The sequence below is a fragment of the Prionailurus viverrinus genome, chromosome B2 (genome assembly GCF_022837055.1).
Source record: "Prionailurus viverrinus isolate Anna chromosome B2, UM_Priviv_1.0, whole genome shotgun sequence".
Classification (NCBI taxonomy): domain Eukaryota; kingdom Metazoa; phylum Chordata; class Mammalia; order Carnivora; family Felidae; genus Prionailurus; species Prionailurus viverrinus.
In genome coordinates this window covers 11,895,240-12,039,418 of record NC_062565.1, presented here as the reverse complement: position 1 = coordinate 12,039,418, position 144,179 = coordinate 11,895,240, and the positions used below count along the sequence as shown (strand labels likewise).

The 144,179-nt window shown below is 42.7% G+C and overlaps 1 long non-coding RNA gene across 2 annotated transcripts; it reads left to right on the top strand.

Annotated features, from left to right (window-relative positions):
- The first annotated feature begins 43,829 nt into the window (after positions 1 to 43,829).
- LOC125166022 (uncharacterized) lies at positions 43,830 to 86,672 on the top strand. Of its 2 annotated transcripts, none has more exons than XR_007152316.1 (5): positions 43,830 to 43,958; positions 45,169 to 45,325; positions 68,183 to 68,334; positions 70,039 to 70,161; positions 86,371 to 86,672. It is a non-coding gene; the product is annotated as an uncharacterized LOC125166022 (long non-coding RNA). The 2 variants fall into 2 exon arrangements; XR_007152315.1 differs by lacking the exons at positions 68,183 to 68,334; positions 70,039 to 70,161; positions 86,371 to 86,672 and adding exons at positions 46,906 to 47,108; positions 47,303 to 47,393; positions 50,013 to 50,219.
- The last annotated feature ends 57,507 nt before the right edge of the window (positions 86,673 to 144,179 follow it).

Below are 144,179 nucleotides of genomic sequence, written 5' to 3'. Positions count from 1 at the left end.
CATAGGTAAATGTTACAACCCCCAAAATACATTATTATAATGATTACTTTAAAAAATTTTATATCTTTTTAAAAGGAAAATAAAGGAGAGAAAATTACATAGTTATAGCTTTTAAAAATATTAGCATTCTTATTTATTACTTCTGATTCTTTTCATTTGTTCTTATGAATTCAAATTACCATCTGGACTCACTTCCTTTAGTTCAACACAGCTTTGTTTCCACCCACTTCCTTTGTGCTTTTATTGGCAAAGATGTTACATTTCTATGTGTTATAGGGCCAACAATACATCATATACATATTATGTGTAAACCAAAAAAATTGCTTTTAAAATCAGTACAGAGAGGAAAGGAGAAGACATTTGCAGACATTGGAAGGAGGAGATGGTCTTTTATAATTACACAATGATATTTATTGGTGCTCTTTATTTGTGTGGTTTCAAATTACCATCTGGGTACTTGCTTTCAGCCTGAAGTTACTTGGGTTTTTTTGTTTGTTTTTTTAGTATTAACAAAATACTAAATTCCCCTTAGTATTCTGTCTTCTAGCTAAACTTTTTTGATTTTGTTTATCTGGGAATTTCTTTATTTCACATTCATTTTTGAAAGATAGCTTGGCTAGATATTGGATTCTTGATTGACAGTTTTTTTCTTTGAGCACTTTGCATATATTACTTCATTACCTTTTAACCTTTGCTGTTTCTGATGAGAAGTTAACTATAAATCTTGTTGAGGTTCCCTTGAAAGTGACAAGACAATTTTTCTCTTGCTGCTTTCAAGATTTGTGTCTTTGGTCTTTGGTCTTCAGCATTTTTACTATAATGTGTCTGTGAATTTTTTTTTTTTCGTTTTAACTACTTAGCCTTCACTGAACTTTCTGGATGTATTGATTAATGTTTTTCAATAAATTTGGGGAGTTGGGGGGACATTATTTGTCCAGATATTTTTTCTTCTCCTTTCTTTTCTCTTTCTCTAGTACTCCCATTGCACATATGTTGGTGCACTTAGTAGTGTTCCCTATTTCTCAGAGGCTCTGTTCACTTTTCTTCATTTTTCCCCCTTTCTGTTCTTTGAATTACATACTCTCTATTGCTCTTTCTTCAAGTTAGGTAATTCTTTCTTCTGTCAGTTCAAATCTACTCTTGAGTCCCTCTAGTGAAATTTCACGTTGGTCCATTGTACTTTTCAACTTCCATCATTTGTGCTTGGTTCCTTTTTTGTCATTTCTATCTCTTTACTAATATTTGATGTGACATTATCATCATACCTTCCTTTACTTCTTTAACTATGGTTTCCTTTAGTTTTCTGAACACATTTGTAATGGCTACTTTGAGGCCTTTGTGAAATCCAACATCGTGTTGCTCTCATAGGCAGTTTCTGTTGCCTCATTGTTTTTCCAATGCATGGTTTACACTTTCCTGTTTCTCTTAAGGCCTCATAATCTTTTGTTTGAAACTGGACATTTTAGGCAATATGTTGTGGCAATTCTGCATATTGTATTTCTCATCCTCCCAGGCTGGCTAATTCTTATTTATTTGTTTAGCAACGGCTTGATTCTTTCAGTAAAGTCTATTCTCCTCTCTGTCCCCAATGTTAAGACTCTGGTGTTCTTCACAGGATGTAGCTTTGGGTAAGCCTACAGTTACTTTGAAATGAAAGTGGTTTTGGCAAAGTGGCAGGGTTTTCTTTAGCTATCTCTTTCACTAGACACACCCAGCTTTTAAACCCCACCAACTTCCAGGATTCTCTCCCTAGTTCTCTTCAGCAAACTAACAGGTCTGTAGTTAACTCTCTATCTTCAGAGAAACTACCAATGTTCTCTCAACTGCCTTTCACCAAAAATCCATTGTTTTTGAGAATGTTCTTAGGCTTAAACTTCTCCACACTCTGTTGCAAAAGAAATCCGCTCCTTTAGGAAGAGATTGGAGCTTTTTGCTTTGTGGTCTGCTTCTCTATCTGGTTAAAATCTCTGGGGATAGAAACGGGAAGAATGGCGTGCTTCTTTTTGAGTGACACCTCACCCATTTTGGGGGTTGAGTGATTGGTGAAGGATGATGGGGCCAGTAGCCTTAGACCTTATGAATTGTTAAAAGGGTAATCAGGGATGTAGTCCACTCAGTAGCACTGTATACCCAAGGTGGAGACTCCATCCCCAAAGTGCAGGCTGGCTGGAAGAAAGGACTTCTCCCACCTCTTGTCTACCCTCACCTCTTAACCTCAGCAATAGGTAGGTGGGGACAGGATGAGAGATGTTGGCATCCCCCTCTGACTAGGAACTGGGGAGAGAGGGATCCTTGTGTTCTTGGCTGCACCTGTCTACACACAGTTTTCATCTCACTAAGCTTGGGAAGATGGGAGGAGGAAGTGATGTTGGTCCACAGATCAGACTGTCACTGTTTTCACTGAGTTTATTAGATTTTCTGCATTAATGTTTCTTGGTTTGCTGTATACCCTTACAACGCTTTCCAGAGACTTTCAGTGATTCTTTTGTTGTTTTTATTTTATTGTTTAAAATAACTTTGACGGGGCGCCTGGGTGGCTCAGTCGGTTAAGCGTCCGACTTCAGCCAGGTCACGATCTCGCGGTCCGTGAGTTCGAGCCCCGCGTCAGGCTCTGGGCTGATGGCTCGGAGCCTGGAGCCTATTTCCGATTCTGTGTCTCCCTCTCTCTCTGCCCCTCCCCCGTTCATGCTCTGTCTCTCTCTGTCCCAAAAATAAATAAACGTTGAAAAAAAAAATTTAAAATAAAATAAAATAAAATAACTTTGACCAGTTTCATTGGAGAGCAGGTTCATAGAGCTCTTTGTGTTCTCATGCCAAAAACAGATCCCTAGTCCCTACCCCTGAATTTGGCATATAGTATGTGCTTACACTGTATATTGAACAAATGGATGGATGGATAGATGGATAGGTGGATGAGTGATAATCAGGAAGTGGGATTGTTAATTGTATGTGTATCTTTATGTATCTGTAAATGTGTTTCTGGATGAGATTAACATTTGAGTCAGTCAACAGATGCCTAACGTGGCGGGCCTCATACAAATCAGTTGGAGTCCTGAGTAGAACACAAAAGTTGACCCTTTGTCAACTAAGAGGGAATTCTCCCTGTCTATCTGTCTTTGAACTGGGATGTTGCTTTTTTTCTGCCTTCTAATTGAAACTGAAACATGGGCTCTTCCTGGGTCTTGAGCCTACCCATCTTCAGACTGGAACTCCATTATCTATCCTTGTTCTTAGGCTTTCCAACTCAAGCTGTTGATGGCAGCTGGCTTTCCTGGACTTCTAGCTTGCTGATTTCAGATCTTAGGACTAGTCTGCCTCCATAACTGCATGAGCCAATTCTTTATAATAAACTTTATCTATCCATCCATCCATCCTTTATCTATGTATCTCTCTGTCTATCCATCTCCCATTAGTCTGTATCTCTGGAGAACCCTGACTAATTCAGGAAGGAATATGCCAAGAACTAACATTTTTTGACATATTTAGATATGCCAAGATTAACATTCTTGGCACTTAGGGAATTTCATGACACAGTCTCTTTGGTTATCATAGTACTAAAAGTAGCATCTTCACTATATGCATTATTTCCTTTGGATCATTAAGTTAGGATATCTAATTATATTTCTCTTTAAAAAAAAAAAAGACCCCTTTCCAAATCAATTACTCCTCGATTACCCAAAAGAAATCAGTGATAATCATATCCATTATTGGTGTTTATTTCAAGTGTTACTTTCAAAGCATGTGTAATTTATATTAAAATATAAATAGTGTAGACAAGTGGGCAACACATACTAAGTTCTGTTTTTCAACCTGACTTCTTGAGAGTTAAGTTGGTTTTGTTTAAAAAATAATCTTCCCCAAAGCTTTTGAGAAATCACAATAAAATCGCAGTTGAGAGAGTGGCATTTTTATATTATGTGCCTCAGTAAATGAAAGTCTCAGCTGAATAATTTCTAATCTGCATTAGCATGCACCTCCCTCTCTCTTTTGTATTACATTCACACAGATCCTATTATCTGATCCTACAGAGACCTTGTTTAGAGTATACAAAACTTCCCTGGAGGGTTTTCCATTTAAAGCAAAAGAACCAGATCGACAGTGCTGTAGTGCAAATGCCCCAGAACGATGCAAAGCCTAGGATTGATTTCCATTGTGGGAGATTGTATGGCAGTTTTCTGCTCACCAGCCTCAGTTCAAACTCGGCACTGAGGCTAAGCCAAGAACTGAGAACTGGCTTCTGAGAACATCAGGGAAACAACAGCCTTTGCTCAACCATCTATTTTTTGCCCAGTTTTAACACTGAGGGGCTTAGGAAGGGAACCGACAACACTTTCAATGTGAGGCTTATTCAATGTTTCTGTGTTGCTACAATTAAGCGTTTCAGAAGCGTACGTGCTGCCTTTCAGTTCAAACCCAATCGTCCATTCTGACAGGTCACAGACAAAACCCAGGATAAGGAAAATCTATCTTGATCACAGGATCCAGACACACCAGTCTGGTGTAGATCAGAACAGAAAACAACCACCCAAATGCTGCTTTAAATTTCATTTTCCTCAAATATTGAGTTCATATTGAAACTGAGCGTACCAAGTGTGAATTTTGCTAAGAATAGCACTCTCAGTGCTACGTGATATCTGCACAAGTTTCTCCAGGTAATTGTGAAGTCCTAACACATTATGGCCCGTGTTCACTTCTTTTCCTATACATTCAGACACTAGCTTATGCATTATCCTATCTACCTTAACAAAATGAAGGGGATAGTTGTGGAGATTATCTAGTGAGATAGAAATTTAAGGAAAAATGACTTTCAAAGATCTGGACAATTAAGGGGAGAGTGATGTAAATTATTTTAAGTACCCAATCTCAGTTTACCTTGAATACCTTCTCATTCTGTTTTCTTTTTGTGCCATTACCATTAAAATGATCAGAGATCTAGTCTTCATAGATTTCACTCAAGGTACAGCGAGCCCAAGCGATTTTCTCTGAAGCTATGGTTTGAAAGAGAATCTTTGCTTTCTCAAGCATCGTGGTAGAATAATTTCCTCCCATTGCCCAGATTTGGCCCCCATTCAGTAACTTTCCTGAGGATAAAACATTAGAGAAAACGTAATAATTACATGCCCATTTTCAATTTCTGTCTAGTTTTTCTGCCCTGAAGCCCAAACATCAAATGGTCGTGTGTGAAGTAAAACATTCAAAGCACCCTGTGGTGGGCTAACAGTCCCCAGAAATGTCCATTCTTTCAACCTGGGAACAGGTGAATAAGTAACCTTCCATGGAGACAGGAACTTTGCAGATGTGACTCAGGTAAAGATTTTGAGATGAGATTATCTTGGATTATCCGGCTGGGTCCACCATCACCCCAGGGTCTTTGTAAGAGGTGGTATGGGGACAGGGTGCGGTAGAGTCAGAGAAGGAGATACAATGATGAAAAGTGAGGTAGGAGTGCAGTGGGACTGTGAATCAAGGAATTGTAGCACTCTCTAAAAGCTGGAATAGTCAAGGAAATAGATCCTCCCCTAGAACCTCTAGAAGGAACAGAGCCCTGTGACACCATTTTAGGCTTCTGATCTCCAGATAATTAAATTGTGTTGTGCTGAGGCACCACGTTTATGATGATTTGTTACAGCAGCAATAAGAAAGGAACATTACACTCCTCCCCCATTTTGGCCCTACAGAAAGAATCAGCCTAATGAGCCATCACTCCTTGCCATCTTCCCCTTGGTGTTTCAGAGCAGAGCTCTGCAACTGGGCTAGAAGTGGCAGCCAGCCTTCCAAAACTGTACTCACAATTTGGTGTCACATGCATTTCTCTGGGAAAGGAATCCATAGATGTCCTCAGATTAGCAAAGCGATCTGCGAGCTCAAAATTTTAAATGTTGCCCTTGATTGGGCAGTTCCGACTTCACATCTAAACCCCCGGCAGGCTGTGGCTGGAGTAAAAGAAAAATGTGAGGAAGAGAACTTTTAACATATCTTTGCTCCTTCGTAAGTGGTCCTTCCTCCACTCCTGGGGATGAGGCTTGGTGGGGTTTTTCTCTGGGCTGGCGCTCTCACGTGTCCTGGAGGGGACCCTCTTGTTTCTTACGCGAGCCAAAGTCTACCCCTCAGAAGGAAACCCTAGCTATCAATGATGTCACTGAGCACGGGGCTGGGTGATTCTGCAGTGCCCCTCACCGCTCTGCCAGGCACGGTGGCAATGGTGGCGATGGTGGTGTGGACAGAAGTGTCCGTGGGAGCAGAGCATCACTCAGTGACTCTGTGTGCCCTTCGGATGACGTCTTGGCTGTTACATAGAGTATGTGACGTGTAGCCCTTTCCCGTGCCTGTAAGGCTGTGGGCAGGGAGCAGCAGAGAAGGTTTCTCCTCTCTAGTCTTCAAGTGATGTATTACTAATACAGTCTCAGACGCAAAATGGGAGAAACAAACCATACTGAAATAGAAACACGGTGCGCTCTGAAAAGGCTTCTATTTACCGTCAGTGCTAAGCAAAGCAGAGATGAAGTTTCTACCCTCCATTGTGTAGCAGTTGTGACTCTGGCTATAATGAGCGCAATTCTATTCCATTGTTATTCGACGGTGCCCGCCAGCCAGGACATCCGCTTTGCATCTGCTGCACCTTTAAGTAGTGACATGTGGGGAAATTGCTGTCTTGTTTGTGTCAGACAGCCATTTACCCCTAAAATACTCACTGTTATTCCAAATTTAATAAATGCCCACTGGGTATTGGGCGGTGTCCAAACACATGGACAGTCCCTGCCCACACACGTGCGTGTGCCAAAGAAAGTTGGCAATCGGTGCCGCGATATGCTTCTCTGACCATTGCGGATGGCATTCTTCTGAAACAAAGGGTGTCAACAACAACTCAGCTGTAGATTTCTTCCAAGAAAGCTGTAAAAGAAACTGAATGCATTTTGTTTGCTTAGCAGCAAAGTATGAAAGAACCCATAACAATGACTTGACGTGCACGCAAAACCGTCGCGGTTGCCAAGAACTTTCACACTGACTCTTGTGTCTTGACTTTTGCCTTTTTTTGAGTACTCAGGGCGGATGTTACTATCGTCCCAAGGATATGGGTCTCCAAGAGGTTGAGGGACTTGTCCAAGGAGAATATGCCGGCAAATGGCAGAGCCAGGACCAAAATTCACCGGGCTCTTCTGATTCCGATTTCAGCAGCTTCCCACCCCTACTCCAGACATCATAATGTCTCCCACCCGGCGAGGAGCTTGTGACTAGAAATGATGAGATCTTGTGTTTTGATCCTGCTTCCTTTCATGCCACAGGAGAGCCCAGGGAAAATCACTTATATTGTCTTTTTCATTAGTGAAAAGTTTACTTCACACCGTCTTTGTGTGTACATCGGTAACTACTGAAGTTTTGGGACACATAAGGCAACCAGATAAATAGTTAAATAGAATTAAAATTCTCTTTGGCTGTGCATATCTTTGAAAATGGCAGCATTTTTAAAAAATAGAGTTTTGCTGTTAGGCACTAAGTTGATTTAAACATTTAGAATCACCTTTAGTCATATAGTCTGTGTGTGTGTGTGTGCGCATGTGTGTGTAACATTACTGAGTTCCCTAGAGCTCCACAGAACATGAATAAACATATGGACTGTTCTCTTACACCTACCCCACAAGTCTGAGTATTGAGGATTTATATAGTTAGAGACTATGTGGTGTAAATATGTATAAATTTATATTGTGTTAATTTATGGCATGCAGTACAGAAGGCTGTTTGCAAGTTGCAATGTACTTCTTCCCACGTTTCTGCTGAAATATTCATCTCTGGGTTCCTTCCCCACGTTTTCCTTTGTCTCCCCACAGATGTTCAGGCAGCTTGTTTTCAGGGGAGCGAATATGTCTTGGAAATGTGCTTACTGAATGCAGTTCAGGTGAGGAATACACTCTCTCTATCAGCATTTGGCCGAAGGAGGCTCACACGTTCCCTTCAGTCCTGCTCACTCCTATTATGAAGGCAATTGCTCTGAGCAGCCACACTCTGGATGAATCTTGCGCCCTGGCCTGATGACCTTAAATGTCCAAGGAGCTCTAAGTAGGCGAGGAGCATTTCATTATATGTAAAAGGAAAAAAGAAAACCCCAAACCACACAAACACCCTAAATCACCCCTACAAGCTGAATTTTTATCACAGGAGCTCCAGGATAGCCTGTCCCTAGTTATTTGTGGTTATATTAAGAGGAAAGAATAGTCATAGATGAATGAAGTTCACAGAGTACTCACAAACCACATCTTATCTGACCTGCTTTTTCACCAGCTCAACCTGCTAAAAAGTATGCATATTGACTTATTTGAGTTAATCAATAGTTTCTTTCCTGGTCCTCCAATGGGGAGGTGTGCTAATGGGTAGGGGATGATTGAGAAGGAGGCAGTGGGCGGGAAGAGGAAGAAAAACAAAGCCCCAAGTGTCAACAGTCCCTGAATGATCAAAAACTGGCTGTAAATGGAAAGAGGTTTGAATCACCCATGAGTGCTTTGAGGCAAGGTGACTGCCTGTGCAGATAACATCTGTTTTTCTAAATTTAGGAAAAATTAGTACTTTTAGATTGTTCAACTGCTCTTCCTCTGCCCTTAGAGTGGCACTGCTTATAAATTTGAGGGTAGACCTCTTGAGGGAATAATGGAATTACGTACCATAGGGATTATACAAGGATTTGTTGATCGATAGAATTGCTCTGCAGAAATGTGTCAAGCACTAAGAATTCACTACTCCTCAAAATGACCCCTTAATGGCAAACCAACATTTGCATAATCCCTTAACATTCTGAAACTTTCTCTCCTCTTTCTTTCTTCCTTCCTTCCTTCTTTCTTCTTCCTTTCCTTCTTTCTTCTTCTTTCTTTCATGAATTGTCTCTCCACTCCTCCTGACAATCTGGTAAGGTTCAAACTTTTTAACAGGGAAGAAAAGGAAACCTGAAGAAGCTAAAGCAAACATCCTAAGGCCACACACTTGGAAAAGAGCACAGCCAGAAATCAAACCCTGGTCATTTTTGCCAAGTTAAGGACACTGATTGGTGCACTCTCCCATTCTGATATGGGTGGGGGAAAAAAACCACCTATGTCTAAATGTTTATTTAAATCTAAGTTTTGCCAGCTCATCTGGTGTTTCTGTCACATTTCCTCAATGTTCTGAATTTCTCCAGACTTTATTATTCCACATCAGGCACAGCCAGTGAGAACTTGGGTATACACGTCTAGCTTGGAAAGGAGGTTCATATCTGAGAGTAATAGAAAGTAAAAGCAATAAAAAGGTGTTTGGGTGGATTTGGTTTTAGAGTTGTTTAAATGCCAGGGTAGTGTTTGAACTTTAAGTAATGAGAAGCCATAGGAAGATTTTGAAAAATAATGAACACCTGCTAAGACAAATACACAAATTCACAAAGCTCTTCAAGTACAGTCTCTCAGGGAATGCTCCCAACAATCCTTCAAGGAAGGTACAACATTATTATCACACTGTTACATTTCGGAAAGATGAGGCTTAGAGAAGAGGTGATGTGACTAGATTAGGTATCCAGTCAATGATGAAATGGGGTCTCCAGGCTAAATAGTAAATGGTACTTTTACTAAATGGTACGTTTGATCAAAGAGTGGCTTGTAGAATGTAAAATATATGAAAAGGAGGGAAATATTTAGAAACTATTGCGGAGACTCATGCAGTAGCCATGTAGGCAAAGGGGGTGGTCTCTAGATCTAAAAGTAGGTTCTACTCATCCATGTGTCTTTCTTTTCATCTGACAGATAGATGAGTAATTGACTTCATTTACCAAACAGTCTGAGCAACGTAAAATCATGCTACTCATCTGAGCTGAAAAATATTCTCTATTTTCCAGAAAGTCTCTGAACACCATGTGTGAGGGAACACGACAGAATAGAAACTGATTATGCAAAATGTGTGAGAGAGAACTGCAGTGCTTGGTGACATGTGGCAGCTTTGCTGGGAAGAGAGAGCCGTGGAACTCAGTGCTGTCTCAAGCTGAATGCTGTGTGTCATAAGCTGAATGGCAGGAAAGGGTTAAAGGATGAGTTTGTGGGCTCTTGGCTCATGGCCTCTGAGGCATTCACATGCTGCACATACATGCAAGAATAGGTCTCAAGAGACTACACTCAGTCGACACACTCACATAGAGGTAAAGGGGGAAACGCCATTCCTTTGTTTGTTTGTTTAACGCTATGTTCCAAGGTCTTTATTTTGGGTTTCTGGGTTTTGTAGACCTAAAGGTATGAATATTCCATTAAAGCCTCTACACTCCATGTAAAAATTGCAAAAACTCTTAGGAAGATTGTATTAGCTATCTATCTATCTATCTATCTATCATCTATTTCTATCTCGTTATTTATCTACCTATTATAAGGTAGATAAATAAGGTAGATCTTCCTATTATAAGGAATTGCCTCCTGCAATCATAGAAGCAAAGAAGCCCCAAGATCTACCGTCAGCAAGCTGGAGACCCAGGAGAGCCAATGGTGTAAGTTCTAGTCCAAAAGCTGGTAGGCTCAAGACCCAAGAAGAGCCAATGTTTCAGTTTGAGTCTGAAGGCAGGGAAAAAATTGATGTCCAGCTGAAGGCAGTTAGTTTGTCCCTCTTAGTCATTTTGTTCTATTCAGGTCCCCAGCTGACTGAATGACTCTCATCCACATTGGAGATGGCAATCTGCTTTACTCAGTCTACAGATTTAGGTGTTAATTTCATCCAGGAACATCCTCACAGAAACACTTGGACTAATGCTTGACTAAGTAGCCACTCCGTGGCCCAGTCAAGTTGACACAAAAACCAAGCATCACAAGAATGAAAACCAGTAAAATTTTGGACATATGAGGAGTGGGAACATGCAGGGATAAAAGTTTTCACAAACTTGAGAATTTCAGACAGAGCAAAGAATCAAAATGGCGTTCTAAAGATAAGCCTCAGTTTGCCTAGTGAAATTGTCCTGCTCAGGGAGCTATCCAGGGTACTAGGCTGCTTCCACCTCTGGTTCTTCCTGACCTGGACACCAGAGCCTTCTGTTTTGTGACTCACAACAAGCCTGTACTTTGGACTTGGCTGGAGTGCTAATTCCAGCGTCCACCCTCATCTGCATTTTGCTGGATGTCATCGATCTCAGTAACAACTGCTTGCAAGCATCAAAGTTAGTCTGGTTTTGATAACCAACTGTACCCAATACTGCCTTCACAGTGGTTTTAATAAGTGACAGCCTGTTCCTAAGATAGTTTTTAACAACATTGGACACACAGGGACACCACCACCATCATTATCAGACTATGCAGGCATGAGGTTCATACTTTTAGACGGATACTTGCATAAGCACATCGGAACGTATGTACAATACATCAGATCTTGCTTTATTGTGATCTAACAAACAAATATGAGTTGTATCCACAGATTACTTTAATTCAGACATGGGCACATATATATAGAATCTTGTAGCAATCAGTATAGAAAAGCATATGTCATCAGGAAGATTTGAAAAAAATATAGAATGAACTCAGTAGATTGATGTCTAATGTCTATCCTGGCTATGGGGAAAAGTACAATGAGAAAATGATGGTAGCTTCTAGGACAGGCTGGTGAGTTGAGCTTAGGAATCTTAGTCCCTGCATCTTAATCTTGTTGAATATAAACAGTTGAATGTCAAGAGATACGTCTCAAATTGAAGGGGCTCTCAATAGTCTGGTCTTGGAAAAGTTAAACAAAAAATAATTAAGTATAGTAATGAAATGTAAACCATTGAAAAAATAAGAAATCATGCATCCATGCTGGTAATAAATAGATAAATAAATAATTCAGAAAGAAGAGAGGACTCTTGCTTACAGATGAATGCCAGAGACCAACTAGTAAAAGTTCAAAAGCCATTTTGCAAGCATCATGGTAAAAATTGAATCAGGCAAGAAGCATTACTGAATGATACATTTCATAGGAAAATGTGAGAAGCAGGATATTTCCATGGTCTTAAAGTGATGTGTGCACATGTGTGTATGTTTGTGTGTATGTGGAAAAGGGAGAGAGAGAAAGTAAAAGAGCAAGAGAGATCCAGATATGTACATAGAGATCCCTTCAACTTTTTGGCAGAAAAATGTTGGGAAAGAGCCATCAGAGAGAATGCTGAACAACTCCCAAGATCACATAGGACTGAGAATAGACCACATTCACACCAATCAGAAGGGAGAAACTTGATAATAAGTGGGCATTGGGTACAGAGCTCAGAGGTTGCTGTACCTAGAAGTGGAGCTAAATTAGCCCTAGACTAACAGTCTCTGTGCCTTTGCCCTAGCAAAGGTTAAAAAAAAGCCTTAAAAGGAATGAACTGGTCTGAAGCTACTTACCTACATGTCAGTGTCAGAACAAAGTCCCACACTAAGTGAACACAACACAATGCAGCACCCAATAATGTTTACAATGTCCAGTATCTAACAAAAATATTAAGACGCATTCCAAGTAGCAGGGGAATATGACTCAAGAAAAAATAATAATCAATAGAACCAACCTAGAAATAATAGAGATGATGGGATCAGCAGACAAGGACATCAAGGCAGCTATTATAAATCTTATAAATATGGTCAAGGATATTAAGGAAAACATGCACATGATGAGGTGAGAAAGGAAAGATTAAAAAAAGAACAAAATGGAAATTTTAGAAATGAAAAACACTGTACTTGAAATGAAAATTATAGTGAATAGGATTAACAGCAGATTGGATATTGCAGTGAACTTGGAAACACAGCAATAGAAACTCCTAAAATAAAACAGAATTTTTTTAAAGCCTAGAAAAAGTGAAAAGAGAATCAGTGCCCTGTGAGAAATATCAAGACGTTTGACAAACATAATTGGAATCCCAAAACAGAGGAAAGAAAGAAGGAATAAGAAAATATTTGAAGAAACCTTGCCTAAATATTTTTTAAACTTGATGAAAAGTACAAACGTACAGCTCCAAGAAGCCTACTGAACCCAAGCATGGAGAAAACTATATGAGAGCACATTATAAACAAATTGTTTAAAACCGGGAACAAAGGGATGCCTGGGTGGCTCAGTTGGTTAAGCATCTGACTCTTGATCTCAGCTCAGGTCATGATCTCCCAGTTTGTGAGTTCAAGCCCCACATCCAGCTCTGTGCTGATGGTGCAAAACCTTCTTGGGATTCTATCCCTCCTTCTCTCTACCTCTCCCCCACTTGTGCTCACTCTCTTTCTCAAATAAAAAAAACAAACATAAAATTTTTAAAAAATAAAAAATAAAACCAGTAATAAAAAGGAAACCCTGAAGGGGCGCCTGGGTGGCGCAGTCGGTTAAGCGTCCGACTTCAGCCAGGTCACGATCTCGCGGTCCGGGAGTTCGAGCCCCGCGTCGGGCTCTGGGCTGATGGCTCGGAGCCTGGAGCCTGTTTCCGATTCTGTGTCTCCCTCTCTCTCTGCCCCTCCCCCGTTCATGCTCTGTCTCTCTCTGTCCCAAAAATAAATAAACGTTGAAAAAAAAATTAAAAAAAAAAAAAAGGAAACCCTGAAAGCAGTGGGCGGGGGTGCGGGGATGGGTGGGGGAGAAACATTATGTGCAGAAGAACAAAATAAAGATGATAACAGACTTCCTGTCAGAAACAATTCAAGCTAGACAACAGTGGGGCAACATCTTTAAAGTTGACAGGGAGGAAACCTGTCAACCTAGAATTCTATACTCAGAAAAATATCCTTCAAAAATAAAGGCAAAATAAAGACTTTTCAGACAAATAAAAGCTGAGGGACTTTTTTGCCAACAGAACTGCACCACAAGAATTTTAAATAACATTCTTTAGGTAGAGGACATTACTTAGATGGAAATTTGGATGTATATTCAAAAATGAAGAAACAAACAGGACAAGAAAAATATGTGGGTAAAAGACAATGTCTCATTATTTTAAAGTGTCTTTAAGAGATGACCAATTTTTAAAGCAAAATTAATAGAAATCTATTTTTGGGTTGATAACATATATCAAAGTCAAATATTTGACAACAGTATGCTAAAAGACAGGAGAGTGGAAATAAAATTTGAAACTCTTACATTATACATGAAGTGATATAATTCTACTTGAAGATAGACTATGGTGAATGAAAGATGTATATTATAAACCTTGGGGGAAAGCACTGAAAATAAAACAAGAGAAGCTGGCAATAGTGGAGATGAAATGGAATCCTGAAAAATAGTTAATCCAAAAGAAGGCAGGAAAGGGGAAAGGTTACCAAGAATGTATGGAATAGAAAATAACTAGCAAGGCGATAGATTTAATCCCAATAAAATAAGAAATTATATCAAATTCAAATGGTCTACACATTCCAATTAACAGGCAGAGATTGTCAGACTAGATCACAAAGGAAGACCTGACTGTACACTATGTATGAAAAACTCATTTTGAATTTAAAAATGCATATAGGTTAAAAGTGAAAGCATGGGACAGATCATGAAAATACCAACTAAGAAAGCTATACTGATGAGGTATATTAATGTCCAAACAGTAGACTTCGGAACAAGAAATATTATGAAGGGTAAAGAGAAATATTTCATAATGGCGAATGGATCATTTCATGGAGGAAGACATAAGAATCCTAAATATATATGCACTTCACAACACAGCAAAACACACAAAGTTAAGATTGATAGAGCTGAAAGAGGAAATAGGCAAATCCACAATTATAGTCAGAGTTTCCAACACCTGTCTCTCAATGACTGATAGACCCACTAAGCAGAAAATCTGTAAGAGTTTAGAAAACTTGAACAACACTATTAACCAGATTGACCTAACTGACATTTATGGAATATGTGATTCTACATGAGCAGAATCAACATTCCTAGAGACGGCATAGGGAACATTCATCAAGATATACCATAGCCTGGGCTATCACACAACTCTTATTAAATCTTAAAAAGATTGGAATCATACAAAATATGTCCTCTGACTACAAAATAGATTTTTGGAATTCACTGAAATAAAATTTAACCTTTATATACTGACATATTTTCTAATATAACCCGAACTACTCATTTAGTTGTCAAAAAAATCAGAAACACAATTCAAACTAACTGAAGCAAAAAGGGAATGAATTGGCTTATGCGGCTGAAAAGAAGTTTGGGGTAGCTCACAAAGCTGAAGAGAAATCTATAGGACAGGAACATAGGGACTAACATTTAGGCCTTGATGTCATAGATCTTTGCCCCATTCTTTCTCTCATATACACTGCACTCTGCTTAGAATCATTCTAAAGACAGTCCCACCATTGTGATGGGAAAATAGCCCCACATTGGTGTTGTCTCGTTCAGCAATTCCAATGTCTGTGTATCGGGCCCAGCAAGGGACTCCGATTTGCCAAGCTTTGTTCACATGGCTACCCCTGTAGTGGGTAGGCAGGCTCTGAGAGGAAGAGAATGAGGGGGGATATCTTGTTGGGAGGTTAGAAACCAAAAATTACCAGTGTCTACCGCAAGAGAATTGTCTGAAAAAGAAGCTATGGTTGATCTGAATATTTTTCTCCTTCCCTTCCTCCTTCCCTCCTTCCTTCCTTCCTTCCTTCCTCCTTCCTTCCTTCTTCCTTCCTTCCTTCTTCCTTCCTTCCTTCCTCCTTCCTTCCTTCTTCCTTCCTTCCTTCCTTACTTCCTTCCCTCCTCCCTCCCTCCCTCCTTCCTTCCTTCCCTCCTTCCTTCCTTCCTTCCTTCCTTCCTTCTTTCCCTCCCTCCCTCCTTCCTTCCTTCCTTTTCTTTCTTTCATCTCAATTTTCAAAGCTTAGATGCTCAGAAACTAAAAAAGTTCTAATAGGTCAACCAAAAAGTTATGAAAGATAGTAATCACGTCTTCTCCAAGCATGGGCCCCTACCAACAACTGGGTGTCGAGAAGTGGATTTTGTCATCAAAGAGAAGGAGATAAAGACCGGAATAGTAACCCATATATGTGCTCTACAAAGGTGGTTAAAGAGCTCAAGGGGAGAGCTTTGTTTATTCTAGATGGTTGATACACCCGATTAAGAGGTCATGCCTGCCTCTAAACCCACTTGTCTGTAAAAAATGAACGATCTCTGTGAGACCTACTTCTCTTCCTGACTCCGTGTTTTTGGATTTGCAGATAGAGACCTCCTCTCTATCTTCCTGCTTAAACCACCCCTCCAACCTGTTTCTGAAAGAACCATTTGGTAAGGGAGCTTTCTCTCCTTCCTCTATAAAATGCCAGCAAAAGTAGGGTCCATTCTTTCATACCTTTGCTGAGCTCATTCTAAAACGGTATTCAAGGAGCTACTGACTAGATGTATTAGTTTCCTATTGGTGCTACAAAAACTACAGTTACCACGGTTTTAGTTGCTTAAAACAACACAAATTTAATCTCTTACATTTCTCAAGGTCAGACGTTTGAAATTGGCCTTTAAATTTTGTTTTTAAATTTCTATTTATTTGTTTTGAGAGAGAGAGAGAGAGAGAGAGCCAGAGAGGGGCAGAGAGAGAGGGAGAGAGAATCCTAAGCAGCCTCCACTCAGTCAGTGCAGAGCCTGATGTGGGCCTTGATCCCACAAACCATGAGATCATGACCTGAGCCAAAATCAAGAGTTGGCTGCTTAACCAACAGAGCCCCTCAGGTGCCCCTGAAATGGGTCTTAAGTCCTATCTCTTTCTTATTCTTTGCCTCCTGCCTCCCTCTTATAAAGACTTTTGTAATTATATCAGGACCACTCAGATAATCCAGAATAACCTGACAGTATCACAATACTTAACTCAATCACATCTTTAAAATGCCTTTTGCTACATAAAGTAGCATTCACAGGTGTGAGGATTAAGATGCATACATCTTTGGGGGCCATTTTCTGTCTAAACACACTAGCATGAAGAGCATTCTAGGCTTTTCAGTCTTTTCTGGGAATCCGTAATTTCACTTTATCTGGTTTTCCACATCATCCAGAGAAAGCTCACAGGACTTGGTATTTGGCTTGCAACTGACACTGTGCTTGTCTTTGCCTCTATCTTTCTATGCCTTCCCTGAAATGTTCTGAAGGTTTGGGCATAGAATGGGTCCTATTTCTGTGGTGTAGTGGTAAGTTCCACGGATGGGCTTTACCTTATGGTTATAGTCCATTCTTGTCACCAAGGAGGTAAAGTTCTGCAACCAAGTAGGAAAGAATATTAGGGACTAATTGACTACAAGGAGTTAGGCTCATCCAAGCTAGCTCGAACTCAGGATATCTTTTGGAAAGACACTTTTGGAAACTGCTAACCTGACAGAACCAGGGACTATGTTCGGGTTCAATGTTACTGTCTCTCTGTCTCTCAGTTTCTCTGTGCCCTGACCCCAGATTGACTTTCTGAGCAGCTGTAACACAGGCTGAGACACAAATGGCTAATACCAGCTTTTTCTCACCTGGGAGTTCAACACAGACCAACTGAGTATCTTTGAATCCCAACTCTTGGTTTCTGGGAGACAGTACCTGACTGCCTCAGCCTGGGTTGGTGTCTAACTCTGTTCTACTCAACTGTGACCAAGAGTGAAAGGAATAAGGCTTGGGGATCCATTGCACTCAGCTAGGTCTATATGGTGAGACCGTTAGAAGGAAGGGGTGGATAGTTCCCTAAGAAGGAAGTGTGGGCGCAGGGAGGAAAGGGCTGGTATTCCCCAGTAGATGTCTTCCATATCTTGGGAGGAGGACATCTGGACTTCCCACTCAAATGAGAGAGAACAACACCAACACCAGGTCTTGTGGCGTAGAATAAAAGGACAAGGTGCTGAAGATATATCTCCACATTCCTCGTTTCAGATTCAACTCCTGCCTCTTCTGATGCTAATTCTACTGGGGATTATACCCCTTGTGCCCATGCTTCCTGTGGTAGAGTCACCTTGCTGCTCACAGAGAAATCTGTGGTTTTTTTCCAGGCTACATCATGACTGGGAAGTAGCTGCTCACCTGGTAACTGCCCAAGTTTTCCAGCTTCTTTGGATTTAGGTGCGGCCACATGGCCGGGCTCTCCATAATGAAACGTGAATGGATGAGGTCAATTAGAACTTCTCATGGGACACCCAGGCTCTTCTCCAGTTGGCTGTTGGTTTCCAAGGATTCAAGCCCTACTTTACGGAAGGACTATGATGTGGAAGGAGCCTGGGACCCTTCATCACCACTGGAGGAAATCTGCCCACCCACCGGGAAACCTTCACTGGATTGTTAAATGACTATAAATTAACTCCTGTTGTGCTAAGCCACTGATGTTTTATAATTCACTTATGACTACTAATACTTCAAAATTCTTCTAATTCAACAAGGAACAGCTTCAGAGAATTGTTAGAATTCCCTGTGTCTCCACCTAAGAAGGAACATCCATTTCTGCTGAACTCTATAAGCCAATGGAGTGGCAAATGATTGCGTATACTTTGTTCAGCAGGGTTAATTACTGTGATCCTTGTTCCTAGGGAAACACACAAAAATCAGGAAAGAAGTTGCCTCCATGCTTCCCTCCAAAACAAAGGAATAAATTATATATATACTATACTATATAACATATATATTATATATATAATATATATAATAATTACATACTATATATATTATATACAATATATGTTATATACTATATATATATTATATACAATATATGTTCTTTTTTGCAGGAGTAGCACTGCATTGCAAAGAGCAATGAAGACCATTTTGAAAATTTGCTTGTGAGTTTAAAATTCTTAGGTTTACCACTGAGTCACCCATTTGCTAAATAATAAATCATCAGAGTGAGAAAAAAACCCCTCTGATTTCTCTGTGGTTACAGAAACTGTTAATTATTCTGTGTAGACAAGCCAGTTTGAAGAATTGAGGGGATGTATTGTGATTCATGTGTTTGTAAGTAAGGGTTGGAAAACTGCCAACTTTGGGGCGCCTGGGTGGCTCATTTAAGTGTCCAACTCTGGATTTCAGCTCAGATGAAGCCTGCTTGGGATTCTCTCTTCCTCTCTCTCTGCCCCTACTCTGCTCTCTCTCTCTCTCTCAAAATAAATAAACTTAAAAAAAGAAAGAAAGCTGCCGACTTTTATTTACTTTTATTTATGTTGGTAAAAGGCAGTCTGCAGGCCATAGGAAGGGAAGGAACAGCTTACTAGGGAATTGGGGGGCAATTTCACAGGCTGGTAACCAATTTCAAAGGACTGCAACATACAATGGATAAGAGGAAGACTGGAAAGAGGTGAGGGGCAGGAGTCTTTACAGAAGGAGAGAGGACTCCTCTGTGCCACGGGAGAAACATTGATTCGTTTCAGTGATTCTCAATTTATAAATGAGTCACACTTCAAGTTCATTGCCATTTATTCCTCTAATAAATGCTTATATTGCCTCATATACTAGCATGGTTACAGCTTTGGAGGTAAAATGATAAATAAGATAAAGGTCTTGCCGTGAGAACAGGTATACTACTCCTGATATATAAACAAATAATTGCGATACAAGAGAGATCTCATAACAAAAGTATGAAAGTCAGTTGTTTGGAACAAAGAACATGCGTTCCTTAATAAATAAAGTTATTAAAAATGGCTGGAATATAAAACCGATGGGCCAAAGCCTGTCTGATCCATAATGTATCTAAAACACGGTGAAAAGGGATTATTTCAGCTACATCTTACTTTTATCTTACTCTCTCGTCTTCACAAAAGATTAAGGCAAAGTAGGCAGTCCTAAGCATGAGTAATCTGTTATCATTCTATATTTAAATAAAATAAAATCTGTACCTATCACTTGCTTCTCCAGCGCTTCCGTATTGGAGGACTCCATTGTAATAAATGAGCTGTACAAATTATTTTCCAGGTGGCGCCCAGCCTTCGCTTGAGTGAGGGAAATTGGCCTTTGTTGAGCAAACCTAGATCCTCGAGTGGGAGTGTCTGGAGGCTGGCAGTTTTGGAAGTGGGTGTCAGGGTACCTCTGAGCTCAGAGTATGTGAACTCCAGCGTCATCCCAGCTGGTATAGTAAACAAGAAGATGGTTATGGGAAGCTGCTTCAGTCAGCCTTCTGGCGGGAGACAGATGGCACGGTCCACTGGGATTTTGAGAAACGTTATAGAAGAAACTATTTACAGAGGTGTGAGCAGGGCTACAGGAACCAACAAGCAATGTTGAGGCACTCAGAGGCTGACAGTACTGGGAAGCTATTACATATCGGGGTCTGCAAGGGAGTATTAGTCAGGGTTCTCCAGAGGAAAAGGACCAGTAAGATATGTATGTACATGTGGATGGATGGACGGATGGATGGATGCACTTATACATGTACTATAAGGAATATTGGTTCATGCAGTTTTGGAGGCCAAGAAGTCCTAAGATCTGCAGTGGGCGACCTGGATACCCAGAAGAACCAATGGGTCTTCATCTGAGTCAGTCTGAGACTGAAGGCCTGAGAAGCCAGAGAGCTGATGGTGTCGTTCCAGTCCTAGTCTGTGTCCAAAAGTAGGAGAAGACTGAAGTCTCGGCTCGAAGGCAGTCAGGTAGAGAGAAAGAATTCTTTTTTATTCATTCTTTTAGTTTACTCAGGCCCTTCAAGTGATTGGATGAGACCCACCCACAGTGAGGTGAACAATCTCCTTTACACAGTCTACTGTGTCAAATGTCTATCTCATCTATAAACATCCTCATGGACGAGAGAGATATCCAGCTTCTATCAGAACAACTCCCAGGCAGGGAAGAAGAGAGGTGAATGAACACCCTGATCTTTCTCTCTGTACCCCTCATCCCCTGCCAGTGCCTCCCAATGGCCCAACCCAACCAAAAGCCCATGGACCATGGAATCTGAGTCAGTGCTCTGGAGAGAGGTCAGCCTCCTGGGGCTCAGAGCAGGCAGACAAAAGAGAATAGTTTGGGGGGAGGGGCAAATGGAGACTGCCGGACTCAGCAATGTCACAGATTTTTTTTTTTTTGGAAGTACAGGTTTCCCCTGCTGTCTGAAAGTAGAGTTTCCATGAAAACTTTCGAAAGCTAAAATGGCATAAAATGAAGACGCAATTGCCATTAATTTATATGTAAAAAATTTCAAGCATTTCCAGGCCCCCCAAATAATATCTCTTATCCTTTCCTGATATCTTAGGACGCATCTTGCTAATAGATGTGCAGAATAGATGGAGATAAAGGCAGATGTTCACAGACACAGTTGAAAGCTACGGAGGTTTGATGCTGAGGGTAGGAGGAGAAGTTGCTTGGTGGGCCCATTCTTGTTGCTCCCAGGGCACACTGCGTCCATAATGGCTCCCTGCAAAAGATGCCAAATGCTATTTTCACTTTTTGCCTTTTTTCATATAAGCGAGACATTCTTCAGATTTCTTTTGGTTAGTGGAAGCAGATACCAGCGTAGGTCTGTTGTAAGAGCAAAGTGGTGGAACGCAAACTTTCGAAGAGTGGGGGATACCTGTGTCTAGCAAGGAAAATTCTGGAAAAAAAAAAAAAGACTGTTGCTCACGGCCGGGGATGGCTCAGTGTTAGTCTCAAATGTTCAACAATGTTAAGTATTTAACACAAGGGGGACTTATTTTGTACCCCATATATAATATTTGGGGCATACCAATTGCATACAGATGCATTTATTAGTTATAAATATGTAATTCTGAGAATATTTGTGTATACCTATCTCCTTTCTTCTTTGAGGCTTTAAGCTATTGCAGGGAAAACATTGCCTTAGAATTTTGTTTCCCCAACGGTGCCTTGAACATGGTAGGTGTTCCATCAATATTTGCTCAAGTACTGTTCAACTTTTTTTCTTTGAATCAAATAGAAACTATTGAAATGAAATATAAAAAAAAACAAAACAAAACAAGAAAGGTCTGCTAAGTGTCATATAGAATCAGCCAAGGAGATTTTTGGCACAGCAGGTAGTGAGGAGAGAACTAAATCGCTTAGTCTAAGACTTCTTAGAGCGCATTCATTCAACAAATATTTACGGAGCACCCATGCTGTGCCAAACACTGTGTCAGGCTCTTGAGATGCAAAGATAACATTTTCAAAGAAGAGACCTATTAAGCACATGAACCACTTGGCTTTTTATGGCATGCGACCAGCCAATTGACACTATTAAAAAGAATGCCACGGGCCCAAAATGGTATAGGCCGAGTCACCAAACCAAGGCTTAATGCAGAAAACTGATGGCACTTTCAACCTCGCCAAGAACTGTATAGCCTTTACTGATCAGTCAGGAATTTACTGGTCAATGCCAATAATGTAACCGGCCACCTGGGCCTTCTCCATCCCCCAAAGGACGATGAGGTAATCCACCTACTAAGACCCTTCTGTCCCCAAATGAAGGCAGCCTCACCTGAAATAATCCCTTTTTCTGTTTATGACTTCCTTGACCTGCCTTTAAAATTTTTTTTTTCAACGTTTATTTATTTTTGGGACAGAGAGAGACAGAGCATGAACGGGGGAGGGCTAAAGAGAGAGGGAGACACAGAATCGGAAACAGGCTCCAGGCTCTGAGCCATCAGCCCAGAGCCTGACGCGGGGCTCGAACTCCCGGACCGCGAGATCGTGACCTGGCTGAAGTCGGACGCTTAACCTACTGCGCCACCCAGGCACCCCTTGACCTGCCTTTAAAAAACCTTTCCCTTTCTATAGCCCTTTGGAGCTCACCCCTACTCACTAGATGTGATACTTCCTGATTCATGAATCGTTTAATAAAGCCAATTAGATCCTCAAATGGAATTTTTTTTTTTTACACCACACAGCAGATTGGATCAGCCTTATAGATGTCTGAATCTGTTATACCAATGAAATGGGTTGTTATGATCTGTTTATTTCAGGCATGCAGGAACACCCTTCCTTTTGCTGTCTACAGCCCTATTGCAGGTTTATTCCTGGACAGAACTTGGGTTTGTTGTAATACAGACGCAGTGCTATGGGTCATGGCCACACGAGTTGTATAAAGTTACGTTGGATGCTGAATCACTTACTCACAGCTAGTCCTAAGACCTGGGCCCAGTAATGAAGGGTCCTTGCACATGAAGAGTCCAAGTAAAAATCACAGTACACAGAACAGTTAAGCTTTCTGTAGCAATGTCAAATGCCGGCACATCCCTTGGGGAAGCATCTTTTATATTTGCAGACGAAACAATGTCCCCATCCACCAACTTCAGTTGGCTTTCCCTTCTGGGCCTCATGGCCTGAAAAACTGTTATTTAGGAGCCAAGAATATTCAATGGGGAAAGGATAGTCTCTTCAATAAATGGTGTTGGGAAAACAGGACAACCACAGGCAAAAGAATGAAATTAGACCCTTATCTTACACCATCCGTGAAAATTAACTTGAAATGGATTAAAAGCTCTGATATTGTGACTTATAATAAGAAATACGTATTTGACCTTTGTCCTGTCTCTAGCCTACAGCTCCAAAAACCCTTGAAATTTCCTTAGGAGAGACATACAGGTGTCCACTGTGATGTAAATGCTGGCCTTTGGAAAGCCCCTTAGCTAGCCTAAAAATGAAGGCTGGTTGTCAAGGGGCCCAACCACGTGGTTAGAGAGCTGGAATTTTCAGTCCCACCCCTAGATCTGGGGAGGGGAGACAGGCTATAGATTGAGTTGTCTTGAATAGTCAATTTAATCAATTCTATGTGACAGATCCTCCACGAAAACCTAAAGAGAGAGGGTTCAGAGAGCTTCCAGGTTGGTGGACAGGTGGAGGAGCTCAGAGAACGGCACGCCTGGAGAGGGTATGGAGCTGTGAGCCATACCTTGCCCTGAGCATCTCTTCCCGGGCTGTTCCTGAGTTATGTATTTTTAGAATAAACCAGTAAGCTAGTCAGTAAAATATTTCTCCAAGTTTTGGGAGCTACTCTAGCAAATTACTTTAACCCAAGGAAGGGGTTGCTGGAATCTTTGATCTACAGACGGTTGGCCAGAAGCTGAGGGGACAACCTGGATCTGGGGTTGGTCCCTGAAGGCTGTAGTAGGAGAGGGACCATGTTAGAGGGCTGACCTCTCAACCTGTGAGTTACCTCCAAGTAGACAGTGTCAGAATTAAATTGAGTTGAACTGTAGGATACCCAGCTGGTGTCAGAAAATTGCTTGGTGGTGTGGAACACACACACACACACACACACACACACCTGGAAAGACTTAAATATAAGATATAGATATATATATATATATATATTCATATACATATACATATATATACATATACATAGAACTTCTAGAAGAAAACAGGGACAAAGCTCCCTGACCTTGGTCATGGCAATGATTTTTTGGATATGACAGCAAAGGCACACACACGCACACACACACACACACACACACAGGAAAAATTACGTCAAAACTACATCTTTTGCTTGTGTACAGCAAAAGACAGAATCAATAAAATGAAAAGGCAATCTATGGAAAGGGAGAAAATGGCTGCAGATCATATCTTTGATAAAGGGTTAATATCTAAAATATAACAAGAACTTGTACGACTTAATAACAAAAAAAATCCAAATAATCCAATTTAGAAGTGGGCAAACGTCCTGAAGAGACATTTTTCCAAAGAGGGGTGCCTGGGTGCTCAATTGGTTAAGTGTCTGACTTCTGCTCAGGTCATGATCTTGTGGTCTGTGCGCTCGAGCCCCGTGTTGGGCTCTGTGCCGACAGCTCAGAGCCTGGAGCCTGTTTTGGATTCTGTGTCTCCTTCTCTCTCTCTCTCTCTGCTTCTCCCCACCCCCCTCAAAAATAAATAAACATTAAAAAAATTTTTTAAAAGACGTTTTTCCAAAGAAAACATACAAATGTTCCACATGTATATGAAAAGGTGCCCAACATTACTACTTACCAGGGAAATGCAAATCAAAACCACAGTGAAATATCACCTCACACTTGTTAGAATAGCTATTACCCAGAAGACAAGAGAAGAAAGTGTTAGCAAGGATGTGGAGCAAAGGGAACCTTTCTGCACTGTTGATAGGAATGTAAACTGGTGCAGTCACAGTCAAAAACATTATGGAGGTTCTTTAGAAAGTTAAAAATAGAACTACCATATGATCCAGCAATCCTACTTCTGGGTATCTATCCAAAGGAAATGAAAACAGGATACTGAAGAGATATCCACATTCCCATGTTCATTGCAGCATTATTCGCAATAACCAAATATGGAAACAACCTAAGTATCCATCAGCGGATGATTGGATAAAGAAGATTATATATATATATATATATATATATATATATAGGCACTATGTTAAGTGAAGTAAGTCAGAGAAAGACAAATACTGTATAACTTATACATGAATTAAACAGCTCAACTCATAGAACCAGAGAGTAAAATGGAGCCGTGGAGGGTGGGAGGGAATAGGGAGATGTTGGCCAATGGGTACAAACTTCCAGTTATAAGATGAATAAGTTCTGGGGATCTAATGTACAGCATGGTGATTATAGTTAATAATACTGCATTATAGGCAGTATTGATAGTTGTTTAGAGGATAGATCTTAAATGCGCTCAACACAAAAAAGGAATGGCAATTATGTGACAGGATGGGGGTGTTAGCTACTTTACGCTGGTAATCCTGTTGCAATATGTAAGTGTATTAAATCAACACACCATACACCTTAAACCTACACAATGTTATATGTCAAGTATGTGTTAATAAGGCTGGGAATACGGTGAAGAAAAGCTACTGTTTATCTGAGTGGGTTCTCTCAGAGCAATACAGCACTGTCTTCCAACTTCCTTTTCTAGAACCCTGTCTTGCTCCCATAGTGCTTGGAAAGTGGATTGGAGTCCCCTGCTGTTGGTGTCAAACAGCAATTCTTTTAAGTTGCTCTATTATAAATGCTGCTCAGACATTTTGAGTCAAAACTGTGAAGTATCCCTTCTTGCCTTCCCATTATCCATTCTATTACTAGATTTAAGACTTGTGAATAATCCCATATGTGACCTTGGTTAGAGGATTCTTTTTTTAACCAGGACAAAAACCAATTGAGTGATCTCTTCATGTAGGGTGTGCAAGTAGTTGAATATCCTACATACTTTTAAAGAGCTTTACTATTTGATCTTAAAATATTCTGTAACAGGATGGAATATATTTTCTTCAGAATTTAACTTTATGTTCATTATATCTATTACGGGCTACGAGACATATTATTGAACTAATGACGAATTACTGAACTAATGTCAAAGTTTTATGTTGAGTAGCGTCTATCTGAATGGAAAGTTTGTCCACTTCCTTCATGTGATTACTAGTAACATATTTTAATTAACTTGCTGGTATGCTCATTAGTTGCACTTCTGGTTTAAAAATGAGAACACCGATGACATTTCTTCCTTCTCTACTTCAGATTTGTTGAATCCAATCAATGTAGCTTTTATTATATATTATATATATTTATATATATATATTATATATATATATCTAGTAATATATATAATATATAGTAATATATATTATATTAATTATATATTATATATATAATATATATAATATATTAATTAATATATAGTAATACTATATATATATATCTAGTAATATATATAATATATAGTAATATATAAAACCATATATATATTATATATATAATAAAACCATTATATATATATAATATATATAATATCTAGTAATATATATAATATATATATAATAGATATATAATATCTAGTAATATATATAATATATATATTATATAATATATATAATATATATCATAAGATTTTTGAGATATTTTTATTCTTATTTTTCCCCACAACCAGCCCCCAATACAGTAACTTACATATAAGAAACACTCCCACAAATGTTAGCGGAACTGATTTCTTTGAAAGTGTAGCGTTCAGTAGCAGAAGTTAAATATTCAATATAAGGCTTGAAAGGTAAATTTGAGGAAATTTCTCAGGAAGTATAATAAGGAGACATTGATACGGAAAATAGAAAAGTAAATTAGCGGATCTAAATAGATTCATAAAAGTTCTAGTAATCAAGAAAAATAAATGAAAGGGGGATATTATGAACCAAATTATTCAAGGGCATTTTCAAGACCTGAAAAACATGTGTTTATAGCTTTAAAGGGCCCAATTGACAGCTAAAACAAGTGAAGAAAAAGTTCACATCGACTCATGTAATAGTGAAATTTTAGAACCTGGAATTGGAGGTAAGCATAAAGACTGCTATGGGAAAGAGAGGGAAAGACCAAGGATTAGTAATCATACGGAGCGGGGCTTTTGAACAGCAAAATCAGCAGCTATAACAACAAAATGGTGCTTTGAAAATTCTGAGGAAAAATTGGTCCAACCTAGAATTCCACACAACAAAGCTATTATTAATCAAGTATCAGAAGAAAAAAAAAATGCTTTCTGACCACAAGATCTCAAAAGTCTACTTTCCACATATCCTTTCTCATGAAGCGACGGAAGGATATGCTCCACCCAAGCAAGAGAGTAAACCAATAAAGAGGAAGGCACTAGTAGATGTAGGCAACAGGAGATGAAAACAGGATCAAAGGGACTTCCTAGTGTGGTGATGAAAAGAAGATCCAGGATGAAAGCTACATTTGAGGCCTAGGGGCCCAGACTTCACATTGATATCAGGAAGTTAGAAAGTTCCAGGAGAGATACTGATGAGGAAAAAATAAAACCATTACGATTCCTTATGTTTTGCTCATGCTAAGATCACTTATTTAACATCTATAGAGGAACACTAAGGGCGAAAAAGTCATGGTATATAGAAAAGTACAGGAAAATACTAAGACAATGATAAATTTTAGAAAACTAAAGCTTGGTGTAAGAAAGTAAATAAATCACATTTTGAATCTCAATTTGAATAATTTAAATATTAACATAATCGTGATTACTGGGAACATGAAGAAAAGGAAAGTATGTATGTGTACGTGTATAAGAGAGAAAGTGTGAGAGAGCTACATTTCCATCTCCATAAAAGAAAGACAACAATTAGTAGTTAAGTGTAAAAAACATAAAATAATAGTATACACCTATTGTTTAAAAATATTTTGGGGCTGCCTGGGTGGCTCAGTCAGATGAGCATCCGACTCTTGATTTCTACTCACTCATGATCTCATAGCCCCATGTTGGGCTCCAGGCTGAGCATGGAACCTGCTTGGGATTCTTTCTTTCCCTCTCTTTCTGCCCCTTCCTGGTTCATGTGTGCATGCTATCTCTTTTTCTGTCTCTTTCTCTCTCTCTCTCTCTCTTAAAAAAAAATACATAATAAAAATATTGTGGTAAATATAAAAAGAAACAGAAGAGTTGAAAGTAGTTATCTCCACAAGACAGTAGAACTCACAAGTGGGGGTTAGTGGAGCTGAGTAGAAAATAAAAATGAAATTAAAAGTTATGTCATGGTTTCCTCCAAATTCATGAAACTATATTCATATTATATATGTACATATATAACTGTATAGTTACAACTATAAACTCTATATAATATGCATAACTATATAACTATATAGTTTGAAAGAACTGCTAAATTACCCTTAATAACAGAAATATTTGAAACTAATATCCAAACATAGGATTGCACGCACACACACGTATATACTCACCTAGGTATGTACTGTTTAATATTAGAGACACTAGTCACATGTGCTCTCGAGCACTGGAAATGTACTAGTCCAAACTGAGATGTGCTATACCCTGGATTTTGAAGACCTTGTAGAAAAAAACAAAACAAAACAAAACAAAAGAACAACAAAACGGTGTAAAGTATCTCAATACTATTTTTTCATTGAAAAAATTTGGATAAGAAATTTATCATTGATCTATGCTCTAACAAATTCTTAAGTGTACAATACCATTTTGTTCCCTACAGGCACCACGTTGTGCAGCAGATCTCCAGAAATCATTCATGTTGCACAATTGAAACTTTATGCCTGTTGAACAAAATCCCAGCTCCTCTCCACCCAACTGCTGACAAACAACATTGTCCTCTCTGCTTCTGTCAGTCTTGAGGATCTTAGATGCCTCGTATGAATGGAATCGTGCAGTATGTGTCTTATCACGGGCCTATTTCATTTAGTGTAATGTCTTTTAGTTTTATTCATTTTGTCACGTATGGCAGGGTTTCCTTCTTTTTAAAGGCTAAATAATATTCCATTGTATATATATGCACCACATTTTCTTTTTCCATTTCTCTATCGATGTACATTTGGGTTGTTTCCCTATCCTGGCTATTGTGAATAATGTCGCAATGAACATCAGAGTACAGGTAGTTCTGATTTCAAGGCTTTTGGTAAAAATCCAGAAGTGAGATTTTTGTTCTATTTTTTATTTTTTGAAAAAAACCTTTATACTAGTTTCTATAGTGACTGCACCATTTTACGTTTCCACTAGCAATGTACAAGGGTGAAAGAATTTTTTTTAAAGTACAAATAAGTGGAAAGAAATTCTATGTTCATTCCAAGTGCCCCAGAAGACTTAATATCTTTAAAATATCCATACTACCCAAAGCAATCTACAGATTCAGTGCCATCCCTATCAGAATCCCTAGGGCAGGGGCACCTGAGTGGTTAAGTGTCAGACTTCGGCTCAGGTCATGATCTCATAGTTCGTGAGTTTGAGCCCTGCATCAGGCTCTGTGCTGACAGCTCTGAGCCTGGAGCCTGCTTCAGATTCTGTGTCTCCTTCTCTGTCTCTTCCCCTTCCAGGCTCATGCACGTGCTCTCCGCCCCACCCCCCGTCAAAAATAAAAACATTAAAAAAATCTCTATGCCATTTTTTACAGAAATAGAAAGAATAGTCCTGAAATTCATATGGAACCACCAAAGACCTCAAATAGTCAGGGAAATCCTAAGAAAGAAGAACAAAGCTGGAGACATCACACTCCTTTATTTCAAAATATATTACAAAGCGACAGTAATTAAACCAACATGGTACTGGCATTAAGACAGACATATAGACCAATGGAAGAGAATGGGGAGTCTAGAAGTAAATTCATGCACAACAAGGGTGCCAAGAACACACAAGGGGGAAAGGATAATCTCTAACAAATGGTGTTGGGAAAACTGGATGTCCACATGCAAAAGAATGAAATTGGACCCTTACCTTATGCTACACACAAAAAGTAATTCAAAATGGATTAAAGACTTAAACATAAGACTGGAAACTGTAAAATTCTTAGAAGAAAACATAGAGGGAAATCTTTGACATGAGTCTTAGCAATGATTTTTTAGATAGGACACCAAAACCACAGGCAACACAAGCAAAAAATGGACAAGTGGGACCACAGCAGACTAAAAAGTGTCTGCATAACAAAGCAAAGTTCATCAACAAAAGGAAAAGACAACCTTTGGAATGGTTCTCCCATGTCACAAACCCTATATCTGATAAGGGGCTAATATCACTACTGTACTTTTATATTGATTTGATGGTAATATTTGCGGTATATTGGGTTTAGTAAAATAAATAATTACATCTGTTTTACCTGCTACTTTTTCTTTTTGTTAAATGTGGCTACTAGAAAATTTAAAATCACACACGTGGTGCTCTTCCCGCCATCTTGGAGGCTGTGGAGGCCTAGAAACAAGACTCCTAAAACCACAAATATGGGTGGAAGGCTGTGGTCCAACGCCATTTTTGCTGGCTATGAGCAACGGTCTCCAGAACCAGAAGGAGCACCCAGCTCTTGTTAAAATTAAAGGTGTTTATGCTCCAGATGCAACTCAATTCCAGTAGGCAAGCGATGTGCTCATGTGTACAAAGAACAACGCAGTGGCTCCTAGTGGCAAACTGAACAAAACCAGAGTAACCTGGGGAGAGTATCTTGTGCACATGGAAAACAGTGACCTGGATCCTGTCAAATTCCAAAGCCATCTTCCTGCTAAAGCCACTGGCCACAGGGACGCCTGGGTGGCTCAGTCGGTTAAGCGTTCGACCTCGGCTCAGGTCATGATCTTGCAGTCTATGGGTTCGAGCCCCACGTCGGGCTCTGTGCTGACAGCTCGGACCCTGGAGCCTGCTTCAGATTCTGTGTCTCCCTCTCTCTCTGCCCCTCCCCCGGTCATGCTCTCTCTCTGTCTCAAAAATAAATAAACATGAAAAAAAATTTTTTTAAGAAATAAAGCCATTGGCCACAGAATCCGTGTGATGTTGTATCCCTCAAAGACTTAACCTTACTAAAAAATAAATAGCGGTGTAGATTTTAAACAGATTAATTAATTAATTAACAAACATAAACTACATATGTGGCTTGCTTTATATATTTTTTGATTCCTTATGCCTTCAGTGTAGCAACCATATTTTATCCATTTATTTACATTTAGAATGATGCCTGGCCTATTTGGGGTGATTAAAAAAATGTTTGTTTAAGGAAGTAATGAACACCACAAGGATCTTTAGGATTGTGATCGGTCCGGACGCTCACTGCACATAACAGAAAAATCTCTAAATACCAGTGGTTCGAATAATTTGGATGTTTAGTTTTCACAGAGGAGAAGTTCAGAGCCAGGCCATCGAGAATGATACCATGACTCCACAAACCCACAAGGGACAGAGGCTCGTCCAGCTTTCTGCAACTTGTTTTCAAATATGCTCATCAGATGTAGAATTGCAAATGATGCTGACATAAACTACAAGTAAATCTGTGTTTACCTCCATTATAATCCATTTTAGTGCAAGAGCTTCTATGGGGCGTAGATCTCGGAGAGCATCCAGATCCATTGTTTCTGAAATATTTGCACTTAAAAGGGAAGCGTTTTAACTTAGGTACCTAGAGGGATGTGCAGTTAGCATGTCTTAAAGCCTCTCCTTCAAATATCAGATGTTCCAAGCAAGCTATTGCCAAGGGCTGGATCAGAGGCGGGACTGAATCTCCCAGGAGTGCCTGTAGAGCTATGTTTTGTGCTGTTGATTAAAGAGAGAGCCAGATGCTTTAGGTAACAGGTGTGCAGGTGGAAAAGCCGACGTTCTGTTGTGCAAATTTAGTATCCTGACTGGTATGCTAGCCCAGATGGGGGGGGGGGGGCTACCATATTTGTGTTCAGTTGATAACAGGGTGTCTGTACAAAGCCAGTTTTTACTCAGAAAAAAGAGGCTTGAGTCGAGTCAAGCAGTTGAACAAGAATTTGGTTATGGATCTAAGAGTGGATGAGTGTTTTAGACTGATAAAAAGCAGGCGGAACAATCTAGCAGTTTCAACCATCAAATAACCTAACTGGGTAGAAAAATGGTAGACCCTGAAGAGTTAGCCATGAAACATATTCCAATATATGTTCTGAATAAGTCAACTTGAGGGTAAGAGTTTTGTCTACTTGAACTCTGGAGACAGTGTAGTATCTTCTGTGATTACGGTTTTTGTTTATTTAATGTTCAGGTAGCCTGGTAGCAAATTTCACTCATACTATAACTTGGGTGTATGGTGTAAATTCAACTCTTTCTGCTTTTTCCCCCCAAGACTTCACCTGTGCTGTTACTCTACCATAGAGCTTTTGCCCTGGCCAGAAAGGATGGAAATGGTATCCTCTCTCCACTTAGAAGAACTGTATGAAATAGGTTCTTCAAACTTGGCTAGTGCCACACTAAAGGACAACATAAAGAATTTGAAGCATCTCCTGTCAAGAAAATTGCTTGGATGGGGTGCCGGGGTGGCTCCGTTAGTTAAGCGTCCGACTTCGTCTCAGGTCATGATCTCATGGTTCGTGAGTTCGAGTCCCGTGTTGAGCTCTGTGCTGACAGCTCAGAAACCGGAACCTGCTTCCGATTCCGTGTCTCCCTTCCTCTGTTCCTGCCCTGCTCATGCTCTCTCTCTCTCTCTCTCTCTCTCTCTCAAAAATAAAGATAAGAAACTGCTTTTAAGTAAAAAAGATACGAGCTTGGATTGCTTGGCTAATGCTGCATAATCCTTTGGATGTCAGAAACTAAACGTTACTGCAGTATTTCTCTTTGAATCCTATTTGTGATATATTCTCTTATTTCTTTAGGTAGATGGATTTCCAGGGAAGTCAGATGAAGGTCGTTTATTTATTAAGGCAAATGAGGAAATTGCACTGAACTTTTAAAAAACATGACCACCCTTTCAGCTAATCCCTACCTACTTGGTTGTAGCAGCTCGTTGTTGGCATCATCTGGGATACCTAGATTGTAAGTCTTCTGAGAGCAAAGATCCTGATTATTGTTTCCCACTGTACCCCAAGCTTCTAGGATACTACTTTAGGGACTCAGTAATCAAGCAGTAAACATTTTTTGAATGAATGGATAAACCATGAAGAATTTGGAATCTATATCCAGATGGAACAGATTAACCCAAAGATGACTCATATTCATCTAAGTCCAAGAAAATTCATTTCCTGTAATGTTGAGAAGAAAGTGGATGTAGACCATTGAAGAGATGAATTGTAAACCAATGAGTCTCTAATTTGGGGCAGATGCAGAACACTTCAAATTAAATGCTATGTGGATAGCACTTTGAAAATATCCTGAATGAACTATGTCTGACGAGAACATTAGGGGAAACAATTTGGCAAAACTCGGGGGCCGTGCATAAAATGGTATAGAACTTAATACACACACGCGCGTGCGTGCTCTCGCATACACAATCTCTGAATTACATCAGTAGATCATATCAAAGTCAATATCCTTCTTGTGCTGTATACTATAGTTTGACAAAATGTTACTATTGGGGGAAACTGGGCAAAGTGTGCAAGGAATCTCTCTGGATCATTTTTTACAGCTTAAAACTGCATGTAAACCTACAATTATTTCAATAAAATTCCAATAAAAGCAAAACATAATAATAATAATTACTATAATTATAATAACAGTAAAGGTGTGACAGTTGGGTGGCTCAGTCAGTTAAGCGTCTGACTTTAGCTCATGATCTTTAGGTCATGATCTCAAGGTTCGTGGGTTCAAGTCCCTCATGGGGCTCTCTGCTGCCAGCACAGAGGCCTCTTTGGATCCTCTGTCCCCCTCTCTCTCTGACCCTTCCCCACTGGTTCTCGTCTCAATCTCAAAATAGGTAGATAAACTTTAAATAATAATAATAATTAAGAAGAAGAAGGGAGAAGAGACCATGGTGAGAGTACTCATCAAAACTGCCAAGAACATCAAAAATTGGGAACCACCAAATCAAGATGGGAACAAAGCAAGTTCAACCACACTTTTGGGAGCTTTCTCAGCTTTAGATGATGGAGCAGATGCCAAAAATGAATATTCTTTCCAGAGTCAAAACTAAGACCCACAAAATATTAAGAGATTACAGAGGATTTAAAGTCAAGAGAAAGAATTCCTGAAGTCAAGGAAGTCTGATGTTGTAGGGGGCACGTCAGAGGGGGGCTAATCTTCATATCTACATTTATTATTGGCCCTGACACTTAAACTGAATTGTCACTGCCGAGGTCTATGTAATCCAGTTTTGTAAAAGGATGTTTTCCCTTTTAACCTTGCCAGTTTTTTCCTTTTCCTTGTTAAAAGTATTTATTAAACTAGAATATAGGATTATCTAAACAGGGCAGTCAAGATAGCTTTTCTACAGTTTATCTGTAATTCTTGGTTAGGTCAATTGAGGTAGGTTTAAAGACCATGCTTTAAATCTTTTTTTTTTTTAATGTTTATTTTTGAGAAAGAGGGAGAGACAGAGCACAAACAGGGGAGGGACAGAGAAAGGGGGGAACACAGAATACAAAGCAGGCTCCAGGCTCTGAGCTGCCAGCCCAGAGCCCAATGTGGGGCTCGAACTCATGGCCATGAGATCATGACCTGAGCTGAAGTTGGACGTTTAACCAACTGAGCCACCCAGGCACCCCCATGTTTTAAATCTTTTGTTCATCTCCTGTTAGCTTTCTATTTATTTACTTATTTACTTATTCATTCATTTATATTTAACTTCAAGTTAGTTAACATACAGTGTGGTCTTAGCTTCAGGAGTACAGCCCAGTGATTCATCTCTTACATATGACATGCAGTGATCACCCTCCCCCGCTTAATGTCCATCACCCATTTAACCCATCCCCCCACTCAACTCCCCTCCAACCTTCATTTTGTTCTCTGTATTTAGGAGTCTCTTGTGGTTTGCCTCCCTCTCTGTTTTTATCTTATTTTGTCTTACCTCCCCTATGTTTATTTGTTGAGTTTCTCAAATTCCACATATGAGTGAAATCATATGATATCTATCTTTCTCTGACTGACTTATTTCACTTATGATAACACCATCTAGATCCATCCATGTTGTTGCAAATGGCAAGATTTCACTCTTTTTCATCTCCGAGTAGTATTCCATTGTGTGTATTATATATATATATATATATATATATATATATATATATCTCCTGTCTTCCTTATCCATTCATCAGTTGATGGACATTTGGGCTCTTTCCATAATTTGGCTATTGTTGAAAGTGCTGCTATAAATATTGGGGTGCATGTGCCCCTTTGGATCAGCATTTTTGTAACATTTGGATAAATTCCTAGTAGTGCAATTGCTGAGTCATAGGGTAGTTCTATTTTTAAGTTTCTGAGGAAACTCCATACTGTTTTCCAGAGTGGCTGCACCAGTTTGCATTCCCACCAACAGTGCAAAAGGGTCCTATTAACTTTCTTATTCCATAGTCCTACATGTTTAGTTTTATGTATAACTAAATTCACTCATTTTTAGTGTTGTCTTGTTGCAATAAGTGTTAGATATAACAAGATGGAAAATTCCTTCAATTTGATGGCATAACAAAATCAAAGTTTTCATTTGTCTGTTATCCTTTAAAGCTGTCCATGCACGCATTCCGATTTTATATACATGCAGCAGTACTATAACTCTAACTGTAAATTGTTCATTTTTACCTAGCATCATACCACACGGATTTTCCATTTTTGTTCCAAGGATTCATTCATTCATCTTCTATTCATTTAATTAACATTTCTAATTATTAACAGGCACCTGCCACTGTGGTTAGGGTAAGTTTGAGGGGGAATCTAATGTCTTTTAACCCAGTTTAAAATATCCATTTTGAAATAAGAGAGAAAGAAAAGAAAACAGAGAAAAGCCAAGAAGTAAAGATTACTTAATAGTCAGTGATATTCAGTCTTGATTAGAGACATAAGCAAATTTTATACCACATTCACCCAATATGCCATCCGTGAGTCACCATGGTATCTCTTTAATCCTTGTTGATTCATGCAGACATGTCTGGTGAAATGACCAATAGGGACGAATCTTCACTCTTCTTGTTTTCTGTAGATGAAATTTTAAAGGACCGTTGCCAGACCTGTCATTTAGTTTCCCAACAAGTGTTCAGTAAGCTAATGTAGGCTGAAAACTGTCAAAGCGATTCCACACATTAAAGCAATCTGTGTGCCCATTAGTAGGTAGGATTGATATATAATGATAGACCAGGCTGATCCCATCAGGAAGCTGGGCCAGAATTAGGAGTACATTCTTGCTATCTGAATAAAATGAGTTATGGTCACCTGATATTCTGCAACTGACCTTCTGATGACAGTAAAAATCAATGTAGCCAGAGGTTTTGCTTCCACTAGAATCCCTCTGCCTTGAAGCTTGAGAAGAATACGAGGAGGAGGTGGAGATTCAGATAAGGAAGAATATATTCTGAAACATGAGGCATTCTGTAAGTGGGTGACATTAAAGTCTAAAAGAAACATTATAAAGTCAGAATGTTTGCTTTTCCATGTTGCCCCATGTAAGACAAAGATGAATTGTCACCCAAGGACTCTCTTCAACGCTATCAGTGTCAAAAGAAAAGCAATACTTCTCTTTGAGGACTTGACCTTAAATAGCTCTGGGGTTGGGTAGGCCTAACTTATCACGGCCAAGCAAAGCAGTAGAGGGCCTACCAGTCCATCTGCAGAGGGAAGGTCTTGCAAAGGAGTAATGCAGACGCAGGCCAGGAAAGTGTTTTGTGACTGCTGAGAAAAAGATTGGCTGAGGGTTAGGGTTAAGCTTCCCAGGGAGAGATGAACAGAACAATTTGCTTGCGAGTTTCTACTGCTGAGAATGCTATCACACAAGATTCTACCTCATGAGGAGAATCTTGGTTAAAACCTTGACCCTTTCATTCGGTTTACTTTCAGTGTGACAGCCTCTCGCTCATCCTCAGGAAGGCGTATAGAAGACCTTGACCTTTCTTACCTGGACTCCTTGGCTCAATTTCTTCTCTTGGGAGGTGAGTTTAGCATTATTGGATGTGTGCAGCATCTCAGTCCTGGAAAGGCTGCACAGTTCTGGGCAGGTTCTGGTTGTGAAAGAAAGGTATGGGTCTTGTGTAGGGTGGGTGTGTCAGCACACCCAGTGTGCTCCATTTTAGAGGTAGTAGAGGGGCTGACAGTGTCTTTAGCTCCTTTCTTTTTGCTTTTCACACTGAGAAGAGGGTAGAGTGATTGGCATAAAAGACTTTTGAAGTCTCAGTTTGGGGAGAAGGGATTCAATTTACCCAGCCCAATGTACCCAACTACAACTAAAGGCTGGTAGTTGTTAGGAGAATTCGAATAGCATTGGGAACTGTCCCCTTGGGTCTCTGAGGCTGAGGAACATAGAGTTGTTTATGAAATAAAATCTCTGGAATGCTATTACTGATGGGTGCTTTCTGGGCATGACTGCTCATATACTTGTTCCTCAACCCACAACAGGGGCTTATTGGAAAGTGTGGATGATGCTAGAAAAGTATAGAGAGATAATTTTGAATTTTAGTGTACATGTTCTGATAAGGTAAGAGCTGATCATCCTAGGTTATAAAAGCAATATTTTTACAAGAGCTCACTGGAATGACTGTTGCAGTTGGGCTTTTGTTCTTCTTTGGAATATTTTGGTCTATCATTTTTCTTGCCGGGAACTGTGATTTCAGGTGTGGAGGCATCAGCCTTCCTCAGGGGACTGTCTCTGTGATTGGGAGATCTTTTAGATCTGTTATAAATGACCTGACTCCTTGTGGCTGTTACAATAACCAAACAAGTCCTATATTCACTAAAACAGGTCAGAGCTAAGAAGAAATGGCCCTACCACTAATGTGAGCAAGTTCTATCTGATTTAAAACCAACCAATCAACCAACCAACCAACCAACTAACTAACCAATAATACTGTAAAGGACAGGTTTAAGCCATACACCAAAGTCTTTGGCTGAGATTTCCAATGGAGATCTCCAAGGAGCCTGGCAATTCAGCTGATGGGAGCTGATTTACAGCTACAATGAAATAAATCTGCAAGGGAAAGGTAGTTACAGCTTGGAGTGAGATGGGGCATGGACAGCTGATTCAGCTAATCTCTCCGTCAGGCCAGCTGCATTCAAAATTTGGACCAGGCAACACGCACTTCTTTCCTTCTCACTGAGGTTCTCATCCCCTTTTCCCCTCTCCTGCATAGGACCTCAAAGTGCTTTGACTTACTTGACAGACTAAAGGTTGTAAAGTGAGAGTTTATTGATCTTACTTGCAACAAAACATTGATCATTTTCATTAAACAATATGCCTAAAATCTGGTATGTTGCAAGTAATGCATTTGTACTTTGCCTCTTTGTAATACGTTAAATATGCAGTTAAGAAGGAAGCCAACTTCTCCGGCTCAGTTAGAGGCTACACAAGTTATCTGAATCAAACTACAACACATATTCAGACATCAAAAAAAGTCCTCAGAAAAATAAAAATCTAGGATTCTCAAAACTTCAGGAAGCTGAAACTATTTTGTTTTGTTTTGTTTTGTTCATATTCTTTCTCCTTAGAAGAGTATCAGGTCATCATTATAAATAATTTTAAAATTTGGGAAAGGATGAAGAAGAAGGAAAAACTCCATTTGAATCCACTTACAATAATGGCATCAAAAAGAATAAAATACCTAGGAATAAATTCATCAAAAAGTATAAGACTTATGTACTGAAGACTAAAGGGCATTATTGAAAGAAATTAAAGAAAACCTAACTGAATGAAAAACATCCCATCCCATGTTCATGGATCAGAAGTCTTAATATCATTAAAGTGGTAATACTCCCCAAACTGATCTACAGATTCAATGTAATCTGTATCAGAATCCCAGTTGCTTTTTGTTGGGCAGAAAGAGATAAACTGAACCCAGAATTCATATGGAAATTCAAGAAACCCCAAATAGCCAAAACAATCTTGAGAAAGGAAAACAAAGTTAAAGGACTCCGACATCCCAAGTTCAAAATTTAGTACAAAGCTACAATAATCAAGACAGTGAGGCACTGGCATAAGTCTGTGCATACAGATCAATGGGATAGAACTGAGAGTACAGAATTAAACACTGACATTTCTGAATTTGTGATCAACTGATTTTTGACAAGGGTGCCAAGACCATTCAAAGGGGGAAAAATAGTCTTTTCAACAAATGGTGCTTGGACAACTGGACAGCCATGAAAAAGAATAAAATTTGACTCTTTCCTCAAACAATATACAAATATAAACTCAAAATGGATTACAGACCTATGTATAGGAGTGAAACTATAAAACTCTTTGAAGAAAACACAGGCATAAATTTTGACCTTAGATTAGGCAATGAATTCTTAGAAATAACACCTAAACTGCAAGCAACAAAATAAAATACAATGGAGCTTAGTCAAAATTTAAAACTTTTGTGCTTCAAAGGACACTATCAAGAAAATGAAATGGGAGAAAATATTTGAAATCATATATCTGATAAGGGCCTGGCATGTAGAATATATAAAGAACTTCTGTAACTCAATAATGAAAAGACAAATACCCTAATTGAAAATAGGTAAAAGACCTGAATAGATATTTATCTGAAAAAGACATATAGCCGTAATTTGGGTATATGGCGGGTTCAATTCTAGACCACTGCAATAAAGCAAGAATTACCAAAAGGTGACACAGAGACAAGAAACAAGCAAATGCTACAGGAAAAAAATGATGCTGATGGACTTGCTAGATGCAGGGCACCACAAAACTCCAATTTCTAAAACGAGCAGTGTCTTTGAAGGGCAATAAAATGAATCTTGTACAAATGGCTAATAATGCATGAAAAGACATACAGCATCCTTAGTCACCTGGGAAGTGTAAATCAAAACCACAGTGAGGTGCCATTTCACATCCCCTAGGATGACTAATATGAAAACGATGGACAAGGAAAACAGATGTGGAGACACTGGAAGCCTCATACACTGCTCGTGGGATCTTGCAATGGTGTAGCCACTTTGGAAACCAGCTTGGTAGTTCCTTAAACTGTTGAACACAGAGTCATTATGTAAGTCAGCGATTCTACTCCTGGGTATAGACCCAGGAAAATTGAAAATATATGTCCACGTATAACTTGCACACAAATGTTCCTAGAAGAATTATTCATAATAGTCAAAAAGTTGAAGTAGCAACAATATCGATCAACTAATGAATGGATAAATGACGATGGGGCAGATTCAGGCAGTAGATTCTACAATAAAAAGAAGAGAAATACTGCTCTACGCTAAAACATAGATGAACCTTGAAAACCTTATGCTAAATGAAAGAAGCCAGTCACAAAAGTCCATATACTCTGTGATTCTATTTATGCGTAATTTCCAGAATAGATGAATCCGTAGAGATGGAGAGTAGATTAGTGATTGTTAGGGGCTGGGTCTAGGGAACAATGGGAGACTGACTGTGATGTGTACAGAGTTTCTTTTTGTGCTGATGAGATGTCCTAATATTAGGTATTGTTGATAGTACACAACTCTGTGCACTAAACCACACTGAATTTTATACTTTAAAAATGTGAATTTTCTAGTATGTAAATTATATCTCGATAAATTGATTAGAAAAAAAAATGAATTAATCATCACTTAAAAAAATCGAATCGATTTTTTTACGTTCATTTATTTATTTTTGAGAGAGACAAAGAAAGAGTGAGCAGGAGAGCAGCAGAGAGAGACGGAGGGGCAGAGAGAGAGGGAAAATCCCAAGCAAGCTCCATAATGTCAGGTCAGAGCCCAAGGTGGGGCTTGAACCCATGAAACTGTGAGATCATAACCTTAGCTGAAACCAAGAGTCATATTGTTAACTGACTGAGCCACCCAGGGGCCCCTTAATCATCACTTTTAAATAAAAGTGGCATTTGTGAAAAAATAATAACTGAATCTAAGACCATATTACATACTAATAGAGCTAACCAACTCTTAACATGTTGGGGTACATATGTAGTCTTTCATACACACATGCACACACACAAACACACATTATTTCCACAAAATTTTTAGCAGTGTGCTTTTTTTCAAGCAACAGCATAACTTTTCTTCCAGGGACACCAAATAGTCTAAAGGTGGGAGGAGTACAATTAGGGATACTCAGGCTGAGTATAATACTTAGTTGAACATTTTTAATTTTATTTTTTAAATGTTTAGTTATTTTTTAGAGAGAGAGAGAGTGTGTGATCAGGGGAGGGGCAGAGAGAGAGGGAGACACAGAATCTGAAGCAGGCTTCAGGCTCTGAGCCGTCAGCACAGAGCCCGACGCGGGGCTCGAACCCACGAACTGTGAGATCGTGATAAGAGCCGAAGTCGGAGGCTAAACTGACTGAGCCACCCAGGGGTCCCAAACACTTTTTTATTTTAATACTTACCTGTTTATGTTATTGTGTACTGAAAAATATAATTAGCACATCAAACTCATGTCACAGATATCATTGTTTAGGACGAGATGGATGGGAATATGTGTTTTAAAAACTCAATTGAAGGGCGCCTGGATGGCTCAGTCTGTTGAGCATCCGACTCTTGATTTCAGCTCAGGTCATGATCCAAGGTCATGAGGTGGAGGCTCGTTGAGCACGGAGCCTGCTTAAGATTCTCTCTCTCTCCCTCTCCCTCTGTTCCTCTCCCCAACTCTCTTCCTCAACCCCCCCCTTCAAAAAACGGATTCAATTTAAAGAAACATATTAAGCATGTAATAGAGAAGCAGAACATAGGGCAAAAACTGTGAAGTGACACTGAAATAACTAGTTTGAAAAAAAACTCTTCCAACATATTATTTTTAATCACATCATAGTATTGTGCTGCACGGATATAACATCACTCAATCTCTATTGACAGGCCATTGGGTTGTTTACAACTACGAGTTATACTGTTGAGCATCTCCACGGCGCAGTTGGTGCCCTGCTTGCCAAGCCTGGCCAGGAGTGGGTCACTGAGGAAGAGGAAGCCAGTGAAAGCCTTTCTAGTGATCCTTGAAAGCAGATTCCCTTGGTAAAGGTTTGCTTGTATACATTCAGAATGTAAATTTACCCGATGGATGCACTGAGCATATTTGCAGGCTGCATATTCTCATAGTGAGGAAGGAGAAAAGATGGTCGGCAAAAACTATGATGGGTTCAACCACTTCCCTTCCTTTTTTCCCCCTCACCTCCCTGCTCTGCCCTCTCCAGCATTCATAGCCTGATGGGTCCTGAAAAAGTGATCAGGAAAACTTGGGGCTGATCCCACAAGAGACCCCCGCCCCTTCTCATTGCAATCTCTTCCTGCCACCCCCTCCGCAAGTAAATGGGCTCGGAACAGCGAGCCCACTTTGGAAAACCAGCTCTAAGGAGGACAAAATGCCTGATCTGTGTTTAAAAGGCAACACCATGTATTTAGAAATAACCTGCTTTCAGGAAATTCAGAACAATCTTCTTAAAGTTATGCTGGAGCTAGCCAATTTCTCTTTTAGGGTCACTTGTTTGTATTAATAGAAATCCATCTGCATAAAGTGACAGTCTACGTTCCTGTTCCCCCGCCTGTCACCAGATGGAGACTTGGTCAATGTGGGATGCTGTCTTTCACACAGATGCGAGCATATATAAAAAGACAAGTTATTGGTGGAAATTATAATAGATGGAGATTAGGACCATTCTAAAACAGACTTGGATCTCTGCTTTTGACACAGGAAATGTTGTTTACACCATTTCTGTAGGGTTGCCTAAAATATACCAGTTCCACGCTAAAGATAATTGCTTACACTACTTACTAACAGATAATGCATTCTTCCGAGTAAGTTTAAAAAAAAAAGGAAAGAAAGAAAGAAAGAGAAACCCTTCCAGTTAACAGTTATTTATTTATTTATCCTTTTTACTCACCTTTCCTCCCCTATAGAGTTGTTGTCGTCGTTTTAACTGATAAAAGCAACAGAAGCGAGCAGGAGACGGTGTGCCCTTCTAGGAGCCAGGTGGCTAGAGCGCAGCTCTCTCCTTCTTCCCCTCTGCACCCAACCCCAGGCTACTGGCTCTGCTACGTCAAACATCCAGAGACACTCTTGGGCAGCTGGATGCAAATGGGGCCTGAAGCTCTGTTAGAGTCCTGGCAGAAAGATGAAGGAAATAGGGCACAGATTTCCATCGCCATGACCTGGCCGAGCATCTGGGGAAAAAGGAGCAGGCCTACGGGCTGAGCACCAGGAAGCAGCTGATCCTGGGCAAAGCGTGCAACTTTCTCGCACCCTATTGTATTTTTCGTTTGTTTGTTTGGGTTTATTTATTTATTGTGAGAGACAGAGTGAATGCGTTGGGGAGGCTCAGAGAGAGAAGGAGAAAAAGGATCCTAAGCAAGCGCTGCGCTGTCAGCATGGAACCTGACGGGGGGCTTGAACCTGTGAACTGTGAGATCATGACTGGTGCTGAAATCAAGAGTCAGATCCTTAACCGACTGAGCCATCCAAGCACTTCACTCTCACCCCATTTTATACAGCAGTCAGAAGCCGCCTTGCCTTTTGTTTCCTAGAGGATCCTGCTCTACAAACAAACCAATGATTTCCAGGCACGTCCTGGGCATCCGAGCACCTGTCAATGCACAGCGTCCCTGTGTTTTCCCAGGTCTATTACCCTGGCTTTTCCTAGAGTTTCTTGATCTGTTTCCCAGACTCCCTAACTCTGCAGGATCACAGCCCACTTGTCGAGAGCTCTCATGATCCATCCAGAATCTTGACAGCCCTTTGTTTCCTCCATTCCAGAACCCTTGTTGGAGGATCCAGAATAGGTTAGGATTACCTTTGACCATAGAAATGATTACAGCAGTTTAGCCAAACAGAGGTCGATTTTTCTTCTCTACCTGGAACTCCAGAGAGGGCAGTGGCCTTGGCTCTCTGAATCTGCCCCAGGATGACCTGGTCCACCATCCTCAAGGTTTGCTTTTCATCTTTGGGGCTCCAAGATGGCTTTTCCACCCCCAGACCTCCAATCCATTTCCAGGCAGGTTGAAAGATGAAGGACTAAAGGCATAAGTCAGCTGAGTCTGTCCTTTTTATTTTATCAAGAAAAAAAAATTTTTCAGAAAGTGTCACCCAAAAGACTCTTGCTTTCAACCTATTGGCCAATAATGAGTAACACAGCCCTTTCTGTATTAAGAGAGTTTGAGGAAGTGAATGTTTTGACCTGGATACTCTGTAGCCCCAGTCAACATTTGGGTTTTATTTTGAGGAAGACAAAGAGATTGGATATTGGGTAACTTTGCAACCAGCCATCTCCACCACAAACCAAGTCCAAGGGAAACACTGGACAACCTGAATGATAATGATTCCATGTCCTTGACTTCTGCATTACCTCTACCTGGCAGCTTCTATACCCACCTCTGATCAGAACTTTCTTTTCTTTTCTTTCTTTCTTTCTTTCTTTCTTTCTTTCTTTCTTTCTTCCTTAACGTTTATTTATTATTGAGAGACAGAGCATGAGCATGAGCGTGGGAGGGGCAAAGACAGGGGGAGACACAAAATCCAAAGCAGGCTCCAGGCTCCGAGCTGTCAGCACAGAGCCCGACGTAAGGCTCAAACTCACAAACCGTGAGGTCATGACCTGAGCTGAAGTTGGACACGTAACCAACTGAACCACCCAGGTGTCCCAAGAACTTTCTTGCTAGTGCTGGTGACTGGAACACTTAATCCCTCTAGACACAATATCAGGCTGTTGGCTGCAGCCCTCAGCAGTTAAGTTCCATGACATTTACCTTCTTTTTTTCCCCAACCAGCTCATGCAAGCTCACGGCTTGTGGCTAGGACTGCAGGAGTTTATGCCAATACAGGGTCTCACACATGGTGGAAATCAATGAGGATTGGGGGAATCAAGGAGCCTTTAATTCACAGAAGGTGACATAGAAATCCTGGGAGCTAGGAAATACGAATGATAAGTAAAACTTTTCCATTCTTACTTAAACCTCCATCCCAACCCCAAAGCCAACTTTTTTGATTTGCTTCTGGGATATCCTGCAGAAAATTGCTAACCCTTTACAAACCTAAATGGTAGAATTGCTCTAAGCGTGACACAATTGGGTGTATACTGAACACTTGTTCTGTAACCTGATTATTTTTCAATGAATGCTATATTCTGAATATTTTTCCAGGCCGGTTCATAGAGATCTGGCTGAATCTGCTTGGTGTTATATGGATGTACTGAAACTTCTTAAATGATTCTCCTACTGAAGGGCATTTAGCTCGCTTCCATTTGTTACCCACAATGCTGCAGTGCACAGTTCTCCACAATGGACTTTAATCACCTCTGTGAGTATGTGTGTTGGACAATTTCCTACAAGTGTAATAGAAATTCACATTTACTGAAAAGAATGAAATTGGGATTGTCCCAGAAAATCTTGGTTGCATAGGCACAATAATTAAAACTATTTTCTGCTCACAAACAGCCATGTAGATCTAAGTGAGGACTGATTTTCCCATTCACCACAAGCTACAAGCGAAAACTCAGGAAAATTCCTCTCTTTTTTGGTTTCTCCTCAGGGAACATTTAAAGGATATTCTTGCCCCAGAAAAATCCACAAGTTAATAAAAAAATATAAGATTTCTTAGTATTACACTTTTGCAAAGTGCAGAGCATTAGTGGGCATGGGGATTTAAATAATTCAAAAGGGAAAACAAAACAAAACACTTAGCCTGAAAATAGCCAGAAGACTGAACCAAACGTGTTGTGGGCTTTCTTTCTATGTTTACTATACTGAAGGATGCCATTCTTACTAGAAAATTGGGGGAGGAACTATTTCAATATTAAAAGAAACCTGTATATGTCCTGTGTATAATTTCAAATTTGTATAATTAAAAAAAAAAACACACAACAAGAGAATTTGAAGATATTTTAGTCTTGCTACACATCAGTCTATGACCCTGGTCTCCTAGGCATTTATCTCTGCATTTAGGGGTGTGTCTATGTCAAAGTTTCACTGGACAAGCGCATTGATTTTTCTTTCCATCCCTCATTTGGTAAGAATGTGTGCCCGTATGTGTGCATAAACAGATTTAAAAGAACATTACAAGGGCCTTTATAGTCAAGTGGCAAACGCAGAGCTGATAGCAGAGGTGATTTGTTAGCGTCACACATTACTCCGTGTTGAAGTTAAGAAATATCGACGTCTAAGGTAGTAAAATTAGATGTGAGCTTTGAAAGTTGTGGATGGTTTGACCCTGACTGATTTTAGGTCAAGACAGAGTAGACTGTCAGATTTTGAAAAAAAAAAAGAAAAAGAAAAAAATATATATATATATTAAGTATTTAAAAGAAATGGTGAACAAAATTTTCTGTCCATTTCAAAAGGACTTTCATGATGTCTCCAAGCATTTGTTGAAACCAGAAGTATGGCATTTCATAGGCCATTTCTTAAAGCTTTAAATTTCTCTGTCATGCTCAAGGCCCATGGAATTACAGTTATTTCTTTTACCTGTCCTGATGTTATGTAAAAGTAAACCCTTTACCTTCTTTGCCTTTGTTCAGTGTCCCTTTTTATAAAGATGAATGATGACCTTGTGACTTCTGAACACCGGTGATAGGTTATTTCAGGACTTTTTTCCTCAATAGAGCAGACTTTTTTTTTTTCTTTTTAACCTTTTATCTATTTTGGAGTTAAGCATTGGCAGTATTATCCTGCCCTCTTACTTTGGGAATGACAAAAAAAAAAAGAAAAGAAAAGAAAAGAAATCATCTTCTTAAACGGATTATCTTTTTAGTTTTTTTTTTTTTTTTGTCTTTCCTTTTATACCTAAAGCTCTTCATCCTTCTCTAGGTTTTTGTTTCTGTTTCCATCTGAAATCTATTTTATTTGGTGGTCAGTCGATGCGCATTCCATTTCTGTTTCCAGAGTTACTGTTATTTTCGACATCCTTTCACAAGGAGGGACACTGAGGCACCAAAGGCAATAACAGGTTTCACGGTGTCCTCGACTCAGGGTTTGATGGAACTGAGATCACATGCAGAGATTTTCATTCCAACCATGCTCTCCACCTTGATTCGGAACTGACTCCCTCTGAACGTCTCATACTTCAAATGATGGGGTCATAATTGGTGAGTGAAATAACTAGCTGGAGAGGCAGGAGTAGGGGTTGTATTCAGCCTTAGACACTCAGGAAGGGCTAGGCAAACATTGGGTTAACTTTCACAATAGCTCCTTCATCTTGTGGGAGGAGATGACCAGCCTCTTCAATGATGTTAACCAACCATCCAGGCTCACTCAACCAATCTCTGGTCTTCTATTTCAGCAAATCTGTATCTCGCAGTCCTGAATTAGAGGAAGCATGGATTTCAGAGGGAGAGCTGGAAAGATCTGGATTTTAGTCCGGTCCAATTACTGTGAGAGTTGAAGCAGTCTCTTTACCTCTTAGTTTTCCCATTTGTAAAATAAGGGGTTGGTGTTTCACACTGAAGTCCCCTTCCAGCCCTGTGTACATTCTGTGAGTCTTCCGAGGAGAATGGCAAAGAATTGTGAGAGTTAGTTCTAAGAAATACCAGTGTTCCTTTTGTCTTCCACTTTTTTTTATCATTTGCTAGTTAGAGTAAATAATTACTTGATTGAGTGGTTTTTTAAAAAGTAGAAGTAATCCATGCTACTCTTTTTTTTTTCATGTTCATTTATTTGTTTTGAGAGAGAGAGAGAGCATAAACAGGAAAGGGGGCAGGAGGGAGAGAGAGAAAGAGTCACAAGTCAGTGCGGAGCCCGACGAGGGGCTCGATCTCATGAACTATGAGATTGTGACCTGAGCTAAAATCAAGAGTCGGACACTTAACCGACTGAACCACCCAGGTGCCCTGGATTCACGCTACTCTTAACGACTGGTAGCATTTTAATTGGTTTACGAAGAAAAAAGGTATCCACTCACTTCGTTCGTGAAAAGTAATGAACTATGAGTACCTTTCGGTTACCACGATAAACCCTCCTGGTAACACAAAGCTGAGTCACACGCAGCCTCTATCCTCAGGTAATACAGCGTCCATGCTAGCTCTCCTATGGCTAGCTGTAATACGAAATGTACAATGAGCAGGATGAATCGGTATGAAAATTCAGGGGAGGGGAAAATTGCTTTCAGTCGGAAGAGCTGGAAAGACTTTAAGGACAGGTTCAGCTCCTGGCACACAGGAAGCATTCAGTAAGTTTATGCTATGGAATGAATGAGGTTACCTGTGAGCCAGGCTGTGGACGATGAGGAGAAATCAGTCATACTGAGACGAGAAAGTAGGCGATCGAGGCAGAGGGAATCGTGTGGACAAAGGTGAAACATTTTGGACACGTGTGGAAAACTGCTAATGTCTAGCCAGATCTGAACATCCCTGTGAGCCCTTTCCTGCAGCTGTGGCCATTTAACCCCTGCTCCCAGCTTGTTGATGAGCTCCTGGACCCTGTGGATATACGTGCCCGTGTGTGTGAGTCTCACGTCTGACATTCAGGTGGCCAGGCAAGCCTCGAATGTCAATCAGGCCTTTTCTTGTTTCGGAGCCCCACCGCTGTGCTGATCTCTGGATTTCTGTCCCATTTCCTGGACCGGAACCCGTAGTTAGTAATCAACCCGCATTCCAGCCTCTTTCGGATATAAAGCCCTTGTTTTGTTCTTGGTCTCTCAGCACTTTGAAGACGTTGATCCACGGTCTTCTGGCCTCTCTGGTTCCTGAGATGTTCACGGTCCTTCGAATCATTTTCCTCCCGCATGTCGTGTGTCATTTTTCCCTAACAGTTTTCAAGATTTTCTTTTTCATCTTTGGTTTTCAGGAGCTTGATGATGATGTGTCAGGTGTGGTTTACTTTGAGTTAATCATGTTTGGGGTTTGCTGAGCTGCTCTGATCTATAAGTTCATGTCCATCTCCAATTTTGGCAGTTTTCAGCTCTGGTTTCTTTTTTGTCTCTTTCTGGAATTCCCATGACATATACATTCGACCTTTTAATGTGATTCTACAGGTCCCTGAGGGTCTATTTTCATTTTATTTTTTTCCTCCCTGTTCTTTACATTGGATAATTCTTATTGATCTCTCTTCAAACTCACAGACTCTTTTTCTTCCCTATCATCTCCATTCTGCTGTTGAACTCGCTCACTGAATTTTTCAATTTTCAGATCTTTCATTTCTCAATTGTATCATTGCTGATTAATTCCATTTATCGTTTCTATTTTTCTGCTGAGAACTTGTTTCTTTCTGTCCATTGTAAGTATGTTTACCTTTATTTCATAGGTCATAGTTATACTAGCTGCTTTAAAACCTCTGCTTGAGAATGTCAACATCTGGGTCATCTCAGGGTTGACATATATATGTTGCTAGTCTTTTCCCTTGAGAATTGGTCACATTTTCTTAGCTGCGTGTATCCTTGAGCAATTTTGGATGTTATCCCGGCCCTCATGAGAACTGTTCTGTAGATTCTTATAATTCTCTGGAAAGTGTTGGGTTTATTTTTTTTTATTTTTTGTTTGTTTGTTTGATTTATCAGACAATGAACTTGGTTCATTCCGGCTGGAAGTGGTGTTTTGCCTTCTGTGGGTGGTGCTTCTAATCTCAGTTCACCTTTTAAAGCTTTTGTTATGCTACTTTCAGTGTGTCCCCTGTGTGCCCCATTCAGAGATTAATCAGAGGCGGGCTGTGGTTCAGCTATCACTTCAGTTCTCAAAGCCTTGGCTGTGCTGTTTTGGGTCTGACTGTGCACGCCCTGTGCGGGGTCATCAACAGAACTGCGGACTCCCCCCACCCCGCCCTGCCCCCGTAACTCTCCTCTCCACACTCTGGCCCACGAGGACCCCTTCTCTCAGCTCTCAGTCCAGAAAGTTGGAAATATTATTTCAGTTTTAGCAGCCTCCAGGGCTGACCCCTTCCCAGCTCGGTGCTTGGGGCTGCCCTCAGGGCAAAGCTATGAGAAAAGAGAAAAAGAGAGAGAGAGAGAGGGACAGAGAGAAAGAGAGAGAGAGAGATCTGACAAATTCATTTCCTTGCAGGTCACTTCTCCAAGCTTCAATTTCCATCTCCAATGTGCCTGCTTTGGCTGCATTTTCAGGCTTCAGGTAGTGGCTTCTTGTATTTTGTCCGGAGTTTTTAGATGCAATCTGCGACAGAGGTAAACCGTGGTGCCCTGCTATGCCAGAGATGAAGTCTATTCATGTGGAAAAGAACATCTTCAAGGAGCTTGGAGAGAACAAAGATGACAGCGGGATGGGACAGGTAGGAGGCAGGGTGGAGAGAAGGATGTTTCAGAAAGAGAGGGCTTGCTTGAAGGCCGCGAGCAGAGACCCAGAGGAGAGAGAAAATTATTAGGATGACCCTGCCTCTGTCAAAGATGAAGCGTTGCTAAAAGGACTCTGAAAGTTGGCGACGTGCAGGCAGATTGGGGGGGAAGTGGAAACTCAGAGACCGTGGCCTGTGAGGAAATGAATTTCCCAGGTTTCTTTTCGCTTTCCTTTTCCACGGCTTTGACCTCTAGACAGCCTCAAGCACAGAGCTGGGAAGGAGGGTCCGGGGTGGCAGCTGCTGAAGTTGAGATAATATTCCCATCTTTCTGAGCTGAAGTCCTGGGAGAAGGAGTCCTGGGCCAAGGGGGCCAGTGTGCAGAGAGGAGAGTGCCCGTGGAAGGGGCCCCCGTAGTTGTGTTGATGAGCCCACCCCAGTGCCTGCATGGGTCAGACTACAGGGTCCAGAGAGAGGAGACAAGTTCTGGACATAGACGCTGGGTGTGGCTGGGAGAGAAGGAAGGATGCTTCCTTCTCTGAGATGGAGGAAGGGAGGCAAGGATGGAAGATGATCCCCAGAACTTTGGGGGTGAGTAGAAAGAAAGCTGAGTTGGCTGACATCTTACATCCTGCCGAGATCACCTATCAAGGGTGGGGGTGGGGCGGGGCGATTTGAAACCTTGTGATGTTTCCGGGGGCTTGAATGCAGGTGCTGTGCTAGTATTGTTTCATCTCTGACCGTGGCCGGTCATTCTTCTCACTCCCTTTAAACTGCCACTGTTCCCATAGGACCTAAACGTTAGGGCAGAACTCGCCGGGAGGGAACGGGTCTAAACTTAGGTAACATGTGCCTTGCATACTCTCTCCATTTCTAGAGTTGAAAATGGCTCTGGAAAAAAAAAAAAAATCATACAATTATAATATGTGGACCGCAGAAAGAGAGAAGAAAAGTTAGCAATGTTCTGGGAATCATGCCCAGCTCTTTTATGATTCTGAGTAGTAAAGTTACAACATGCCACATGAAATTTGGCAGTGCGTGAGCCGAACCACCGCTCTGTGAAGACCCCTCACTCATCTGTTTCATTTCTTGCCAGACTCAGTCGTTATTAATGAAGAGCGACAGAGCCTCCCACGGCAGGTTTGAGTTAGTTCTGATGTAATGGTCTGTTATCTCTCTTGGAATCACTTCGGATTCCTCCCTTCCATTTCCTGAAATGGTGCTCTGGTTGTTAGGGAACCAAAATGCCAAGTCACCTTGGATCAAGTTTCCTCTGCCTTTCTCTCCTGGGTACTAAACTCTGGCTCTCCCACTTGCGGAGAAAAGTCATTTAGAGATTTAACGTTGGTTTGATTTCTATTAGCCATGGTACAATATCAACATTTTCCCCCAGGCAAAGGTAAAAATGACACATTTTTTCCATGCGTGGTTTGTGCATGGGTATGTGCTCTAAGACTGTTTTTATTAAAACAAAGCTCTTGCCTGCTTCCTGTGAGAATCAGTGTTTTGTTGTCAGATGATGGGGTTTTGCGTTGCTGTGTTAGAGCCCCCCCCCCCCCCCCCCCGGCTGGGGTAGGGTACTGACTGGATTCACGCTGAGTGTATCAGTTAAAGTAATCTCAGATGAAGCTGAGGGCAGAGGAGAGGGAAGAACATTTTAAAGGATTAAAAAAAAAAAAAACAACAATGACATGAAATGGACTATCAACCACAAACCGCCAAGTTGATTAGTGTAAAATTAATAATGTGCTGAGCGATGGTCTCCTCCTGACTTTGGTGGGGATTTAATATATGTTTCACTCACCCAGGTAATCTTGGTTTTTGAAAACGAATTCCAATGTCAAACTAAATAGGACACTATTCTCATTAACGAGTTTTTTTGTCTCAGAAGTCAGAACCCCATGGATGGACTCACAAGTTCTAGAAAGAAACTAAGCTGTAGACACCTAGATATTTAGGGCTGAAAAAAAAATTTTTTTTAAACCGTCTAGTCCAATTTCTTTCTTTTACAACCAGAATTGGAAACATAAGAGAAGTTAAGCAACGTGCTAAACGTCCCAGAGCTACTGACATAGCCCAAACTCAGACACATGAGTATTCACTGTCTATTGAGCTTTCCACCAGACCACGAAGATTCGAAGGTTTGTGGTGTCTTGCCATCTTTGCTTTGTCTCTTTCGACGCAAGAGTTGAAGGTAGTGGAGTGGTGGGCAGAAAGGGGAGTTTACAGACAGAAAGTCCTTGAAAGGGACCCAGTTTCTCAGAAAAGGATGGCTAACGATGTTCATACTGATTTGTTATAAGATTTTCATTCACTCAGGAGGAAGCCAGTGAGCCTCCCTGCTCTGAGGATTCCAGGGGGATTCGGAGATTCCTAAAGCCCTCCGACGTTTAGCGACGATGGACGATGGCAGACCCGTGCCTTCCTTGAGCTCAAAACCCAAATGGCTCCTGTGTCTCCTGCCTGTGCGTCCCCTCCCCCAATGAGCCAAAACGCACAGCTCACTGTTTGATTGACTACGATGGACATATTGCAAAGAGAATTAAGATTTTGTAGGTGCCCTGAGCCTCAGTTAGCATGAAAATTCCCGCTTGAAAACAATCTCCCAAGGAATGCTTTCGGAAAGATGCTGGTGACTTCCAGGCAACTTAGAAGATGCGCGTTTTATTACGGTTTTAGTGGGCATCCTCCCTCCTACGTGTATGGTCACCCATCAACACAGGCCAGTCTGACGAAGACAAAGCCAGGTAAAAATAGTTTCTCAGGTTTATTTAGAAAGTAACATTCCCCGGGGTTGTGAAAACAGAATGGACGACCAGACATATTCTAAGGCAGGGCTAGTGAAGCAAGGCTGTCTGGATGACCCGAGAAATTCAGTCTCAGGGCTCGGCGGCATGGAATTGAACTAGCCAGCCCCCAAACAGGGCGACCAGGGAGGCTGCCCCCGTGAGGCAAATATCCTGATTGAGGCTGCAGAAAAGAGTTTCTGGGGTGCTCTGGGCACTGTGCCTCACCTCTACCAGACAAAGGCCGCCAGGACAGTGATTCGGGGAAAGAAGGTAGCTCAGCCATGCTAAACAAGGCCCAAGGCTCATATATATTTGGCTCTCGGCCTAGGACACACCTCTTGTCTCCCCTGAGATGCTCCTCCTGCATCCATGATACCCCAGCAGCTGCTCTTAAACTTCTTTTTCAACCCGTGACACACATCAGCATTGACGTTGGCTCAGGTCATGATCTCACAGTTCGTGAGTTCGAGCCCCGAGTCGGGCTCTGGGCCGACAGCTCGGAGCCTGGAGCCTGCGGATTCCGTGTCTCATTCTCTCTGTGCCTCTCCCCGACTTGTGCTCTGTCTCTCAAAAATGAATAAATAAATGTAAAAAAAAAAAAATTTTTTTTTAAAGAAACGCACATCTCAGGTCCTGTCCCAGACCTACTGAATCAGAATGTGCATTTGAACAAGATCTCCAGGTGATGGGTTTTACAAGCTCTTGGACAGTCAGAAAACCAGCTGGGAAACGGAAAAATGTTATCAGCCCTGTTGTTTTGGGGGGTCTATATAGATAACAACAAACAACAGATCTGTTGTTTGTTACATAGGTGCATATAACAAACAAATCATCATATTGTGTATATTTTATGTGTATGTATACAATCTGATCTTGTACAAAGAGGCATCCTCTCAGTAAGGAGAGAGCTGAGATTAGCTCTGTAATCAATTTCCTATAACATCCTATAACTAGCACGGAGCATGCCCTCTCTGCATCACTGTCCCAGGAATTGGTTACGCAGTGATAAGCAAAACACCCACACTTCCTGCAATTTAAGAGCCCAGCAAGAAGCCTTCACGGTAACTAGAAAATGGAGACCGTATCTTCTACCTGCCTGCGTCTACTGAGGGGCCTAAAGCTAAAGCAATACCATAAATGCTCAATAAACGTTGCTCAAATTCTCACGGTAATAGCAGAGTGCCCAGAAATTACCTGAATAATATTTTGCAATCGTTCAAGCTGTTTGGACAAAACGCGTTAGGAAGCTGAAGAGAACGTGGGTTGACCCTTTAATTTCTTCTGTTTCTCCTCATATTATCAAACTTGGAACCATTTGTCAGGTTTTGCTTGTAACTTCTAACTTTCCAAATGTAATGTTACCACATTTCTCGTTACACATAAGTGATATTTGGTTAAATATTGCCTAAGCCGCGTCTCCATGACAGGGGGAAAAAGAGATTTCAGCAGAAAATAAAGCAAAATATGTTTGGTCGGAACCTGTTCTACTTTTGCTTTTTTCCATATCGGTTTCTACCTTCGTTTCAAAATGTTTGTGTCTGAGGGGAGATTTCCAGACCACAGCCTCTTGGTTGAACAACAGTGACTCAGGTCGCCCACCCTGTCTTATCTTTAATACCGTCTTTGCAAATTAAACAAGAGGAAGATGAAAAGATACTTTGGCTCCATCAGTACAGAATGATTTGCAAACACCAGCCGAGAAAAAAAAAAATCACCAGGAAATAAAAGCAGAGGGAAAATCACAGAGCTAGAAGGAACCGTGGATAAAATCTAATCTTGTGGGGAGGGAGGGTGGGTTAAGTGAGGGCAACTCCTCACTTTGCCCATGAGGAAAAGGAGGTGGGAAGGGGACATGACTTGCCTAAGGTCAATCATATTTTAGGAAACAAATGGATATGCTTTTAGAGGGATGTCTCTGGTTTTGTAGAAAAGGTTCTCTAGTGAAAGCATTATAGGGATTTTCGTTTCTATGACCGAGGTATATAAAACAGACAGTGAGGTAGGTAATTTTGCCTGCAATCTTTCAAATTCCTTTCTTCTTCTATTCTTCATTTTGACGTTATTCTGTTGTCATTTAAAAAAAAAAAAACATTTATGTTTCTTTATTTCTAAGGGAGACAGACAGAGCATGAGCAGGGAGGGGCAGAAAGAGAGGGAGACACAGAATCCCTAGCAGGCCCCAGGCTCTGAGCTGTCAGCACAGAGCCCGAGGTAGGGCTCAAGCTCACGAACTGTGAGATCATGACCTGAGCCACCCAGGTGCTCCAATGTAATTCTGTTGCCTTTTCTCCAGCTTCTTTTTGCTGATTGTTTTTTGTCTACTAATTTTGTCAATTACTGACAGGTACATTTTAGACTCCAACCATGACTACAGATGTGTTTGTTTCTTCTTTCAATTCTGCCAGTTTGCCTTATGTATTTTGAAATGTGTTTTAAGGTGCATACACATTTAGGATTGTTATGTCTTCTTGGTGAATTGATCTTTCTGTCACTATGCTGTGTTCCTTTTTATCCCTAACAATTTTCCTTTTTTATGAAGTCCACTTTGCCTGACTATTTGTGTAGCTATGCAGCCTTCTTTTGATTCGGGTTTGTGTGATTTATCTTTTCTCATCCTTTTACTTTTAACCTACCTTTATCATTATATTTGAAGTGAGTTTCTTGTACACAGCATAGAGATGGGCATTATATAATTGGTGTGCTTAGACAATTCCCATTTAAGATAACTATTGCTGTGTTTAGATTTAGGTCGACATTTTCTTATTTGTTTTCTATTTTATATCTCTTTTTATTCCCCATCTCTGCCTTCTTTGGGATTACTTAAATTTTTTTTAATATTCTGTTTTAATTGTTCTATTGTGTATTTGGCTATATTTCCTTGGATTCTTTTGTAGTGGGTTCTCTAGAGATTACAATAACCATACTTAACTTTTTATAGTCTGTTTAGGGTCAATATTTTACCACTTCAAATGGAATTCAGAAACCTTGCCGCTATATAGATTCCTTTGCCTTCTTCCAGTAATGTTATAGGTGTCTTATGTATTATATCTATATATTTCAAAAACCCAATCAGACCTAATCAGTTAGAATTTTGCTTTCAATCAGCTTACATATTTTAAAGGGCTAAAGAAGGGTGAAGGGTAGTCTACTATATTTACCTGCATATATGACATTTTTTGTGACTCTTTCTTCCTTCCTGATATTATAAATTTCCATTTGATATCATTTCCCTTCTGTCTGAATTTCCTTTTAGAAGGTGTTTTTGTTTTTGTTTTTGTTTTGGTAGGTCTTAGCTTTCTTCCTTCTAAGAATACTGTTAATTTTCCTTCATTCTTCAAAACTATTTTGCTGCATATAAAATTCTGGATTGATAGTCCTTTCTAAAGAAATGCCATGCTACTTCCTTCCGCTTTCATGATTTCTTAGAGAGCCATAGTCATTGAAATCTTGTTCCCTACAAGAAATGTGTCATTTTTGCTTTGACTGCTTTAATACTGTTTCTTGAGTTTTTAGCAGTTTGATCATGATGTGTCTTGGCATAGATTTCTCTGTGGGGGTTCCCCCTCTACCCCCCAAGCCCCCAACCTCCCTGTTTGGAGTTCCCCAAGCTTCTTGAATCTGTAGGTTTATGTCTTTCACAAAATTCAAGAATTTCAGCAATTCTCTTTTCCAATATTTTTTTTCTGCCCTTCATTGTCTCCTCTCCATCTGGGACTCCAATAACATGAATATTAGACATCTTGATACTGTTACATTGGCCCATAAAGCTCTGTTTATTTTTTTTCAATATTTTGTTAACTCAGTTGTGCAGATATGTGTATGGATATATCTTCAATTTGCTGACTCTCTCCCTTGTCATTCCCATTCTCCTCTTGACCTCATCTACTGCACTTGTATTTTGGTTATGCTATTTTTCAGGACTAAAATTTTTGTTTAGTTCTTCTTTGAGTTTTGATTTCTTCAGTAAGAAATCTACATCCCATTTTTTCTAGCCATTTCACAGGGTTTACTCTTCTTGGAGCACACTTGTCATAGCTGCTGTAAAGTCTTTGCCAAATAACTGCAGCATCTCTGTCACCTCAGTGTTGACGTTTGTTCATTGTCTTTTTCCATTGAAGTTGAGATTTTACTGGTTCTTCTTTGGGTTTCATGCCGACTAAATTTGGGTTTTATCCTGGACATTTTGAATTATGCTATGCAACTCTGAGCCTCATTTAAATCTTGGATAATGTTGAAGTATTTGTTTCATCAGCCAAACAACCTAGTTGGATGCAAGACACAAGTTCTAAACAGTCTCCTGTAGTTTTGATGTTCATCCCATTTTCAAAGCCTTGCATTATTATTCAGACCAGTCCCAGGTGTGCAGCATCCAGTGGTCATTCTGGGACCTGGGCACTAATTTATCCCACAGGTCAGCTCTCAAAGCCTATAAGGTGCTTGTGAGCATCAAATCTCTATGTGTACAGCTTATGGGACCAGAAGTCCATAAACACTTTCATGGGGTCATTTTCTCAAGCTTCTCACTTTCTGCTCTCTCCATGACACATTCCAGTTCCTTGAGGCTCCCCTTTTTGGTCTCCTGGAAGAAAACTGGAGCTTTGTCCGCTCTGTCATGTACTTTCTAAAAAAAAATTTTTTTTAATGTTTATTTATTTTTGAAGGAGAGAGAGAGAGAGAGCACAAGCAGGAGAAGGGGAAGAGAGAAAAGGAGACACAGAATCTGAAGCAGGCTCCAGGCTCTGAGCTGTCCGCACAGAGACCCACATGGGGCTCCAACTCACGAGCCATGAGATCATGACCTGAGCTGAAGTCAGATGCTTAACCAACTGAGCCCTCCAGGCGTTCCACTTTGTCATGTGCTTTCTACAATGTGCCCATTTCCAGGGCCAACAAGTAGGCAAACATATGACAAAAATAAGTTGCAGAGCCCCTCACCCTCCTGGGACCACAGTTCCTCTTAACTGAGAGGAAAGATCCCTCCCTCAGAGTTTTAAATACCTATAGGTCACTAGGGTTAACGAGACTGTCTCCCCCTCTCTCTGTATATTGGGAGACCCTTTCTTGTCCTGTGCTAGAACTGGAGGGATTCTTCTGGAGATCTAGAGTCCAGGCTGCCCCACCACCAAAAAAAAAAAAAAAAAGTAGACTCATTAATAGTTTAGTGGGACTGAGAAGTTCGGTGTTCTTCCCCAAACCACCTGCTTTTTAACTTACTGCTTCTTACTTATCAGAGCCTTCAAATGGCGGCTGTGTGCAATCTGCTCAAGTTTTATAACTACATTCAGTGGGAGAGATGGGGTGATAGGTGCCTCTCTATCTTACTAGGAATCAGAACCAGAAGCTTTAAAAATACAAAATAAAACAGACACCTAGGTCTCCATCCTAAAGGTTCTGCTTCAATTTTTTAGGAGATAGGGATATGAGCACAAGTTTTATTATTTTTTCAGATAGCCCTTGTGATTTGAATATACTCCAAAGTTGAGAACCTCTGTCATAAACAAAGATACTTAAGGGCAGATTTTATTTTCGAATTCACAGCCACGTCTTATTACTACCTTCGCCAGACACTCTCCTGGATATTTCAAGGGTTATTTAACTTTATAGAATACGGTTAAGAGTTCACACGGACTTGTGCCTGGTCCTGCATGCCTACTAGGACACTCATGAGTTGTGTGATCTCCCCCAATTTGTTTACCCACCAAGTGTCGGCTATGCATCTGGAAAATGGAGACAATAAGGAAACCTGGTTTTAAGGATCATTGGAAGCATTAAATTACATGATGAATGTAAAGTACGCAGCACAGTACCTGAAATACAGAAAATATTCAACAAATATTAGCAGTCAGTACCACTCACATTTTACAGGTGAGAAATTTGAAACACAGACAGCTTCAGTGACTTCCCTAAAGTTTCTTTCTAGTGCTTTTAAAGGTACATCAACCAGACCCCAAAACACGTGACGAGGCCCTCTGTGGTGACTGAAATGGTTCAATTTGAAAAAAGTTGGTCCAGTTCAGCTAAAATGCTCATGGGGCTAAGGTGCCTGGCAGGGGGCTCCGTCAGTTAAGCATCTGACTCTTGACTTCAGCCCAGGGCATGATCTCATGGTTCGTGGGTTTGAGCCTCTCCTCCTGCACTGACAGTGCACAGCCTGCCTGGGACTCTCTCTCTCCCTCTCTCTCTGCCCCTCCCCTGCTCGCTCATGCTCGTGCTCCGTGCTCCTTCCCTCTCTCTTTCAAAATAAATAAATAAATAAATAAAAGATAAAATGCCCATGGATGGCAATTACTGATATGTAGCTTCTGCTAGGAAGTCCAAGTTATAATAACACGCAGGCAGCATCCCGAGTAGAGAGCATTTTTTTTTCCCTAGAAACCTTCCTTCAGCGACTCCTTCTTTCCACATGTGCAAATGCTTAAGATTTTCTGTGATGAGAGAGGACAAGGAAATCCCAGACCTGTAATTTCCTCTTCTGCCCCTCCGAGCTCAGAAACGATGATTTTTTTTTTTGTTTTTTGAAAGCTCTCGGATAGAATGCGCACAGATTTAGGATTGTGTTCCAAAGCCCCAAGTAAACGATCGCTGGATGCGGGATTCATGGATATTGTACAGTATCTAGTATAAGACAGTATTTGTAATTAATGTACAGCGTTTTATTATCTAGCGGATTTTCAATTAACAAGGAACTTCTCCCGGGTTTTCGAATTAAAAGCTTCAAGTGATATTTTCATGTATTTGCTTCTCCAAATATAAGCTTCATTTCCTTTCTAGTTCTTCCTTTCCTGTAATTCTTAGAACAGAAAAAAAAAATGTCTTTCTTCTAGTCAGAAGAGGTCCTGGTACCTTCCTAGGAGAACTTCTATCTTGCTAATGACTCCCTTTTTGAGAATCAGGAGTGGAGGCTCCCTCTTAACATTTTATCTGCCAATTTATTAATAGCAATAGCTCTTTGGAGGTCTTTATTCCATCATGTAACATTATCCACATCAGAAGCACAACATCTAGAAAAAATTTAATGTACCTCTTAAAACCACACTGTTGAAATATTCACGAGCTGTAAATGTTTTCTCGGTCTGAACGTGTAGGTGGAGGGAGGGGATGTGGTGGTAATAAAGTGGGAGGGGCCAGAGAAGAGCCGCTAAATGTCTCGGGGAAATATGAATCTGTTGATTCTCTGATGCTCAAGGGTAATATTCTCCCAAACCCAGATTTGACATTCAGAACAAATCTAACTTCTGTCACATCTTCACGGACCAGGGACAAGTTCTTGATGTCGTGATTTCTAGGCCTCAACCTTCTAATGGCATCATTGGCTTCTTTGGCCGCCATCCCTAGGAGGCGGCCTTGGCAGAGAAGGGTGTCACGTTGTCAACTGCATCTTGATGAAGTCCTATTACGTGGGAACAGGGAGTTGTCGGCAGTAAGACCCAGTGACTATCTCTCTTTGGTGCGGAAACCAGCATGAGCACAGATGACAATATCTTGAGTGGGGAACCTTAGAAATGGTCCATTACAAAGCTGTACTAAGCCAAAGATTTTCTTGGAAACAGTTTAGTGCTTTTGAAGCAGGGTAAGAAATCTTTGGCTCTGAATTGCCCCTGCTAAATGTACACAAAGTCCAGATGACGTTGAACACATAACGTTTCGGCTAATGAAGCCTCTTGGAACAGAAATTTGGAACGGGGTGTGCGGGCTTACATGAGTACAAGCTTATTTTAGAAAAAATACAAATGTACCAAGTTGGGTTTTTTGATGTTCATTTCCTAGCCGTGTAACATGGTGGTCTAAGAGTAGTTATGTCTGGAAAGGAAAAGATCGATGTCCGTAGCTGATCCCAGCCATAGCCCTTGCGGATGGCCCACTCTGGCATTCGGCCAGCCTGCTCTTCCCATTTAGCAGACAATATGGAGGAGGTGAAGCAACTAGTATTTAATACATTGAGTCTTGGACCTGCTGTTTATCAACGGAATCCATCTTTTCTCTGAGCCTCGTCTCTAAAACAAGAGCCAAAACAATAACATCTCATTAAGTTATTTAGACAGGAGAGAAAACAGTTAAAAATAACTTTGAGGGGTGCTTGGGTGGCTCAGTTGGTTGAGGGTCTGACTCTTGATTTCGACTCAGGTCATGATTCCAGGGTCGTGGGACTAGCCCTGTGTAGGGCTCCATGGAACCAAAGATATTCTCTCTCTCTCTCTCCCCCGCCTCCCCATTTGTGTGCACTCTTTCTCTCTCAAAAAAATAATAATAACAAAATAAAATTTAAAAATAGCTTTGAAAACTATGAAGCTTTAAATAAATGCTGATGATAAGGGCAATAATAAATAATGATAATAAATCACACATCTGCTCACCTGATCCTCACAGCAACTGAAGAAACAGACACCATACGTGGTATTTGTCACCAAGCAAGGACTCATCAAAAAATTTTTAAAGGATTTTCAGAAGAAAACCCAGTTTTACTGGGCTTAACGATTTATATATTCTTTGTCTCCTTCATTCCTTTAATGTTCAAGTGCATGCATTTTAATTTGCAAATAAAGATTTCAAGCTCCCTGAAGGAAGAACACTTATCTCTCCGATTCATCGGGATGTCTGGTATATTTCAATATATTTAGATATAGTAGTTCTCAACGAGGGGTGATTTTGCCACCTTGGGGACACTTGGCGATGTCCAGAGACACATTTAATTGTCACAATTGGAGAGAGCTCCTGGTATGTAGCTGGTAGGGGGCAGGGATGCTGTTAAACATCTGACAGTGCACAGGACATTCCCATACAATGAAGAAGTAGCTGGCCGAAAGTGTCGGTAGTGCTGAGGCTGAGAAATCCTGATTTAGATCAATGGAAAAAGCATATATGAATATGGAGAACATGGGAGGCTCAGTCAGTTAAGCATTGGACTCTTGATTTTGGCTCAAGTCATGATCTCATGGTTCGTGAGTTCAAGCCTCGCATGGGGCTCGGGGCTGATGGTGTGGAGCCTCCCTGCTTGGGATTCTCCCTCTCTGCCCCTCCCATGCTCTCTCTGTCTCTTAAAAAAAATAAATAAACTTAAAAAAAACCAAAAAACATAGGTGAGGGGCGCCTGGGTGGCTCAGTTGGTTAAGCATCCGACTTCGGATCAGGTCATGATCTCACAGTTCACGGGTTCAAGCCCCGCGTTGGGCTCTGTGCTGACAGCTCAGAGCCTGGAGCCTGCTTTGGATTCTGTGTCTCCCTCTCTCTCTGCCCCTCCCCTGCTTGTACTCTGTCTCTCTCTGTCTCCACAAATGAAAAGTTAAAAAAAAAAACATTTTAAAAAAAGAAGAGTTCAAGTTCTTTACCGTTTTCTGATTCTAGCCCTCAATCATTCCTTCATGCACCTAATTCCTCCTTCTGTGTTGGAGAAGCCTTCTCTCAGCAGGAATGACAGTGCCTCGTTCACTTCGATGATACAACAACTAACTAGAAAACCGGTGACAAACCTTCTCTCCAAAGTTCATCTCCTCCGCTACTCCTGCAAAAGAGATCTTGCCAAAACAATCTCTTTGAGTAGGTTTTGTTGGCCAAAATGAAAAGAAGAGCCAGTCTCAGCGAGTTTAAAGCATGATTTGTTCCTGGTACTTTTGAACTTTCCATCTTTCTTATTCCTTTTACTTGATTTCTGGTTTGCTTTTAACTTGTTCTCTCTTCCCAAATTATTCACATTTTTATGGGGAATCCTTAATAATTGCTGGCACGAGGCAGAAACAAGGAGGAGTAGGCAAACAAAGAGTGGAGAGAAGTATCCAATGTAATGTTTCTCAAACATTTTCAATTTCTCCACCAGTATTTCTTGGGCAGAGTTAAGGAATTTATATTTTTTTTTCTATTAAGAATGATGAAAACTAGTATATAAAACTACAAATAAATACAACCAACAACTAGGGAGCCTGGGTGGCTCTGTTAAGCATCAGACTCTTGATCTCGGCTCAGGTCATGATTTGTGAGATCAAACCCCATGTCGGGCTCTGGATTCTCTCTCTCTCTCTCTGCGTCTCTCTCTGTGCCTCCCCGGCTCACAATCTCTCTGTGTGTCTCTCAAAATAAGTAAATAAACTTAAAAAAAGAAGGAACAAACCTATGGGAGATGGGAGGAAGAAAGTGGGGAGAGAGAGCCGGGTAAAAAGACACAGAAAAGCTATGATTCACTTTAAATTTTTGAGGGAAAAAAATGTGTATAGCTTTGATTAACAAATGCAAAAATATAAACCTGCTTCAAGTACACATTATCCAAGGAAATGAGAGAATGCATAAGAAAAAAGAGACGGAGAGAAAGAGGAAGAAGAAAGGAAATACCAGGCAAGTGTTTGTGCCCAAAAAGAGAAAGCCAGAGGCATAGGTTAGGGACCAACCTCTTCTAACTACCCAGCTGCTGGTCTCTGCAACATTCATTCCCTTGTCTTGTTGGCTCAAACTTTCTCTCCCTCATCAGGCAACATTTCCAGAGAATACTGTCCATACAGATGTATGGTGGGACTTAGGACATAAAAAATGAGAATAATCATTCGTCAGCTTAAAAAAAAATTCTTTTTTAATGTTTACTTATTCTTGAGAGAGAGACAGAGCGCGAGCATGGGCAGGGGAGGGGCAGGGAGAGACAGAGACACAGAATCCAAAGCAGGGCTCCAGGCTCTGAGCGGTCGGCACAGAGCCCGACGCGGGGCTCGAACTCACGGACCGTGAGATCGTGACCTGAGCCGAAGTCGGATGCTTAATCGACTGAGCCCCCCAGGCACCACTGGCTTTTTAATATTTTCTTAACCTTTTCTGGCCTAAGGAAAGACTTTATTCCCTGATTATTCGCCTAGCGGTTCCCTGGCTCTACCCTCCCTCCAAAGCCACCAACAATCTTCTTTCGTTTCATAGCTTCAACTAGGGTGACATAGGCCCTGCCCCTCTACCACTTACAACCTCTAAAATAAATCAACAAAGCACACACACACAGAAGCCAGCTAAAGGGAAGTCAGAAAGAATTTTGTTCAAGTAGAAGCAAAAATTGGTTAATTCCCCCCCCCCCCCCCCATATTATTATTGCTTTTCTGCAGTGTTCAATTCTTTGGGGAAAAATGGTTGGCAATTTTATGAATACCTCCCTTCATTCTCTCTCTCTCTCTCTCTCTCTCTCTCTCTCTCTCCAATAATTAGCTTGCTGGCTGAACTGACCAACATTTGAAATAATAGGTCTGTATATTTTTCAGTCATCCGGTGTAGAAATTCCTGGCAAATCAATTGCTCTGCTGTGTGACTGTTGAACGTTAAGTATTTGACCTCCCATTATTTAACATTAAAGACCGTTTTCAATGTGCTGGGTTTACATCACCAAAGCAAAACGTCTTTGCCTAACCAAAGACGGACTGGGCTGTTTCAAGTTTCTAACAATCAGCAACTCTAAGATAAAACATAAATTGACCCTAACACTGAGCAGACAATTGGCAAAACAATTTTGTGAAGAGGTGTTACAAAAATCAGGCAAATCTTTGAGGGAAAGGAATGGGATGTGTATCTTATAATCGTGGTATAGGAAACCATGAAGTGTCTTGAATGAACTATTCCTATGAAGGGACATTTTCCTGTGAAGGTAAAGGACGGTTCTTTGTTCCCATGCTCCGTGGTAACCTAAGGATGAATAAACCATGTCACGGGAAATCATGTAGAAATCGTACAAGCCACAATTATGATCTGGTGTGCATCTATGGTTGCCACTTGTGACCTTGTCTCTAGCAGTGTTTCTACTCCTTCAATAGGGAGATGGTTCAAGACTTTGTTGGAAAAGGGTTGCCCAGGCCCTCCACGATGATTCCAGACTCTTCTTGCTGCTGCTTTACTTTCTCATTAGATGTTTCTCATTAATGTTTCTCATTAAATCGGTGCTTCAGAGACGGCCATTCCTTCCCAAGATGTTGCATATTGGTGATTGCTGAGATATTGAAATGCTCTTGCTGATGATTCATTCACACCTTCCATAAATATTGATTGAATGCCTCTTGGACACACAAGAAGACAAATTGCAATCCCCTCAAAGCGTTCGTGGATCCGGCATTTGAACTGGGCAATAATGGATTTTAAAAGGCCCTACTAGAAGGGGCGCCTGGGTGGCTCAGTCGGTTGGGTGTCCGACTTCGGCTCAGGTCATGATCTCGCGGTTTGTGGGTTCGAGCCCTGCGTCGGGCTCTGTGCTGACAGCTGGGAGCCTGGAGCCTGCTTGGGATTCTGTGTCTCCCTCTCTCTCTGCCCCTCCCCACTCGTGCTCTGTCTGCCTCTGTCTTTCAATAATAAATAAACGTTAAAATTTTTTGAAAAACAAAAGTCCCTACCAGGCTGTATGCTGTATGATTCCAATTATGTGACATCATGGAGAGGGCAGTAAAAAGATTCGGTGGTTTCCAGCAATCGCAGGGGAGGAGAGGACACATAGGTAGAGCACAGAGGATTTTTAGGACAGTCGATCCGCTCTGTGTGAAACTGCAAAGGTGGGTGCATGTCGTTGTATATTTGTCCAAACCAATAGGATCTACAATGCCAAGAGTTAACTCCGATTTTTTTTGGTGCCAGTGTAGGTTTGTCCGTGGTACCAAATGCACCACTCTGACGCAGGGATGGGGCTGGTGACAGACGCTGTGTGTGTGTGTGTGGTGTGTGTGTGTGTGTGTGTGTGTGTGTGTGTGGAGGTAGAGGATGTATGAGAAATCTCTGTCCCTTCCTCTCCACTTTGCTGTGAACCTAAAAGTGCTCTGAAAAGTAAAGTCTAGTCTTAAAAAGTCTACTAGTAAAATGTAGTCGATCTTGGAAAGGGGAAACCTTCCACTGGTCAATTGCTCTGAAGTCTAAGTACCCGCCGATTTATTCAGTGGGTTCCCACTGCCACTAGCAAAGAGCTGGGTATTTGAAGGGGTCTTGGTGAGAGACGATTTTGGTGGGGAGACTTTTAGAAAGGGATCTCTGGGGAATGGAGTGCTATCCAGGGGAAGAAGGCCCAAATAGACCACCGTAGGAAGGCGGTGAGCAGGGGACATTTGTTGGAGGAGGCTGGGTTATGAGGGCGGCAGGGCAACACCTGAATTTGAGCTCCACAAAAGCCAAGGTGGTTCAAAAGACAATGTGACTCAAAACAGATCAAAGACCTAAATATAAGAGCTGAAACTATAAAGCTCTTGGAAGAAAACAGGGGGGTAAAATTTCATGACCTTGGATTTGGCAATGGTTTCTTAAATATGACACCAAAAGCATAAGCAACAAAAGAAAAAAATAGATAAACTGGACTTTGTTAAAATGAAAAACTTTTGTGCATAAAAGGATACCACGGAGAGAGTGAAAAGGCAGCCACAGAACAGGAGAAAACACTTGCAAATCATACATCTTCTAAGCACCTCGTATTCAGAATACACGAAGAACTCTTACAATACAGCGATAAACAAACAACTCAAAAAATGGGCCTGGTGCTTGAATAGAAATCTCTCCAAAAAAGACAGACAAAAGGCCAACAAGCACATGAAGAGATGTTCGATGTTAGTCGTTAGGGAAATACAAATCAAAGCCATAATATTTCACTCTCACTAAGAGGGCTATAATAATAAAAAGAAGAAAGAAAGAAAGAGAAAAAAGGAAAATAACAACCATTGGCAAGAATGTGGAGAATTTGGAACCCTTTAATACATTGCTGGTGGGCACATAAAATGGGATAGCTGCTATGGAAACATATTTGGTGGCTCATCAATGAGATAAACATACAATTACCACATGACCCAGCAACTCCACTTCTAGGTATGTGCCTCCCCCCAAAGTGAAAACAGTTCTTGAAGGGGCCCCGGGGTGGCTCAGTCAGTTAAGCATCTGACTTTGGCTCAGGTCATGATCTCGTGGTTCGTGAGTTCAAGCCCCGCATCGGGCTCTGCACTGACAGTGCAGAGCCTACTTGGGGTTCCCTCTCTGTCTCTCTCTCTCTCTCTCTTTCTTTCTCTCTCTCCCTTTCTCTGCCCCTCCCCCACATGCGCTCTCTCTTTCTCTCTCTCAAAATAAATAAATAAACTGAAAAAAACCCAGTTCTTCAAATACAAACGTGGGCGTGAATATTCATCGCAGTACTATTCACAATAGCCAAAGAGTAGAAACAATCCAAATTTCCTTCAATGGATGATTTAATAGGCGAAAGGTGGTATATCCATGCAATAAAATTCATCTGGCCATAAAATGGAATGAAGAACTGACACAGGCTATGGCATGCATGACCCTTGACGACATGAAGCTAAATGAAAAAGCCAGACCAAAAAGGCCACATATTATGTAATCCCACTTACACGAGATCTACGGCATCGGCAAATTCCGAGACGGAAAGCAGGCTGGTGGTTGGCAGAGGCTGGAGGGTAGAGGGCAATGGAGAGGGGCTGATACGGGGTTTGGGGGTAAAATGTAGAACTCGATCATGGTGAAAGAGCAGAGCATTGTGAATGCACTAAATGCCACTGAATTTTACACTTCAAGATGGTTTAGATGGTGAGTTTTACGATGTGTCGATTTTACAACTGAAAAAGTTAGCTTGTTGTCACACCAGAGTCAAACAATGTCTCGATGAACAAAATAAATTAGTAAGTTGATATAGGTGTTGGGAGCTTTTAATTGGAATGATATACAGTTGGCCCCTTGATCAACATGGGAGTTAGGGGTGCTGCCCTCCCCCACCCTATGCAGTCAAAAATCTGCTTACACTTAACTATTAAGAGCCTACTGTTGACCAGAAGCCTTACCAATAACACAAAGAGTTGAGTGACACACACTTCGTATATTGTATGTATTATAAGCTGCATTCTTACAATAAAGTAAGCCAGAGAAAAGAAAATGTCCTTAAGAAAGTCCTAAGGAAGAGAAAACACATGTACAGTACTTCCTAGATTTATGGAAATAAACCTACGTGTAAGTGGACGTGGGTGGTTCAAATTCATGTTCAAGGGCCACTTGGAATGATCTTGTCACTATATCACTTTGCACATAGAAAGTCTAGAATACAGCATACTTGCCGTGTAATGCTTGTATGCTTCTACATATACAGATGATCTTAAGCATGTCTAGCAAAGGAATAAAAGTCGTTCACGATACGTAATAAAAAATTGCAAGGTGATCATTTACTCTTTTGCCAGGCTCCGCGAAGAGATTTGACAGCCCAGCGCTCTGGTTGCATAGGAACAACAGCGAGCAGGTTGCACAAATGTCTGGCTGCTTCCTGAATTGGGGAGCACACAAGTCTCCACACGGTCCCCATCGTCAAGAAGGCAAAGAGGAATAAGGCCAGGTACCATCCTGATCTTACATAAACCAGAGAAGTTTGTAATGGCGCCTCTTACTTGAGGCAACTACACCCTGGAAAAGTTAGGAAACGATTCCAAGTTCTCACTATAGGGTGTAGAGGAGTCAGGCTCAAGCCTACCCTTTTGCCTAGTTCCTAAGCTTCTCAGCTCCGCCATGTTGCAGTCGAAACCTTCCAGGCAGGTGTTCAAAGCTCTTGACAGCCTAGCACCACCTGTTTAAACACCCACTTCAAAACGTCATAACTTCAATTTCCCACTGTAGTCGGACTGATCTCGCCTTTACCTTATAAACATGGCTTCTTATTCCTAACCGCAAGCCTTCTGCTATTTCCCTTCCTTACTCCGTCTCAGGCTATACGGTCGCTCCTGAACTTCAGAATGCGATTCCAGTCCCACGTCATTCGAGAGAGCTTCTCGAACCACTCCAGTCCTGCCTAATGGACTTTCTTTGAAAAACAAAACCAAAGCACGTTGAGGCTAATTATTTGCATAGCTAATCTGGGCCCTTCACTCCCGTTGGACACCACGGTCCGGTTTTGTCAGCCTCTGTTTAACTTCTTTCTGTCGCAGGCTTTCTCAGCCTCAGCACTATTGACATTTGGGGCCAGGAAATTACTTGTTGCGGGAGCTGTCTCGTGCTTTATAGGATGTTTAGCGACAGCGCTGGCCTCTACCCACTAGATGCCTGTAGCGGTCATCCGCCCCCAGTTGTGACAACCAACAATGTCTCCAGATATTACCAGATGTCTCTGGGGCCAGGGAGGGGCAGCAAAATCTCTCCCGGTTGAGAACCAATCCTAGGGTACCTCTCTGAACCTCAGCAGCAAGAAAGCTGAAAGTTACATTTCTCAGACTCTGCTGTCACTAGGGTGCAGGACAGGAAATTGGTCCTGACAAGTAGGTGAACATATGCTAGACCTGAAAGGTTACAATCAGGTGGAGACTGTCTTCCCTTGCTTCTGGCTGTTTTCAAATGACCAAAAAAAAGGGGGTTGTGGAGAAGAAAAATATTTCTGCAGCAATATTCCTTGTCCATTGTCCGTGGTGGTCAGAAGACTGGTGTATGTGTGCGGGGAGAGTGGGGTGAGGTGAGAGCTCCAGGTCTCATTCTCTAGCGTTACGAATGTCAAGAGGCAGTTTCCATAATAGCACACTTCCAGCAGCTTCCTGATTTCTGCTTCCTGATTCCCGAATGGTAGTTATTCAAGTGTGCTCTTGAGCTCAATAGACCTGGTGCTGCCTTCAGAGTGACTAGTTCCTTGGTCATCAGCTTGTCTTGTAACTGAAGCCGGTCCCGAGGGTCAGTTGAGAGTCAACTTTCGAACCTTCCACCATTTTTATGCACCTGGTTAGCTCCATCTATGTTCTTCTGAACGAAAGAAGTGATTTCTCTTCCCTGAGCTGAACCCGTGTAACGCCTTACCTGTGATGATTGGACTCTTTCATGAATTTCCTTCCTTTCTGACTGGTTGAGTTTCCTACAGGGAGAAGTCACTTTTTCTCTCTCATCCGCCTCCCATAATTTCTACCCAGCGCCAGGCTCCAAGTGGGAATTACAAAAGCGATTCGATGAATTTGTGTTTGGCATTCACTAAAAACTTGCTCGATGAATAAAGACTTGGGGAAAAAAAAAAAAAGATGAAAAAAAGAGACCATCCCTGCAACTTCCCGTTTTTTATCTTCTTCAGTGTGTTACAGAACCTAGCCCTGCACATCTGATCCAGGAAAGAAGCTTCTTCTGGTGTGAAACCGGTGTGAGATTTTCTTCATGATGGGCCTAATCGTACTCTCCATTCCAGGCAAATGGTCCGGTAAAATACCAGAACACAGTATCTCCATAGAGTAATACCAATCAGGCTTTTGGCTATAGATATCTATTCACTGATGGTTCCCAAACTTGTACATACAAGTGCCTATTTGGTGTCTACATTTGGGTATCTCGTATTCACATTAAATGTCACATGTGTTAAACCAAACTCCCCTTCTCCTAGCCTGGTCTGACGCTCTGTCTGTCTTCTGCTCCTTAGTAAATGCCACCACCATCCACTCATGTCAAAAACCTGGAAATAATGACCAATCTCCCCTTTCTCTCAACCTCCACTGTCAGACCATCTGCCGTCTTCCATCACTTCCCAATCCCTCACTGGACTCACTGCTTTTACTCTGTCTCCCACATTTCAACACGATCGGATGTTGAGTTCTGGTCTGTATCTTCTCATCAGAATAAAGTCTACACCCTGTAATCCAGGGAGTAAAGCCTTCCGAGATGTAGCCACTCCCAGGACCCCCCAAACTGATTCCTACCCTGTTCTCCCCTTATCCTTATGCCCCAGCCCAGATCTTTTTTTCTGTTCCCTAAACTCCCAAGTTCTTTACTGCCTCAGGGCCTTGGCAACTGCTTATCTCATCCATACTCGGGCTCTTCGCGTGTCTACTTCTTTTCATATTCAAGACCGTAGCTCACATGTCACCCCTCAGATGTGTTTTGCCTGATCATCTCATCCTCAGTAAACTCAACCTTCTAGATCATCCGCTATCACATCACCCTGCTAACTTCCTTGATCTCTCATCACTATCTAAACGACCTGGTCTACTTCTCTATTTTCTGGTTGATTCTTGTGAGTGCGCCCTAGATGTAACCCCCATTGCTGCAAGACCATCTGTCTGTTTCACCGCTGCGTCCTGGCACCTCAGGCAGCACTTGGCCCATTGTAGGTCCTCAGGAAATGGTTGTTGAATGAATGAATGGTTCTTATCCATCTTGTTTTATTGTGGAAAATACATATAAAATTTACCATCTTAACCATGTTCAAGTGTTCATTTTACCAGCATTAAGTACATTCACATTGTTATGTACTCATCACTACCATCTGTCTATAGAGCTCTTTCATTTTGAAAATTGGAAAATCTCTACCCATCTCTACCCTGTTCCTCCCTCCCCCAGGCCCTGCTAACCATCGTTCTACTGTCTTTACGAATTTGGCTACTCTAGGAACCTCATATAAGTAGAATCATACTGCATCTGTCTTGATGTGACTTGGTTAGTTGACTTAGCACAATGTTCTCAAGCTTCACCCATGTAGTGGCATGTGACAGAATTTCCTCCTTTTTAATGGCTGAATAATATTTCATTGACATCTACCACATTTTGTTTATCTGTTTATGCATCTATGGATACTTGGGTTGCTTCTACCTTTTGTTGTTGTGAATAATGCTGCTATGAACATGGGTGTGCAATTATCTCTTTGAGACCCTGATTTCAATTCTTTGGGGTATATATATCCAGAAAGGTCATTACTGGATTACATGGTAATTCTAGTTTTAATGTGGGGGAACTGCCATACTGTTTTCCATAGCACTGCATCATTTTGCATTCCCATCAACAGTGTACCAGAGTCCCGATTTCTCCACATCCACAACCACATTTGTTATTTTCTACTTTTTTTTTTTAACAGTAGTCATCCTAATGAGTTTGACGTGATATCTCATTGTGGTTTTGATTTACATGTCCCTAATGATTGGTAACGTTAAGCATCTTCATGTGCTTGTTGGTCACTTGTATATCTTCTTAGGAGAAAAGTCTGTTCAGGCCCTTTGCCTATTTCTAAATCCGGTTTGTCACTTCTCTTCTTGAGTTGTAGTAGGAGTTCTTTATATATTGTGGATACTAGACCCTTGTCAAATATGCAATTTGCAAATATTTTCTCCCATCCCATGGATTGTCTTTCGATCCTATGGATTATATCCTTGGATGCACAGAGTTTTTAATTTTGATGTAGTCCAAATTATCTATTTTTTCTTATTTGTTTATTTATTTATTTATTTATGAGGAGGGGAGGGGTGAGGGAGAGAGAGAATCTTAAGCACGCTCCATGCCCAGCACGGAGCCCAATGCAGGTCTCCATCTCACAACCCTGCGATCATGACCTGAGCTGAAATCAAGACTGGGATGCTTAACCGACTGAGCCACCCAGGTGCCTCATCTGTTTTTTTTCTTTGTTGTGTGATCTTTTTGTTTCATATCCAGGAAATCATTGCTGAATCCAAAGTCATGAAACTTTTCCCCTGTGTTTTCTCCTAAGAGCTTTGTACTTTTAGGTCTTATACTTAGATCTTTAGTGTACTTTGAATTAATTTGGCTTATGGTATAAGATAATGTTCCAACTTCACACTTTAGCATGTGGATATCCAGTTTCCCCAGCACTATTTGTTGAAAAGATTGTCCTTTCCCCATTGAATGGTCTTGACATTTTGTCAAAAAAAAGTTGACCATTTATAAGAGGGTTTATTCTGGGCTTTCTGTTTTATTTCTTTGGACTCCATACCTTTATGCCAGCACAACACTATTTTGATCACCATGGCTTTGTAGTAAGTAATAGAATCAGAACGTGTAAGATCTCCAACTTTGTTGGTTTTCAGGATTGTTCTGTCTGTTGAGGGTCCCTTGAGATCTCATATGAATATTAGAATGTACTTTTCTATTTCTTTAAAAAAATTTCAGTAGGATCTTGGTAGGGATTATATTGAACCTACAGACCATTTTGGATAGTACTGACATTTTAACAATATTAAGTCTGACATTGAATTTTGTTTCGCAGTATTGTTTAAAGCATTTTTTTTTCATCAATATTCATCAGGGATGTTGGCCTGTGCTTTTCTTGTAGTGTCTTTGTCTGACTTTAGTATTAGGGTAATACTGGCCTCCTAAATTGAGTTTGGGAGTGTTCCCTCCTCTTCAATTTTTGGATGAGTTTGAGGAGGATTCGTGTAGTTCTTTAAATGTTTAGTAGAAGTTGCCAGTGAAGCCATCTGGGCTTTGCTTTATCGTGAGGTCTTTGATTGTTGATTAAATCTCCTTACCAGTTATAGGTCTGTTCATATTTCCTATTTCTTCATGATTGAATCTTGGTAGACAGTGTGTTTCTATGAATGTGTCCATTGTATCTGGGGTATTCAATCTCATGGCATACAATTGATCACAATGCTCTTATCGCCCTTTTTAAAAATTTCTATACCATCAGTGGTCATGATCCTCTTCCAGTTCTGGTTTTAGTTATCTTACTCTTCTCTCTTGTTTGTCTTAGTCAATCTAGCTAATTTTTTCTTTTGGTTGGTCTTTTCATTTTTTTTTAATTTTTTTTTTCAACGTTTATTTATTTTTGGGACAGAGAGAGACAGAGCATGAACGGGGGAGGGGCAGAGAGAGAGGGAGACACAGAATCGGAAGCAGGCTCCAGGCTCCGAGCCATCAGCCCAGAGCCTGACGCGGGGCTCGAACTCACGGACCGCGAGATCGTGACCTGGCTGAAGTCGGACGCTTAACCGACTGCACCACCCAGGCGCCCCATGGTTGGTCTTTTCAAAGAACCAATTCTTGTTTGTTTTTTTTTTTCTCCATGTGTTTTAGACCTCTTGTGTAAAGGGAAGGGAGGGAACAGAAAACAAATACCTCAAATACCTTTAAGAAAATTCGAAACTTGGCCGTGTAGGGAAGGAGAGATTTGTTGAGCGGGAAGTGACATTGTCAGCGCGTAGGTAGGAACTGGCACTACTTCTGGAAAGGATTTTTGGCCTCCAGCCAAGCCTGAAAAGAGAAGCTTTATTGTGCATTTTGTGCAACATAGATAATAAAACAATGAATAGCTTATGTTTACATATGTGCTTATTATGTGCCAGGCATTATTGTAGGCACTTTATATATATTAATTCATTTAATCTTCCTGGCAATCCAGTGAGGTAGGTACTATTATCAACCCCATTTTACAGATGAGTAAACTGAGGCATAGAGCTTAAATCATGGTGAGTAAATGTCAGAACTGTGATTCCCCCTCAGGTGGTCTGGCCTCAGGGATGCTATACACTGCCTCTACTAATAAGTGCATCCTTTTGATGCTGGTATTGGTGATGGATGAAACAGACACTGCAAATTGGTCTTTCCTTTAAAGTTTGCAGGTAGGTCTGAATACTACTTAGAATCTGCCAGTGAGAAGCTTGGAACATGTTAGCCCCGCCTACAAAGCTTGTGCTCAGGGCTTTTGGATCCAGCTCTTCACTGTTCCAGGCTGAGCTCTGTGTATGCTAGCTTTCTTCCCAGTGTCTGGACTTCCATTTAATATCTGTGATGAACAGTCACTTGCCAAGACTTTACAGTCGCTCTGACTCAGCTAACGCCAGCATCATGGCCCTCAATGCCAACATGACACCATGCTGGGCACTTGGGTATGAGTGATCCAGGTTAGGTTAGGTACCTACACTTCTGCCCTTCCCGCCCTCTGTGCTATCTGTCCTATTTTCAGACCTACTGTGCTCCCTTCATGTTGCTGCTCTGGGCTCATTACATCTTTCTAATAAAATCTGACTGCCTTCTCTACATTAAGGCTTGGCCGTTTGATACGGGCCGTGTTTTAAAAGATTAATCCTGTTATTTTAGAGACCAGCAGTAGCTAAAGCAGAGCAGAGTGGGAGCATCAGTGCCTGGTCAGAAACTTCCCGGGGATTGGAGGAGAAGAGGGCGGATGGAAACCTTCCTTGACACATCGCTGGGTTACAGATCTGATGCAATAATCTGTAAACACACACACACACATATGCGCCGTAGTCACAGCGGGCTTCTCCCTCCTGCCGGAATACGGAGTCGGGGAAAATATTCAGACCCCGAGCTGGGACATTGCTAGTGAAGGGGAGATTTCAGGTGAGAAGTAAATGTGTAGAGAGGATGCGGTGACCTTTCTTATTTGCAGTGTTTTCATTCTGCAGCTTGCACGGCAGGGACCCTGACATCAGAGGCTCTGATGGCCCGAGGCTGTGTTGGAGAGGAAATAAATGAGCCTGCCCTACTTCCAGAGGCTCTAGTAATGTGTGTGCGGCACGGAACCTGGGCAGGGCAAGATGTGTGTGGACGAGCGACCTCTAGTGGCCCAAAGTGGGAGTTGCAGCGCCTGCTCTGCCGGGCTCAGGGAGGCTCAGTCAAAACACAGGGTCTACAGAGAAGATCCTGTTTGCCCAGCACCCTCCTGGGCGTTAGGGGGGATTCAAAGGAGTCACAAGCAGGCCGACTTAAGGAGCTTATTATCCTCCGACCTGGGGAAATCAAAACAGCACGTTGTTTCTCTATTGACTTGATGCCGTGGGAGTTTCCAAGCAGGGAGAAGATCACATGGATCAGAGGGAACAGTCCAGGAAGCTGAACCTGGAAAGGCGACTGGACTTCAGATGAAAAGAGGGAGGGCGTTCCGGGATGGGAGAAGAGCACGAACCAAACAAGCAGGAAGAAAAAGCCTGGGCGACATACAGCAGAGTTCTCCAGTGAGAAAATCTGACTGTGTGTGTTGGGAGGACTGAATACTAAGCCATGTGGCCAGAAGCCCAAGAAGAGAAGACCCGGCCCTCCGGGCTCTTTGGAAAGGACCCTCTTCAGGTCCTGTGACGACCCCCCCCCCCCCCCCCCCCCGGGACTGCAAAGGCGAATGCTCCCCTGGCCAAAGCCTTGATGGGAATGCACGAAGCAGACGGGGTGGAGGATTCTGGCATTTCAGAGATGTCAACTTAAGTTTTAAATTTTGCAGTGATATTTAGCCAGCCTAGAGCCATGAATGCAGTTGGAAGTCGTGGAGCCTGTGGCAAAAAAAAGGGGAGGGCTTGGACCTTCTCACCCCGAGCAGCAGTGACTTGGCCCCCGGCCAGTTGTCGCTGTCAGGAATGTAGACCCGCTTGCCAAATATTCCGAGCCTGCGAGGCAAGTACATTATCTACAATTTCGGGTGAAATCTCTCAATGCTGAAATGTTGGGTCAACTTTTTAAAACATTGTAACGGATCAAACAAAACATTTGGCCCCGCAGGTCGTCGCTTGATGAATTAGGGGTCCATTAATCAAGTGTGTTCTGAAAATGTTTTTAAGACATGGAATTAAACAGACACATTTTACTTTAATTCTCATGATTTGGGGCGGGGAGGGGGGGAAGCTAAGGACTTTGGGGACTGCCTTATTTTTCATTTTTTATATTTTTTGGTGATTATTTTATTTTATTGTATTTTTGGTGAGAAAGGGAAGTGGTTGGGGGGGGGTTTGTTTTTTTCCGATGGGGGCCTTGAAAGGAGCCCTGTGCTGCTGTATCTCTGCGGCTCATTAGCAAATTGGAGTCACCTTTCTGAGCCGCTGTTTGTTTTTTACTTGAGGCATAATTGACGTATAACATCACACTAGTTTCCCGTGTACAGCATGATTTGATATTTGCGTATATTGCGAAATGATCACCACGGAAAGTTCTGTGAACATCATCACTACACAGCTACAAATTTTTTCTTCTGGTCATGGGAACCTAAACCATTTTTTTTTTTCTAACGTGTATTCATTCTTGAGAGACAGAGCATGAGCAGGGGAGGGGCAGAGAGAGAGGGAGACACAGAATGTGAAGCAGGCTCCAGGCTCTGAGCTGTCAGCCCAGAGCCCGACACGGGGCTCGAACTCACAAACCATGATCTGAGCCGAAGTGGGACGCTTAACCGACTAAGCCGCCCAGGCGCCCCTTATTATTTTTTAATATTTATTTATTTATTTATTTATTTATTGGAGAGAGAGAGAGACAGAGCGGAACCAGGGGAGGGCGGAGAGAGAGGGAGACACAGAATTCGAAGCAGGATCCAGGATCTGAGCCGTCAGCCCAGGGCCCGGTGCGAGGCTCGAACTCACAAACTGTGAGATCAAGGTCATGAGAACTTTAAAGATTTACCCTTAGTCACTCTCAAATGTACAATGCAGTATTATTAACTGTGGTTGCCGTGCCGTCCACGGCATCCCCAGGACTTATTTATTTTATAGTTGGAAGTTTGTACCTTTTTACCCCCTTCACCCATTTCCCCCACCCCTAACCCCCCACCTCTGGCAACCACCGATCTGTCCTCTGGGTCTGTGAGTTCAGTGGTTTATTGTTGTGGTTTTTAGGTTCCACATATAAGTGAGATCATATGGTATCTGAGCCTCTGTTTTCTCATCGATCTAATTAGAGGTCCTTTTGGCTCAACAACGTATGATTCCTAAGGTGCCCCCAAATCTAAAATTCTATGATTCTTATTCTGTGGTGGAAGAGGATGTGTTTGCAGAAGGCTCAGAGAGAGTTTCGTTTGTGTGCTGGGCTCCTCTCATCCTTCGAGGGAGGCAGTGAGGTGTACCAAAGTCTTGGTTAACCTTGGCCCCACGTTAGAATGAACCAGAGAGTTTCGCAACAAACCCAATGCCCAGCCTCATTCTGAACAGCCAGAAAATTGGAGGAGACCCGAGGGATGGGTCCCAGGCATGGGGACGAAAGCCCACTTCCGGCTACACACCCGTGGTTCTCAGGTCCTGGCTGCACATTAAAATCACCAGGCTCTGGGATCTGGCAAACCAAGGCAGTGGCAAACCCACTGGAGCCTGAGGTCGCAGGAAAAATGTGGGCCCCTTTCTACCCTCATCAAAACGTCCTCCCCTAGTTTGGGCCAAGTGGGAGAAAAAGTTAATAAAAGCTCCACAATCAGAAATCGTGACTGTGTAAAATCTGCATTGCGCAATGTCTTCCCTACTGTCAGCCTTCAGCGGCTTGATGGGGCTCAGTGGCCCCACGATGCTGGAATGGCGGGCTGGTTGGAAGCCACTGTTCCTGTTCCACGATAACACAGGGTTGTAAAACACACCAACATCAGCAATCTGTGTTTATTTAAAATCACGGTAGTTCCTGTATCCTGGATATTTTGCAGATGTTAAAAAAATATTGAATTCAAACATTGTGTTTTCTTTTTTTTTTTAAGTTTATTTATTTATTTTGAGAGAAGCAGAAAGAGAGAGTGAGCAGGGAAAGGGCAGGGAGAGAGGAGAGGGAGAATCCCAAGCAGGCTCCGGGATGTCAACGTAGAGCCCGACGGGGGGCCTTGAACCCGCGAACCGTGAGCTCATGACCTGAGCTGAAACCAAGAGTTGGGCACTGAACTGCCTGAGCCACCCAGGCGTCTCTCGAATGTTATTTCCCTCGATTACTGATGTGTTTGCCACCCCCTTAAGAAAGTTCTCCACCTGTTCCACCCAATCCCAGATCTGGACCTGGGTTTAAACCCTGCTTCTGCTCGGGTGAGTTACTAATGCGGTCTAAGCCTCGCTTGCTCGTGTGTTAGATGTGGTTAATGCCAGCTCCTGCTTTACAGCACTGCCAGGTTCAAATGAGGTAATGTACTGACGTGCCTAGCACAAAGTGGGAGTGCCCTCACACGCGCTAATGTGCATCGGCTAATATCACGTGCAAAGATTGTGTAATATCACAGTTACCACGGTTCTAATTTGTCTGCTTATTCCAAGAAAGTTGGCTTACCTCGGATTTGTCACTTCTTGGGTATAGGATTAAGGTAGTCTCAACATTATCAAGTGTCTCCAGCCAGGGGCGTTCAAACTCTTCCCTAGGACCCTGAGGATCAAGAAATAACCAGATATTATTTATAGCGGAATAATGATACTACAAATTGCCTGATGGGCATAATTATTTTAATCTATTTTATATAGTTGGCTCTGTGCAAAGTTTATCTTAATCAACTTAAATAAAGCGTTCATAGATTTTATTTGATTTATTTTTAAGTGCTGATTTATTTATTTTGAGAGAGAGAGAGCAGGGAGGAGCAGACAGAGAGGGGGAGAGAGAGAATCCCAAGCGGACTCCACACTGTCAGTGCAGAGCCCTATGTGGGGCTCGAACTCATGATCCTTGAGATCATGACCTGAGCCGCAATCAAGAGTCGGATGCTTAACCGACTGAGCCCCCCACCAGGCGCCCCAAGCTTTCCATAGATTGTAAATGTTTGAGGACCGCTATTCTAGATCATATTTCTCAAAGTTTAATGTCCTTGAGATTCACCTGGGGGTTTTGTTAAAATTCGGATTTTGTTTCAGCAAGTGTGGGGTGGGGCTTTAGTTCTGTACTGGTTGCAAGTTCCCAAACAGGCTTGGCTACATAATTTGCAGGGTTCACTGCAAATGAAAATACAAGACCCCTTGTTTAAAACCTATTAGCAATTTCAAGATGGCAACGACAAAGCATTAAACCAGGGGCAGAGCCCTTCCAAGTGTGGGGTCCTGGGCTACTCCACGGGTCACACAACCCCATGAAGCCTGCCTTGCTCCCGGGTGATGCCTATGCGGGGACCCAACAGCATACTTTGGGTATCAGTGGTGTCCAGCAGAACTTTCTGGGATAAGGGAAAGATTCTATGCGTGTGTTATAGCCACTCAGCCACATGGGGCTGCTGAGCCCTTGAAATGTGGCTAGTGTGAGCAAAACTAATGTTTTGTTGAATTTTAATTAGATTTAAATAGCCCCAGATTTCTGACAGCTGTCCCATTGGACAACACAATTTGGTTGTCTACTTTCTCTACAGGATAGTTTCCTACTCAAGCACATTACCAGTCTCAAAGTTGGTTACACAACATTAGTCAAGGGAAGTCAGACCAGATCTTTTTTCTTTATGCCTTAACAGATCTATATAATCTTTAAAAAAATTTTTTTTTGATAGGTAATGCTATTCCAGATATTCTCATGACAAAGACCTGGCCTAATCGGGGAAATTATTTTTTTTTAACATTAAAAAAGTTCTATTTAATTTACTGCGGAAAATATTGGCAATTCATATGTTAAAAGTTTCTTGCCTCCTTTCATGGGAAATGACTGACAGCTTTCAGTGCTGGCTGCGTCTTTTAAGACTTAAGTGACTGACGCTTTTCAGGCAGAAGACACTTTCCTGCAGCCTTGAAGTAGAACTTGATTTCCCTGATGTGAAGACAGCTTTCAGGTGTCTGAGCTGCAGCTGGGACTTTTAACCCTCTGTGGTCGGGCATCCTGTTTCTGGGACTGAGACTGAGCCTGCCCAGGAAGTAAGAACGAGAAAACTTCAGCCGGCACCACCAGGCTTGCCGTTATGAAGCACTTCGATCCTGAAGGATTTTATTATTATTTTTTAATGTGGGCTGAGCGAAACCTGCAAATTGCTAAATTGCTCATCTCCAGAAGGGTGTTCTGATTTTCCAGCTCTGTTCAAGACTCTAAATTTTCTTTTTGAAACAGGATTAACTGGACACTCAATGAAAGAGAGAGAGAGAAGGGGGGGGAGGGAGAAGAAAAACTAGAAATGCAACTTCTTGAGTCAAAGAAATAGAAGTAAGAAGATGCTACCAGAATATTCACAGCCCAGGAAAGAGGGAAGGAATGTGGGAAGAGGCTCACTTAAGGATAACAGCCTCCCAAACCATAGCTCCATCCATCAGGAATTTGTAAGCACCAGAAAAAAACCAGCCCTTGGTTTCTGTGACTGTTTTTTCTTCAGATCTGCAGTTAGTTCGTGGCTCTTGAATCAAAGCATAAAGCACAGGAGGGATTAAACATTCTCCAAATGGGTCAGTGCTTGGTAGCCTCGAGATACACTGTTTAGAATCCTCACTCCTCGAAACAGACCCAGGAACCTATAAGAAGTTAGTAAGTGATAGCACAGCACTGGCCTCAAAGCAAGGGGGCGTTATTCAAAAGCGTTAAGTCAACTGGCCAAACATTTGGGGAAAATAAATATTGCTCAATACTTATACTCTACAACAAAATAAATCCCAGATGGATTAAATATTTATGTGCTACAAATAAATAAAAACCCAAACCATAAAAGTGAGAGTAGAAGAGTGGAATTTCGGGGTCAGGAGTGTGTGTGTGCTTAATCTGAGCACAGTTGATTCTCCCACTGGCCATGCACGAAGGGTTCCGGGTCTGCAAAATCTACACCGATACCTTTGATTATCTGGTTTCTGGTTTCGCCATGCTAATAGGCATGAAGTTGACTTAAAATGCATTTCTCTGATTACTCATGAGTTTGTACACCTCTTCAAATACCTGTTAGTTTTGGGGGGGTTCCATTTTCATAAAGCGCCTGCTTAATTCTTTTCCGAACTTCCACTGGACTTTCTGTATTTTCCTTCTTGATTTGAGAAGGTTCCTTACATATTTTAGATACGACTCTCTTGTTAATTTAGACACAATGAGTTCCATTTTCTCCCTTGTCATCTAGGAGCTTTATGTCTGTTAGTCTTTGTTGAACAGAAGCCCTTCCTTCCAATGCAATAAATCTGTCTTACACAGATATCTAGTGTTGTTCGTGTGGGACAACTGGACGCAGTTGGAGTGCCCACTGCTGGGAGAGTGGATGGATTAAATACAGTGCACACGAGGAGGTCTGAGCAGAAAACTGTTAGAAGCAATGGACCAAATGCACACCGAACGTCAAGGGTGATCCTTAAAGACATAATGCCGGCCGACACAAGGAACAGAGTGAGAAATATAACACAATACCATTTATGTCAAGTGAAATGGGTGAACATTATACAACACATATTTAGCAAAAGCGTATGCAAACTAAAAGATCCATATGTAATACACTAGAATGAATATATGGGGGGATTGGAGTAGGACCTGGGGGGGCTCAGTCAGTTACACGTCTGATGCTAGATTTCAGCTCCGGTCATGATCTCATGGTTCGTAGGTTCGAGCTCTGCATCGGGCTCTGCACTGGCAGTGTGGAGCCTGATTGGGATTCTCTCTCCCTCTCTCTCTGCCCCTTCCCTGCTCTCTCTCTCTCTCTCAAAATAAATAAGTAAGCTTAACAAAAAAAGATAAATAAATAAGAGAGGAACCTGGGATGACTCACCCACTGATAATGTCTTATGAAATGAGGGATAGAATTCCACCTCAGTACCCCACACTCCAATACTGAAGTAGAAAAGACAGAGAAATACTTTTATCGTGCTGGGGTAAGAAGGCTTTCTAATAAAGATGCCAAAGTCAAAACCTATACAGGAATAGGATGATAAAACAAATGTAAAAGTATTTTTTAAGTTTATTTATTTATTTTGAGAAGGAGAGGGAGCACAAGCAGGGGAGGGGCAGAGAGACAGGGAGAGAGAGAATCCCAAGCAGGCTCCAAGCTGTCAGCACAGAGCCCGTTGCAGGGCTGGGACTCATCAACAGTGCGATCACGACTTGAGCTGAAATCAAGAGTCGGATGCTGAACCAACTGAGCCACCCAGGCGCCCCTAATACCAAAAATATTTTTATTTTTATTTTTTTTAATTTTTTTTTCAACGTTTATTTATTTTTGGGACAGAGAGAGACAGAGCATGAACGGGGGAGGGGCAGAGAGAGAGGGAGACACAGAATCGGAAACAGGCTCCAGGCTCCGAGCCATCAGCCCAGAGTCCGACGCGGGGCTCGAACTCACGGACCGCGAGATCGTGACCTGAACTGAAGTCGGACGCTCAACTGACTGAGCCACCCAGGTGCCCCAAGATTTCATTCTTTTTGATGGCTGAGTAATACTCCATTGTATGTATGTATATGTATACACACAGACACACAGACACACACACACACACACACACCCCACATCTTCTTTATCCATTCATCCATTGATGGACATTTGGGCTCTTTCCAAATGTTTATAGCCCTGCTATAAACATTGGGGTGCATGTGTCCCTTCGAAACAGCACACCTGTATCCCTTGGATAAATACCTAGTAGTGCAGTTGCTGGGTCGTAGGGTAGTTCTATTTTTTTTTTTTAATTTTTTTTTCAACGTTTATTTATTTTTGGGAGAGAGAGAGACAGAGCATGAACAGGGGAGGGGCAGAGAGAGAGGGAGACACAGAATCGGAAACAGGCTCCAGGCTCCGAGCCATCAGCACAGAGCCCGACGCGGGGCTCGAACTCACGGACCGCGAGATCGTGACCTGGCTGAAGTCGGACGCTCAACCGACTGCGCCACCCAGGCGCCCCACCAAAAATATTTTTAACCTGCGGGAAAATATACGTAACAGAATATCTACCGGGGTCACCATTTTTTGAGGAGTACAGTCAGTATAGTATTAACTACTTTGACATTGTCATGCAACCGATCTCCAGAACTCTTTTCGTCTTACAAAACTAAAACTCTGTACTCATTAACAGTTCCCTCTCCCGCCTTCTCCCAGCCCCTGGCAGCCCTCAGTCTACTTTCTGTCTCTATAAATTTGACCTATCCCAGGTACGTCACACGCGGAGCATCATACGGCGTTTATTCTTCGGTGACTGGCTTATTTCTCGTAGCAGAATGTCAAGTTTCATCCATGTTGTAGCAAGTGTTGGAATTGTTTATCCATTGATGTTGATGGACACTCGGGTTAGTCCCACAATTTGGCTGTTATGAATAATGCTGCTATAGACGTGAAAGTACAGATGTCTCTTCAAGACCCTGCTTTCACCTCTCCTGGGTAGACATCCAGAAGTTGAACTGCTGAACCGTGAGGTAAAAAGAGAATTACTAATTCTATTTTTAATTTTTTGAGGAACGGCCATACTGTTCTCCATATGCTGCTTCATTTTACATTCCCACCAACAATGCGCAAGGGCTCCAATTTCTCCACATCTTCACCAACATTTGCTTTTTTCTGTTTTGTTTTGTTTTATTTTTTTAAAGGTTCATTTATTTGGTAGGGGCAGGCATGGCAGGGGAGGGACAGAGAGACAGGGAGAGAGAGAATCCCAAGCAGGCTCCATGCTGTCAGCACCAAGCCCGACTCAGGGCTTAATCCCATGAACCATGAGATCGTGACCTGAGCCAAAGTCAAGAATCGGCTGTTGAACCGACTGAGCCACCGAGGCGCTCCTGTAGGGGTTTTTCAAATAGTTGTCATCCTAGCGGGTGCGAGGCACATAAAACATTTTTTAAAAAAACGTGAAAAACTGGGAGAAATATTTGCACAATACATGGTTTACACTCCTGATAAAGAAAGAACTCAATAGTCAATAAGAAAAAGATGAATAAGAATTTAAAATGGACTCTGGACATATCTAGCAACGTAATCAGAGGACAATACACATAGTTAGCCAACTTGCATACATGTACATCCTTTTCAGTAATTAGGGTCATGTAAAGAAAAATAACATGGGGCACCTGGGTGGCTCAGTCGGTTGAGTGGCCGACTCCGGCTCAGGTCATGATCTCGCGGTCCGTGCGTTCGAGCCCCGCATCGGGCTCTGTGCTGACAGCTCAGAGCCTGGAGCCTGCTTCAGATTCTGTGTCTCCCTCTCTCTCTGACCCTCCCCCGTTCATGCTCTGTCTCTCTCTGTCTCAAAAATAAATAAACGTTAAAAAAAAAAAGGAAAGAAAAGAAAAACAACATGATACCATTTACAGCATGTCAGCTGGCAAAAAATAGGGACAAATGCCAATACTCAGTGATGGTGAAGATACAGAGAAGGATGTGCTCTCATACGACACTAGCTGAGGAAGAGAAGAGAAACTCTGGTTGTCTTCCAATGTTCATTCTCCCCCATTTTCTTTGGTAATAGATTGCTTTTTTTAAAATGTTTATTTGTTTTAGAAAGAGAGAGAGCAAGAGGGGCAGAGAGACAGTGGGACAGAGGATCCGAAGCAAGCTCTGTGCTGAGAACTCACGAACTCACAAACTGTGAGATCCTGACCTGAGCTGCAACCAGGAATCGACACTTAACTGACTGAGCCACCCTGGCGGTCCCTGGAAGCATTGTGTAGGAATTCTGGGAAGGTTCCTTACAAGAAAGGAGCAGGATGTTCATTTTTGCTCTTCTGCTTCTTCCTTTTGCTTTAATGGAACATAGCTGTGATGGCAGGCACTCCGGTAGCCATCTTGGACTACGAGATAACTTTGAGGATGGAAATAGTATGATGGCACTGGGAATGCAAGAACTTGAGCATAGCTTTAGGTGTCTGAAACTTGGCCTCCTTGCTGCTATTAGAGCCACCTACAACTCAAACCAACGTTTTATATTCGGCCTCCAACCGGCAGTGGAAAATTCTCACTGTGTGTAGGTGAGTAGGGGGAGTCACACATCTCTAAGGGAGCTCCATCTCCTCTGAAAATTAGAAATTTAAATAACTGAAGGGGCGCCTGGGTGGCTCGGTCGGTTAAACATCCGAGTCTTGGTTTCGGCTCAGGTCACGATCTTAGGGTTTGTGAGTTCAAGTCCCATGTCGGGCTCTGCACTGACAGTGCAGAGCCTGCTTGGGATTCTCTCTCACCCTCTCTCTTTTCCCCTCCCCTTCTCCTCCTCACTCTCTCTTTCTCTCTCAAAATAAATAAACTTAAAAAAAAGAAATATAAATAATTTAAAAGTTTCCAATGGTGCGTTTCGTAAGATTCTAACAAATGTACTTCTCAAGTTACTAAAGCTTAAAGCCGCACTATAACTTCTGGAACGCTCGTGCGATAGGCAACGCTTCCCTTGATTTTAGTCTCACTTTGGCTCCTTGTACACGTGTGTTGGTGGTATACTTTCCATTTATTCTCAAAGCCCTTCTTCCCCCTTTTAATTGGTGTTCTCTGTATGAGGAGAGCTGCCCGTGTGAACTCGCTCCCTGTTCCCCAAAGTCCTGTTGTTTCCAGGAAGCTATAAAAGACGTAGTTGCATCAAAGCAAAGGCATTGGGATAGGTTTTAAAATGGGGGGAACTGGGGTCATTTAGCCGGCAAAAAGAAGAAACTCGGTGTAGGATAGCCATCTTTAAATACCCCGGGGCCTCCAGAAGCAGAGATTATAGAGGTCGAGCTTTCTAGGATGACAGCTATCCATCAATGAGCCCAACTTCCTTGAGAAGTAGCGAGTTCCCTGTCCCTCGAGTTGTTTCTCCCGTCGAGAACATTGCGCCTGTGGGCTGCACCAGGTCAAGGTCCCATGATGCGCTGGGGTTTTGTGGCCGACTAAACACTCACTTGTCTTATCACGAGATGGAAAGAAGGTCTCAGTGGGAAGTGGGCGTCTGAGGAGGAGGCTTTTAGGGGACATGCCTGGTAGCCCGTGGGGAGCTCAGTGCCCTCAGTGTTCTACTTTCCCGTTGACCATCAGCTCCAGCCAGACGGCTCTACCCACTGTCCCCTGGTCCTTCTCCACCATCTAAACTGTCTTCCTCTGCCTACCCAGCCCTAACCAGTTTCCCGCACCTCACTTCCTCCACAGAACCTTCTCGTAGAACACCTGCAGTCCTCCCCGTGTTACTTCACGCAGGTCTGCTTTGACACCCTGGTAGAGACCACCAGGCTCTACACACCTGCCCTCTCACCATTCAGCAGGAAGACGTAAAAGTTGAGAGAATGGCCTTTGGAGTCCGGCCGGAGTGCGAATTCAGGTCCTGCCAATTAACTACCTATTACCACCACTCAGCTTTGCTTTCTTCATCTGTCCGTTGGAGAGGGTGAAATGAATGACAGCTCTTGTTTGCAGTCGGCACAAACTAAGTGCATCAGGTGAATCATCTGTCCTAAGAGGCGGGTGCTCTTTATGTCCTCACTCGCTCACTCATAGGATGGCCGTGAGACACGTGAAATGCTTCACCCCACGCCTGGCACCCTGTTCGCAGACACCTGCAACTCGTATCAGGTCGGTCACGGGATCGAGTGCCATTCTGCCAACGGGAGCCCCAAAGCCACCCGTGTCCCCCTACTGACCACGGTGCCCTCCTGGGAGCTCCCGGGTCGCTCACGTGTCTATATGGGTCGGGAGGGTAAGAACGAGGGGGGGGCCATTTCTGGGCACCTCCTCCAGAGAGCGGTGAGCACCCCAAGTCGGCGAGGTCGCGATGAATGGAGACGGGGTGTTGGAGAAGCTGAATCCTAGCTGGGCAGCAACCCCACGTCAGGCTGGGAAGGGAGTTCTTCCAGGTGCCAAACGGTGCCTTGGAGAGAAATGACAGGCTGTGGGCGGGACCTCAGACACCGCAGAGCTCCTGGGGCCTCGCAGCCTCCGAGCTTGCCTTGGCAACAGCTCTTCTCCCTGTTCTCTTTTGAAAGGGAATTATGTGACTGCTGGCACCAGGCAATTATCATTTGCGAGGACTTTTTTTTTTCTTGTGTCATGTCAGAGAAAGACGCACACAAACCTTGCCTCCGAACAGTGCATCCAGGAATTACAGGCATAAGCCAATCGAGTTTTAAAAATGATGTTGCCATCTGAATTCTATTAACCCTACAATGCAATCTCCCTGAGACCAAAATATTGCAATTTCCTTCTCTTTTCACCTTCTTTTTTCCCCGTTTAATTTGATTTTTGCTCTCTTTAGAGGATACACAGTAATCGGGTTAAGCCATCGTGTTTTTAGCCTTGTTCTTAGAGCTCCTTCCCCTTCTATTTCAGCTTGTTCTTCGCTTCTCCCTTAATCCACTTTCTGCCCAGTGAACATCCCGAGAAGAACTGGACAGAGAGAAATCATTTTGCCTTGGAAACTTATCAGGTTGAAAAAAATAAACAAGTTGCCGCCCTCCAAAGCTCAGAAAATCACGTTAGCCTAAGGTACCGAGTCTGTTTATTTCCCTTTATCTAAAGGATAGATTTCATTATGAAAGCTGGGCCCGCCTGAATGGCCAAAGGAGTCCCTAACACTAAGGAAGTGCCAGCAATAATAAATGAGAGCGGTTGCGATTGAAATAGTCCAATCTGGATTTCAGAAGGGATTATATTTGGTTTTTTTTTTTTTTGAAGGGCAGTGAATAATATAGGTTTTAAATAATAATTCTGCGGCTTCAGCTCTTTCTGAGGGCATGAGGAAATGCTTGCCAACTCCTGAAAGCCCAGACAGTAATTGATTTAACAAGACCAAAGTAATATTGCTTTTTATGAAGCTTAAGGTGTAAACAAATATTTCCTCTTAACACATTTCTAATGTTCGGGATAATAACATTCATCAAATTAGATGAAAACCGACATAACTTTTTGATGAAGGCTAAGTGATCTCTTTCTGACAAATTGTAGTCGCATGCTGCCTTGAAAAGAAGGAAAGGGGCTCTCTGCCCACGAGAGCGAGTCAAAATATCATTTAGGAAAGGAAAATGAAGGAGTAATAACAGTATGGTGATATTCCCATCCTGGCAAGGGGACCCCATGTACGGTTGGTGTAGCTGCAGAGAACCCTATGGTCTGGAATCATTCAAAGAAGCATCTCTGGCAATCGGGAAGCCCCGGTGAGACTCTGCAAGAAAACTCAGGCACTCTTGAAACCAACGGGGTATTGTGCGTCAACTACGTTTCAAACACACGCAGCCAAGAAAGAAAAGAAAAACAACTCAGGCACCCTGACCGGTTTGCTAGCCGGCCATCCTCTTTCTGGCTTCACACACCGGCATGCTGGTGCCCTAGGATTCCGCCACCCCGAGACAAGACAGATTTGATGTTGGGATGACCTTAAAAGGCATCTTTCAGGTACCAAGCCTGCCAGGTTACAGACATCCTTGGTCACAGCTCAAGAATGTGGCCTGGAAAATTCTTCCGTCAGGAAGACTAGACATGAATGAACGGGCAGTTTCTGCAGTCAAAGGGAGAGCCTGTCCTCCAGAGGACGATACAAGTCATTTCATCTACAGGCGCAGGAAAAAATATACAAACACCCATTAGCAAAATCTTGGTCTTTTTATCAAACTTAATGTTAGACTAGTCACTGATGAAGAGACGAATGAATCTGTCCAGATATAAAGAAATAGGAACTGGGGCACCTGGGTGGCTCAGTTGGGTAAACGGCAGATTCTTGATTTGGGTTCAGGTCAGGATCTCAGGGTCATGAGATCAAGCCCCATGACTGGCTCGGCACCCATGGAGCCTGCTTAAGATTCTCTCTCCCCCTCTCTCTTTGCTCCTCTCCCTATTTGCTCTCTCTCTCTCTAAAATTAATTAGTTAACTAATTTTACTATAAAATGAACAAAATTAAAAGTAGCTCATGCCTCATCCTCAGGCATCGCAACAGGCAAAGTTTTGCTATCAAATCAACGTCAGTGACTGTAAGCAGGCTGCAGAGAAGACCCTTAAAAATGAAAACTGACGGGAAGATTAGACTTGCGCACTTTGGGAAGCAGACACGAACACAATTGCCATTTGCCTCCAAGTGCAGGCAATTTACCTTTGGATTGATGTCAAACGGGGAAAAGTTCAGCCCGAGGACACTTTTCAAAAGAAGTGATCGGCAGTGGAGAACAGGAGAAACAGAGAGAACCAGGGCGGGCGCGTTCAGGGAAGTTCCACCCCAGGTGGGCCTGAGTTTTGATGTGAATGCGACAGTGGAAGGGTCTCATTGAACCAGATCATTCTTCTCATTCCTATTCCCCTACCATTCATCCTGCCAACCTGCCGCTCTTCTAGAGTAGGAACCGCCTCCCTCCTTTCTGGCTTTAGTTGGCAATTCTATCTGAGCACTGAGGTGCTGCTGTAATGTACCCGTAAAATGTCCTGGAAGGGAGGCGTAACCGGCCAAGGTCCACGACCACAAAGAATACTTGAGGATTTTCAGTATAACTGGAGGCCCGGCAGAAAACGTACCTCAAGGCAACTTATGCACGACTGGTGAGGAATCTGTGTCCACCTATTTACTTGTTCGATAGAAATGACGTGTCATTAAAGTTACGTGAAACCAACGTATTATTCATCTAAGGTCCTGCTGAATCTTCTCACCTTTATCCATCCCCATTGCCCAGGGAGGGCCTAGATCACACTGCCATCTGCTATTTCAACAAATAAGCCAGAGAAAGGGCCTTGGGTGAGGCGATAGGATGGGGTGCTTTCGCAGGCACCCGGCACTGAGCCTCTTCTCTTTAGCTCCTGGATTAAGCAGAAGCAAACACAGAGGTCATCGCATCCCTCCTTCCTTTTTTTTTTTTTTTTTAAGTTAATTTATTTTGAGAGAGGAGAGAGAAAGCAAGTGGGGAAGGGGCAGAGAAGCCCTCACAGCATGGAGCCCGACGCGGGGCTCGATCCCACAACCAGGACATCATGACCTGAGCTGAAATCAAGAGGCGGACGCTCAACCAACTGAGCGATCCAGGCACACCACCCCCCTCCCCAACTTACTTCCCTTTTTAAAGAGGAAGTCAGATGAAGGGGAAAATTCCACCGGGAAAAGAAAATGAAAGTCAAAGTGATAGAGTGGTGGGATTCTACCTGGGGTTCTCATTAATCCTATCTCCTCCCTCGGGAGCTGTTTCTGTTGTAGTGGGGAGATGGCTTCTCTCCCGGCATTCAATTCATTTTGGTCCCTTCCACACCAATGTAAGTTCTCAACTCCCTACACACACAAATACATCTGCCTTTATCTTCATGTGGGGAAGAAAGGAAAGAGTAACTGGGGTGAGTTAGGCAAAGAGAGGATGAGGAGGAAGGCAAAGGAAGCAGATAGGGCAGCAAGGAGAAGTTTGGACCCCTGACCATGAGCAGTGCTGGTCATGAGACTCAGAGGCTCATGACTCAGAGGGTACAATCATATCACAGCCCTTTTATCTGTCCAGCTCGTGGTCTCACTCCCCTCCCCAGGCTTTGTCTTTCTACCTCACTGGGACCTTGTGCACCTGTACTGGGGTGAGGACGAGGGGAAGCTGGGCTTGGAGGGGCAGCAAGGGAAATACAAGAAGAGGAAAGAACCAACGGTGGGAAGGGAAGAGCCACGAACAGTTTCCACGATTCTCCACTTTCTTGACTTTGCCTCCATGTTTACCCTGCATAGCGCATGGCTACAAAAGCAAAGATTGCAGATTCAGCAGCCGAGGCATGAAAATTAAAATTGCTCACCTTTGGGGAAGGACACATCTGTGATCGGATAAATGGAATGACTGTGTTCATTCATCAGAGGCTGCTGTGCAATGAATTTCCAACTGGTTAACTTCTAAATAACAGGACTTGGTATGATGAAGGCTGAAGGGTACTTGAGTTTGGTTCTTATAGTGTAAGAAGCGTCAGGATTTGCACTTATTTGAAATTCTGTAGGAAGCTCTTGATATAAAGCAATAGCAAGTCCTGACCAGTGGGTCTTTATCTATGTGGACAAATATCTGAGAAATCAATGGCTGAACGTGAAGAGATTATGGCACAGAGAAAAAGAAAAGTCATAGGGACAAACTTGGGTAAGGTTTATCCGAGTGCCACTTAGAGGAGAAGATGCTCTCAGGCTGAGAGGAGCTAGGTCCCCATCTTGGCGAGGGCTATATCCACTTATCAGAATTCTGTGCCATTAAACATTCCAGTCCAGTTTTGATGCCATGCCCGGCAATTCCTCCATGACGATCTGGCTTCCCAGAGAGCTTACCTAAGGGGGAGAGGACACGGATCGGGCCAGTACAAAATTCGGAGCTGTGCCAGAGTTAGATTTCCTATTGTCAATTATACACCTACATGGCGTGCATTTATTTTCATATTCTAATTGCAATTCAAACTGAGTATTGAAACTTGTATTCAAACGAGTCCAAAATGACAATTTACAAAGCTCACTTCTTTCAGAGCCATAGGGAGTAGTCATTATCAAGATCACCAGTTGTTTCCAAATGTGCAGCTCCCAAAAATCAATGGAAGCTAGCATCTACAAGGAAATCAAATTGTAAAAGATGAGTCAATTTTGAAGGCACCTCAAATGAGTCATTTCGCAGGGTTGACTCGACTGGTCGTATATTGGTTTTGAATTTACATACTTTACTTCCCATTAATAATTTCATCTTGCTTTTTAGCCTGCATTTTATGCTGATGGCACAAAACACGTGAGCTTGTCCTTCTAGCTTAAAGACATCTCCTTGGGGTAATTATCCAGTCTTTCAGGATTTATCCCCTGTTTGGTTGATGGGGTCATTCTCTGGGTCTTTCCAGAATTTTGGCCAGCCTGCTTTTTCTAGACATCATGCCGGCACCAGTGTTTATGGCTCTGAGTCTCGCCATTGCCTTTAGAGTCAAGATCTCCACTCCACCTTCTGTGGCCTACTCATCTCGACCCCAGCCTTCTGACAGTCAACCAAGTCCCTAGACTATCTATAGCTCTCAAGAAGTCTCTGAATCTTGGCTCCCCGCCCCCACCGCAGTTGTTGGTCTTGTACCCTTCCCCACCACAGTAGAGCCATGCCACTTAGTTCAGCTTTTATTCCCATTCAAGATGAGAATCATCTTTGAGAAACCCAGATTTTTTGCATCATCCCTTTTTCCAAAGTTTTTGAAGTCTCACCATTGCTTTCAAGACCAAGTTTTTTTTTAGCAAAGCCACTGGAGCTCTGCACAGGCTGCTCCTTTCCTATCCTACCATCATCAGGCTCCATATTCTCTTTGATTCTGACCCCTGCTCCAGCCCTATTGGCCCTCCTTTGGGCTGCACTTCTGTTTGCCTCTCAAATCTCAGTTCCACCATTAAATATTCAATGGACGAATGTGTGGCAGGATATTTAGACATATCCTTTTCATGCCAATGATTTCAAACCTGTTGTTAGCAGCTTTCATCATCTTTTTCCTTAGAGAAACAGGAGCTGAGGATCCAAACTCTGCCCTCACTCCCTCCTTGCTTTTAGGCATCACCTTAGACCCCGGGACTCTGATAACCATAGTGTAAAAACCACTGATTCAAGCAATAAAGAGTATCTTAAAGAAGAGGAGGACAAGATGACATCTATCTATGCTGCAGGAAGATCACTTTTGCAGCTGTACAAGTTTTCTGAGAGGGGTATCATGCATCTGCCTTGTACCTCTTCAGATCTTTCCAGTCTCTCCTTTCTCTCGTTCCAGCCGCAGCCATGGCAAACAACTGTACTTGGGCTCTGGCTGAGTCAAAGAAGGAACATCCTGATAGTCGTTTGCTTCTCCCAGGGCAACATGCCGCTGGCCTTCTGCCATAGGACCTTCTTGGACCTTCCTGGTGATAACAAGGTGAGGGACTTCACAGGATCCTGCACGGCACTCGCAAATGCTCACCTTGTACACTCCAGGACATTACCGCTCCATGAGGACCATTTGTCCCTTTTTCATTTCGAAAGGATGGTCCCAAGATGGAACTTACGTGGCTTTTCAGAGGATGGTTTTCCAAGATCAAACAATGAGTCACTCTTAACAATAGCCAATACAGTCATGCTTCTTTGTAGTGACTCTCTCTCCCTTCATGTCTTTCTTCCTGTCCTTCACTACTGCTCCCTTGGCATGTGCTCCCTAAAAAAACAGTGGCCTCTACCTCTGGCTAAGATGGAGAGCCAAGAATCCAAGACAGAGGAATTTCCAGCAGATCCCTGTCAGCGGAAGCCCATTCCTGAGTTTGGATAATTGGTGGCTTTGCCAATAATTTCTGTGAGAGATGACTTAGCCCTCATCACAGGGAGTGGCTATGAGAATGGAGAAGAGGTAGACCAGAAGATATTTTGAAAGGAGAGAAGGTAGAATGTAATGACCAGTTAGATTTGGTCCAGGATGAGCCCTCGGTTTCTAGCGGATGCTCTTGCGTGGGAAGTTCAGTTTTGCACATGCTGTGCTTCAGTAACCTGTGGGGCAATCGTGATGAGATGCCCAGTAGGTGGCTGGAGTTATGGATCTAGAGCTTGGGAAAGAGATCTGAGCCGACCAGGAAGCTGTGCAGCTCTGGGGGATGCCTGAAGTCAAGGAGAGGGTGAGCTGGCTCACCCAGAGCAGAGATGTAGAGTAAGAAAGGAGCCAAGGATGTATCCCTGGCATGGAGTGGGGAGTAGGGCGGGATGAAAAAAAGAAGAGCTGTGGAAAAGGAAGGTGAAGTCTGAGATGTACGAATATATGAGTCAGGTGGTGGCTAGCTTATGTGAGAAGAAAAAGACTCAATACATCTTTGCACGGGGAGACGGAAGATTTCAGAGACAAGGCCAAAGAACTTTGTCCACACAAAATGAACATAGTGGCTCCCAGCTTACCTTAAGATATATAGGTACTAGTCAATATAATATGGCCACTAAACTACGAATCACTTTTAAACTTGGAAACTGGAAAGATTAAACAATATGATCTCTACAGAAACCACAATATTTAGTGGAAAAATGCATATTTCAGAGAGGGGGGGAAAATTAAGCTGCTGGCATAGATGAGGATTTCAGTTTTAGGAACTCCGGTGTAGGGGTTCTTTGGCTGCATCTAGTCTAGATCCAAATGTCCATTGGAGAGCAGGAGGGATAATTCCTCAGCCTCCTTCTTAGCTTTGTATCCATATTCAAAAACAAAAAATAAGCACTTAAAAACAAACAGGCAACCAGTGTTGTTGTGGAGTTTTGAATGATCATTTACAAAAGGGGCTATTATAGACATTTGGAAAAAAATCCATTTTAATCATGTATTCGGGAACAAACTCAAAATTCCATGAAAGCAAAGTGACTCCTTATTAATTCATTTCAGTAAGTTTAATAAAAGACAACCTGAAACTAATCTAATGTTATGTCATTGAGACACATTTATATCTCAATTTAAAAAGAGTTAGGACGTGAGCTAGTTTAAAAAGTGAATGTAACTTTTTCTCTGATATTGGCCATGCCAACATTGTCTAGATACATCTCCTGAGGCAAGGGAAACAAAAGCAAAAGTAAACTACTGGGACTACATCAAAACAAAAAGCTTCTGCACATCAAAGGAAATAATCAACAAAACTAAAAGACAACCTGGGAGAAGATATTTGCAAATGATAGTCTGGTAAGGGGTTAGTATCCAAAATGTATAAAGTACTCACACAACTTCACACCAAAAAAAACCAAACAGTCCAATTTAAAAATGGGCAGAAGACATGAATAGACATTTCTTTACAGAAGATATACAGGTGGCCAACAGACACATGAAAAGATGCTCAGCATCACTCATCGTCAGGGAAATGCAAATCAAAACCACAATGAGATATCTCCTCATACCTGTCAGAATGGCTAAAACAAAAAACACAAGAAACAAGTGTTGATGAGGATGTGGAGAAAAAACCCTCGTGCACTGTTGGCGGGAATGCAAACTGGTGGCAACCACTATGGAAAACAGTATGGAGGTTTCTCAAAAAATCAAAATTACCAGATGATCCAGTAATTCCACCACTGAATATTTACCCAAAGAATAGGCAAACACGAATTCAAAGAGATATGTGCACCCCATGTTTATTGCAGAATTATTTACAATAGCCAAATTACGGAAGCAACCCAAGTGTTCCTCAACTGATGAAGGGATAATGAAGAAGTGGTGTATACATAATGAAATATTACTCAACCACAAAAAAGAATGAATTCTTGCCATTTGTAACGACATGGATGAATCTAGAGGGTATAATGCTGAGTGAAATAAGTCAGTCAGAGAAAGACAAATGCCATATGATTTCACTTGCATGTGGGATTTAAGAAACAAAGCAAATAGAGAAAGAAAAAAGAAGACAAACAAAAATAGAACAAACTGGTGGTTACCGGAGGGGAGGTGGGTGGGGGAATAGAAAAAATAGCTGATGAGAATTAAGAGTACACTTACCAGGATGAACACCGAATAATGTATAGAAGTAGAAATGCTGAATCACTGTATTGCCCACCTGAAGCTAATACAACACTGTATATTAATTATTCTGGAATTAAAAAAATGTTTAAGCAAATTTAACTTTAAAACACATGAATTCAGGAGCTGGCTCAGTCGGTTAAGTGACTGACTCTTGATCTCAGCTCAGGTCTTGATCTCAGGGTCATGAGTTTAAACCCCATGTTGGGCTCCAGGCTGGGCATAGAGCCCACTTTAAAAAAAAAAAAAAAAAAGAATCCAAATTTCTGGATACCATTTATACAACTTATTGTTCTTTTCATTTTCCTTAAAAAAATTCATCATTTAAAAAACAAATTCAAAGTTCACTTGCTTTCCAATGTATGCTTTTATAAACACACTTGCTATATATGTATATGTGTGTGTGTCTATGCCTGCGTGTATATATGTGAAATAAAACTCTATTTTCTACACAAAAGGGGGGGGGCAGTTTCAGCTGCTGGCATACTCCAAGTCATTCTGTTTTCTGAAGCAGTGAATCATACTATTAAGGCTAAAGCCTCATTGTTCTAATTAAGTGCTCAAATGATAAATATCTCTGTATCTGTCCACTGATATAAGACCAACGAGCTTATTTCTAAGCAGAGAAATCGCAAAGATGTGACAAATGGGTCTTGAACTGATTATCAATAGGTCAAACCATTAATAGTAGGTAAGTGGTTGTTAATCAAAGAAGGCTGAGTTATAAGAACCTCGCATCTCAGACGAGGGTGCAAAGGGGGACCTTTTGATATAGATCCAATTGGAAGAAACAAAACAAAACTTTCAATAAGCCTAGAGAAGGTTCCAGTCAGCACGGTGAGCTACCCTAGGAAAAACTCCCTTCTGGCCAATAACTCTGCTTAGGTCACAGCTGTCGATTTGGTAAGCACTTTGGCTTGTTGGTTGGAAAAGTGCCGTGAAAGCAGATGTGAGAGCCCAGTACACGCACACACACACACACACACACACACACGCACATGCACACACACACACACACACACACACACACGTGCTATGTGCACAAACAAGATTCCAATCACTGAGCCTAAATGAAGAGACACAGATTTTCTTACAAATTGAAAACGAATAAAGCAACATAGCACGCTCTCTGTTCCTGTAATCCAAGTGGCATTCAGGCATCAATTAGGGGCATTTGTTAGCTATGCAGCTTTCAAGGTTAACTCAACAGTAACAACCAGGAATAGAAATTTTAGTAAATGACAGAGGGAAAATGCATCCTCACTGTCAGGGTTCCTTAGAGGATTTCCATCCTCCAGCACACTGTTGCTTCATATGTAAAGTTTTATTTATTTTTTTAAGTTTATTTATTTTGAGAGAGAGAGATAGCAGGGGAGGGGCAGAGAGAAAGGGGAAGAGAGAGAATCCCAAGCAGGCTCCACGCTGTCAGTGCAGAGCCCTATGTGGGGCTTGAACTCAGGAACTGTGAGATCATGACCCGGAGCCCAAGTCGGATGCCTAACGGACTGAGCCACCCAGGTGCTCTGGACATGTAAAGTTTTAAAGATGCCGTGTGTCCCTGGGCTCTCTCTGCAGCTATAACCAGTGGGTGAGCACCGCTCCTTTGATAGACATACGTTCCAACAAATTCTAGCTGGCCATTCCAACTGAACAGGATCGTTGCCAATAGGGGAATGAAATACACATCCTCAGCCCCAAGGGTCTTGTTTGTCTGCGTAGATAGATGCACGTTTGGGTGCACTGTCCAGGTGTGCGCGTTGGATCGATCCTGATTCTTTCTCCCTTCTCCTCTTTTTAAAACTCAAGCGTTAATGTCTTAGTAACAAAGCTTTTCTTGGAAATAGATTTAGAGCACATGGAGCATGGAGCTGAGTCTGCACAAGGGAGAAGGACATTAATGTTAATTCAGTGACGTGGGAAATACCCTTGCAATAAGCTCTCCCCAAGAACTCCCTTGTGTTTATGCCGCAAACAGTGCGAATGCATTGCTGTAAGTCAGGGGTGTTATTGCTGAGTTTTTCAGTTAGTAGTGGATGCTTCCGCTCTGGCTGAACCAACAACAAGAAATAAGTGACTTTTAGGGCCTTGGAAGTCAATTATTGGGCCTACTGAGCCCCATGATGCAGGGTTTTGGGGTCACAACTCCTACATCTATACGATTACTTCCCACTTACTCCATTTATAAGTCTCATTGTTGTAGTTTCGTCTAGACACCATTGCCAGACTGGTTTTCCTAATGATAGCTCTGTTCTTGGCCTTGTCCTCTTCAGAGGTTGCTCTTTGCCCTTAGACCGATGTAGAAATTTTCAGCCACGATTCAGATCTGCTGCTTTAAAATTCCAGCCAATAGTTTAGTCATTTTTGCCCTGCTAACCCCCTACTTTTGTTACTGCACTTGAGCTGACGTGGACTGCTTTCTGTTCTCTGTATATCTTCGCATTGTTCTTCGCCCAGTCGCAATCTTTAAATATCCCCTTTGTCCCCCCAAAGCCATTTCAATTCCTATCTCTTTAAAGAAATTTTTTCCTGGGGTCCCCCAACTATATACGGCACTCCCTTGTAGTACCTGCTACTCTTCATATTCCTCCTTGAAACGTGTATACTTACTTCCGCCTGCATTCTCCAGGATGGCTGCGAACTCCTCAAGGGCAGACAACATGTCATAATCTCATCATTGTACCACAGCCCAACCCCTACAGTATGGCATCTTGCGAAAAATGGGTATCTATGGGAAGGAACTGAATCAATATCATTTCTATTTATTTTTTTATTTTTATTTTTATTTTTTTAATTTTTTTTTCAACATTTATTTATTTTGGGGACAGAGAGAGACAGAGCATGAACGGGGGAGGGGCAGAGAGAGAGGGAGACACAGAATCGGAAACAGGCTCCAGGCTCTGAGCCATCAGCCCAGAGCCCGACGCGGGGCTCGAACTCACGGGCCGCGAGATCGTGACCTGGCTGAAGTCGGACTCCTTACCGACTGCGCCACCCAGGCGCCCCTCTATTTATTTTTTTAAATGGTTGTTTACTTTTGACAGAGAGAGAGAGAGAGGACATTGGGAGAGGGGCAGAGAGAGAGGGAGAGACATAATCCCAAGTAGGCTCCACGCTGCCAGCACAGAGCCCAATGTGGGGGTCGAACTCATGAACTGTGAGATCATGGCCTGAGCCAAAATCAAGAGACAGACACTCAACCGACTGAGCCACCAGGGGCCCCAATATCATTTCTATTTATATGAACAAGCAAAAGAGTGTCAGGTGCTAAATGGGGCTATGGAAGTGAACTGTTAGATAAGAAATGTCTGTGGAGAGGGGTGCCTGGGTGGCTCAGTAGGTTAAGCATCTGATTTCAGCTCAGGTCATGATCACATGGCTCCTGGGTTCAAGCCCCGGGTCGGCTCTGTGCTGACAGCTCAGAGCCTGGAGCCTGCTTCAGATTCTGTGTCTCCCTCTCTCTCTGCCCCTCCCCCACTCTCTCTCTCTCTCTTTCTCTCTCTCTCAAAGATAAATAAAAACAAAAAAAAATGAAAAAGAGATGTCCATGGAGAACTCATATTTCTTCCCTTTAGAGAATAATGGACATCCTTCCACCCAGTCCTCATCCTAGCCCGTTAGTGTCCTGTGCCATGAATCTCCCGGTGAGCTCAAGAAAGAGTAAAAGAGAAAAATGGGACCCCTGATATCATAGTGCCTTGGGAAGAGAAGGACCTTCCTTTGTCCCCAACACCCTCTCAGAGAGTCCGTGAATGGTGGGGGGATTGCAGAGAGAGAGAGAGAGAGAGAGGGAGGGATTTGGGAGGCGACCTATCACTAACAAAAAGCAGGGGTGGGGTGGTGAGTGTAGGGGTGGGGCGAGAGAAGGAAAAATGGGTCGCTAAACTGGAGATAAGAGTCCTTCCCAGAGGTTGAGACCAGGGCTGCTGGGGACCCACCATTCAACTCTGCTCTTCTTACAACTTAATCGCTGCCCTTGCCCCCCTCTTCTATGAAATTCTGCAGAGGCGAGGAGCGTCCAAATCACTGGGAGACTTCTGAGTCACAAGGCACTAGGTGAAGACAAAACATTCGCCTTATTATAAGGAACCTGTCGTAGACAGAAACAGACACCACAATGCATAGTTGTTGTTTTTTTTAAATAAATACCATGCTGTCAAACCGGAGACTGACTGGCTGTTAGATAATTTGGCAACGGCAGTGGAGCAAATGTTCAGGAGAGGTGAGTATTTTTCCACTATTCCAGAAGGCTGGGAGCATAAACAGCAACAATTTCTGCAATCAATCTTTCAGCGGCGTCCATCAAATCGGGCTTTCAAGTTTAATGCTGAATAAAATACCCTAAAAGCAGCGGAGAGCGAGCCCAGACGGAACATCTTGAAAGTGGCAAAGCCGAAAGGGAGCGCGTGCACTTTCCACGTGAACGTTTCGCAGCGTCAGAAAATGCAGCACGTTACGGTAATCAGTCTGTGGCTTTCTTCGGGTTGCAGTCCCTTTTCACAGTCCCAGGGGAATTCGCGTTTTCACTGTAAGGACGTACTGTCACAGCAGCCCAGGCCGACGTGATGGTATCAGAACGGGGGAGCCGTTAGCCGGACACCCTGTCCTCTCTGATAAACTAGGACGCTCCAAGAGCAGAGAGAGCCTACGTGGCAGGTGTGTCCCCAGGAAGAGCCAGACAGCCCTTCGTGCCAACCGTCGCGCAGCCCTGTTTGCCTGGATCGGGGACCAAGGGCACAGCCAGGGAGCGTGAGGGTGCAGCGACGGCCTTGCCCACGGGCGAAGGGATTGGCTAATAATAGTTGTGTTTACACCAGGGAGAACTGAAGCCACAGCAGAAGGGGAAACTGAAGACATTAAATTCTAGTAGAGCTAATTTTGGAAGAGAGGGCAGAGTGCTGAGGGAAATGAAACGAGATAAAGCTGTTGGAGAGAAAGCCACGAAGGAAATAGAGAGCGTTCAAAGATAAATTAATGCAGGACCAAAATCACTACAAGCTCCCCGGTCATAAATAATCCGACGGGGGGGGGGGGGGGGTGGCGGGAAAGCCGAGATGGACTGAGAGTGAGAATCAACAGTAAGAGAAACAGAAAGGCCGTATATTAAGCATTTGTGGAAGTGTAGGCAATCAAGGATTGGCGAAACAGCACTTCCTGAGTGGAGATTAAATGTGGAGAGGTAATTCTCTCCTTGGACAAGTACCTCTGTTTACTCCTCTGTACATTTCCTCCCAGTTCCCTTTCTGCCAGCCTATAAATACTCTTATTAGTGCTTTTCTGTCTGGCAGCCACCGCAAGTCTCTTGATTCAGCTCATGTTTATTCCCATATGCTCTCGATTGAGGGTAGGGAGGCAGTTCATCTGGAGATCGGGGAGAGCCCACCTCCGAGAAAATTCTAAGGACCTAGGCAATGGCCGCCCTGTGTGTTTGGTGAGAATATTTCCCTCAACATCACAACAACAGGTGAGGGAAAAGCTTCTGAGGAACCTAATGAATGAGTCAAGATGTCGGCAGTAGGTATTTAGAGCACTGGCTCCTTAGGGAGAACACAGAGTCACCGATGAAGGCACAACCATGTGTCTCTGTCCTATTGTTCCCTGAGGGACGGTCCTCTGAACTCCATGGGAAAAAAAGCACACATCTATCCGTGTGGCTTTGCACAAGGGTAAGGAAGGCACAGGAGACCTACAGGTTTTAAAGCCTTAATTCCCTGGTAAGTAGGTCAAATGGAAGCCTGCAAATTAAAAATGGAAATCAGGAAGGGGCAAAAATCATACCTCATGGCTAAATCACCAGCAACTGACTACAACTCAGCATGGCAAAGGAGAAAAATAATAATAATAAAGCAAATCCTCTGATCCGTGGAAATCAAATACACGTACCAGCAAGCACACATGTTTGGCAATCCGAAATGGCATGAGTTTTAATATTTCACTTTAATGGAGTTTTGGGGGTCTCAGTTTGGTGGAGGGCTTGCATTCGGCACAAAGAAGACTCTGAAAAATATGTCTAAACACTAGTAGTTACTACTTAGAGGCAAGTACTTCCTGATCCTTGACTGGAGGCTCTGCTGGGGGCTGACCACAAGTCAGGAATCCCCAGACTCCTCTGCCGTCTTTGTGTGAGCTATGCTTGGAGGAGAGCAGACATGGCTAGACCCTCTACGATAGAGATGGTAACATTTCCTCCCTAGGAAATCTGGTGAGAAAGAGTCTCAGAAAACGGAGTCAGGGTTGGAGCTAGCTGAAAGACTGAGGACGGCAGGCTGACTCCGGATGCTGGGGAAGGCTGGGGAGGAAGAGGCTATGCTTGGCTGTCGTAATGCCCTAGCTCACGCGTAGTCCATCAGCAACCAGAAATAAGGAGAGTGATGTACCAGGCTGAGTGGAGATCCGCCCCCCGACCCCCCACCCACAATGTGGCTTTATTTGGAGATGGGGTCGGTGCAGATGTTAAGACGAGGTCTTACCGGATGAGGGTGGGCCCTAAATCCGATGGCTGGTATCCTCAGAAGACAGATCCAGAAACACACACGGGGAAGACGGCCATATGGAGATAAGCAGAGATTCGAGTTATGTAGCTACAAACCTAGGAAGGCTAAGGAAGGCCAGCAACCACCAGAAGCCGGAAGAGACGAGGAAGGACTCATTCTCGGCACCTGCAGAGAACATACGATCCTGCTGACACCTTGATTTTGGACTTCTAGCCTCTGGAATGGCAGAGAATAAACTTCTATTGTTTTAAGCCATTCAGTGTGTGGTGCTTTGTCACGAGAGCTCAGGGAAACCGGTGCAACAGCTATCGAAGGCACGGATTCCGCCAATAAGTGACGAAAGGAATAAAGAAACAGAATGACTGCAGAAAGCTGACCCAAAGACAATAAAAGCACAGCTTCTCAGGACCTTTTGCCACAGAGTAAACAACCCGGGGTGGCCCACACACATGGTAGGTGGTAGGGGGTAAAGTCAGAGGAAATTTTTAAGGTCAAGTCTCAGGATGATGTTTGTGTGCAGGAAAGGAGCACTTAAACCCCCACTGGCCAGATACTTCAAAGGGAACACTGGGGCAGAAAAGAAAGCATCTTTTGTTTGCAAGGGGCAGTGTTTGGGGCTGCTTCCTGCTGGAAGCTCACAGCCCAGGGGAAAGATAAATCATCTTCCTAGGCAGGCTGCAAGGAGACACCAGAGGGTCTGCTGGAATCTGTATCGGAGGAGATTCGGGCACTGAGAAAAAGCCATGCAAGTCAGGCTGGGCAGGCCTGAGGGGCAAGTACTTGCTTCTCAAGTATTCTTCCACTTGCCCATAGCCTTCTTCTGTTTCTCCTTCTTCTGTTTCTCCAAGTGTGATTCCAAGCCTTCAAGACCTGTCCTGAGGCCCCTGGCCCCCTCCTCCTATTCTCTTCTTTCTTGGCTTTGTACATCCATGCAGTGCACTTCACAGAGGAAATTCAGGCCCTTCATCACACGTTCCCTCAAGTCCCTGCCCCCGTTCCTGCAAGCGCGGGCCTTGTGCCTTTCCCTCCTGGCCTGAAAGAATAGGGGTCTCCCTCATGTTCAAAGTCAACTTCTCCACCTGTTCTCTGTATCTTTCATGCTTCTCAGGGCCCTTGATCCACCAGCTATCTCCTCTTTCGTGTCCTCAGCCTCTTCTTGTCACTTCAGTAGAGAATATATTCAACCTTTCTCAACTTAGGAACCTCTCCCTGGCTGCAGTGAGAGCTCACATCACCCTCAGTAATTACTCTCTCCTACTCCTTCTGTTCTTGAAGTTTCTTGGAAGGACAGACTGCATTCAGCAGGCATATTGTTTTTTTGCACCATCTTGCTACAGATCTGTCTTTGGCCCCACCATTACACCATGACGCTGAATCCTAGCTAAGGTGGTTGCCCAATCAGTGAACACTTTCTCGTCTCACCTAGTTCAGAGCTCTGCGGCATTTGCCCTTGGCCTCCTTGAAATTCTGTTCTTTGACTTTGATGGCACTCCTCTCTTGTGTTTCTCCTACCTCTGTGGAAACTCTTTTTCTATCACCTTGTCTTGATCTCTTTTTGTTTCCTCATCACCCCACGGTCTTCCAATACCGGCTCGCCACTTTTGTTCTGAACCTTCTGTTTTCTGCTCTAAGAGCAAAATGCTTGGAAACACACTGCCCGCACAATACCGTCCACACCCATCTCTTAATACATGCTGAAGAATCCCACATACATATCCACAGCTCTGTTCTTTCTCCTTATGTTCATGTCCCACAGGCCCTCCCGATGTGACATGTCCAAAGTTAAACTAATCATCCTGCTCAATTACTCGTTTGCCCACCACACCCCCCAATCAAATACCTTGTTCTCCTCCCTAGATTCTTTCTTTCACTACTGATAATTCAACTTTCTTTCTTTCTTTCTTTCTTTCTTTCTCTCTTTCTTTCGAGAGAGAGCATGCAAGTGAGGGAGAGGGGCACAGGGGAAGAGAGGGAGAATCTTAAACAGTCTCCATGCCCAGCGAGGCTCGATCTCACGACCCTGGGATCATGACCCGAGCTGAAATCAAAAGTCAGGCACTCAATTGAATGAGCCATCCAGGGCCCCCCCTCCCCCAACTCAGGTTTCTTGACGTACCAAGTATCTAGGTTCTTGGTCCTGAGTTTAGAAATAAGTGAGATCTCAGAGAACAGCGGGAAAAGAAATTCAAGCAAATACATAGGTTGTAATCTAACAAAAGAAGCAAAACCAGAAGTCATGTGCAAGATATAGAGGCAGCATGGAAGAGAGGAGGATTGTCTGGATCAGACTAGGAGGGAGATTAGGTCCGCCGTGCGAGGAAATGAATGCTCTTAAAGGTAGATGAGGTAGTCTCTTCCCTCCAAGAGCTGTTGGTCGGTCTCAGTGAGTGCCTAACACCAGCAATCCATCACTCGAGCCTGAATCCCCAGAAAATCTGATCAATTTTCCCCAGTTACACATGCAAAGATATCTCAAAACTTATCTCTTGGACAAATTCAGTTTATCTCCTAATTGGCTTAATTTACATTTCACCACAATCTACCTTTATGAGAGCAAGGATTTTGTCTTCTTTGGCCACTTCTTTATCACACATGATGAGTTGAATTTCTGCCTACAGTGGGTGTTTAATAAATAGCTGTTGAATGCGAGAACGCTCCAGAGTGATATTCCTAAAACCTAGATTTTATCGTGTCACTTTATAAATCTTCAGGGCTCCTCATTGCAAACGAAGTACCATTGAAAGTGGGCTGGGCAAAAAAAATCCCGTTATATTCCAGTCTCCTCAAATTTTATCAGCAAATTATTTACTCAGTCGTCTGTGTCTCTAAGTGTACTGTTCCCTCCTTTCAAATACATTTACCTTGCTTGTCCTTAAAATGGACTTCTCTCTGACTCTTTTTTAAGTTGTTTATTTGTTTTAGTAAACTCGACATCCAACATGGGGCTCACACTCATGACCCTGAGATCTAGTTGGGTGCTCTGCCGACCGAACCGCCCAGCACCCCAAGATGGTCCTTCCCATTTTTTAAAATTCAAGCATCTTCTCTTTATTTCCCTCCTTCATTCTCCTCGACCAAACAAGACCATGACTTGTTCTTGACCCTCTGTGCTCTTAGAGTCTCACAATATTTGTCACTAATTATCTCTTTGATCCATTTACAAAGCCACTTCCCCAATAAAATCGTGAGCTCCTTGAAGACAAGGCCTGGGAGTCAGAACAAAAAAATCAACCTAATTAGCATGTGATGGTGTCATTATGGGGTCCAAGAGAAAACCGTAAGAATAAACAAATACAGGCTGATTTGAGATGCTCCTTCTATTATAAGTATATTCCTATCTCCCTGGGTGAAATTATATTACATTTATATAAGAAGGCAATCAAGTGTGTAATATATTTAGAAAGCGTTCTATCAAAATGGTTCAGGTTTTTAAAAATATTTGGGAGCTTACAGAGGATAAGCTTTAATTATCTAAAGACTCATTGATATGGAACACTTCATTGCCTTCCCAAACTAGATAAATGGATATCTACAAAGGTTACAAAACATTCAGCAACACCTTCAGAGCAAACAGTGTGATCCGCACCACTGAGCCCCAAAGGAAAAACTAGAAAGACTAGGATAAAAGCCACAAAACTGGGGAGACTATGAAACATTCAGCAGGAGAAAAGAGGAGGGCTAGGATGCTGCAGGAGGGACAGTGTTCTCCAGGCCTGAAAGAGAACTTTCTTCTTTAAGGCAGGAAGGAAGGCTGCCTCTTACAGAGTGTTTACAAAATCAAGATATTTAGCACGCCTTTGACTCTCTTGATTTGCAAAGCACGGTTATGAATATGAACTAATTGATCAACCTGCAAAACACTCTTTAGAATTCGGGGACACTGGATCCCCTTTAAAGGGCAGAGAACACACTTGCAGAAGTCACGTAGCATACTACGGTTGGGTCGGGATCCTCAGGAGCAATGAGGCCACCCCCAGCAGCTGTAACTTGGTCAGGTCTGAGCCTTGGGCCAGCGCTTCCCAAGTCCTGGAACCTTCATAACATAAGTTTAGCTGATAAAGGACACCTTTTTCCCACAGCTTTATTGAGAAGGACACACATTTTGAATTTCGATAGTTGATTATCGAAATCTGACTTTGGAAGGTTTATAAGTAGAGTATCTTATTCATGATGTCAAAATGCTTACGATGACTAAAAAAGCGAAAAAAAGAAGTCTATTCAAAGAAAAAGAGCAATAGTGTTGACATCCCGTGCCTACGGAAAAAGCCACCAGGGTGATTTTATACGAATAACTGAAGTTTGAGAAAATGTTGAATGAGGAAAATGTTCGCTTCCGTTGTTTCAAATTTGTGCCAGCTTGATCTCCATGTATGTCACTAAGTAAGGCTAAAGTTGTGAAGTTTTCACTTCTGATCAGGAGTCAAAGGGAAGGAATAGAAATAGGGATTTGCTGTGGGGAAAGGGAACGAATAGGAAAAGCCTTGCTGATTCTAGAAACCAGTTAATGAACCCCAGTGGAAAGAAAGGCACAAAACAGGTTTCATGAAGATGTGGCTCTGTTTTAGTTAGGATTTGGCTCTCTTGAGGGCCCTGGGGAAATGGGCACCTCATTTTCTAGACGGGCCCCAGAGAACCAGCACTCACTCGGCATCCTTCTTGCCAGCCTCTCAGCAAACAGCACGCAGCAGTGGGTCAGTCTAACCATGGACAACGCTCAGAGCCCGGCTTTCTTAGTAGAGACGAGGATCCTCAAGTTGTCAACCAAAGAGAAAAAATAGAGTTGGGGACTTATCTTGAAGTTTCCTTTTTCTCTCCTTTTTTTTTTTTTTAAATTACCTACCTCTTCTAATTTTATGCTTGTAATTGATGAGCATTTAACAGAAGAAACAAGACTGAGAAATGGAAGAGAAGAGGAGACGCGGAGGCCTATCCCTTCTGCATGATCACTGAAGCAGAGGCAGGATCCAGATGGGCCAGACTGGAGGTCTATAACATCACGTGTCAGCCACTAAGGGACGCTCTGTGGTGTCCTATGCAAAGATCGAGTCTCCAGCCCTAGGACATCTCTCTGCCTCGTCTCTGCCCACTCCTGCTCAAATAGACCATTCTCTCAACCTCGTTGGTACCTCTTTGTTTTCCAAGACTCAACCCAAGCTCTCTTCTTTCCAAAGACTTCCTTGGTTCCTGTGTTCTGAGTCAGATCCAAATGCTCTAGGCTCCCGTGGTCCCCCTGCCTCCCTCCTGACTCCCCCCCACCCCGCCTCCCCAGTTCTCTTACTGGATCCTTCAGCAGATGCTTACTGAGCACCTAGTGTGCTCCAATGAATGTTCTAAGCACTAGAGCTCCCAAGAGCAACAGCCCTGTTTTCGAGGCATGTCCAAGGAAGAGGGGGGAGTGGAGGGGGGGTAGGGAAAAAAGCACCCCCCAAACACCCCAAAATCATAAACAATATAATTTTTTAATTAAAATTTTTTAACGTTTATTCATTTTTGAAACACAGAGAAAGACAGATCATGAGCGGGGAGGGGCAGAGAGAGAGGGAGACACAGAATCCAAAGCAGGCTCCAGGCTCTGAGCTGTCAGCACAGAGCCTGACGCGGGGCTCGAACGCACAAACCATGAAGTCGTGACCTGTGTGGAAGTTGGACGCTTAAACGACTGAGCCACCCAGGCTCTCCATAAACAATGTAATTTTTTATTCCAAAAGTTTTGTGATGCCAACAAAAAGGGTCATGTTGTCATGACCTGACGAGAGCTGTTTTCTCTACATCGGGAGACAGAGGAGACCTCTCTGAAGAGATCACTTTAAGCTGAGGCCTTAATGACGCACACAAAAAAAAGTCGTAAATGGGAAGATCTGGAAGGTCCGCAGCAACAGCATAGGAAAAAGTTCTAAGAAGAGGACGAGCGTTGGGGGAGTTTCAGGAATGGAAACAAGGCCAGTGGGGCTCGAGTGGAATGAGTGAGGCAGGGTCAAGATGAGGTCTTGAGGTAGGTAGAGGCCAGGGCCAACGGGGCTTTTTAGGCCGTGGAAGGGATGTGGGTTTTCTTCCAAGGGAAATGGGAAGCCGCCTACAGCGGCCATTTTCAACCCAGGAGGGGTGGGAGGACCTCATCGTAATCACCTGAAGAGCTACTTTTTAAGACACCCCTGTTTGCCAGACATTCTGATTCCTCACGTCTGGGGTCAGCCAGGAACCACATCTGGTGAACCGTTGACCCAGGTGCTCTGGAGACACCCCAACCTTGACGTGTTCCAAACGGCTCATCTTCTTCCCGCTCACCCTTCCCTTGCCTACACCTGTCCGACCTGCCCCTCCTGTGTCCCATCTGTGACCCTGGCCATCCTTCGTCACCTAAGCTGGGAATCAGAACCCTCCCGAGTTCCTCCTTCACCTTCACAACCTAATCAGGCCGAAGCCCATCCATTTGATCATCAAAATGTCTCTTTTTTTTTTTAATTTTTTTTTAACGTTTATTTATTTTTGAGACAGAGAGAGACAGAGCATGAACGGGGGAGGGGCAGAGAGAGAGGGAGACAGAATCGGAAGCAGGCTCCAGGCTCTGAGCCATCAGCCCAGAGCCCGACGCGGGGCTCGAACTCACGGACCGCGAGATCGTGACCTGAGCTGAAGTCGGACGCTTAACCGACTGAGCCACCCAGGTGCCCCCAAAATGTCTCTTGACATGGCTCCTTCTCTCCACTGCCAGCTGAGTCCGTCCAGTTTCCTCCCCCCCTCCCTCACAGCGCCCTCCGACTCGCCAAGCCACGGTCTCCACGTGCAGAGCATCCCCCTGTCCGCAGTCAGCCTTTTCTCTCCAAACCAAGGAACGTGGCTGCCGTAGGCAAGTCTGTCTGAGAGGGAGTATCCCCGCATTTGCCTTCAGGCATTGCTGACCTTCTTTCCTGGTGAACGTCACTGGTGACTCCACGTGCTTCCAGAATCAGTCTCCGTGATGCATCAGACCCTTTTGAATCTGTCTCAACCGATGTCCCTGCACCTCCCTACCATTCGATTTCCTACCATCGCTTCTTGCTTCTAGAACATTCCCTGCCTTTTCACGCCTCTCTGCCTTCTCACAAGCTCTTCCCTCTGTCGAGAATGCTCTTCTCCCCATGCAAACCGCACTTGTTTTTTTAAGTTCCAGCTCAAACGACTCCTCCTCCAAACGTGTAGGTGCCCCACATACAGCACTTAGCACTTTGTATTTTCAGGACTTCTCGTTTGGGTTATAAATATTTTGAATCCCCACGAGCCTCTCGAGAGCAGAGATTGGGTCTTACTTATCACTTTATTTCTAGCCCCTAGTATAGCATCTAACTGGCACAAAGTGCTCAAAAAGGTATTCGTTGAACCGATGAATTACCTTTGCCCCTTACCCCCATTTGCCATATATTTTGGTGCCCAACTCCCCCTTTGCAAGCAAACAAAAACAAACAAGGCCCCAAATTCCAAGCCAGTTCTCTTCAATGGCCCCTGTGGATACGTCCTTAGCCACAGCCTTAAATAACGTAAGGTGACGCTAAACTGGAATTATCTTGGCACTGTAACTGCATCTGAGATTCAACTGAGTTTAGGCCAAAAGATTTCATTTTTCGAGTGGTTTGCCAAAATGGCTAAAACAGAAACAGGCAGGCACTGCTTTAAATATAGTTTGCTTCCTCTTCTGTTCGGGGACTTACTGGCCCACTTTGAAACTGGCGAAAGCTCTCCAGGGGAGAAAAGCGGCGATCATTCCTTTAAGTTTAACTACAGGTAGGACAGCCACTCGGAGACACCGGATCGTTTGAACTATTTGTCCTGGCACTTTTATTTGGGTTTACCTGATATAGTGCTCTGCTAAGAACTTGCTAATGAAAAAGTGGTGTTATTAACGTTTGGCTGTGCTTAGAAGTCTAGGCAAGAAGGTCAGCAAGATCCAGAAAGAAGATGTCAGTCTGCCTCCCCTAGAGGCTTACCCGCCGCAGCCACAAAGCAGAACACAGAAAGCAAAGGCAGCCGTACGGCCGAGCTGGAAGACTTTTGATGCATAATCACATTGAAACACTACCAGAGCCTAGGGATAAGGGGCCACCATTGCACAGAGAAGACCTCTGTTTTGGCTCCTTTGAGTTGTTCAGCTGTATTCATCCTTGCACAAACAATGGCAAGGAGCTTCCTGGAGCTGTGCTCTCATTCTGTACAATGCGTGTTGCCCAACTTCAGGGTGAAGTCAGGTTTCCATTTGCTCATCTATAAAATAGGGGAATTTTCAGGTCTAGGAGAGTAAGAGTCTTGGCGGTCAGAGGAGCTGAAGATTGCTGACGAGGAGGCATGTCACCTGTCAGGGAAAGCTGCAGAAAAACTTGGACCGGGACCTGGGAAAATGCGCCAGATGTAGAGGGTAAGAGTGGAGGAGAGGACCGTACTGAACGGGAGGTTGGTGTGCAGATCGCAGAGACTGGAAAGGGGGAACCACGTCCGGAGGGCAGTCGGCTAATCACTTTGGTAGGAGAGCAAATCCCCCCATATCTGTCATTTAAATCTTATCTGCCAACAGCAGTCAAGTTCCTTTAGAGGCTGACCGCCTGACTGAGGGCCAGGAAAGGCAGGCAAAAAAAAAAAGACATAGTTTATGTCCCCCAAATAACTCATAGTCTAGTCGAGGAATCAGACTTGTAAACAAGTTCCGAGCAATATGACTGATGCTGTGGGAAGAGGTATAAACAAGTGCCTGGAAAGCACACAGGGGGGCTGCCTGATTGTCTGGAGGAATCACAGAAACCTTCGGGGAGGTGATGCCTTTGGGACTGGGTCTTCAAGACAAGCAGGAGCTTGCTAAGCACGGGAAAAGAGAGCTCAGGCAAAGAGGATCTCTCTGAGCCTTTCCTCTTGCTATCGCTCAACATGAACCCTCAAATACTTCCAATTTCCTTAATGTTTCTCACGTATGCCAGACTCATTTTCATCCCACTCTCTCTGCTCATTATCTGTCTCGTGTGCCAAGCCTGGGATGCCCATTCCTAAATGCCAAGGCCCAGCACCCCCCTGCAGCCTTCCACGTGCTCTCCCCAGCTATAGTTAGTTGGAGAAATGATATTAATGCAGATACGTCTCAGATACCCAGAGATGAGGCAAGGCAGTGGAGAGCAAGCAGTGTAAAAGCTGGCATAAACGCATACCAACGCATTGCTCATTGGGGTCCTTCAACTCCTGTTCCCAAAAACATCTCGGGAAGGTGCAATGCCAAGTTAACAAATGGCTGCCACTATTCCAGCCTACAGTGTTCTCTCCCTGCTTTGAAATTCTAAAACACTGTTAGTTTGTACTGCCAACTTAGAATATATAAATGTATCATTTTAAAAATAAAGTCATCATTTTAATTGTTTCTCATGTGTCACTAACTAGACAATAGTTAGTCGTATCTCGCTAACTCCGCGACAAGCTCCTTCGTGACAGGATTGGATTCTCACGGTCTTCTGTACGTAAGTAGCACGACCCTGTGCCCCGGGGCACCAGGAGCAATCCCAGTTACACCAATTGTGAGCGTGCCCTGGTGAGAAGGCGCCCAATAGCCAGTCTTGTCCAGGAAATATCCATCCACTCCGTTGTAGGCACACAAAAACCATTTAATGGATTGACATTTTTCCAAATTTCCACCAACCACCTGGTCCTAAAGACACAATGTCTCCCATCATTGCCTAGCCTGCATGAAGGGCTCTGAAGTATCCACTGGATCCAATGTCACCATTTTGTGCAAACGATTCCATGAGCTACAACTCTAACCCTGACATGCTGTGCTATTTTCAAGAATTCCATTCTTCCCTCACCCCAGTCACCTAAACTCACGTTGTCCAGAACCCAGCCTCACCACCTCATCCCAATAGCTGCTCTGTCTCCTTCGTTCACTCTCTTGGTGAATGGCATCCATTCTGCTGCTCAAACCAAAACCCTGGGAGACATCTTTTACTTCTAACTAGACTAACCATAAAACTCCCCGTACAAGCTGTTGCACTCGTGAGAGCGAAATAAGGCCACTACTAGTAAATTCTCTGTCACAACTAAGACTGTTCTGGACAAACCAGAATCTACAGCAACTCCACTTCTTCCTTTCACTGCTTCCTGCCTTGAAATCAAGTAATTCACTGACAAGTCCTGTCTCCTAAGTCTCTCCCAGGCCCTGCCCCCATTTCTGTCACCATTATCTCTTGCTTAGATTATTGTAACAACTTCCGGGGCACCTCGGTGGCTCAGTTAGGCATCTGACTTCTGCCCGGGTCATGATCTCGCCGTTCGTGGGTTCAAGCCCCACATCGGGCTCCGCGCTGACAGTGTGGAGCCTGCTTCGGATTCTGTGTCTCCCTGTCTCTCTGCCCCTCTCCTGCTCGTGCTCTGTCTCTCTCTCAGAAATAAATAAGCATTAAAAATTTTTTTAATAAAAAAAAGATTATTGTGACAACTTCTTTTTTTTTTTTTTTTTTTTAAATTTTTTTTTTTCAACGTTTATTTATTTTTGGGACAGAGAGAGACAGAGCATGAACGGGGGAGGGGCAGAGAGAGAGGGAGTCACAGAATCGGAAACAGGCTCCAGGCTCTGAGCCATCAACCCAGAGCCCGACGCGGGGCTCGAACTCACGGACCGCGAGATCGTGACCTGGCTGAAGTCGGATGCTTAACCGACTGCGCCACCCAGGCGCCCCAATTGTGACAACTTCTAAACACATTTCCCTGCTCACAGTCTTGCAAGTTTCCAGTCTACTTTCCACCTAACAGAGGGATCTTTCTAAAACGTACATTTAATCATCTCATGGCTTAAAAAACTCATCAATGGTGTCACTTTTTTTTTAAAGATAAAAGTTTTTTTAAAGATAAAAGTTCAGGGTCCCCAGTAGGGTCTCCACTGACCACTTCAACACCTTCTTCCATTACCTTTGTCTCTTATCGCCCTTAAAATTCATGCTACAGCCAGACTGATGTACTTTAGGGTCCCTGAAAAGGCTGTCTCACCATGCAATCTGCCCAGGGCCCCAAACCCTTCTCTTCCTTCACATCTTTCACACGGTGAACTCTTCTTTATCCAGCAGTACCCTTTCAGTCTTTCCCACAAGGCTTACAACTAGTTTCCATCCAGCAACTGAATTCACGACTCAGCTGAAACACCAATCTAACCATGTCACTTCCGTGATGAAACAATTCAGTGATTTCCAATCTATAGCAGGAAACCCAAGCTCCTTAGTAGATCTCTGGCAACATGGATGTCTCACTGCTCTGTCTTTAGCTCTTACTGTTTCTTGTGCCTCAAAGGCTCCTCTACGTTTTCAGGGGGTGCCGGGTTTGAATTTTGGTTGTAACGCTTTTTAGTGGGTGATATTGGGCAAATTCCTAATCCTTCTCTGTAGGTTTTATCCTCGATACAATAAGCATGGATAATCATAGTATCTATCTCAGAATCTTTGTGAAGATGAGTTGCATGAACACTTTAATTAGTGCACATAATAAAACTTCCAACAAATCTTAGTCGTCGTCATTAGCATCATTGTTATTGATGTCCTAGACCTCATCCTCTTCAAGAAATCTTTGTTCGACTTCCGGTTGCATTCATGCATTTGAAAATATTTTTAAAACCCCTACAGTCTACCAGAGACCCTCTAGATACTAAGCAATAAAGGTGACTAACGTACTCACTGTCATCAAGAATATCATAGTCTAATTCTCCTTCCATATCCCTAGTGGTAATTGTATCACTACAGTTCACAACAGTGTGCCCATGTCACCTGTCCATACGTCACCTTCTCCATGAGACATTGATCGTCAGAGGCCAAAAGGGATGTCTTCACTCTTGGTCCCATGGTGCCAAGTACACTTCCTGGCACAAAGCAGGTTCTCAGTTAGTGTTTGTTGGGCTGAACAAATACCATCGTTCTGGTCTCACACAACAACTCTTGGCAAATATTCTGTAAGCAAGTCTCAAATTCATAAAAACCAGTTTATACCTGTTCTAAAATTCCCTTTCTTGTTTCTGCTGTGCTGAAAAAAAAAGTGCTACTGTACCGTTTGTTTATTATTTCTAATAATTTCAGAAGTCTGCAGACTTTAGATGCAAAATGTGCTAAAGCTTGTTATAAGTTGGGGATGGTAGTGAAACAACACTTATTTTGGCTAACATTTCTCAGTAAGCTCCATAAAAATAATCATTGGGTACTCTTCCAAAGTAGCAATAACAATCCTGTACTGTGGACAAACTTCAAGATCAGCCAAACTTCAGGCCATCTGTCCATCCCTTCGTCATCCATCCATCCACTCACCCATTCATTCACCAATTATATCAATTAAGCTTAAACTCTATGATCAGAATGGCGTTAAGGCACTAACGCCTTTCACATTGTGGTATTTCTTCTACAATTTTCAGCATTAAAAGTAGGAGTAAAGGAGAAGACAGTACATGTCTAATTTCTCCTTAGCACATTTATTATTGCCATTTTAAATGTTTATTTATTTTTTGAGAGAGAGAGAGAGAGAGAGACAGAGAACAAGTGGGGGAGAGGCAGACAGACAGAGGCACACAGAATCCAAAGCAGGCTCCAGGTTCCAAGATTTCAGCACAGAGCACAAGGTGGGGCTTGAACTCACGAGTTGAGCCATGAAATCATGACCTGATGCTCAACCAACTGAGCCACCCAGGCACCCTGATTATTGGCATTTTTATTTAACCATATGTATTTTTTTAATCAGAGTTTCTGATAAATATGCCATGTTTGGGGGAAAGTCATCTTTCTACGAAAGCAAACTATTTTTTAAGCTGCTTTGAGAAAGCAAACATGAGTAAACAGATAAAAGTGCTGAGAATTTAATAGAACTAGAACCTCAAGGCCTAATGAGTAAACGGAGAGAGATGGTCATGTGGTTCTAAGTTAAACAGTGAACTCCCCAGTGCTCCCTTGGCAAATTGTAATCATTACCAGTGCCAAGTGTGCTAATAACATTAATAAATCCAATCTCCCAAACCAAACTTAATTGACCTGGAATAATTGCAAAGGACACCAGTCATAGTAAAAGGAAAAATGATTTCCATGAACTTCTGTGGTGGCACACTCTTAGAAGTAATGCATCAAGCAACAGGTTCTTCTAAAACCCCATAAGAGCTTTTCTATCACTCTAGTCCACGGTTTTCCACACTCTCCAAAGATTTGGGTCTCTTTTGGGTCAAGAAAGTAAGATCTCCAGGCCTAGACGTGCCATTTCTTGGGGAGTTATAAAGGCTCACCTGCTGAAAAAGGTGTGGACAGCATGCCAAGCCAGGACATCTCGAGGGTGGTAAAAAGATTGGGCCAGATCAATGATGACAAGGACATAATCACACACTTAGTCTTGCAAGAAGAGATACTTTTCAGGAGCCCTGAGCATGCCAACTTTTAACCAAGCTCCGTTAACTTCACTGAACATCAGCAAGCAAAGGTTTTTATGATTACTTTGCACAGTCTATTCCTGTGGAGACAATTAGGAGGCTGGAAGGATTTAGGGCAATTCCCACATTTACCTATCTTCCTTCTGCTGTACATGGGGTCCTATACAAACCAAGACAGATATATCCAATTATGATAACTGATGATAACATCCCAGAAAAGCTTGCCTTTCCTCTCTGTTTCAAAATCACTGCCACATTTTCCAGGTGTTTCCCTTGAGAATGGACCATCAGCACCTCCCACAGTATGCTGGCCACCTACTCTCCCGGAAGCAACAACCCCCAAGCTCAACAGCAATATCTGAAGTCACTTTCTTCCTTGAGGTCGTTTTATAGCATGTGTCTCATCTTGAAATCTGAAAAGGCTGGCAAGTAGGACTTCCTCCATGGAGGGACATAGGGAAACATTCTGCCAAAGAACAGCAGAACTTCTGGATTCTTCCATTGTCTGCAAGATCCTAATTCATCATTAGTAATTAGTCAGTGTTTTCTAGGATTTCTTAAGTCTTTCTAGTAATCTAAAAAATGTAAATACTGTCTTTTATATCTTATCTATGGATTTTGTTCCTTCGCCTTGAATTCTATTTTTCTGGTTACTTACTTATTCTAGAATCATCTAATGAAATCATCAGCTCAGTAGTTGGATGCTCCTGTCTTCTCCTGTCACCCAGAAGCATCTCTCTGCCTGGACGCAATCAACGACTCATGGACAGGGACCATGGGGAACCTCTGAGAGACCAGGAAAATCAGGCCAGCCTTCCCAGGTGCTGGAGTGAACCTGCAGGAAGCTTGCAGGCAAATGTGTATTTTGGGACATCAGCACTGCATATTTAAAGTTAAATCTCGGAGCGCCTGGGTGGCTCAGTCAGTTGAGCAGCCGAACTTCGGCTCAGGTCATGATCTCGCAGTCAATGGGTTCGAGCCCCGCGTCGGGCTCTGTGCTGACAGCTCAGAGCCTGGAGCCTGTTACAGATTCTGTGTCTCCCTCTCTCTGACCCTCCCCCATTCATGCTCTGTCTCTGTCTGTCTCAAAAATAAATATACGTTAAAAAAATTTTTTAAAAAAATAAATAAAGTTAAATTTCCCGTTACACATTGGTCTTTCTTTCTTTCTTTCTCTCTCTCTTACACACACACACACACACACACACACACACAAACACGTAGAAACAAGTTGTTTCTCACTGTGTCTGTCTTTTTCTGTAACTCTCCACTTTTCTCTGTGGCTCTACCTCTTTATGTCTCTCTTTATCAACTACTTCTCCAATGTTACTTTCTCCAGTGTATCTCTTTCACTAAAACAAGAAAACCCTATTGTCCAATGGCTGCCACCAATTGGTTGCATGAGCCGGTGCGACCTACCCCATTTTTAGGCTGTTTTTCTATAAGACCTGACAGGATAAGTGTTTTCCAGGGAAGAAGGAATTGCTGCTTTTGTATTCTCATGATTTGAATGCTTAAGAATGGTCTAACAGTTTGCCAAAAGGTATATAGAGAAGAAGCATGCCTCTTCCCTTTATATGGAATATGGAATGTCTGTCTTCTAATGGTGCTCAGCCAGTTCAGGAATTTGATAACTTTATAAGAAGTGATAAGGAGCTGAAGCCCAAGTCACATGCCATCAAGATTCTTACTAAGGCTATTCTGATGACTTTAGAAAATTGATGGTTTTCAATCCTTACTATAGGAACATTTCAAACCAGCCTTCTACAAGTTTCTGATGAATACAATTAAAAGCAATTTCTTGTATCCACCCCTTCTCCACAATTCTATGCAGCAACTGCCTCAACATCTAGCACATATTCTGAGTGGAATCTTAACCAAACTTCATAACTGGGAGGAAGAAACTGGAGTGTTAGTAAGAAAGAGTAGGAAAGATAATCAGAGTACACAACAACACTATAGGAAAGCACCTTTTTAAACTTGGAATAAATATATTCCAAATTGGGAAACGGGCCACTAAAATAAATAAAAATTATGGGGCACCCGGCTGGCTCAGTCAGTTAAGCGTCCGACTTCAGCTCAGGTCATGATCTCACGGCTCGTGAGTTCAAACCCCATGTCAGGCTCTGTGCTGATAGCTTGGAGCCTGGAGCCTACTTCGGATTCTGTGTCTCCCTCTCTCTCTGCCTCTGCTCCCCATCTCAAGAATAAATAAACACTAAAAAAATTAAAATAATTAAAATAAAATAAATAAAAATTAACTAAAGTTCACTCATTTCTAAAGAACAGATCCAATAAGAGTGTTTTCCACGTACTAAATTGACATAGATTCTAAACTGAGAATACCCAATGCTGTTAAGGATATGGTGAAAAAGGCACTTTTAGGGTACTCATTACAGGATACAAAGGTTCTGGCATTTAGTCTGATGGCAATGTCAAAAAGCTTAAAATTTTTCATATTCTTTGACATAGTAATATAGAATTCTAAGAATATATTCTGAAATAGATTAAAAAAAATAATGCACACAGATGTTTGTTACAGCATTATTCATCACTGCATAGAGAAAGAAAAACTGCAAGCAATTTAAATATCCACAATTAAGGAAATAGTTAAGGAAAAATAGTTTGCAGATAATTTTAAATATAGAGATCTGCTTACAATAAAATGTTCAGAGAAAAAGAGCAAGATATAAAATGATCTAAACTATGATGATATGAGTAAGAAAAACAGAATGTGGAATCATAAGTATTTTTATCCTTCTGATTTTTTAAGGCCTTACAAAACCTCTACAATATGCAAATATTGCCTTAACAATCATCCTCAGAAAACTGTAGATCCAAAGACAGAAATTCAAACACTTGTATAAACCTCTGGACTCACCACACTATTCTCTGAAGCATGGCTCCTTGAGAAAAGAAACTGTATAAATGTTTCCTTCTGAAATTCTTAGACTCTCTGATAACTTTCTATATTTATCCTTTATTGAATTAAAATAACCACAGCCCTGATTACCCACCCGCACACAAGATTTTCAGAAATCTTTTGGAGCGGCTTCTCAAATTCTCTAGGGTTTTCTGCAGTTGCAGAAAATTCGGAGGGTTTAGCTAAACTGGAAGCTGCATGAAAACATGGTATTGCGAGTTGGCTTACAAAAGTTCCCGGTAAGATTTTAGCAGCCATATTTTGGCGGATAAATGAAATCATAAGACTGAATGAATCGTGCCCTGAGATTTCTTTGTCTGGGAAAGGCGACTCTTATTTAGAAACCTTTCCCCTGGGATCCTAGGCCTGGTTCCAGCATACCATAAGACTGTCAACTGTACCTACTCCCATCTAAACTTAGTAGGCTCTCAGAGAAACTGTTCACCCAATAATTCAATCTTGTTTTTGATTTGTGTATTCTGGGTACAGATATATGTACTAGGAATATTTTCTTAACAATGACTTTTTAAAGTTTTGATAAAATCCTATTTGTTATTTTTTCCCTAGTTTTAAGGTTTTTATGTTCTAAGAAATATTTGCCTACCCCAAGGTCAGAAAGATACTCTTCTATGTTTTCTCCTCGAATATTTATAGTGTTAGCTTTTAAGTATAAATCTATAATCCATCTTGAGTTAATTTTTGTGAAGCACCTGGTAGGTTTCAAAGTTGGTTTTCCTCTTGCATTTGTTCAATTGTCCCGGAATTATTTTGTGAATAAAAACTTTTTTTTTCCTTATTGAATTCTTTAGACAAACTTGCTGAAAATCACTTGACCATACATATGTGGGCTTATGACTAGACTCTATAGTATTCCTCTGCTCTATGTGCCTATCCTAAAATCAATAACACACTGTTTTGATTACTCAAATTTATATTGAGTCTTTAAGTCATACAGTGTAGGCTTTCTTATTTAGTTCTTTCTTCTTTCTTTTTCTTTCTTTCTTTCTTTCTTTCTTTCTTTCTCTCTCCTTCAAGATTGTGTTGGCTATTCTAAATCTTTTGCATTTCCAGATATATTTTAGAATGAGCTCTTCAGTTTTGACAAGATGCCTGTTGGGATTTTGACTGAGAGTGTATTGAGTCTACAGATAAATATGAAGACCATCAATATATTAAAAATATTAAATTATCTTATCCATGAACATGGTATGTCTTTCATTTATTTGGATCTCCTTTAATTTCTCACAGGAATGCTTTATAGTTATCAACTTAGAGTTCTTGTATGTCTTTAAATTCATTCCTTAGTATTTTATGATTTTTAAATTCTGTTTTAAAAGAATTTAAACAATTTTTATTCTCCTATTCTTTATGTTGGTTTATAGAAATACAAATGTCTGGGCATATTGATCATTCATCCTATTATCTTGCTAAATTTATTTATTCTAGTAATTGTTTTTTAGAATATTTAGCATTTTCTATATAAATTATTGTGTCACCTGCAAGTAAAGACCATTTTACTCCTCCATTTCCAACCTGAATGCCTGTTTTTTCTTGCAGCTTTAACATAAAATCATCATACAAGAAACAGAACATGCTTAATGCGTACAATTCAGTATGGTTTAACGTAGACCCATAAAACCATTGCCGCAATCAAGATTGTAAATATATCCATTACACTCAAGTTTCCTCATGCCTTTAAAAACATTTTTTTTAATGTTTATTTATTTATAAGAGAGAGAGACAGAGTGCAAGGGGCAGAGAGAGAGACACACACACACAGAATCTGAAGCAGGCTGTAGGCTCTGAGCTGCTGGCACAGAGCCTGATGTGGGGCTCGAACTCACAAACCATGAGATCATGACCTGAGCTGCAGTAACACACTTAACCAACTGAGCCACCCAGGCGCCCCTCCTCATGCCTTCATATTCTCACTCCTTTCTACCTTTCCCCAACTAAATGCTTTTACTTCTTTTACTCACCTTATTGCTTTAGCTAGAGCCCAAATTACAAATATCAGGAATAAAAGAGAAAACAGTATTGTGGACTCTACCAATATTAAAAGGATAATAAAAGAATGTGTTGGGGCGCCTGGGTGGCGCAGTCGGTTAAGCGTCCGACTTCAGCTCAGGTCACAATCTCGTGGTCCATGAGTTCGAGCCCCGCGTCGGGCTCTGGGCTGATGGCTCAGGGCCTGGAGCCTGTTTCCGATTCCGTGTCTCCCTCTGTCTCTGCCCCTCCCCCGTTCATGCTCTGTCTCTCTCTGTCTCAAAAATAAATAAACGTTAAAAAAAATTTTTTTTAAAAAAAAGAATGTGCTGAATACCAATATTTGACAACTTAGATAAAATAGACAAATTTTTGATAAATGTAACTGAAATAATACTGAAACTAAAAGAAATAGAAAATCTGCCTTATTCTGTTCTATTAAAGAACTTGAATTCATTTGATTTCCTCATTTTCAAAAACTTCTCCCCGATAATCCCAGTTATTCCATTTGTTCTAATGATCACTTTTACCCTGATAAATTCCAGATCTCTATTTTCAGCCCAAACCCTGAGCCCCAAATCTTATATCCAATTGCCTTATATCCAATTTTACTTCTCCGTTTGAGTGTTCAAGTTTGACATACCTCAAAATGAGCTCATTATATTGACTCCTCACTTCCACCCCACCTCATTGCCCCTAATCCTCATCTCACGGCAATGGGAAGTCCAGTTGTCCACATCAGAATCCTGGGAATCATCCTTGACTGCTCTTCTTCTCCAGTCGTCCCACATTCAATCGTTCGCCATTTTACCAGCTGGACTTCCTAAATATCTCACAAAACCACCCAATTCCTTCCAACCCCACTATATTAGTTTAGTGTGATCCACCATCAATTCTCACTTTGAGTCCACACTCATGTTCTAACTCTTTGTCTTGTTTCTTTAACCCGTTCTGCACACTGCAACAAAATTGGTATTCTAAAACTGAAACCTTATGGTAACCTCCTCCTGCTTCAAACAATGGCTAGTCCAATTGTCTTAATGTTCCCATGGACCCTACATAATCTGATTGGGTATTGGCCCTTCAGCATTTTGAACTTCCCCTGTCATAACGCTAATTGCATGATAATATCTTGAAATATCAGTCTTCGTGCCTTTCTCTCCCCAGCACCCTTGTGCTTTGCGTGACTTACATTTGTCAGAGAGATTTACTTTGCCTGGAGAAAAAGTAGGATTGTTAAAGCAGGAATTTAAAAAAGCAGGAAACAGTCAATGTTCAGTATTTCTTTTCTTTTCTTTTTTTTTTTAAACTCTAAACAGGCTTTTGAATATCTGAAAAGAAGTCCTGAGGGAATCAGAGAACAGAATTTAGACCACAAAAATAGAAGTAGAAAGGAGATAAAAGAAAAATGGAACATTGCCTCCCCACCAACGACATATGAATGGAGTGTCCCTTGGGCTGAGTAGCAGGAATATGATAGGGGGGAGGACAGATGTGGCCTCAGAGGAGGTGGGGGCAGGGAAGGAGAGGTCAGACCTGGCAGGACAAATACAGAGAAGTGGGATCAACAGCAGGAGAATTTCTAATGATAGTGAACAGCACCAGAGATTCCTGTTGAAGCTGAACCAATGTCTGCAGACCACTTGTTGCCATTCTTGGGCATACCACACTCTCCCCAAATGGGAAAGTCATATCACCTGTTCATCTTGTCCTGGACAGCTTCCCCTACAATAGTTCGATACTTTGTTGCCTTCTGTCTGCAAAATATGGGTAGAAACTGTTCCTCCCCATTTATTGAGAGGTTAGGATACCTAGAAATTCTTCCCCCAACCAAAGGTGATGGGACCCTGACACCCAGAAATGGGATGGTAGCATGGAAGGTACAGTGCCTGCACTAAGATGTGGGTATAATTGGACAATAGTGAAAAAACTTTCCTTTTATACACTTACTACACAGTACTGTAATAACTTCCTTACTTTTCCTATCCTCCACTAGACTGTAAGCTTATGAGGTCAAAGACCATACCAGTCTTGCTCAACATTAGACCCCCGTGCCCAATGTAGTGCCTGGCATATTGCATGTACTTGGTAAACGCTGGTTGGTTAAGTCAGTGATGGAATAAAGAATGACTGATTTTAAATATACTGATTTTAGTGGTTTCTTTACACAAAGGAAATGCCAATACGGCAATGCCTTTTTAGCCTAAGCATGTAAGGCCTAACACTTTAACAAGTTATGTTAAGGAAGTAAACTAGTAATAATTTTTTAAAAATATTTATTTATTTTTGAGAGGGGGAGAGATTGAGAGAGAGAGAGAGAGAGAGAGAGAGAGAGAGCATGAGCTGGAGAGAGGCAGAGAGAGGAGGAGACACAGGATTTGAATGAAGCAGGCTCCAGGCTCTGAGCTATCAGCACAGAGCCTGATGTGGGGCTTGATCCCACGACCCTGGAATCATGACCAGAGCCAAAATCAAAAGTCAGCCACTTAACCAACTGAGCCACACAGGCACCCCAACTATTAATAACTTTTAAATAACTTTAGACTTTCATGTTTTGTTGTTAAGACTTTTCAACATTGGGGGTCCATTTACAGTCTCCTGTATTCATTCTGCGGGGTCCTGTACATATTCGATGTTTCAGGCGGTAAAGTCATTGAACGCATGACACCCAGAGAGTTAGAACAAACATGCATGTCACCATGAGCAAACTCCATTCCTTCCATTTGCAAGGAACAGTTTGATGTACAGAAACTATTGTACCTGTGGTAGTATCAGTAATGGGCCTCCAAAAATGGTCATGCCCTCTCGGAACCTGTCACGTTATTTGGCAAAAGGGACTTTGCAAATGTGATTAAGTTCTGGATTTTTTTTTTTTTTTGAGAGAGAGAGAGAGGGTGAGTGTGGGAGGGGCAGAGAGTGGGGGACAGAGGATCCAAAGCAGGCTGTGCAACGACAGCAGTGAGCCCGATGCGGGGCTCGAATTCACAAACCATGAGATCATGACCTGAGCCAGAGTTGGACGCTCAACCAACAGACACCCAAGTGCCCCAAGTTCAGGATTTTGAGACGTAGAGATTATCCTGGATTTCGACGTGGGCCCCGTATAATCACAAGTATAAGGGAAAGGTGAGAAAGTTAAAGTCGGGGTGGGGTGGGGGGGGGGGTTGAAGATGCTCAATTGCTGGTTCTGAAGATGGAGGAAGAACCCAAGGTCCAAGGAATGCAGGCAGCTCCTGCAAGCTGGAAAAATCAAGGAAATGAACTCTCCTTCTACAGCTTCCAGAGGGAGCACAGCCCTGCTGCCAGGTTGATTTCAAGACTTCTGACCTCCAGGGGCGCCTGGGTGGCTCAGTCGGTTAAGCCTCCGACTTCTACTCAGGTCATGATCTCACAGTTCATGGGTTTGAGCCCCGCGTCGGGCTCTGCGCTGACGGCTTGGAGCCTGGAGCCTGCTTCCAATTCTGTGTCTCCCTCTCTCTGCCCCTCCCCCACTCGTGCTCTGTCTCTCTCCCTCTCTCAAAAATAAGCAATAAAAAAAAATTTAAAAAAAAAAGACTTCTGACCTCTAAAACTATGAGATAATAAATTTGCCTTGCTTAAGCCACTAAGTTTCTGGTCAATTATTATGCAACCATAGGGGGTGAATGCCGTTCTATAAACTTTATCAGTTACATTAGGCATATTTGGAATGCTAGCTGAGAGAAGGTGTTTGAGAAGAACTTTGAGGTGATGCTCAATTGGGACAGAAAGGGAATTCTATAAACAGATCGGGTGATGCTAAGGAACTTAAATTATTCATTTATGTATGAATTGCCTTATGAATATTTATAAGCATATGCCTGAATATTATAAACCTATCCAGATTATATATACACACACACACACACACACACACACACACATACATATATATACACACACACACATCACACACAAATACACATATATACACCATCTTGGGAAAGGTGTAAACAGAAGAGTGTGATATAAGAGTACCTAATCCACTTTTAAATTACACATGCCTTACTCAGATTTTCCCCACATAATACTGTACATTACTCAAAAAATAGTGCTGTAAGAGTTCGTTTAAGAGATGGGAGACAGAGTTCTTGGGGGGTAAGTGAGTTAATCATTAGAATGAGTTGTATTAAATTATACAATGACATGCCAGTGTTTCAGGGTGAGGCAGCTATTTACTGCGTTTTCTCTGAGAACGTGAAAAATCCTGATCTTTGAGCAAAGGTGAAAAATGTTTTACATCTGTTTTATAAATCACTAGGGCCAAGGTTAAGTGTGTAAATAGAGGCCATGGGTTGCGATGCCAACTTCTAAGCCTGAATTCTACCCCAATGCCGCCACTGTTTCAAGAAGTACCAATGAGACGTTCCTGACCGAAATAATACTCCCCATCTTCATCATAATGCCTGAAATTCAATTAGTAGCAATCTGTTCAATTATGTTAGGAAGACCTTTAGTCTTAGTCTTGTCTTAAAATGTCAACATTCATAGGATAAGGAAGTTCTCCAAGTGGTTACCACCAGTTACCTTAGCAGAAATAATTAGTGTAGATTCCTTTTTTAGGGGAGTAGGAGGCAGGAAGGGAGGGGAAATACTAAAAACAGGAGGCAAGAGGATACCAGAATCTGCCTAAGGCTGGTCATAGCCAATCTAAAAACTGTGCACTCAAAATGTTGCCAAACTTAGCTGCAAGCAAAACTGAAAAATAAGAACTGCTAACTACATTAACTGCTATCTCACTTATCCCTACAGCAGCCCCATTTATTAGGTGCTAATATGATTCCAAATTTTCAGGGGTAGAAAGTGAGGTCTAGAGCTGGAAGTGAAAGAGTCAGGACAAAGGGCCAGGATGGAGGGACTCATTACCCGGCCTCCATTCATTTTTGAGAGACGGAGAGAGACAGAGCATGAGTGGGGGAGGGGCAGAGAGAGAGAGAGACAGAGACAGAATCTGAAGCAGGCTCCAGGCTCTGAGCTGTCAGCCCAGAGCCTGAGGCAAGGCTCGAACCCATGAACCATGAGATCATGACCTGAACTGAAGTCAGACACTTAACCGACTGAGCCACCCAGATGCCCCCAGAGCCCCCTTTCTAATGGGCTTCAGACTCCCTAGCCAGTCCTTCCCTCTATGGCAGAGTTGGGATTGTTCAACTCAAGGTGGGCTGCAGAGGGATCTGAGAGACTCCTGGCAGGACCATCTTGGGCTTAAGAAAGAAGTTCAAAGGGGCGCCTGGGTGGCGCAGCCGGTTAGGCGTCCGACTTCAGCCAGGTCACGATCTCGCGGTCCGTGAGTTCGAGCCCCGCGTCAGGCTCTGGGCTGATGGCTCAGAGCCTGGAGCCTGTTTCTGATTCTGTGTCTCCCTCTCTCTCTGCCCCTCCCCCGTTCATGCTCTGTCTCTCTCTGTCCCAAAAATAAATAAACGTTGAAAGAAGTTCAAGGAGACAGGAAGTTAGCACCAGGTAGAATCAGTGGTAAGCGGCAGCCCGTTACCATATGTGCATTTATTCAATGGCCAGTGAAGGCCTACTCTTTGCCGGCTACTGTGGTAGGTGCTGGCCAATTGAAGTCAGAGCTGGGGAAGTCTGCGGGCAGGCATAGACACAATCACAAGGCTGGGAGTTTGGAAGCAAGACTCCAGCATAGGAGGGATAAAAACCCAAAAGAGGGTCTTGCTCTGGGACCTCAAATAGTGATCCGGCGCTGGAATTAGAGCAAAAGATACAGAGCAAGAGCCTGATTGCTAGAATAGGACTCAAGGTGAAAGTCAGCTGAGCAGCAAGTGTGGCTTGACCTTCAGCTACGCCCCTGAGACAGGCTCAGCCTGCAGTTGATGGTCATATAGGTTGAGCCACTGTTTCTCAGACTGCAGGTCAAGACCCATCAGTGGCCGCAGAATTGGTTTAGTGGGTGGTAATGGGCACACTTTAAAATAAATAAGACAGACTAGGATAAAATAGAAGGGAAAAGAAGATAATGAAGTACACTGCACTTAGTAATGATTTTGGTTTTAGGTATACGTGTCATGTTGTGATATAAATTACATTCCTCAGGGTGCCTGGGTAGCTCAGTCGGTTGAGCGTCCGACTTCAGCTCAGGTCATGATCTCACAGCTTGTGAGTTTGAGCCCTGCGTCCAGCTCAGAGCCTGGAGCCTGCTTCGGATTCTGTGTCTCCCTCTCTCTCTCTGCCCCTCCCTCTCTTGTGCTCTCTCTCTCAAAATAAATACACATTAAATTAAAAAAAAATTTTTTTAAATAAATTACATTCCTCAACGCCACAGGCAAAAGAAGTCTGAAGATTTCTGATTTGAAACTGGAGGATAGAGAACAGGAAGCCAGGTTAGTCATTATGTTTAAAATATCATCTGCTTTCCCCAGATGCCTGTGAACTAATATAATAAACCTACCCAGGTTGCGGTGTGGCTAGCTGTGAATGCATTAAATATTACAGCCTCTTTCGTGCAGACTTTCCACAGATGGCCTTGCTTGAGGAAGAAAATTGGGAAATAAAGATGGAGAGCCTTGAGAACTAAATGAACTATGAGTTATTAGTTGTTTCCACACCTGCTGGATTACTTTATGTATCAACAAATGTATCACACAGATCACCAGCTTAGGAGTCACTGAACTGCTCTGCCCCCGTGAGACCAGGAATGAGGACCAGCTTTGAGGAAATCCTTCCAGCCTGCCTGGTGGGACCCTTATGTGGTCGAGGAATGAGGTTTTGATCTCGGTTTAGCTCCACAATTAATGCCAATGAACCTAAAATCTGGATCCCAGAACTTACCGTCATCTCTATTTGCACGTCTTCAGCCACTCACTAGACATTTGCACTTCAGATCTCCTACCCCCACCCAGTCCTATCCGAAAATTGTATCTTCTGTAGCCAAACAAGCTTCATCTGCTACTTTTTCTGCCTTTGTCAATAGCACCAAGACACTGTGCTTGTTCGTCCCCAAGAGCTGTTCTAAATGCTTACGACGTATGCTAAGAGGGCGCCTGGGTGGCTCAGTCAGCTCGGCGTCTGACTTCAGTTCAGGCCATGATCTCGAGGTTCGTGAGTCTGAGCCTCACATCGAGCTCTCTACTCTCAGCAGGGGAAGAGATCCTCTCCCACTGCGGATCCTCTGTCTCCCTCTCTCCCACTGCCTGTCCCTCTCTCTCTCAAAAATAAATAAACACTTAAAAATATATATATTAAGTCTTTAACCTATAGAAAAGCCCTGTGAAGCAGATAATATTAAAACCTCCCATTTTACACATGAGAAAACTAAGGCAGAGAGAGGTGTATTAACCTAAAAACACCCAAATCCATGTGGTCCAGCTCACTGTTTCCCAGGACTGTCATATTTGCTCCACATGCAACGTTTCCCTCACCTAGAATGCCACCCCGTCTGCCTGGCAGTTATAAAGATCCTACTTATCCTTCAAAGCCCACTTTCTAGCATTCTTCCTTTTTTGTGACAACTTATCTTTCTTGAAAACTCCAGGTCTCTTCATATTTATCTCTCTTGATTGCTACAACACTCACAGTCTTCCACACGTGAGCTCTGGCTTTTGATAACCTGGTTAACAATACAGTTGTCTTGTGTCCCCCTAACGTCCCATGTGCGGTAGTCTTATCTTGGAGGCAAGAACCATGGCATTGAACTGTTCGACATCCCTCCCCCTCACTTCGTTTGTTCCTTGCCATTTTTATCCCTCCTTCCCTTCTCTTCAGCTAAGCCTTGGAAACACGGAAGACGTGGACGATACTCCAGAGCTAACGAATTGACGATAAAACTCATCATGTCATGGGTAGAGTGAGGAGGACTGACACATTCATTCAGGACATCTGCGGAGTAGCTAACAAGACAGAATTAGGTGTGCAAGAGATTTCTTTGGCTTAATGTCTGTGACAGAAAAAGAGGCAAGAACCAGTGGAGGTAGGCACAATATCTAGAACGATGTAGGGCTGAGCCTTATGAAGGAGAAGGGGAAGGAAGGAAGGCTGGATGAGGAGAAGCTCAAGCTGTGGTAGAGTTCTAGGAAAATCTTGGTCTGGCAACCATGGAGTCTTCAAGCTAGAGTAGCCAAGGGTGGGGCCCTCATCTCACAGCACCAGAGCTGTCATGAGCCAGGTCATTTTCTGGAGCGGCCCAAGGGAAGCATGCCTGGGCATGAACGTAGAGATCGACTTGAAGCCAGCACTTGTGACCATCAGTCCCTTATTCTGGAATAAGGGACACTGGATTCCCAATCAGGAATCCTACCTTCATGGGGCACCTGGGTGACTCAGTTGAACATCCGACTTCGGCTCAGGTCATGATCTCAAGGTCCCTGAGTTCGAGCCTTGCATTGGGCTTGCTGTTGTCAGTGCAGAACCCACTTCAGATCTTCTGTCCCCCTCACTCTCTGCCCCTCCTTCACTTGTGCTCTCTCAAAAATAAATAAATATGAAAAAAAAAGAAATCCTACCACTGCATCTCAAATGTATCCCTTGCTAACTCTGTATCCTCACTAAAACTCACCGCTGTCCCATCATTTGTAAAATGGAAGTAACAAGTAACATAAGAGGGCTACTGTGCAAGCCACACGTTGGCAAGAAAATACAACGTTCAGTCTACTTTGATCAGTTCTGTCTAATCATAGTAATCTGAACTTGAGAAATGTCTCATGGGTCATGACAAGCTCTATTCCAGCCAGTGATACTGTGAGAAAGGCAAGACAGCCAATCTTGGCCGTATGTACTGCCCTGTGGCTCTCTGAGGGAGAGAATGGCTCTGGAGGGGACCCTGAAGTGCTGAATTAAAGTGGGCCCACTTGTAGGTAGGGCCTGGTTAAACCCACGCAGGTGAGGAATCAATTCCTGAGGAAAAAATATGTGTAAAGGATCCAGTGGGTCCCAGTGACCCAGGTAGATATGACAGCTGGCCTAGAGCATCCACTCAATTTCGAGGCAGGTTGACTAGGACCAGAGTCTAGTACATCACAGGCTAGAGTACCATCTGCAAACCTGAAACACAGGAAGTGAGTTCTGATCCCAAGACAGATGCTGATTGGCCAATTGACTCTTCCATGCCCCTCAAGTACAGGTAGAAAGGGGGTTTAGGCAGACCTGGGAGACAAGGAGGCTCCCAGTAGAACTTGAGTCTGTCTAGGTAGGAGCTGAGGGTTCAACCTTCAGGGCCAGCCAGCTACTGTGGACCCTGGAAACCAGCATCTGCTAAATAACTCCTTCCTTCCCTTATGGGTCCTGGCCCTCAAGACTAGCATCGAGTAAATAGTCACTTTTCTTCATGGAGTAGCATGTGGAAGTCAAAGCCAGGGGCAAGGAAAACTTTTCACTTTTCTATGTGGTACCGGCTTCAAAGAGTGCCAAGAACATCCATAATCTTACTGCAGGGTCACCAGCAGTAGCAGCAAATGTGGAAAAAGCATGACCAATGTGCTGGACGTTGTGCATGCATGGGTACTAGAATCAGAAAAGAAATTAAACCTCGGCTCTGTTATGGGTTGAACTGCATTGAAAGATATGTAGGATTCCTCACCCCCAGCCCCCACACACCTCATCATGTGACCTTATCTGGAAATAAGGTCTTTACAGAGGTAATCAAGTTAAAAGTGAAGTCATGGGGATGGGCCCTAATCCAATATGACTGATGTCCTTATAAAAAGGGGAAATCAGGACCCACTCACATGCACACAGGGAGAACCCCTTGTGAAGATGAAGGCAGGTTTTGGCTGATGTTTCTACAGGCCAGGGAACGCCAAAGGTTGCCAACAATACCAGAAGTGAGGAGAGAGGCATGGGCAGATCTTCCCTCATGGCCCTCAGGAACCAGCCCCACTGACACCTCATCATCGACCTCAAGCTTCCAAAAATGATAAGACTAAATTTCTGCTGTTTATGCCCCACCCTGGGCGGCACTTTGTCACGGCGGCTCCAGCAAACATATACAGGTTATGTGAGAGTGTACCCAAACTGGTGTTCCTGTAGGAGAACAATGGAACGTGTCCGGATGCCACTTCTTTACTTCAAGGCTAAGTTAAGGGGCATGTTAGAAATAAGCCCATTGACCCAATCGAGAGAGGGATGCAGAGACTCGGAGCACAGTGAAGCCAGGCTTTAATCAAAGTTCTTGCGAGAGCAGGTGTCTGATGGACAGGCACATTCCAGGCAGTTACAGCAGACAATTTATCTCCTAGCAGGCAAGTCCCTCCCCCGGTTCCTCATTGGCTGAGTACTACAGAGGTAAGTCCCTTCCCTGGTTCCTCATTGGCTGAGGTAACAGAGGTTACAGCCTTACCTGGCTGTCATCTACGCCTAGGTAAGGCAAAAAGTAGTCTGATTGGAACAAATGCACATTCCCTGAGGTGACACAGAGAGTTTCAGTCTCTCCTCTCTTTGTTCTTTGGCGCTCATTGCAAAGCTGTGAAAATAAGCCCATGAGACAGAGAGGGGAAGAAGAACCAGGAAGTGAAGTGTTTAAGGGTTTGGAACTCTATTACTGGGGGGGGGGGGGGGGGGGGTGGGCGGTGGGGGGCGGTTCCTACCTATCTCCAATAGGTTGTAAACCTATTGTTAACTAGACAGCACAGCTTTTATTTGGTATTTCTGAAAATGAATCCTCTCCCTTACTTCTCACAGGCACCTTCTCTGCCCTCTTCTCTTTCTCTTCACTGCTGCTGGATACTCCAAGGTTTATCCTGGACAGATGTAGGGCTATGGTGAGGCTGGGGAGAGGTCAGGGTAGGTAGCTGGGCGAGGTATTGCAATTCCCTTTTGCCTACCTCACTTCCTGCCAGGAATTTGAAACAAAACAAAATAAGAACCAAATGCCAATGATCAAGCGACCTCTGTGTCAAAATGCCAGCTTCTGAGGCAAGGGGGGAGCATTAGAGCTCGGAATCTTTGAGAACAAAGAGGCCTTCGCTCACCCATTGATTTTCATTAGCACAAATGCAGCCCCCATTTGGGAATCAGAGGAGGAGAAAACAGATCTGTGGAAGGAGAGGCAAGGAAATCACTGCCTAAAAATAGACCAGAGGCCTCACCCCCCCCCCCCCCCCCCCCCGGGGAAAATAAGGCGCCAGCCCCTGCTGCAAGTGTTCGAAGCCTGCATTCTCTGGGAGTGTGGATTTGCAGTGTAGACCCAAATTGTTCCAGCCTGCGACGCTGCGCCTGATCTTAAATGGAATTGCTGTCTGTGCTAACTTTTGACAAGAGCTGGCAAGCTGAGCTTTTCTTTGAAATGTAGACGGGGGCGTCGCATTTGCTCTCACACAAGGCTTTCCAGCATGTGTGAGCTCCAGGGTTTGTCCATCATCCGGAGGGGAAATTGCCTGTGGTAGATTACCAAGTGGGGGAGAGGGGAGTCGCAATCTCCATAGCAGAATGTATCGTGAAGCTCCAAGATTTTGAGAGAAGAAACCATTTTGACATGTCATGTTGTGCAAGCTAACAACATGTCTGTTCAACAGGAAAAAAAAAAAAAAAACTCCGGTTTTAAATGATGAGAAAGCCGTGAAACACGATTTGAAAATTATGTCATGCCCTGCTTTGCCTTCCCCTCAAGGCAAATAAAAGTCTTGGAATAAAAAAAAAAAATGTTTCCACTTATTTTCAAATCTTTGCCTGGGTTGCATCTTTAGTCATACATTCTGTCGAATATTACTCACAAGCTGCCTAAATGAAAGTTATTAGCATGAATGAATGCTCTTTCTTAATGGCTGGGCTCCGGATGAAGTCAGTGATAAAGCCCAAAACGGTCACATGAAGAAAAGCAATTAATAGAATTTGCCTTCATCTAACGGAAACTTGAACTGTCTGTGCAGTCGCCTGTCGAGGGAAATGAATATGGTGGTTGATTATCAGGAAAACTAGACTGAAATCCTGCCCACGGTAAATTCACGAGTGCCCCTCGAGCAGAAAGCCCCAAGTCCACAACCTCGAGGAATTTGCACAAATGTGTCACCAGGCAAGATCTGGCCCAGTGCCCGGAAGCTGATGAGGTCACAAAGCTCATTGCTCGGAAAATAAGCCGGGGGCCAGGCTCTCCTTCGATTGCATTTCACCGAAGAGTGGAGATCCCTCCCCATCATTAGGAGTAAAATGTGACTCCCAGGTGCTTAACCTGCGGAATCTCACAGAGATCCAACCTTCACTTTCATCCCACAGCCTGATTTGAACCGTGGCTCTTCCTGCTCTGTCTGGAGGCATCGCGGCAGTTAATGGGAGTGATTCAAATGATCCTACTCCAATTCCTGCTATTTTAAGAGACTTAGCTTTTCTTAGCTATGGATTTCTTCTGTCTAAATCTGCCCGACTGAATTGGAAGCCGCCCAGAATCATCTTCTTTGGAAATTACATTTGTGCATCTAGGGTTTATTTGTAGTGCCACCCACGCTCAAGCCACTTTTTGAGAAGTGCAGAGCAAGTCATGTGACAGTCATCAGTGTATTTGCACCCTTTTTTGTTTAAAAACATAATCTGCATTACAAATTGCACCAATTCCTGTATGTAGTAAGCCATCATTCAATAAAAAGCACAAATGTATGCCTGTCACATTCAACATAATAAACTGCAAGTAAATACATCTTTTCTTAGTCCAAATCAGTCAGTAAATGATGTCTTTATTTTCTCTGTTATGCACCAAGTTTGCAATCAGCTTTATTCTTGATTCTCTCAGGCCAAGCCCGCACAGCCTCAGAGCAGTGGAAGAACGTCCTTTTGTGAGGCGCCTTTGGACACCCGAGGACAGGAACGCAGCCGAAGCAATCTGCCCCTCCAGTTCGCTTTGCTTTACTCCGTCGTCATGGCGTCAATACCATCACCGTCTTCATCAGAGCCACCATCCAAAGATTTCCTGCACGGTGTCTGCATCTGGGCGATGCTACAATACACACGAGACGTTGTCCCCTGCCGGCTACGCCTGAGTTTGCAATTGACAAAGGAGGGTAGAAAAACACCTTGTGCTTTGAAGTAGGACAAAACTGCGTTAGAAGCACAGTCTTACCGTATCCATTAGAGATGTGACGTGGGTAGTATTACTCGCCCTCTGAGAGCTTCGGTTTCTCATCAACAAGATGGGGGTGGTAGGTACCCTCCGAAAGATACATGTGATGACTTTCATGACATGTGTGCTGTGCAAGGTACACAGTATCTGCTCCGTTAGATATGAACTGGTAACATGGACGTGTTCTTATGGGAAAAGGCGAGATAGCCAGGCTCTGCTTACCGTGGACATGTTATTAGGAGCTGTGATTCTAATCATGCCGCCGCTTGAATTCTGTAACAAGTGGGTAAGGCCAGCTGTGTAGACCAAGACTGTGTAGACTCCTTTTTGTAGACCAAGAAACTGATACTCGAGTAGTCAGCCAGATTTTTCTGCTTTGAATTCGGATTCCTTTTTCATGAAGATTGTGACCACCCCACTCCTCTGTTTTGCCACTCAAACGATTCCAGCTCTTTGCTGCCTTACGATCCTTGTACTAGCTGATTTCTAGGCCTGGAAAATTCTACCCTCGGATTTTACATGTCTGGCTACTTCTCATAACTTAGGTTTGAATTGAAATGCCCCCTCCTCTGAGACATCTCCCTTGGCCACTCTGTTTAACACAGGCTTCTCATCCCAGCCACGTCCTAAGTCTGTCCAGCACCTTTTACCCTCCCTGGACCTCAGGTGCTCTTAGCATGTGACCTAATGGCTAAGAATGTGGGCTCAGAATCAGATGGTCTGTATTTAAATTTTAGTTTTGCCCCTTACTGGCGCGTGGCCCTGGACGATGACTTAATCTTGCTTTCTGTGCCTCCGTTTCCTCATCTATAAAATGGGGACGATAATGATGTCACGGGCAGTATAAAAGTGCCCAGGGGTTTAAGTCAACTAACACACATAGAGCGTGTAGATCAACGTCGGGCACAGAGCAAACCCTCAATAAATGTGGATTAAGCTTTTCGGTTACACGGCACACCTCACTCTCTGACATTCTCTCAACTGTGTGTGTTTGTTTACACTTGTCCCCACCTCCCTGAGGGCATGGATCCTGCCTGTCATACTCACTACTCTGTCCCTAGTATGTAGAGTGGCACATGGTGGGGCCCCATAGATACGTGTCGTTGATGAATGAAAAGACGTTAAGCGTGTGCATGTTAGACATGTTATTGATAATGCTATCAATAATGCTAATAATAATGCTATCGTATTAGACCTGTGGGCAGAGATGTGATAAGAAAGAGGTGAGGACATGGTTGCTCATGGGTAGGATTGTTTCTTGGGACTCTCTGCTTCCATTTCTCTGTATATGATGCATTTCTCCTCTCCGCGCCTTCCAGGACCCTCTGTTCCCCTCCGACTCCGCCCTCGTGAGTCAAGCAGTCTCACCTCACCAGCACCTCCACACGTGTGCTCATGACCCACGGGTGTGGCTTCATAAACTGCTACAACTCAGGAAGAAAAAGTCACGTTGAACCCTCTAGAAATCACAGCAGATTTTATGCCAACTCAAGAAAGGCAAGCAGTGAGCCGACCCTATACGAAATCAGCATCACCATAAAAATAGAGCAGTGTCCAGAAAGTGAGCCACAAGGAGGGGGCCTTGACAAAAGCCACTTCCACCACACCCCCTCACACACTCACCCAACTCTCACACCACGAAACAGAGACTCACGCATACAACACACAATCACAACCTTGCAGATGTGGTGCTTTTCCATCAGTGATAGGAACCAGGCTCATAGAGGTTGTCCAGGTCAGTTACCCATGCGATGTACGAAGCCCCAGCCCATGGTCATGGTACCCTGGCCTCCATGTCTCTGACCAGACAGTCATGGCCGCTGTCCACATTCTTCACACATCACCATCTCAGGTACCTGTGCCCTCCTGCTTACTCTCCTCTGGACACTCCCGCTTGCTTCTGACCAGGATGACGCGTGTCCCTGTTTATCCAGGACAGCCCCCGTTTATACAGTGACTGGGGGCACCCCTTTTCGCAAGTTTCCAGTTTGGACACTAAATGATATGGCCCCCTAATTATGCTCAGCTTAACTGTGAGGCTCCGAAGATGCAGAGATCCCAATGGGAGTCATTTCTAGCGCCCCCCAAAAGGGTGCCTGCAAAGAGTCCACCGGCTCTTCCAAATCAACAGTAAGCTAATAATCTCCGGCTGTTCCCTTTCTAAAGGAACAGCAAAGAAATAGAAGAACGTTAAGGTATCAAGGTTATGGAAAAGGGTCAGAAGGCAGATGAAGTATAAGAAAATGTAATGAACTATAACACAATAGAGAAATCGGAGGCTTACTTCCTTTGGCTTTCTAATGCTAAGTACATAAGTAGGTGTATTTTGCCATTTAAAATAGGGGCAACCCTGAGAAGCTGCCTGTAAAATAAAGTTCTGTTTCTGATAGCGTATGTTCCTGTTGAATTGCAACTTAAAACATGTCGTTTGGTGCTTATATATTCTCCTGGAACAAAGGGGCTTAAAAGTCTAATAAACTTTCACTTAAGTGTGACTATGCATGTAGTCTGGGATACAACTAATGGGCATCAGTTCTCCCCCAAAGTGCACACTTGCCCCATGGCACACTTATTTACACACTCACCATGCACAGCAGAAGGTCCAGGAGATAAGTCTAACACTCTCCACAGTCTTCCCATTTGTGTTCTCCTCTCCTGAATAAGATTCTAATTTTCTGAAGCAGGAAAAAAGTTTTGTAGTTTTCTTACTTTTAATTCAATTTTTTCTATGAATAACACATGAATCCATCCATTCTCAATGTAAAATATTCAAGTAACTCTTTGTATTTCCCCCATGCATCTCAAAAGATCCTGCTCATACTGGGCATAAAATAGGTGTTTAGGAAAACGCTAGTTTGGTAAATAATATATAGTTATTCAGCATGTTTGAAAAAACTCTGGGTAATGTGTAATTTGAAGGATTTTTTTCCACTCTGAACTAATTCATATATACAAAAGAGGGTACAAATCGTATCTGTTGAGAGTACACTATACTGATAATGTGTGTATTAACTATGCTGATAATATAGATGCTTAAATACTTATCATCCAGCTTGAGAAACAGGACATTATCAGTCCTTAGAACTTAACTTCTCGGCAAGTTTTACGTAAAATCACATTGAAATTTTGTTGGCTCAATATCGACGTACCCTTTTATTGTCAAAATATAGATACAGAAAACCACACAAATGTGTTAGCCTAGTGAATAATTATAAGGTAAAGAAATAGAAACTGGCCAGTCACCCCAAAGTCTCCCCCCACATACTCTATCCCAAACACAGCTACCCCCCCCCCCAACTCCGAAAGCAACCACGGTCTTAAATTTTATACTAATCATTTTCTTGAGGTTCTTCATAATCCAAGTATAGTCTTACCTATTTTTTTTTCATTTGCATACTGCAAAATTAACTTTTGGGGTGTACATGTCATTGAATTTTAACACCTGTATCAACATAGCTACCACCACAATTAGAGAACAGAGCGGTTCTGTCACTTCCAAAATCCTCTCATGCTATTCTTCAGAGCCAAACCCTCTCCCATTCCTAACCCCTGTCAACCACTGATCTCTCTCCTTACAGTTTTGCCTTTTCCAGAATGTAATATAAATGGAACAATATGGCACGTAGCCCCGAGACTGGCTTCTTTCACTCAGCACGATGCATTTGTGATTCAGCCATGTAGTTGGTATCCTTTTATGGTGAATCGTATTCCACTGCAGGGATCTCCAGTTTTGTGATTCCATTCATCCGCTGAAGGACATTCAGGTTGTCGACTCGTTTGAGTGATTATGAAGAAGGCTCCCATAAATGTTCACTTACAGGTTTTTGAGAGCACCGATGTTTTCATTTATCTAGGGTAAATACTTAGTGGGGGGGTGGGGGGACTGCTGGATCGGATTGTAAGGGTGTGCTTTGCTTCATAAGAAACTGTCAAACTCTTTCCTAGAATGATTGGCCATTTTACATCCCCCCCCGGCAATGCATGAAAGTTCTAGTTGTTTTGTTTCCTCACCATTACTCGGAATTGCAAGTTTTATATTTTGCTTTTTGCTTCAGCCGTTCTAACAGACGTGTAATTGTATTTCATCGTGGCTTTAATTTTCATTTCCATGATGAGTAATGGTGTTGAACACGTTTTCATGTACTTATTTGACATCCCTTTATCTTAGAGAAGCATCTAGACAGATCCTGTCTTTAAATTGATTTATCTGTTAAGCTTTGAGAGGTTTTTTTTAATAAATACTGGATCTAACTCCTTTGATGAATATGAGATTTGAAGATATTTTATCCAGGTCGGTGGCTTGTTTCTTCATTGTCTGCCATTGTCTTTCAGAGAGCAAAATTTTTCATTTTTAAATCTCGATGATGCTCACTCTATCTTTTCTCTTTTACGGATTATGTTTTCTGTTGCCATGTCAAAGAACTCTTCCTGATAAGATCATAAAGGTTTTTCTCCTGTTTTCTTCCAAAAGTTTTTAATTAAAAAAAAAATAGACTTAACTATAAAGTCTGAGTGAAATTTTGCATAAAGTGTGAGATATATAGATGCCCAATTGTGTTAGGCCATTTGTTGAAAAGACTATCCTTTCTCTGTCGAATTAGTCTTTTTACCTTTGTGAAAAATAAGTTGACCATATTTGTGTGGGTCTGTTTCTGGATTGCATTTTCTATTCCACTGAACTACATGCATATCCTTATGCAAAAATCACACTATCTTGGTAACTACGAGTGATAAAATTTGGTAATGCGAGTTCTTTGTTATTTTTCAAAATTGTTTTGGCTATGTAGTTCCTCTGATGTTTCATGCAAAGTCTAGAATAAGTTTGTCTATTTGTATAAAAAAAAATCCTGTTGTGATTTTTCTTTTCATTGGGATCACACCGAATCTATAGATCAACTTGAGAAATATTGGCATCTTTACTATATTGAGTCTTCCAATACGTTCACAAAGCATGTCCGGGGCGCCTGGGGGGGCTCAGTCGGTAAGCGTCCGACTTCGGCTTAGGTCATGATCTCTAGGTTCGTGAGTTCAAGCCCCGCGTTGGGCTCTGGGCTGACAGCTCGGAGACCGGAGCCTGCTTCGGATTCCTGCTTCGGATTCCTCTCTCTCTGCTCCTCCCCCCTCGCACTCTGTCTCTCTCTCAAAAATAAATAAACATTAAAAAAAAATTAAAAGAGGGGCGCCTGGGTGGCGCAGTCGGTTAAGCGTCCGACTTCAGCCAGGTCACGATCTCGCGGTCCGTGAGTTCGAGCCCCGAGTCGGGCTCTGGGCTGATGGCTCGGAGCCTGGAGCCTATTTCTGATTCTGTGTCTCCCTCTCTCTCTGCCCCTCGCCCGTTCATGCTCTGTCTCTCTCTGTCCCAAAAATTAATAAACGTTGAAAAAAAAATTTAAAAAAAAAAAATTAAAAGAAAAAAGCATGTCCATTTATTTGGAAATATTTCCCTTCTGGCCTTGTGATTGATCCCTGAAGGGAGGGGGTTGAGGGCAAGGCACTCTTGTTTGAGCCCTTCACCTATGGAATCTGACAAGTGTCAGAACTGAGTTGAATTGCAGTACACCCAGCTTGTATCCAAGAATTTCTTGGTGGTGTGGGGAATATCTCCCCACCCCAAACACACACACACACACACACACACACACACAAACACACACACACACACACTGGAAACAGTACTACAAATGTTTTAATTAGCTATAGTTCTTAAACGCTTGGCACAAAGTAGTCTCCTTAGGTAAAATGCATTGCCTCATTACCCCAGATAGGACTGGTCCTGTTTAGATATAGTTGGAAATTGGAATCGATTATGTCTATATGGATGAAGTGCTAGCGTTCTGTCTGCCCCATTATATCTCTCTCCCCAGGCTGACCCAATGGCTGAAATCTCCTGCCACGACCTTGCCCGAGTACAGCTCAGGTAGCAGGCACGCAGCTGAGGTCCGAACCCGAATCTCTCTCATTCTGATGACAAAATCCTCAGCCTCTGCTCCACTCAGTTGTTTCCACATAGTTTCAGACACACATCAGAACGGCGGTGTCTTGACGGGACATGTTTTCCCAGCCTATCTTGGAGAAAAACCATATATTCGTTCCAAGCACTTTGCCCTTGGTTCCCGTTGCCAATCTCAATAGTCAATTCTAGTGGTGCTTGAGTTTGCAACAACATGTAACAACTCTCTTAGCTTGAGCTATATTAAACCTGTAGGAATCAATCCCACGGATGCCAGCAAGCGTTGGCCTGAGTTACCATTTTTGCCTTAGTCCTGTCCCGCTGCTTTGCTCCAACACAAAGAGCCCTCTTGAACGTTTTCCCTGCCAGATTGGCTGAGCTGCAAAGAATGCTACCCAACATTCCGTAGTCAGGCAGCATTGTTTGGTACGACACTCTAGTGTTTGCTTAGAACAAGGGTGGGGACATTTCTCTGTAGAAGGTCACTGACCATGGGAAAGGGTGTTTGGAGACTACTTAAGTGAAAAACAGATAAACATCAACTATAAGCCTCAACCACTTTGCATATTAAAAAATTTTAACAGGAAAACAAGGTAGAAGAAAACAAATAAAAATGGTGAAGTCTCAGGGCGCCTGGCTGGCTCAGTCGGTAAAGCATGCAACTTTTGATCTCAGGGTCATGAGTTCAAGCCCCATGTTGGGCGTGGAGTCTCCTTAAGAAAAAAAAAAAAGAAATTAAGTCTCATATCATGGCTCTATTTAAAGGAGAGATTGGCAGACAAGTAGAAGTAAGAAAGAAAATAGTGTTGGAAATTGAAAGAGAGAGAGAGAGATGACGATGAATGGAGTAAAACCCAAAGACTTAAGGAGAGCAATTGAATATACACACGTACACACACATATACATATATAGGTCCATGCATTCATACATACACATATGTATTCAATTGAATAATGTGATGGTTAATTTTTTTCTATTATGTGCTGCTTATAAGAAACATTCAAAACATAAGGATCCAGAAATCTTGAAAGGATTGAAGGCTTGAAAAAAAGGATTGAAAAAATAGTCTGTAGCATTATTGACTGTATTGGTTTCTATGGTGTATAAGAATTTACCACAAACACAAAGGCTTAAAGAATTTCAAGGGTTCTTTAGGTTGGAAGTCCAGGAACAGTGTAGATGGGTCCACCAAGGCTGCATTCAAGATGCTGGCCACGGCTGCCATCTGGAGGCTTGACCAAGGAAGGACCCGCTTCCAAGCTTCCTAGGTAGTTGGCGGAATTTATTTCCTTGCAACTGTAGGATTCATGGCAGCTTGCTCCTTCAAAAGTCAGCAAGAGAGAAAGGCAGATAGACAGACCGAGACAGACTAGAGGGAGTCTGCTGAGAACATGGAATCTTATATAATATAACAAAACCACAGGAGCGACTTTGTATGTGACTGTCCCCACCAGTGCAGGTGGGTATCCTCCCATCGGTTGAGAATAGAACAAAAGATGGAGGAAAGGTGAATTTGTTCTCTCTGCTTGAGCTGAGACATCCGTCTTCTCCTGCCCTTGGACATCGGTGTCCCTGGTTCTCGGGCATTCGAACTCAGACAGGGACTTACACCATTGTCCCCAGATTCTCAGGCTTTCAGACTCAGACTGAATTACACCACCAGCTTCCCTGGTTCTCCAGACTGCAGATGACAGACTGTGGGAGTTTGGGCCTCCATAACTGCATGAGCCAATTCCTAGGAAAAAATCTCCCTCTCTCTCTCTGTCTCTCTCTCTCTGACTCTCCATATATATATATATATATATATATATATATATATGGTTCTACTGGTTCTGCTTCTCTGGAGAACCCTGACTAATATAAATACATATATTCAATTGTATATGTTCAATGCATATATTCAAATATATACTCAATTGATTAGAATATTCAATACGTATATACATACTATGTATACACATATGTATGTATATATGGTTGTACATATGTATGTATGTGTGCGTGTAGATAGATAGATAGATGGCGGCAGGGGGAGATGTCAAAGTAGCCATGCCTGTTACTCTGGCCCACTTTGCTTTCTCTGTCTTTCCCCTCGCCAGGTCCTTCAGCTGTCTGCAGCCCTACAGACTCCTTTTGGCCCAGTTCCTGAGTCAGTTGCGAGAGGGAAGACAGGATATGCACACCTTCTGTGCTACCAATTGGTGGATGTTGGGATTGAATCTCAGGACCCAGACATGGGTTCCAATTGCCCAGCCTCATCCACTTGACAACCCTGGTGACTCAACAAGTGTCTGTGACCCCCTAGGAAACCTGGAAGCTCGGGGCGGGGGCAGGGCGTGCTGGGGGAGGAGAGGCACCTGTTCCGGGTCTCCATGGCATTCCTGAACTGAGGCTGTCCTCCCCACCCAGTTACTGTTGACAACATTATTCGACCATGGCCGGAGCATATTCCTGTAGGTAGAGTGGGTTTGCTACATGAGGCAGAGTTAATCATGGGATGGGAGAAGAGGACTCAGCGTCGGGTCTTAAATTGGAGTGAGGGAAAGTGCCCTCCTCCCTGAAGCCTGGAGTCGTTTGGGCCCGAGCTCCGAGATCCCGAGCAGGTTGGAGCTCTTCTTGTGGGCACCTGGCAAGGCACCTGGGGAACGGCTCAGGACCTGTGCTGTGTTGCTAAGTTTCGACCTGAATTATGCTTCCCTTCCATGAGTTCTGAACCTCCAACAAACTCTAATTAAGGCAAAGGTTGGTGTCAGCCCTGTGGTGGGGAATTAGGGGAAAGGACCTATTCCAATTGGTGCCAAGACAGACAAGGGAAAGCAAGGCGCTCTCCTTCAAGGTCAAAGTGGCCTGAGACTCTCTGTAGGAGCAGAGGGGAGCTGGCCCACATGGCGAACATTCTCCCAGGCAGCGTGGGGGACAGCAACTGTTCGGGCCGCCAAGAGGAGGGTGCTGGGGGGTAGGAACTGAGGGGCCTGCACTTACTCCTGGGAAGGGCCGGTGAACATTTTGAAAGGGATGATTTAAATAATACAAGGTAGGATGCCAACGTAGCTGGGTTACTCACCATCATAACGTCAACCACTGTTTGTTGAGTCTAAAATGCTCTCCATAAATGATCCCGCGTAATCATCCGACGACCACAGAGGGTTAGTATCTCTATTGCTGTTTCGCATATGAGGAAGGCTTCACTAAAGCCCAGAGACAGCAAATGGCACTGGAGGCTTTGATCCACGTCTGTGACTCTAAAGTCAGGACGCTGTCCACCACCTCACCCTACTCCCTCCTGCGGCTGGCAATTTAGGAAGTCTGGAGAGGACAGTGACAGTTGCAAAGGGTACACGCTAGGCTCAAGTGCCGTTCCCCATCTTGTGGCTTTTAAAGAAGTTGCTGACGGTCATGATGGTCTATCATTTATGATTCCTTTGTGCTTGGGTAACCTTAGGGTAAGTGAAAAAAAATAGTCTCTTGCTCTTTGTCTTGTGCATAGGACTAAATTTAAGCTGAAGAATGGGTTTGGCTCCAAGTCCAAAGTTCCCCCTATCTGGATCCAAACTCATTTCCTCTCTTAATTCCATTTGTAGACACTTGGCCTCACCGTAACCTGAACAACTCTCGCGTTGCTGTATTTTATCCCTTCACTTGCCGTCCTCCGGATCGTGATCATGGCCCTTCCACGATCTCTGCTCAAAGTGAATGATCAGTTACTAAAAGAAATTAATATGCCACAGAGGCTTCCTTTGACCACAAAGAACACACTATGGTCACAGTTCAGTTACAAGGAAGCTTCTAATTCAGATCCATGATATTTAAGCAGTCTTTACAAGTTGGAACTCGGAGAGCTTATCTTTGGAGGAGAAAACCTAACACAAAAATATAGGTTTTAAAGTATACACATGCGATTCACTATGTACCACTATTTTCCTTTCATTTCACATTTATTTCTGAGCATGTGTGTCAGTTTGACTTGCAGTCATTTCGTGAGATTCTCGCAGAGAGATATACCGCTTTGCAGCGCTTGTATCTACAGCAAAGGTAAGGGTATTTCACTGCATTAACATCGGGACAATATTTTACATGTATGAAGCAGATTGAGAGCAGGAGGAAAAGTACTCCAAGAGCTTGGATTGTAGCCCTATTCTCCAGACATGAAGCAGAGTAGAATCTGGTCATCTGTCCTTGTATCACAGGGTTTTTCAAGGTATAAATTCATAGAGTATCTGTGTGGCTCGAATCTCTCGTACGTCTTACCCTCTTGTGTTGTGATTCTCTCACACTTAAATGGAAAAAAAAAAATCAAGTCAAACTAAAATCATCCAGGTCCTCGTTATGAGAAGAGTTATTGGTGCTTCATCTGGATGTTATATGGAGTGATAAAAATATCCTGTGGGAGGTCGATGCTCACCACAGGTGATTTGGATGCAGACTAACATAAAAATGGCCCTTATGCCACAGGAACAGACTTAGAAATAGTGTACTAAACTAGCGTATAGGAACTTTCCACCTGAAATTACATTCCCATGGAGAAGGTCTCCCTGGTTACAGTTTTGATTGGTTGGTTGGTTTATATTTGCTCTGTCCTAAAAAGAATTTTAGACAGCTGATCACCGGTGCCAGTCTGATATGGTGTCACATGTATTATTAATAAAAATCGTTCCAGTGTCCACTCTGATGGCTGGAGGATGGGGATAAGGTAAGCATTTTAGAGTTTTCATAGCATACCATTAAGATATCACCAAAACCTCACTCTGACCGTAGCTGTCACATCTCATATTT